Source organism: Hordeum vulgare, chromosome 4H (assembly GCF_904849725.1).
Source record: "Hordeum vulgare subsp. vulgare chromosome 4H, MorexV3_pseudomolecules_assembly, whole genome shotgun sequence".
Lineage (NCBI taxonomy): Eukaryota > Viridiplantae > Streptophyta > Magnoliopsida > Poales > Poaceae > Hordeum > Hordeum vulgare.
The window spans coordinates 221,619,820-221,763,998 of record NC_058521.1 but is presented as its reverse complement, the minus strand read 5'-3'; positions in this window follow the sequence as shown (position 1 = coordinate 221,763,998).

Below are 144,179 nucleotides of genomic sequence, written 5' to 3'. Positions count from 1 at the left end.
GAAAGATTAGTATCTGCAAGCAAAGTGTCAGCAGCAAAGTAATATGATAACAATGGTGTCAGAAACGATCTGTTGACGGCAGACTATTCCTAACGATTGTATCAATGGCGCCAGAAGTTGCCCGTTAACAGAAATTTTCTTTTCCTGTCAACGTCGAGTGAATCAGAATTGTAGCAGGTAGCACCAGTGTAACGAGTAGCAGCACTGGCAAGGAATAGCAGTAGTGACAGCAGTAGCAAGTAGCAACAATACCAAGTACCAGTAGTAGCAAGTAGCAACAGTAGCAAGTAACAACAGAGCAAGTAACACCAGCAGAGCAAAACAAGTAACAACAGAAGTAGGACAAACTCGTAGGCAATGGTCGGTGGTTTGTTTGGATGATATTCATCATGAAACAGTTATAACACAGAGAGATATGTGGCTAGCTCCCGTTCGTCAATGTGATGTAGGCATGCATTCCGTGTGTCGTCATACGTGCTTAGGAAAAAGAACTTGCATGACATCTATTGTCCATCCCTCCCGTGGTAGCGGGGTCCAAAAGGAAACTACGGGATATTAAGGTTCTCCTTTTAATAAAGAACCGGACCAATGCATTAGCACGTGGTGAACACATGAACTCCTCAAACTATGGTCATCACCGGGAGTGGTTCCGGTTATTGTCACTCCGGGGTTGCCGGGTCATAACACATAGTAGGTAACTACAACTTGCAAGATCGGATCTAAAACACACATATATTGGTGACAACATAATAATTTTAGATCTGAAATCATGGCACTCGGGCCCTAGTGACAAGCATTAAGCATGGCAAAGTAGTAGCAACATAAATCTCAGAACATAGTGGATACTACGGATCAATCCCCGTCAAAACTAACTCTATTACATCATAGATCTCATCCTACTCATCACCGCCCAGCGAGCCTATGAATAGATTACTCACGAACGACGAAGAGCTTCATGTAATTGGAGAGGGAAGAAGGTTGATGATGACGATGGCGACGATTTCCTCTCTGCGGAGCCCAAAACGGACTCCAGATCTGCCCTCCAGATGAAGAACAGGATGTGGCGGTGACTCTGTACCGCAAACGCGACGAAATCTTCTCTCTTAATTTTTTCTGGGACGAAAGTGAATTTATAGAGCTAAAATTGGGGGCGGCAGAGCCATGTGGGCCCCATAAGCTTGCTAGCCGCCACCAGGGGGGTTTCGGCTACATGGCTTGTGGCCCACTGGCCCATTCTCTCCGGTGGATCTTTGCGCAGGTATTTTTCATATTTTCCAGAAATATTCTCCGTAAATTTTCAGGACGTTCTTAGAACTTTCATTTCTGCACAAAAACAACACCAAGGCAATTCTGCTGAAAACAACGTCAGTCCAGGTTAGTTCCATTCAAATCATGCAAATTAGAGTCCAAAACAAGGGCAAAAGAGTTTGGAAAATAAGATACGATGGAGACGTATCAAGGGTCCCACACTTGAAGGGTTGCATGATAGAGGCATCGTCGGGAATGGTGAAAGTGGAATCACCCTCGATAACCAAGACCGACTAGCTATACCACAGAGATATCATAAGGAGTACTTCGCGAGGTGTCACCTTCGGTACCCGATAGTATCTCTGTAGCATCCCACAACTAAGGGGGGTGTAAGTGCGGTGCCTGGTCTAGCTCATCGATCAGGGATCGAGACTTGAAAACAAAGCGGGGCGACTTAACTACGGGGTCAGAGGGGATAACTGCTCCACCTATACTAAACAGTTTAAAGATACTGTACTAAAAGTAGCAGTTCATCAAAAATTGGCTATGCATCAGATATAGGAGCTAACTACAACAGTAGCAAAATTCTAATGCAAGCATGAGGAAGAAAGAATAGGCGATATAGGGATGAGCAAGGGACTTTACTTTCCATGTTGTTCTGCGGCAAAGGGCTGATCGACAGGGTCGTAGATGAACCCGGCAGCAGCGTCAGTCTTGGGGTCTACCGGTAAGAAGAGGGGGGAGAAACAATTAATAATAGCAACAGGTGCAACACTAAGTATGACATAGCAATAAGTAGGCTAGGCATGAGCTAACGCAGTAACATCCGTCTTAGTAGGGTCGGGAAAATATCAGACGATATTTTCCGGGTATTTGGCTAATACCGGTCAGACTCGAAACGATGGAAAAGTTCCACGTTTGCTATGCTAGGGACGCGTGACACACGAATGGACCGCGTATCCGGGTTCGTCTCGTTCTGCTGATCAACATTCATGCTGAAAATATTTTGATATGACTTACGGTTTATTTAATATAAATTTTTAAAGTTTTATTCAATATTTAAGAATTAAAAACAGATTTAATTAATTATTTAAATACTATTATGACATCAGCATAATGTCATGCTGACATCAGTAGTTGACTGGTCAACTGACCAGTGGGTCCTACGTGTCATTGACACAAATTATTAATTAAGGTTAAATATTAATTAAACAGATTAACTAAATGGGGGACCCACGTGTCATACTCTACCAAGATAATATAATTATCCTTATTAACAAATTATCTTAACTATCTATTTAATTAATTAACTAATTAATTAAATAATATATGTATTTATGTATTTATTTATTTTATTAATAAAAACATACATATAATTTTATTTTTATTTTTATCTTTATGCCTTTTTCTTTTTCTACATACATGCATACATACGGAATACATACATACATACATTAATACATTAATACATACATACATACATACACATATACATTATCTTTTTCTTCATATTTTCTTTTATCTCTTTCTAACATCTCTCTCTGTTCCTTGTTCCTGTGGCATCTCTCTCAACATAGAGAAAGGAGGTAACCTCCAGCTACACCTACAGGAGCTCAACGGTGTCGGAACGCGGTGGTGTTCGCCGGAGCGGAACCTGGGCGGGGAAAGGAAGGAAGGGGTGGTGGGAGGAGCCCAAATGGAGGGCTCACCGACCTTTCCGGGGATCGGGGGGGGGGGGGGGGGGCGAGCCGCGGGCAAGCCGGTTGGGGGAAGGGTTTGGAAGCCGGTGAAGGAGATGATGAGGAGGGCGGTGGGGACGTCGGAGGGCGCCGGCGCCGTGGCGGTTCTGGCAGGAGAGGGTCGGCGTGTGATACGTCTCCAACGTATCTATAATTTTTGATTGTTCCATGCTATTATATTATCAACTTGGGATGTCTTATATGCATTTAGATGCCATTTTATATCATTTTTGGGACTAACCTATTAACTCAGAGCCTAGTGCCGGATTCTGTTTTTTCCGTGTTTTTGACCTTTTTCAAAAAAGAACATTAAACGGAATAAAACCTGCAGTATGATCTTTTCCATAACAAAAGATACCCAGAAGACTTGAGAACCAAGGTAGGAGGTATCGTGGGAGGTCACGAGCCCCCTAGGTGCGCCCTAGGGGGGGTCGCGCCTAGCAGGCTCGTGGTCCCCCTTGCCTCCTTTTCCATACCTCTTTCGCCTATAAATTCCCAAAAATTCCGAAACCAGCCGAGGGAGCCACGAAAATACTTTCCCGCCGCTGGAAGCTTCTGTCTCCAAGAGATCCCATCTGGAGACCGTTCTGGTGCCCTGCCAGAGGGGGATTCGGACACGGAGGGCTTCTTCATCAACACCATTGCCTCTCCGATGATGCGTGAGTAGTTCACCACACACCTTCGGGTCCATAGCTAGTAGCTAGATGGCTTCTTCTCTCCCTTGGATCTTCAATACGAAGTTCTCCATGATCTTCATGGAGATCTATCCGATGTAACTTTCTTTTGCGGTGTGTTTGTCGAGATCTGATGAATTGTGAATTTATGATCAGATTATCTATGAATATTATTTGAGTCTCCTCTGTTTTCTTATATGCTTGATTTCATATCCTTCTAATTCTCTTTGAGTTATCGGTTTTGTTTGGCCAACTTCATCTATAATTCTTGCAATGGGAGAAGTGCTTGGTTTTGGGTTCACACCGTGCGGTGTCCTCACCAAGTGACAGAAGGGGTAGCGAGGCACGCATCATGTTGTTGCCATCAAGGGTAAAAAGATGGGGTTTATATCATATTGCATGCATTTATCCCTCTACATCATGTCATCTTGCTTAAAGCATTATTCTGTTTGTTATGAACTTAATACACTAGATGCATGCTAGATAGCGGTCAATGTGTGGAGTAATAGTAGTAGATGCAGACAGTATCGGTCTACTTGTGTCGGACGTGATGCCTGTATGTTTGATCATTGTCTTAGATATCATCATGACTTTGCGCGATTATATCAATTGCTCGACAGTAATTCGTTCACCCACCGTAATACTTGCTATCATGAGAGAAGCCTCTAGTGAACACTATGGCCCCCGGGTCTATTTTACACATAATATATTCAGATCTACATACAAAAATACCAAAAATACCTTTCTGCACTTTTACTTATATTTACCTTTCATCACTATCAGATTTCACCTTGCAAGTAATCACCAAGGGATTGACAACCCCTTTATCGCATTGGGTGCAAGTTTGTTTGTTTTTGCGCAGGTTCATTCATGCCTCATCTTGATACTCCTACTGGATTGATACCTTGGTTCTCAAACTGAGGGAAATACTTATCTCTACTTTGTTGCATCACGCTTTCCTCTTCAAGGGAAAAACCAATGCAAGCTCAAGAAGTAGCAAGAAGAATTTCTAGCGCCATTGCCGGGGAGTATTCAAGTGAAGCATATCTACCAAGTACCTATCGCAAACTCATCTCTTATATTTACATTACTTTCCATTTGCCTCTCGTTTTCCACTCCCCCACTTCTAAAAACAAAATTTGCAAAAATATTTGCCTTTTTCGTTCGCCCTTTCTTTCGCTTGCTTTCTGTTTGCTTCTGTCCTTCTCTGCTTGCTAAGTCATCATGGCCCAACCAAATGATTATGATGCTTACTATAAAAGGTTGGAAGAGATTGAAACTAGTGCTAAAAGCTTCTTGTCTACACAGTTTGATCATAATAGTTACTTTCGTAGAGAACTAAGGGAGCAAAATTCTTTCATGGCTTATATGAATAAATAGGTTGATGATATGGCCAAAGAATTCCTTGCGTTAAATTCTCAATTTGCTCATCTTGAAAAATTGGTAGGCCAGATTTCTGATAAACAAGTGACCTTAGTCAATAAAATGGATGCTAAACCTGAAATATGTGATGAGAATCACGAAGATCTGAAAGTGCTTAGTGTGACTCCTATTGAATCCTTGTTTTCTAATGATGATGGGGCTGGATGTGAATCCACATTGGTTGAGAAACGCCCCAATGATTCAGAGTCTATTTATCTTGATGCTAAAAATACTATAAGTGGAGTAGAGGATATCAAAACTTTGAGTAGTAATGAAATTACTTCTCTGGATTTCAAGGAATTTAATTATGATAGTTGCTCTTTGATTGAATGTATTTCCTTGATGCAATCCATGCTAAACTCTCCACATGCTTATAGCCAAAATAAGGCTTTTACCAATCATATCGTTGATGCTATGATGATGTCTCTTGAAGAGAAACTTGAGTTGGAAATATCTATTCCTAGAAAACTTCATGATGAGTGGGAACCTACTATACAAATCAAGATTAAAAATTATGAATGACATGCTTTGTGTGATTTGGGTGGTAGTGTTTCACAATTCCAAAATCTTTATGTGATGTTCTAGGCTTCAATGAGATTGATGAGTGCCCTCTTAATTTGCATCCTGCGGATTCTACTATTAAGAAACCTATGGGAAGGATCAATTATGTTCTTATTATTGCAAATAGGAACTATGTGCCCGTAGATTTCATTGTGCTTGTTATGAAGGAAGGGAATATTAAATTTCAATTTCCATTAAAGAAGGGCATGGAACACTTTCCTAGAAAGAAAATAAGATTGCCTTATGAATCCATTATGAGAGCTACTTATGGTTTGAGCACTAAAGATGACGATAGATGATTCTATTGCCTTATGCCTAGCTAAGGTCTTTAAACGATAGCGCTTGTTGGGAGGCAACCCAATGAATAAAATTGTTTTTGCTTTTCACTTTATGTTTTTTTGAGTCCACACCATCATGATTCTGTTATGATTGTATTTTTTATGTTTTAATTAGTGTTTGTGCCAAGTAGGACCTTTATGATTAGTTTTTGTGATAGATGTTTAATCATGCTGAAAAAGATAGAAACTTTGTGCTCACGAAATTATTTTTAATTCCTATCCAGAAAGAGGTTTTGAGTTGATTCTTTTTGCTGCTGATTGATATGCAAATTGCCCTAATTTTCATAAATTTTCAAAAAAATTGGGATCTCAGAGGTATACGAAATATACAGATTGCTACAGACTGTTCTGTTTTTGACAAATTCTATTTTTGTTGTGTTGATTATTTATTTTGATGAAACTATGGTTAGTATCGGCGGGTACGTGTCGGAACCCCGATCCTAAGCCATAGGAATCCAGCCTGTAACACATCGCATCTCTTTGCGGTCTCACGCATAGTTATCCCCAGGGCTGCAGCCTTACCTTAGCCGGGACCGTTTGCGCCTTTTAACTCACGTATGCAATTGTGTCGCTAGCAATCCAATGACAAAGAACCCGGATCGACGTGTCTAGTCATAAGCCAAAGTGGCAGTTCCGCACAGGGACAGGCGTACATGACCCAACAAAGCAGAGGGACACATGCCGGCCAACCAATGTGTCCGGAGCAATAGCGAACTACCATGGCTCGTTGGATCACAAAGGGGCATTTCCCTGTAAGGAATGCTACTAAACCCTACGACTAGGTAATCGAACCCCACACATATCAGTACGACACACGTACGCATGGCATACCGATATGTATAGATACATCGATGGCATCACAACATAACCATAAACATACAAGCTTTATTTAAAAGGCTCGGAAGAGCCACACACATAATATTACACAGTAGGGGTCTCACGATCCATCATAGCAGTCATTCAAGTTACAAGCAAGCGGAAGTAGATAAACTGTCTCAGTACAGACAAATGAAACTAGAAGGCACATGGCCTGACTATACTACAGACCCACCCTAGGGCCAAATCGTAGCTGGGATACCAGCTACTCGTCGTCGACGACGTCTAGGAAGAACCCTCCATTAGGGTCATTAACAACCTCTGCAATAATATTAAGCAAACATGAGTACTGAGGTACTTAGCAAGACTTTAGGATAACTATCTACTCATGCAATGTATCAATAAGGAATTGTGGGGTTTCATGCGGAAAGCTAGCATTTGACTCGTGGCTAGACAACTTGCATTTTAAATAATTTTTGACAACTTGATTTCTCGCACACCAGTCCAATAACACCACAACAATACTCCATCGTGGAATCATTTCGTCTCCATACGGGAATGCCGTCCACGACACTCACGCTTATCTTGACCATTTTATTAGTAGCCATTAAAGTTATCTATGAACAACATATGTCTCCAAGTAGTCCATATCCGCGGACGCGGCTATTCGAATAGATCATAACCCTGCAGGGGTGTACTTCTTCACACACGCTCTCGCCACTTATCGCCATGTGCACGTCATGCACCTCGGCAATCATCAAGCGGAAGCCCAGCGAGGGAGTCGGCCACGACCGTTAACCACACTAATACTTAATCCAGGTCTATCGCCTATCTGAGAGTAACCCGCACGAAAGTCCGGCCGAGGTTTCCGGCACGGCCCCAAACGATGTGCGCAGGGTTCCAAAGCCCACCACTCGGGTGCCACTTGGTACACCATGCCACTGCCTACCGCATCACAGCCCACCTCTCAGGTCAGCACTATGCACGGCCTCCAGCATGACTATAAACACCAGAAACTAATTGCAACTCCTGGACCGAGTACTAGGCGATTAATAAGTCGAGCGGGGTCATATTTCAGGGCCCAGCATGTGGTAGTTTCTCATCTTGGATTACATACACGGAACTCAGTTCCTATGGACGGTTCCAATGAAACAACCCGCCATGTACTCCTACATAGCCTTTCACCAGTACCTTTACCAAATCAGGTTCAACACACAACCTTTACTTACTGAACACATTCTCACAGTTCTGTTCATCTCCCAGATGACATACCATACACAACTCTAAGCATAGCATGCATAGCAGGATAAGGCACATCATGGCTCAAGCATGTACGAGGTATGCTAGGTTGCAAGGATCAGCTATTTACTGTGACAAAGATAGGTCATGCAAAGGAAGTGGGTTCAACTAACGTGGCAAAAGAATTTGAAGCATTTGATCCTAATGCAATAAGTAAGTGCAGGAGCGAGAACATGGGATTTATCGGGATGAACAAAATGGTTGCTTGCCTTGTTGCTCAGAAGAGGGACAATATCCGTCACTCGGATATTCAGTGAAATTCGGAGGAGTGGAGCCTACCGATATAAATGACATCAATCAATAACAATCATATGCCACAAAATGATGCATGAGCATGGCATGAGGATGCAAGGTGGTATGCTAGTGTAGCTATCATTTATTAAGTTTGAAGTTGATTTGAATTAGATTCAAATATCTCTTCAAACGAGGTACTCTCGAAGACCATTTAAATTGATTCGACCTGATGCTCAGATCAACTTGTTTTTAACATGCATGGGAATGATATATTAAGTTGCCGGTTGTGATTGAACAATGTTTGATCATAGCATTTGAAGTGGAATCCAAATGATTTTCAGATTCCAACTCCAAAGCTTTTGTAAATTTAACCTATTCATTATTCTACATGTTTTGTCCAGTAACATTTTCAAACATGTTTGAAAATGACATATTCAGATTCTCTGGATTTTTCTTACATAAATTATTTCCATTGGAGTTACATATTTATTTCTATGATTTTTAGAAGTTTTGGGCATTTTGTGGAATTCTTTTAAATCTGAAAATCTTTACTACACCAGCATGACATCAGCAGGTCCAACTGGCCATTGAAAGTCAAACCTCACAAGTGGGACCCACTGGTCAGTGACTCTGGTCAGTTTTTGGATTAGATTTGATAGCACTAGACCTATTTGTTAGTCACTTATTACTTTAATTAGTTTTATACTTATTAACTATAATCATCCAGAGGCTGGCCCCATGCGTCAGTGGCTCAGGCCTGCTGAGATCCACCGGCGGCGAGGTCGTCCTCGCCGGCGGTGAGCCTCCGACGACCACCAGCACGGCGGAGGGGCTCGGAAACGGCGCACAGGCGGCCAAACTCTGCGTGGAGTGCACCAGAGGGACGGCACGTCTCCCGCAGGTTCATTTTTGCACCTAGCCGGGGCTGATCTAGCTTGAGATGACGACGGCGACGAGCTTGGTGCTAGCTTGCTCGGGGACGGCGTGGAGAGGGAGAACTCCGGCGATGAACTTCGTTGACCCGAGGAAGAAGACGACTGTGTCTCGTCGATTCACTGCGTCTCGGCGTCCGGCTCATGGCTAGAAATCTTCAAGGAGCTGCGGCGGATCTATTGCGCGACTGAGGAGGGAAAGAGGTAGGCTAGAACGACGGCGAGCTCGAGCTCTGCTCGGGCTCCAATGGCGGCAGTGGGGAAACAAAGCAGAGGGGGAGAATGAGTAAGGATTGGCTTGGGCACGCCTCGGAAGGGTTATCCCCTCGCGTGCCAGCGCGAAGCGGCGGCCAGGCAGGCAGGGAGCTGCGTGGAGGCGCCGGGCGTCGTGGTGACCACCTCCTGCTGCCTACTGGCGAGGAGGAAAACGACAGGGGAGCTGGGACTGGGCTGAGGTGAGCGACAGGTAAGTGTTTCTTCATTTTTTTTCCTGTTTTGTCTCTGTTTTATCCACTGATTTGAATTCCTATTTGTTTTGGCTTAAATATTGGTTCAAAAATCATTTTGAATCCACTGAAATATTAGTTGAAATATTTCCAACCACTCCTGAGGTTTGCAACATTTTTGAAACTTGAAAATATTTGATTTCAAATTTAAACTTGAATTCGGTAACTTTTTGAATTTAAATAAAATGCCAAATTTGTTTTGAAAATAGTTTTCTTCCCTGATGAATTGCTTTCAGGAATTATCAGAAAAGCTGAACTTTTCTTGAGGCCATTTTGGGTTCATTGATTTTAACAAGTTTGGAATTTCGTTTAAATTAAGAAGTTGCTAGGGTTTTTGAGTTTTGCTTCACCACTTGCTTTGATTTTGTTGCAATTTTCTTGGATGCAATGCAAAGATGATCTGAGCACAATGCTATACTTTGATTAGGGTTCCAGTGATGTGACAACTCACCCCCACTCGAAACAATCTCGTCCCAAGATTTAGAAGCCGTCGGGAACAACACGGGATACTCAAGTCGGAGACGATCCTCTCTTTCCCATGTTGCCTCCTTTTCAGAATGATTTGACCATTGAACATTAAGAAACTTGAGGTTTGAACGTCGAGTGGTACGCTCAGCTTGATCAAGAATACGCACAGGGTATTCTCGGTATGAAAGGTTATCTTGGACATCAAGCATTTTGTGGTCCACTTCACGGATAGGATCCGAAAAACAACGGCTGAGTTGTGAGACGTGGAAGACATCATGAACCCTGGAAAGATGCGGAGGAAGTTCCAATTGGTAAGCAACTTCTCCTCGTCTGGCAAGAATGTGAAAAGGACCAATGTAACGAGGAGCCAACTTGCCCTTCCAACCAAATCGATGTACCCTTCAAAGGTGTAACCCGAAGGTAAACCATCTCGTCAACTTCAAAGGTCACAGCCTTATGATGACGATCATATTGGCTCTTTTAACGAGACTGGGCTGTTTTCAACTTTTCACGAATAATGCGAACCTGCTCTTCCGCATCCTGGATCATATCCGGGCCAAAGAGTTGCCTCTCTCCGGTTTATGACCAATTAAGAGGTGTTCGACACCTTCGTCCATAGAGAACTTCAAAAGGGGCTTTGCCCAAGATTGATTGATAAATATTGTTATAAGCAAATTCGGCGAATGGAAGGCACTTCTCCCAATTCATACCGAATGATATAACACAAGCTCGGAGCATATCTTCTAGGATTTGATTCACTCTTTCTACTTGACCACTTGATTGAGGATAGAAAGCAGTGCTATAAGATAAGTGAGTCCCCATAGCATTCTGAAAACTTTCCCAGAAGTGAGAAGTAAAGATACTCCCACGGTGTGAGTTAATCTCCAGGAGAACACCATGAAGAGGCACTATTTGAGAGATATATAACTCTGCTAGCTGGCTAGCTGTTATACTCTCACGAACTGGAAGAAAATGAGCTACTTTGGAGAGACGGTCAATGACCACAAAGATAGCATTATTTCCTTTCTTGGTCTTGGGAAATCCGATAATGAAATCCATACTAACTTTATCCCATTTCCATTCTGGAATAGCTAAAGGTTGAAGGGTGCCAGCAGGCCATTGATGTTCTGCCTTAACTCGACGACAAACCTCGCAGTTAGAAACAAACTCAGCAATTGCTCTCTTCATCCTATTCCACCAAAACCTCTGGTGTAGGTCCTGATACATCTTAGTACTACCGGGATGAATGGTGAGAGGAGAATCATGAGCCTCCTTAAGGATTAACTGCCTTAGATGTGGATTCTTAGGAACCACTAAACGATTCTGGAAGAACACAACACCTTGATCATTCATGGAGAATTCATTAGCGTTTCCGCTAAAAATATTCTCCTTGATCCGTGATATATCCTTATCACGCTTCTGGCCAGCTATTATTTGATCCTTAAGGGTAGGCTTCGCCACCAGGGTAGAAAGGAATCCTTGATGAACAATATGAAGATTTAACTTCCGAAATTCCTCATAGAGATGTGGTTGACCTCGTTGTAGCATCAAATTGTTACAATAAGATTTACGAGTTAGTGCATCAGCCATAACATTGGCCTTCCCCGGGGTGTAAGTTATCCCTAAGTCGTAATCCGAGATCAACTCTACCCACCGTCTTTGTCTGAGATTCAAATCCGGCTGGGTGAAGATATATTTCAGACTTTGGTGATCAGTGAATATTTCGCAACGATTACCAAGAAGGTAATGTCGCCAGGTTTTTATTGCATGGACTACAGCTGCAAGCTCAAGATCATGTGTGGTATAATTATCCTCATGTGGACGCAGCTGTCGAGATGCGTATGCAATCACATGACGATCTTGCATGAGAATACAACCTAATCCTTGTCGCGAGGCGTCGGAATAGATAACAAAGTCCTTAGAGAAATCTGGTGGTAGCAACACAGGTGCGGAATGTTGGGGAACGTCGCATGGGAAACAAAAAATTTCCTACGAGCACGAAGACCTATCATGGTGATGTCCATCTATGAGAGGGGATGAGTGATCTACGTACCCTTGTAGATCGCACAGCAGAAGCGTTAGAGAACGCGGTTGATGTAGTGGAACATCTTCACATCCCTCGATCCGCCCCGCGAACAATCCCGCGATCAGTCCCACGATCTAGTACCGAACGGACGGCACCTCCGCGTTCAGCACATGTACAGCTCGACGATGATCTCGGCCTTCTTGATCCAGCAAGAGAGACGGAGAGGTAGAAGAGTTCTCCGGCAGCGTGACGGCGCTCCGGAGGTTGGTGATGATCTTATCTCAGCAGGGCTCCGCCCGAGCTCCGCAGAAACACGATCTAGAGGAAAAACTATGGAGGTATGTGGTCGGGCAGCCGTGAGAAAGTCGTCTCAAATCTGCCCTAAAAGCCCCATATATATAGGAGGAGGGAGGGGAACCTTGCCTTGGGGTCCAAGGGACTCCCAAGGGGTCGGCAGAGCCAAGGAGGGGAGGACTCCCCCCCCAAACCGAGTTGGACTTGGTTTGGTGGGAGGAGTCCCCCTCCCTTCCCACTTCTTCCCTCTTTTTTTTTCCTTTGATTTTCTTATCTTGGCGCATAGGCTCCCTTGGGGCTGTCCCACCAGCCCACTAAGGGCTGGTGTGTCCCCCAAAAGCCTATGGGCTTCCCCGGAGTGGGTTGCCCCCCTCCGGTGAACTCCCGGAACCCATTCGTCATTCCCGGTACATTCCCGGTAACTCCGAAAACCATCCGGTAATCAAATGAGGTCATCCTATATATCAATCTTCGTTTCCGGACCATTCCGGAAAACCTCGTGACGTCCGTGATCTCATCCGGGACTCCGAACAACATTCGGTAACCAACCATATAACTCAAATACGCATAAAACAACGTCGAACCTTAAGTGTGCAGACCCTGCAGGTTCGAGAACTATGTAGACATGACCCGAGAGACTCCTCGGTCAATATCCAATAGCGGGACCTGGATGCCCATATTGGATCCTACATATTCTACGAAGATCTTATCGTTTGAAGCTCAGTGCCAAGGATTCGTATAATCCCGTATGTCATTCCCTTTGTCCTTCGGTATGTTACTAGCCCGAGATTCGATCGTTAGTATCCGCATACCTATTTCAATCTCGTTTACCGGCAAGTCTCTTTACTCGTTCCGTAATACAAGATCCCGCAACTTACACTAAGTTACATTGCTTGCAAGGCTTGTGTGTGATGTTGTATTACCGAGTGGGCCCCGAGATACCTCTCCGTCACACGGAGTGACAAATCCCAGTCTTGATCCATACTAACTCAACTAACACCTTCGGAGATACCTGTAGAGCATCTTTATAGTCACCCAGTTACGTTGCGACGTTTGATACACACAAAGCATTCCTCCGGTGTCAGTGAGTTATATGATCTCATGGTCATAGGAATAAATACTTGACACACAGAAAACAGTAGCAGCAAAATGACACGATCAACATGCTACGTCTATTAGTTTGGGTCTGGTCCATCACGTGATTCTCCCAATGACGTGATCCAGTTATCAAGCAACAACACCTTGTTCATAATCAGAAGACACTGACTATCATCAATCAACTGGCTAGCCAACTAGAGGCATGCTAGGGACGGTGTTTTGTCTATGTATCCACACATGTAAATGAGTCTTCATTCAATACAATTATAGAATGGATAATAAACTATTATCTTGATACAGGAATTATAATAATAACTATACATTTATTATTGCCTCTAGGGCATAATTCCAACAGTCTCCCACTTGCACTAGAGTCAATAATCTAGCCCTCACATCACTATGTGATTTACATTGTAATAAATCTAACACCCATATAGTTCTGGTGTCGATCATGTTTTGGCCGTGGAAGAGGTTTAGTCAGCGGGTCTGCTACATTCAGATCCGTGTGCACTTTGCATATATTCACGTCCTCCTCCTCGACGTAGTCGCGGATGAGGTTGAAGCGTCGTTTGATGTGTCTGGTCTTCTTGTGAAACCTTGGTTCCTTTGCTAAGGCAATGGCACCAGTGTTGTCACAGAACAAGGTTATTGGATCCAGTGCACTTGGCACCACTCCAAGATCCGTCATGAACTGCTTCATCCAGACACCCTCCTTAGCCGCCTCTGAGGCAGCCATGTACTCCGCTTCACATGTAGAATCTTCTACGACGCTTTGCTTGGAACTGCACCAGCTTACTGCACACCCAATAAGAATAAATACGTATCCGGTTTGCGACTTAGAGTCGTCCGGATCTGTGTCAAAGCTTGCATCAACATAACCTTTTACGGCGAGCTCTTCGTCACCTCCATACACGAGAAACATCTCCTTAGTCCTTTTCAGGTACTTCAGGATATTCTTGACCGCTCTCCAGTGATCCACTCCTGGATTACTCTGGAACCTGCCTGCCATACTTATGGCCAGGCTAACATCCGGTCTAGTGCACAGCATTGCATACATGATAGAGCCTATGGCTGAAGCATAGGGGACGGAGCGCATATGCTCTCTATCTTCATCAGTTGCTGGGCACTGAGTCTTACTCAATCTTGTACCTTGTAACACTGGCAAGAACCCTTTCTTGGACTGTTCCATTTTGAACCTCTTCAAAATTTTATCAAGGTATGTGCTTTGTGAAAGTCCTATCAGGCGTTTTGATCTATCCCTATAGATCTTAATGCCTAGAATGTAAGCAGCTTCTCCTAGGTCCTTCATAGAGAAACTTTTATTCAAGTAACCTTTTATGCTCTCCAAGAGCTCCACGTTGTTTCCAATCAGTAATATGTCATCCACATATAGTATTAGAAACGCCACAGATCTCCCACTCACTTTCTTGTAAATACAAGATTCTCCAACCACTTGTATAAACCCAAATGCTTTGATCACCTCATCAAAGCGTTTGTTCCAACTCCGAGATGCTTGCACCAGTCCATAAATGGATCACTCGAGCTTGCACACCTTGTGAGCATTTTTAGGATCGACAAAACCTTCGGGTTGCATCATACACAATTCTTCCTTAAGGAAACCGTTAAGGAACGCCGTTTTGACATCCATCTGCCAGATTTCATAATCGAAAAATGCAGCTATTGCTAACATGATTCTGATGGACTTAAGCATTGCTACGGGAGAGAAAGTCTCATCGTAGTCAATTCCTGGAACTTGTGAAAAACCCTTTGCCACAAGTCGAGCTTTATAAACGGTCACATTACCGTCAGCGTCCGTCTTCTTCTTAAAGATCCATTTGTTCTGAATAGCCTTGCGGCCCTCAGGTAGTATCTCCAAAGTCCACACTTTGTTCTCATACATGGATCCTATCTCGGATTTCATGGCTTCTAGCCATTTGTTGGAATCTGTGCCCACCATTGCTTCTTCATAATTTGCAGGTTCATTGTTGTCTAACAACATGATTGATAAGACGGGATTACCTTACCACTCTGGAGCAGCGCGTGATCTCGTCGACCTGCATGGTTCAACAGAAACTTGAACTAGAGTTTCATGATCATCATCATTAACTTCCTCCTCAATCGGCGTTGCAACGACAGAGGTTTCCCCTTGCCCTGCGCCACCATCCAGAGGGATGAGAGGTTCGACAACCTCGTCAAGTTCTATCTTCCTCCCACTCAATTCTCTCGAGAGAAACTCCTTCTCGAGAAAAGTTCCGTTCTTAGCAACAAACACTTTGCCTTCGGATTTGAGATAGAAGGTGTACCCAACTGTCTCTTTTGGGTAACCTATGAAGACGCATTTTTCTGCTTTGGGTTCCAGCTTTTCAGGCTGAAGCTTTTTGACATAAGCATCACATCCCCAAACTTTAAGAAACGACAACTTTGGTCTTTTGCCATACCACAGTTCGTACGGTGTCGTCTCAACGGATTTTGATGGTGCCCTATTTAAAGTGAACGCAGCTGTTTCTAATGCATAACCCCAAAATGATAACGGCAAATCAGTAAGAGACATCATAGATCGCACCATCTCTAACAAAGTACGATTACGACGTTCGGACACACCATTACGCTGTGGTGTTCCAGGCGGTGTTAACTGTGAAACAATTCCACATTGTCTTAAGTGAGTACCAAACTCGAAACTCAGATATTCACCCCCACGATCAGACCGTAGGAACTTGATCTTCTTGTTATGATGATTTTCTACTTCACTCTGAAATTGCTTGAACTTTTCAAATGTTTCAGACTTGTGCTTCATCAAGTAGACATAACCATATCTACTCAAATCGTCAGTGAAGGTGAGAAAATAACGATATCCGCCGCGTGCCTCCACGCTCATTGGACCACACACATCGGTATGTATGATTTCCAACAAGTCACTTGCACGCTCTATTGTTCCGGAGAACGGAGTCTTAGTCATCTTGCCCATGAGGAATGGTTCGCACGTGTCAAGTGAATCAAAGTCAAGTGACTCCAAAAGTCCATCAGCATGGAGTTTCTTCATGCGCTTTACACCAATATGACCCAAGCGGCAGTGCCACAAAAATATGGCGCTATCATTGTTTACTCTAACTCTTTTGGTCTCAATGTTATGTATATGCGTATCGCTATCGAGATTCAATATGAACAATCCTCTCACATTCGGTGCATGACCATAAGAGATGTTACTCATAGAAATAGAACAACCATTATTCTCAGACTTAAAAGAGTAACCGTCTCGCAATAAACAAGATCCAAATATAATGTTCATGCTCAACGCAGGCACTAAATAACAATGATTTAAGTTCATCACTAATCCCAATGGTAGTTGAAGTGACACGGTGCCGACGGCGATTGCATCAACCTTGGAACCGTTTCCTACGCGCATCGTCACTTCGTCTTTCGCCAGCCTTCGTCTATTCCGCAGTTCCTGCTTCGAGTTGCAAATGTGAGCAACAGAACCGGTATCGAATACCCAGGCACTACTACCAGAGCCGGTTAAGTACACATCAATAACATGTATATCAAATATACCTGATTTTTCTTTGCCCGCCTCCTTATCTGCCAGATACTTGGGGCAATTGCGCTTCCAGTGACCCATACCCTTGCTATAGAAGCACTCTGTTTCAGGCTTAGGTCCAGCCTTGGGTTTCTTCGGCAGATTGGCAACAGGCTTGCCGCTCTTCTTCGAATTACCCTTCTTGCCTTTGCCGTTTCTCTTGAAACTAGTGGTCTTGCTCACCATCATCACTTGATGCTCTTTACGGAGTTCAGACTCTGCGACTTTCAGCATCGCAAACAACTCGCCGGGAGACTTGTTCATCCCTTGCATGTTGTAGTTCAACACAAAGCCTTTACAGCTTGGCGGCAGTGATTGAAGGATTCTGTCAGTGATAGCTTCTTGCGGGAGTTCAATCCCCAGTTCAGCTAGACGGTTTGAGTACCCAGACATTTTGAGCACATGTTCACTGACAAACGAGTTTTCCTCCATCTTGCAAGCATAGAATTTATCGGATGTCTCATACCTCTCGATCCGGGCATTCTTATGAAAGATAAACTTCAACTCCTGGAACATCTCAAATGCTCCATGACGCTCAAAGCGACGTTGAAGTCCCGGTTCCAAGCCATACAAGACTGCACATTGAACTATTGAGTAGTCCTCCTTACGCGCTAACCAAGCGTTCTTAACATCCTGATCAGTCGTAGCGGGTGGTTCATCTACTAGCGCAGCATTAAGGACATAATCCTTCTTTCCAGCTTGTAAGATTAGCTTAAGATTACGAGCCCAGCCTACAAAGTTGCTTCCATCATCTTTCAACTTAGCTTTCTCTAGGAACGTATTAAAATTCAGGATGACACTTGCGTGAGCAATGATCTACAACACAAATATATTCAAAATGGGCTTAGACTATGTTCAAGATAATTAGAGTTCAACTTAATCAAATTATATGCTAAACTCCCACTCAAAAAGTACATCTCTCTAGTCATTTGAGTGGTTCATGATCCACTTACACTATCCCAAGTCCGATCATCACGTGAGTCGAGAGTAGTTTCAGTGGTAAGCATCCCTATGCTAATCATATCAACTATATGATTCATGATCGACCTTTCGGTCTCATGTGTTCTGAGGCCATGTCTGCACATGCTAGGCTCGTCAAGCTTAACCCGAGTGTTCCGCGTGCGCAACTGTTTTGCACCCGTTGTATGTGAACGTTGAGTCTATCACACCCGATCATCACGTGGTGTCTCGAAACGACGAACTGTAGCAACGGTGCACAGTCGGGGAGAACACAATTTTGTCTTGAAATTTTAGTGAGAGATCACCTCATAATGCTTCCGTCGTTCTAAGCAAAATAAGGTGCATAAAAGGATTAACATCACATGCAATTCATAAGTGACATGATATGGCCATCATCACGTGCTTCTTGATCTCCATCACCAAAGCACCGGCACGATCTTCTTGTCACCGGCGCCACACCATGATCATCCATCAACGTGTTGCCATCGGGGTTGTCGTGCTACTTATGCTATTACTACTAAAGCTACATCCTAGCAAAATAGTAAACGCATCTGCAAGCACAAATATGTTAGTATAAAGACAACCCTATGGCTCCTGCCGGTTGCCGTACCATCGACATGCAAGTCGATATTTCTATTACAACATGATCATCTCATACATCCAATATATCACATCACATCATTGGCCATATCACATCACAATCATACCCAGCAAAAACAAGTTAGACGTCCTCTAATTTTGTTGTTGCATGTTTTACGTGGTGACCAAGGGTATCTAGTAGGATCGCATCTTACTTACGCAAACACCACAACGGAGATATATGAGTTGCTATTTAACCTCATCCAAGGACCTCCTCGGTCAAATCTGATTCAACTAAAGTTGGAGAAACCGTCACTTGCCAGTCATCTTTGAGCAAAGGGGGTTACTCGTAACGATGAAACGAGTCTCTCGTAAGCGTACGAGTAATGTCGGTCCAAGCCGCTTCAATCCAACAATACCGCGGAATCAAGAAAAGACTAAGGAGGGCAGCAAAATGCACGTCACCGCCCACAAAACCTTTTGTGTTCTACTCGAGAAGACATCTACGCATGAACCTAGCTCATGATGCCACTGTTGGGGAACGTCGCATGGGAAACAAAAATTTTCCTACGCGCACGAAGACCTATCATGGTGATGTCCATCTACGAGAGGGGATGAGTGATCTACGTACCCTTGTAGATCGCACAACAGAAGCATTAGAGAACGCAGTTGATGTAGTGGAACGTCCTCACGTCCCTCGATCCGCCCCGCGAACAATCCCGCGATCAGTCCCATGATCTAGTACCGAACGGACGGCACCTCCGCGTTCAGCACACGTACAGCTCGACGATGATCTCGGCCTTCTTGATCCAGCAAGAGAGACGGAGAGGTAGAAGAGTTCTCCGGCAGCATGATGGCACTCCGGAGGTTGGTGATGATCTTGTCTCAGCAGGGCTCCGCCCGAGCTCCGCAGAAACACGATCTAGAGGAAAAAGTATGGAGGTATGTGGTCGGGCAGCCGTGAGAAAGTCGTCTCAAATCTTCCCTAAAAGCCCCATATATATAGGAGGAGGGAGGGGAACCTTGCCTTGGGGTCCAAGGGACTCCCAAGGGGTCGGCCGAGCCAAGGGGGGGAGGACTCCCCCCCCAAACCGAGTTGGACTTGGTTTGGTGGGAGGAGTCCCCCTCCCTTCCCACTTCTTCCCTCTTTTTTTTTCTTTTCCTTTGATTTTCTTCCCCCAAAAGCCTATGGGCTTCCCCGGAGTGGGTTGCCCCCCTCCAGTGAACTCCCGGAACCCATTCGTCATTCCCGGTACATTCCCGGTAACTCCGAAAACCTTCCGGTAATCAAATGAGGTCATCCTATATATCAATCTTCATTTCCGGACCATTACGGAAACCCTCGTGACGTCCGTGATCTCATCCGGGACTCCGAACAACATTCGGTAACCAACCATATAACTCAAATACGCATAAAACAACGTCGAACCTTAAGTGTGCAGACCCTGCGGGTTCGAGAACTATGTAGACATGACCCGAGAGACTCCTCGGTCAATATCCAATAGCGGGACCTGGATGCCCATATTGGATCCTACATATTCTACGAAGATCTTATCGTTTGAACCTCAGTGCCAAGGATTCGTATAATCCCGTATGTCATTCCCTTTGTCCTTCGGTATGTTACTTGCCCGAGATTCGATCGTCAGTATCCGCATACCTATTTCAATCTCGTTTACCGGCAAGTCTCTTTACTCATTCCATAATACAAGATCCCGCATCTTACACTAAGTTACATTGCTTGCAAGGCTTGTGTGTGATGTTGTATTACCGAGTGGGCCCCGAGATACCTCTCCGTCACACGGAGTGACAAATCCCAGTCTTGATCCATACTAACTCAACTAACACCTTCGGAGATACCTGTAGAGCATCTTCCCAGTTAAGTTGCGACGTTTGATACACACAAAGCATTCCTCCGATGTCAGTGAGTTATATGATCTCATGGTCATAGGAATAAATACTTGACACACAGAAAACAGTAGCAACAAAATGACACGATCAACATGCTACGTCTATTAGTTTGGGTCTAGTCCATCACGTGATTCTCCCAATGACGTGATCCAGTTATCAAGCAACAACACCTTGTTCATAATCAGAAGACACTGACTATCATCGATCAACTGGCTAGCCAACTAGAGGCATGCTAGGGACGGTGTTTTGTCTATGTATCCACACATGTAAATGAGTCTTCATTCAATACAATTATAGCATGGATAATAAACTATTATCTTGATACAGGAATTATAATAATAACTATACATTTATTATTGCCTCTAGGGCAAAATTCCAACACGGAAGTCAGGCGTCTTTTCAGTTCCTGAAAACTATGCTCACACTGTGGTGTCCACTCGAACTTTTTATCCTTCTTGAGGAGTTCAGTTAGAGGCTTTGCAACCTTGGAGAAATTCTCGACAAAGCGGCGGCAATAGCTCGCTAGACCAAGAAAACTCCTAACTTGCTTAACCGATTCAGGTTGAGTCCAATCAAGCAGAGCTTGAACTCTCTCGGGATTGACAGCAATACCCTTACCAGAGGGTACGTGACCTAGATAGGTTACTTCTGGTAACCAAAATTCACATTTTGAAAACTTGGCATAAAGGCGATGCTCTCGAAGTTTCATCAATACCAGCCTTAGATGCTCGGCATGTTCTTGTTCGTTCTTCGAGTAGATGAGAATTTCATCGAGGTATACCACGACGAATTTATCCAGATACTCGATGAAGATTGAATTCATCAAGCGAGAGAAGGTGGCTGGGGCATTGGTTAAACCAAAGGACATGACGGTGTGCTTGTATTGGCCATAACAACTGACAAAAGCCATTTTTGGAATGTCCCCGTTCTTGATCTTGATTTGATGGTATCCCAACCTCAAATCCATTTTTGAGAAGACTGAGGATCCAGCGAGCTGATCATACAGGTCGTTGATCCTGGGGAGCGGATACTTGTTCTTTATGGTGACCAGATTAACTGGTCGGTAATCTACAACCATCCGATCCGTTCCATCTTTCTTCTTAACGAAGAGGCCGGGGCAAGCCCAAGGAGAAGAGCTAGGATGAATGAAACCTTTATTCAAGGCATCATCTAGTTGCTTCTTAAGTTCGGCTAGCTCCAGGGGTGCCATCTTATATGGTCTTCTGGCTATTGGAACAGTTCCCGGAACAAGATCTATCACGAACTCTACATCTCTGTCAGGTGGAATTCCTGGCAGTTCCTCTGGAAAAACATCCGGGAAGTCACGGACTACCAGAATGTCTTCAAGTTCCGAAAGAGGGCTGGCATTTAGGGAATAGAGTTGGCATTTGGCAACTCGAGTAGAGACATTGACTATCTCACCCGAGGGATGGCTAAGCTGGACATTTCTAGAATGAGTATCAATCTTGGCATAGTGAGCTGACAACCAGTCCATGCCCAAGATGATATTGATATCCAAAGATTTCAATGCTATCAATGAGGCTAAAAAACTAGCCTGTCTACTAGAATTTCATTGTCATAGGTTATCCTAGAGGTTTGCCATTTACTACCAGGAGTTTGGACAACCAATGGGATTGGCCTATCACAAAAAGACATGTGATGCAACTGTGCATAACTTTCTGAAATGAAGGAATCAGAAGACCCAGTGTCAAAAAGAACGGACGCTGGGTGATGATTAACAAGAAGCGTACCCAGCATGACGTCGAGATCCTCTGCAGCTTCTTCTGTTGACACATTGTTCACATGGCCACGTGCAGGAGTTGGCTTCACATAGAAAGCTTTGCCCGACTTGGCCTGCCCGACGGACTTTCCGAGTTGCTTGGCACCCACATTCTGAGGACACTCACGGGAATAGTGCCCTGGTTGTCCACACTTGTAGCATAAAACTTGATTAGCACGTGGTGCAGCATTGCTAGGTGGACCACCATAAGGTTTTGCTGGAGGGTTGGCCTGATTCGTCTGAGGCACCACGTAGGATGGCCTCGGAGTGTATCTTGGCGGCAGAGAACTGTTCGGAACCCACAGCCTGCATTTTGGAAACGCGAAACCAGAAGACGAGCCAAAGTCACGGGAGTGCTTCCTTGTGGCTTCGAAGTCAGAATGACCAGTCTCGGCACTGATCGCCTTGTTGACCAGAGCTTGAAAGCTTGCACACTCGTGGAGGCGCAGATCATGACGGAGCTCGGGGCTCAGACCCTTACGGAACCTTGCTTGCTTCTTGGTGTCCGTAGACACCTCCTCTATTGCATAGCGGGCGAGGTTACCGAACTCGCGGCTATAGGCATCCACACACAACTTGCCCTGAGTGAAGGCACAAAAATCTTCTCTCTTTCTGTCCATCAGGCCCTCCGGAATATGGTGTAGACGAAAGGCTGCACTGAAGTCTGCCCATGTGGCTGCTGGTTCAGCGGGACGCATTGCTTCAAAATTCTCCAACAACAGATTGGCGGGTCCTTCCAGGAAATACGCCGCAAAGGTCACCTTGTCGGCCTCACACGCATTCGCAGAGTGAATCTTGCGTGAGATGCTACACAGCCAGTCATCAGCGTCGAGGGGATCGACGGAATGATGAAACTTTGGAGGATTCAACTTCACAAAGTCATTAAGGGACACTGCAACATTCCTAGGCTGACGAGCCGTATTCTGCTCAATACGCTATAGCAGTCGGTTGGTCTCCCTTTTGTTTCTCTCTGCCTCAAGCATCACTTCCACCAGAGAAGGCGGGTGAGGCAGGTCTTCCTGCGACGCTTGACTACCCTTGCCTTGCGCATGAGCAGGGGCACGTTTCAACCTCGTGAACACCATCCTGACAAACAAACTCACAGCTTAGACCAATATCATATCAATACTAGCTATGGATTATGAATGTACTGAACACACGGAATGCGGAAATGAATATCCGAACAGCATGTAACAAGCAACTGCTATATATACACCATGGTTCATACACACCCTTACATAGTTCAGTACAACCTTAACCGAAGAGCAAACTACTGAAATTATGAAACTACTCATCAGAGGCTTACAAGCTTCCTACACATTATTTATCTAGGCCTCCGGAATTCATTTCACATCACAGGCATACTTCACAAGTCACGCAGGACTGTGAACGTACGGCTACTACCATACTATCCTTCCACTCATTGCTCAGGCATCCGCATAAAACATCTCATAGAGATTACCTCCATGACCTGGAAGCTCAACCTGCGGATCAGGAAACACTCTAGCCTGAGATCCCTGGGATCCATCAGGACACGGGTGTCGCCTTGGTCCCCTGACTAGTGGTAAGAGGGGTCCCCGAAGAGGTGTGACTCCTCCTATAGCTGGCCAGTCAACGTGAGCCGGAAGATGGGTCCTAACAGGGTTTAGCATCTCCATCTCTCCATACCCTGTCTGGACTACCGGTGCCAGCTGCGTCAAAGCCCTCCACAGACGGGCACGGGTAGCATATAGTTCCATGCGGAGAGCACGAGCATCCGTGTCTCTGTTCTCTAGCATCTCAACAGTGGACTGCAGTAGTGGATCCTCCATAGAAGAATCAAAATAGACTCCACTGAGGTACCCCTCTTCACTAGGCTGAGATGCCGGAAGATAGCAGAACTCTGAATTCTGCAGCAGTGCATGTCTCGCTCTCATAATGGTCAGCATTGAATAAGCAGCATCCTGTAATGCCATATCAACGATGACCCCCAACCCATAGGACCAATGGATTGGCTTCTCAGCTCCAGGGTAGTCTGGAAATACCCTAACAGTGCAGATGTACTGGCTCTGGTTGAAGTCTCGGTACTGTTCCTCCACTGTGTACTCGGGGTACCAGCGGTAACCGCACACCGACATCACCCGGACCAGCATGGCCGTATGACCTGGCACATCAATGCACCTGGTCAGACGTACCACCTGACGAGAAGGACGGCCAGGCATCTGTAAATAGAGAGTAATGCAAAAGCATTAGAGCTCCGAATGCAAAATTGGGCAGCATAACGGCTGTAAGTGCTCAAAAACAAATTTGAAGACAACCCAAAATGGAATAGCGTAACCACTCAACTATCAAGTTCAACTCTCTGATCATCAAACATACTTCCTTTTTCCTAGGAATGACAGAAACCCAATATCTCTTGACCCGTAGTCCTATAATCTACCGATCAGAAACACGAGCCTAGAAGAAGATGAGTAACCTAGTCCTTAATTCCCGCAGAAAAGACGAGGATGACCAGAATAGAATAACTTGAGAAGAGAACAAGAGTCTTACGTTCCCTTCCACAAACAATTCCCTTATATATAACTAAAGCAATTCTAGACTCAACTTCGACCAGTTTGGCTAAGTAATCCTACAGTCAGTCAGGCTCTGATACCAACGCTGTCGGGACCCCGATCCTAAGACATAGGAATCTAGCCTGTAACACATCGCATCCCTTTGTGGTCTCACGCACGGTTAACTCCTCGGCTGCAGCATTACCTTAGCCGGGACCGTTTGCGTCTTTTGACTCACGTATGCAATAGTGTCGCTAGCATTCCAATGTCAAAGAACCCGGATCGACATGTCTAGTCATAAACCAAAGTGGCAGTACCGCACAAGGACAAGCATATATGACCCAACAAAGCAGGTGTCGGTCACCAGTGAGTGTAGACGAGTCGTAGCAAGCTACAAGGACTCCATTACATCGCGTGACATTTCCCCAGAGAGGACAAACACAGCAGCTAAGAAGGACACATGCCGGTCAACCAATGTGTCCGGAGCAGTAGCGAGCTACCAAGGCTCGTTGGATCACAAAGGGGCATTTCCTTATAAGGAAGGCTACTAAAGTTCACGACTAGGTAATCGAACCCAATACATATCAAGTACGACACACGTATGCATGGCATACCAATATGTATAGATACATCGATGGCATCACAACATAACCATAAACATACAAGCTTTATTTAAGAGGCTTGGAAGAGCCACACACATAATATTACACATTAAGGGTCTCATGACCCATAATAGCAGTCATTCAGTTACAAGCCAGCGGAAGATTTAAAACTGTCTAAGCACAGACAGGGCAACTAGAAGGCACATGGCCTGACTATACTACAGATCCAACGTAGGGCTAGATCGTAGCTGGGACACCAGCTACTCGTCGTCGTCGATGTCTACGAAGAACCCTCCATTAGGGTCATTAGCAACCTCTGCAACATTTATTAAGCAAACATGAGTACGAAGGTACTCAGCAAGACTTTACGATAACTATCTACTCATGCAAGGTAAGAAGGTATTGTGGGGTTTCATGCGGAAAGCCAGCATTTGACTCGTGGCTAGACAACTTGCATTTTTAAATAATTTTGACAACTTGATTTCTCGCACACGAGTCCACTAACACCACAACAATACACTATCGTGGAATCATTCCGTCTCCATACAGAAATGGCGTCCACGACACTCACGCTTATCCTGGCAATTTTTATGAGTAGCCATTGAAGTTATCTATGAACGACATATGTCTCCAAGTAGTCCATATCCGCGGACGCGGCTATTCGAATAGATCACAACCCTGCAGGGGTGTACTTTGTCACACACGCTCTCGCCACTTATCGCCATGTGCACGTCATGCACCTCGGCAACCTTCAAGCGGAAGCCCAGCGAGGGAGTCGGCCACGACCGTTAACCACACTAGTACCTAGTCCAGGTTTATCGCCTAACTGAGAGTAACCCGTACGGAAGTCCGGCCGGGGTTTCCGCCACGGCCTCAAACGATGTGCGCTGGGTTCCCAAGCCCACCATCCGGGTGCCACTTGGTACACCATGCCACTGCCTACCGCATCATAGCGCACCTCTCAGGTCAGCACTATGCACGGCCTCCAGCATGACTATAAACACCAGAAACTACTTGCAACTCCTGGACCGAGTACTAAGCGATTAATAAGTCGAGAGAGTCAATTAAGTATCCCAACGTGTGGTAGTTTCTAGTCTTGGATTACATACACGGAACTCAGTTCCTAAGGACGGTTCCAATGAAACAACCCGCCATGTACTCCTACACAGCCTTTCACCGGTACCTTTACCAAATCAAGTTCAACACACAACCTTTGCTCACCGAACACATTCTCACAATTCTGTTCATCTCCCAGATGACAGACCATACACAACTCCGAGCATAGCATGCATAGCAGGATAAGACACATCAAGGCTCAAGCAACTACCAAGTATGCTAGGTTGCAAGGTTCGCCTATTTACTCTGACAAGGTTAGGTCATGCAAAAGAAGTGGGTTCAACTAATTGTGGCAAAAGCAGTTGAAGCATTTGATCCTAATGCAATAAATAAGTGCAGGAGCAAGAACATGGGATTTATTGGGATGATCAAAAATGGTTGCTTGCCTTGTTGCCTAGAGGAGGGACAATATCCGACAGACGGATACTCGGTGGAATCCGGGGGTGCGGAGCCTACCGAAATGGATGGCAACAATCAATTACAATCATATGCAAGCCAGATGATGCATGAGCATGGCATGAGAATGCAAGTTGATAAACTAATATAATCAACATGTATTAGGTTTAGAGTTGATTTGAATCACACTCAAATATCAATTCAAACGAGGTATTCTCGGATACCGATTTAATTGATTCAACCTGATGCTCAGATCAACTTGATGTTAACATGCACGAGATGTCATGTTAAGGTACTGATTTGTAATTAGGACAGTGTGTGATCATGTCATTCATAATGAAATTTGAATATTTTCCAAATTTCATTTATAAAGTAATTATAAGAATTGACTTATTCATTAATCTACATGTTTGGGTTCTGTAAGTTTTTCAAACATGATTGACAATAGCATATTCACATTCCTTGAATTTTTCTGATCCTTTTTCATATATAAATTATATTCATTTGAGTTACAGATTAACTTCTATGAATTTTTGAAGTTTTAAACATTTCTGGAATTATTTTTATACTGGAAAATACTTTTACTGCATCAGCATGACATCAGCAGGTCCAACTGGCCGTTGAAAGTCAAACCTGACCAGTGGGACCCACTGGTCAGTCTCTCTGGTCAATTTTAGATTAGGATTAATCTTATTTAGTTAATTAAACCCACTGGACCCACATGTCAGTGTCTTATTATTTTTACTGATTTATTTTTATTATCTTTAATCTTGCCAGAGGCTGGCGCCACCAGTCAGTGGCTCAAGCCAGCCGAGATCCACCGGCGGCGAGGTCGCCTCGCCGGCGGGGAGCCTCTGGCGACCACCAGCAGGGCGGAGGGGCTCGGGAACGGCGCACAGGGGGCCAAACCCTGCGCGGAGAGCACCAGAAGAACGACACGTCTCCCGCAGCTCCATTTCTGCACTTAGCCGGGGCTGATCTGGCCGTAGATGACGTCGGCGACGAGCTTGGCGGGGGCCAAGGTTCGGGCGTCATCGAGGCCATCGATACAGAGAGAACTACGGACGGTTCTTAGCTCCTACAGCATCTACGCGACGGCCTGAAGCTGCTGGTGCCCTCGGAAGGACAAGCTGATCATCGGAGGGCTACCAGCGACGAGCTGCACCGGCGGTCCTCGTCGGGCTCCGATGGAACTAAGCCTAGAGGAGGGGATCGACGGGGAGAGCTTAGGGGAAATGACCGCATGCTCACGGGGAGTGCAGTGGTGGCGCTAGTCTGCTCGGGGACGGCCTGGAGAGGGAGAACGTCGGCGGCGATCTTCGGTGACCCGAGGAAGAAGACGATAGCTGCTCGTCGATTCACTCCATCTGGGCGTCGGGCTCGTGGCTACGAAGCTCCAGGGGGTTGCGGTAGAGCTAATGCGTGGCTCAGAGGGAAGGGAGGTCGGCTAGAACGACGACGAGCTCTAGCTCTGCTCGGGCTCCAATGGCGGCAGAAGGAGGTAGGAGAGATCCGAGAGGAGGGGGAGAACTGGCGCTAGGAATGGATAGGGGCGGCCTCGAGGAGCTTATCGCCGACCTTGCCAGCGCGAGGCAGCGGCCAGGCAGGCGCACAGGTGCGTGGCCGCGCCGGAGAACGCGGCGGCCACCTCCTGCTCCTACTGGCGCGGGGGAGGAGACGACTGAGGGAGATGGGCTGGGCCAGGCTAGGCGACAGGTAAGAGTTTTCCATTTTTTTTTGTTTTTGTTTCTGTTTTAGCTACTTCAATAATTTGCTATTTATTTCAGCTCCCAAATAATTTGTAAAATTTATTTGAAGCACCCTAGAATATTTGTTGGAATATCTCCAACCATTCCTAGAGTTTTCAACATTTTTGAAAGTTTAAAGTTTGTGATTTCAAATTTTAAAATTTGAAACCAGTAGCTTTTTGCATTAATTTAAAATGCTTAACGTGTCAAGAAAATGGTGTTCTTCATTGCTCATTTACTTTCATGATGTATCAGAAAGTTTGAACATTTCTTGAGGCCATTTTGGGTTCATTGATTTTAACTAGTTTTGAGATTTCCTTTATTTGAAGAAGTGGCTAGGGTTTGAGTTTTTCCTTCACCTCTTTCTTTGTTCTTGTTGAAGATTTCTTAGATGCAATGCAAAGAATACATGAGCAGAAGACTAACTTTCTTAAGGGGTTAGGGATGTGACATAAGATCTACCGATCAGAAACACGAGCCTAGAAGAAGATGAGTAACCTAGTCCTTAATTCTCGCAAAAAAGACGAGGATGACCAGAATAGAATAACTTGAGAAGAGAACAAGAGTCCTACAGTCAGTCAGGCTCTGATACCAACGCTGTCGGGACCCCGATCCTAAGCCATAGGAATCCAGCCTGTAACACATCGCATCTCTTTGCGGTCTCACGCACGGTTATCCCCAGGGCTGCAGCCTTACCTTAGCCGGGACCGTTTGCGCCTTTTGACTCGCGTATGCAATTGTGTCGCTAGCAATCCAATGACAAAGAACCCGAATCGACATGTCTAGTCATAAACCAAAGTGGCAGTTCTGCACAGTGACATGCATACATGATCCAACAAAGCAGGTGTCGGTCACCAGCGAATGTAGACGAGTCATAGCAAGCTACAAGGACTCCATTACGTCGCGTGACATTTCCCCCAACGGGGACAGACACAGCAGCTAAGAAGGACACATGCCGGTCAACCAATGTGTCTGGAGCAGTAGCGAACTACCATGGCTCGTTGGATCACAAAGGGGCATTTCCCTATAAGGAATGCTACTAAAGCCTACGACTAGGTAATCGAGCCCCATACATATTAGTACGACACACGTACGCATGGCATACCGATATGTATAGATACATCGATGGCATCACAACATAACCATATACATACAAGCTTTATTTAAAAGGGTCGGAAGAGCCACACACATAATATTACACAGTAGGGGTCTCACGACCCATCATAGCAGTCATTCAAGTTACAAGCCAGCGGAAGTAGATAAATTGTCTGAGTATAGACAAATGAAACTAGAAGGCACATGGCCTGACTATACCACAGACCCACCCTAGGGCCAGCTCGTAGCTGGGATACCAGCTACTCGTCGTCGTCGATGTCTAGGAAGAACCCACCATTAGGGTCATTAACAACCTCTGCAACAATATTAAGCAATCATGAGTACAGAGGTACTCAGCAAGACTTTAGGATAACTATCTACTCATGCAATGTATCAATAAGGAATTGTGGGGTTTCATGCGAAAAGCTAGCATTTGACTCGTGGCTAGACAACTTGCATTTTAAATAATTTTTGACAACTTGATTTCTCGCACACGAGTCCACTAACACCACAACAAACTCCATCGTGGAATCATTCCGTCTCCATACGGGTATGCCGTCCATGACACTCACGCTTATCTTGACAATTTTATGAGTAGCCATTAAAGTTATCTATGAATAACATATGTCTCCAAGTAGTCCATATCCGCGGACGCGGCTATTCGAATAGATCATAACCCTGCAGGGGTGTACTTCTTCACACACGCTCTCGCCACTTATCGCCATGTGCACGTCATGCACCTCGGCAACCTTCAAGCGGAAGCCCAGCGAGGGAGTTGGCCACGACCGTTATCCACACTAATACTTAGTCCAGGTCTATCGCCTATCTATGGTAACCCACACGGAAGTCCGGCCGAGGTTTCCGCCACGGCCCCAAACGATGTGCGTAGGGTTCCCAAGCCCACCTCTCTGGTCAGCACTATGCAGGGCCTCCAGCAAGACTATACACACCAGAATCAAATTGCAACTCCTGGACCGAGTACTAGGCGATTAATAAGTCGAGCGGGGTCATATTTCAGGGCCCAGCATGTGGTAGTATCTCATCTTGGATTACATACATGGAACTCAGTACCTATGTACGGTTCCAATGAAACAACCCGCCATGTACTCCTACATAGCCTTTCACCGGTACCTTTACCAAATCAGGTTCAACACACAACCTTTACTTACTGAACACATTCTCACAATTCTGTTTGTCTCCCAGATGACAGACCATACACAACTCTAACCATAGCAAGCATATCAGGATAAGGCACTTCATGGCTCAAGCATCTACCAGGTATGCTAGGTTGCAAGGTTCAGCTATTTTCTGTGACAAAGACATGTCGTGCAAAGGAAGTGGTTTCAACTGACGTGGAAAAAGCATTTGATCCTAATGCAATAAGTAAGTGTAGGAGCGAGAACATGGGATTTATCGGGATGATCAAAATGGTTGCTTGCCTTGTTGCTCAAAAGAGGGACAATATCTATTAGTCGGATATTCAGTGGAATCCGGAGGAGCGGAGCCTACCGATAGAAATGAAATCAATCAATAACAATCATATGCCACAAAATGATGCATGAGCATGGCATGAGGATGCAAGGTGGTATGATAATGTAGCTATCATTTATTAAGTTTGAAGTTGATTTGAATTAGATTCAAATATCACTTCAAACGAGGTAGTCTCGAATACCATTTTAATTGATTGGACCTGATGCTCAGATCAACTTGTTTTTAACATGCATGGGAATAATATATTAAGTTGCTGGTTGTGACTGAACAATGTTTGATCATAGCATTTGAAGTGGAATCCAAATGATTTTCAAATTCCAACTCCAAAGTATTTATTAAATTTAACCTATTCATTATTCTACATGTTTGGTCTAGTAACGTTTTCAAACATGTTTGACAATGACATATTCAGATTCCTTCAATTTTTCTGATACTTTTTCATATATAAATTATTTCCATTGGAGTTACGGATTAATTTCTATGATTTTTAGAAGTTTTGGGCATTTTCTGGAATTCTTTTAAATCAGAAAATCTTTACTGCACCAGCATGACATCAGCAGGCCCAACTTGCCGTTGAAAGTCAAACCCGGCGAGTGGGACCCACTGGTCAGTGACTCTGCTCAGTTTTTGGATTAGATTTAAACTTAATTAGCTAATTAACAACACTGGACCCACATGTCAGTGACTTATTAGTTTAATTAATTTTATTATTATTAACTATAATCATCCAGAGGCTGGCCCCATGCTTCTGCGGCTCAGGCCAGCTGAGATCCACCAGCGGCGATGTCGTACTCGCCGGCGGTGAGCCTCCGGCGACCACCAGAACGGCGGAGGGGCTCACAAACGGCGCCTCGGCGGCCAAACTCTGCGAGGAGTGCACCAGAGGAACGTCACGTCTCCCGCAGGTTCATTTTTGCACCTAGCCGGGGCTGATCTGGCTGGAGATGACACCAGTGACGAGCTTGGCGGCGGCCGAAGCTCGGGCGTCATCGGGGTCATCGAAACAGAGGGAGCTACGCACGGGACTGAGCTCCTACGACACCTACGCGACGCCTTGAAGCCACTGGTGGCCTCAGATGGACGAGCCGTTCACCGGAGAGCTACCAGCGACAAGCTCCCGTGGCGGATCTCGTCAGGCTCCGGTGAAATCAAGGCTAGAGGAAGAGATCGAAGGGGGAAACTTGGGGGAAAGCTTGCTAGGCTTACGGGGAGTGCAGTGGTGGTGCTAGCTTGCTCGGGGACGGCCTAGAGAGGCAGAACGCCGGCGATGAACTTCGATGACCTGAGGAAGAAGAGGACTGCGTCTCATCGACTCACTACATTTCAGCGTCGGGCTCGTGGCTAGAAAGCTTCAGGGAGCTGTGCCGGATCTGTTGCGCGGCTCAGGAGGGAAAGAGGTAGGCTAGGATGACGGCGAGCTCAAGCTCTGCTCGGGCTCCAATGGCGGCAGTGGGGAAACGAACCAGAGCGGGAGAATGAGGACGGATTGGCTTGGGCACACCTCATGAGGGTTATCCCCTCGCGTGCCAACGCGAAGCGGCAGCCAGACAGGCAGGGAGCTACGTGGAGGTGCCGGGCATCGCGGCGGCCACCTCCTGCTTCCTACTGGCGAGGAGGAAGACGACACGGGAGCTGGGCCTGGGCTGAGGTGAGCGACAGGTAAGTCTTTCTTCATTTTTTTCCTGTTTGTCTCTGTTTTATCCACTGATTTGAATTCCTATTTGTTTTGGCTTAAATTGGTTCAAAAATCATTTTGAACCCACTGAAATATTAGTTGGAATATTTCCATCCACTCCTGTGGTTTGCAACATTTTTGAAACTTGAAAATATTTGATTTCAAACTTAAACTTGAATTCAGTAACTTTTTGAATTTAAATAAAATGCCAAATGTGTTTTGAAAATAGTTTTCTTCCCTGATGAATTGCTTTCAGGAATTATCAGAAAAGTTGAACTTTTCTAGAGGCCATTTTGGGTTCATTGATTTTAACAAGTTTGGAATTTCCTTTAAATTGAGAAGTGGCTACGTTTTTTGAGTTTTGCTTCACCACTCGCTTTGATCTTGTTGCAATTTTCTTGGATGCAATGGAAAGAAGATATGAGCACAATGCTATACTTTGGTTAGGGTTCCTGGGATGTGACAGTACGAGCCATGGAAAAGTGAGAATATAGTAATATAATATCAATGTAAATGGAAATCAAGTTTACTACAGTACCTAAAAAGTTGGTGGTTTGTTTTCCTATGCTAATCATATGACGAGTTTCTGTTTAAGTTTTGTGTTGTGAATCTTTCAACTTTTGGGTGATGTTCTTATGGACAATGGAATAAAGAGTGGAAAGAGCCTAAGCTTGGGGATTCCCAAGTCATCCCAAGCCAGATTCAAGGACACCAAAAATCCTAAGCTTGGGGATGCCCCGGGAAGGCATTCCCTCTTTCGTTTTCAATCCATCGGTAACGTTACTTGGAGCTATATTTTTATTTACCACATGATATGTGTTTTGCTTGGAGCGTCGTGTATCATAGGAGTCTTTGCTTTTTTTATCACAACCATCCTTTCTTCACACCTTTTTGAGAGGGACATGCACTCATCGTGTATTTGTTAGAATACTCAATGAGCTTCACTTATATCTTTTGAGCTAGGCAATTTAGCTCCAATGAGCTTCACTTATATCTTTTGAGCTAGGCAATTTAGCTCCCATGAGCTTCACTTGTATCTTTTGAGATAGATAATTTTTCTCCCATGAGCTTCACTTATATCTTTTGAGCTAGATAATTTTGCTCTAGTGCTTCACTTAAATCTTTTTAGAGCATGGCGGTGTCATATTTTGTAGAAATAAAAACTCTCGATCTTCACTTATATTATTTTGAGAGTGCTCTCTCTAAGTAACTTGGTAATTGGCGTGTGTTATGAAATTAGTACTAAATATGACAGGCATCCAAAGATGATATAATAAAAACTTTCATATTCAAGTGCATTGATTAGTAAGAGAAGTTTTATTCCTCATAGTAAGTTTTGAGATATGGATATGGTAATATTAGAGTTATGTTAGTAGGGTGTTGTGAATCTAGAAATACTTGTGTTGACGTTAGTGATTCCCGTAGCATGCACATATGGTGAACCGTTATGTTAGGAAGTCGGAGCATAATTAATTTATTGATTGTCATCCTTTGTGTGGCAGTCGGGATTGCGCGATGGTTAACACCTACCAACCCTTCCCCTAGGAGTATGTGTTTAGCACTTTGTTTCGACTACTAATAAAACTTTCGCAATAAGTATATGAGTTCTTCATGACTAATGTGAGTCCATGGAATAGATGCACTCTCACCTTCCACCATTGCTAGCCTCTCTAGTGTCGCGCAACTTCCGTCGGTGCACAAACCTACCATATATCTTCCACAAAACAGCCACCATACCTACCTATGATGGCATTTTTATGGCCATTCTGAGATATACTGCCATGCAACTTCCACTGTTTCGTCTCATGACATGTGCCGTCATTTTCATTTTTCCATCGCATGATCATAAGATAGCTAGCGAGATGTTTCAACGTCATACGGTAAGCTAGATCATTGCACATCCCGGTACACTGCCGGAGGCATTTCATATAGAGTCATTATTGTTCTAAGTATTGAGTTGTAATTAAATAAAATTGTGATGATCATCATTATTAGAGCATTATCCCATGTGAGGAAAAAAGAGGCCAAAGATGCCCACCAAAAAAATGAAAAAAAAGAGGCCAAAGAGCCCAAACAAAAAAATGATGATAGAAAAAGGGAGAATGGACAATGCTACTATCTTTTTCCACACTTGTGCTTCAAAATAGCACCACGTTCTTCATGATAGAGAGTCTCCTGTTTTGTCACTTTCATATACTAGTGGTAATTTTCATTATATAACTTGAGTTGTATATTCCAATGATGGGCTTCCTCAAAATTGCCCTAGGTCTTCATTAGCAAGCAAGTTGGGTGCACACCCACTAGTTTTGTTTTTGAGCTTTGATACAGTTATAGCTCTAGTGCATCCGTTGCATGGCAATCCCTACTCATTCACATTGATATCTATTTATGGGCATCTTCATAGCCCGTTGATACGCCGAGTCGATGTGACCATGTCCTCCTTTTTTCCTCACAACCTCCACCACACTCTATTCCACCTATAGTGCTATATCCATGGCTCACGCTCATGTATTGCGTGAGAGTTGAAAAAGTTTGAGAAAGCAAGAATGTGAAAACAATTACTGGGACAATACCGGGGTTGGGAATGATTTAAATTCGTTGTGTGGGATGATGGAGCATAGCCAGACTTTATGATTTTTTAGGGATAACATTCTTTGGCCTTGTTATTTCATAAAGTTCATGATTACTTTGCTAGTATGCTTGAAGTACTATTGTTTTCATGTCAATACTAAACTATTGTTTTGAACCTTACGGATCTGAACAATCATGCCACAAGAAAGAAGTTACAAAAGAAAAAATATGTTAGGTAGCATTCCACATCAAAAATTCGGCCTTTATCACTTCCCTACTCGAGGACGAGCATGAGTTAAGCTTGGGGATGCTTGATACGTCTTCAACGTATCTATAATTTTTATTGTTTCATGCTATTATATTATCAACTTGGGATGTCTTATATGCATTTATATGCCATTTTATATCATTTTTGGGACCAACCTATTAACTCAGTGCCTAGTGCCAGATTCTAATTTTTTCGTGTTTTTGACCTTTTTCAGAACAGAATATTAAACGGAGTCCAAACGGAAAAAAACTTGTGGGATGATTTTTTCAATAACAGAAGATACCCAGAAAACTTGAGAACCAAGGCAGGATGTCTCGTGGGAGGTCACGAGCACCCTAGGCACGTCCTAGGGGGGCCGCGCCTAGCAGGCTCGTGGGACCCCCTTGCCTCCTTTGCCCTACCTCTTTCTCCTATAAATTCCCAAAAATCCCGAAACTAGCGGAGGGAGCCATAAAAATACTTTTCTGCCACCGCAAGCTTCTGTCTCCGCGACATCCATCTATAGACCATTCTGGTGCCCTACCGGAGGGGGATTCGGACACGGAGGGCTTCTTCATCAACACCATTACCTCTCTGATGATGCGTGAGTAGTTCACCATAGACCTTCGGGTCCATAGATAGTAGCTAGATGGCTTCTTCTCTCTCTTGGATCTTCAATACAAAGTTCTCCATGATCTTCATGGAGATCTATCCGATGTAACTTTCTTTTGCCGTGTGTTTGTCGAGATCCAATGAATTGTGGACTTACGATCAGATTATCTATGAGTATTATTTGAGTCTCCTCTGATTTCTCATATGCATGATTTCGTATCCTTGTAATTCTCTTCGAGTTATGGGTTTCGTTTGGCCAACTTGATCTATAATTCTTGCAATGGGAGAAGTGCTTGGTTTTGGGTTCATACCGTGCGGTGTTCTCACCTAGTGACAGAAGGGGTAGCGAGGAACACATCGTGTTGTTGCCATCAAGGGTAAAAAGATTCGGTTTATATCATATTGCATGAATTTTTCCCTCTACATCATGTCATCTTGCTTAAGGCGTTACTCTATTTGTTATGAACTTAATACACTAGAGGCATGCTGGATAGCGCTCGATGTGTGGAGTAATAGTAGTAGATGCAGACAGTATCGCTCTACTTGTCTCGGACGTGATGCCTATATGTATGATCATTGCCTGAGATATCATCATGACTTTGTGTGATTCGATCAATTGCTCGACAGTAATTCGTTCACCCACCATAATACTTGCTATCATGAGAGAAGCCTCTAGTGAACACTATGGCCCCCAGGTCTATTTTACACATCATATATTCAGATCTACATACAAAAATACCAAAAATACCTTGCTGCACTTTTACTTATATTTACCTTTCATCACTATCAGATCTCACCTTGCAAGTAATCGTGAAGGGATTGACAACCCCTTTATCACGTTGGTGCAAGTTTGTTTGTTTTTGCGCAGGTTCATTGGTGCCTCATCTTGATACTCTTACTAGATTGATACCTTGGTTCTCAAACTGAGGGAAATACTTATCTCTACTATGCTGCATCACCCTTTCCTCTTCATGGGAAAAACCAACGCAAGCTCAAGAAGTAGCGTTGGGTGGCGGCGGCTTGGTTGAGGCCGGGAGGGTCGGCCGGAGGAGGAGGTCTCCCGGCCGAGGGCACCGGTTGCTGGAGGAGGCCCGGCGGCAGGGCGCAGCGACAGGATGTGGCGGCGCCGGGGTGGCAGGGGGAGAGGAGCCGAGTGGTGGTGGCGCTGGGATCTGAGGGGAGAGGGTGACCGCGAGAGGCGGGGTGCGGCGAGGTGGGGGCTCGCGCCAGGGGTCGGCGCGGTGGCGCCGAGCGGGATGTGTCGGCCGGCGGGGTACAAGCGGCGGTGAGACGAGGGAAGGGAGGGAGCGACGAGAGGGTAGGGAACCAGGGGGTTCCCTCGTGAGGGTTTGTGGGAGCGACGGGTGGGAGGAACGGGCATGGTTGGTGGGGGTCGTGGGGCGGTAGGTGGGCTGACGAGGGGGGAATCCCTCATGTCCTAGCAGCGCGGCAGGGACAGTTGGGAGGAGGTGTGAGGTGGCTTAGGTTTAGATGGGGGGGTTTTATAGCCCCCCCCCCAATTTAGGTGGGCCAATTTAGATGGGCTGGTAGGTCCAATTTGGGATGAGGGGTTTTGTTCTTTCATTTTATTCTTATTTATGTTGTGTTTTATTTTCTTTATTACAGTTTTAGATTTACTTTATTTCAGTGCACTGAATCCCTTCAAATTTAATAATTCTTAAAGGACAACTTACTAAGTATTATTTGACAAACACCAAACATTTTTATTTCTATATTTGAAAACTCTTATCGCTTGATTTTATTTTAAATTTAAATTCGGACTGTTTTAAACTATCGCGAGATCAATGATAGGAAAACCCGGTGATGTGGCACCATTATCATAGGTTTACTTAGTTTAATTGCCGAGGTTACTGTAGCAACCGCTGAGGGTGTCACACGCACCAGATCTCAAATGCTCATTTGAAGATTTTGCCAGACCTCGCGTCTTGTTTATATACCAGTGTTTCAGTAGAGACTGTTAAGTAGAACTTCCACCTCGAACCTTGAGCTACCTCTATCGACAACTTGAACAATGAACGAACCTTGAATTGCAAGTTTCGTGCTTTTAGATTTCACTCAAAATCATAACTAGTACCTTGCTGCCAATAGCCTACCCCGCGGGTGTAGCATATACGTCATACTACTTCGTCTCTTCATGAGTTTACCAGAGATTACCCAAATCTCATAGACTGTGACGTTTTAACAGTCAGACTCATATTGGTGTGTTCTTTCAAGGTCGCTCTGTAGGATAGCACCTTGCCAATCTTCTATACAACTCTTTGAGAGTTATCCATCTTCACTTAGAGAGGGTTTACAAAATACTCTTCTTAGTTAAACCACTAGCTTGTTTTTCCCAGGCCCTAATTCATGGGATCACCGATCACATAGGTTGGGTTACCACTAGGGTATAATACTCATGGGTCTCATACCCATCTCCCTCGATGCACTATCTATCACATTATGTGATAGTCCCTTCGTAAAGAGATCTGCCAGATTTTTGTCTCTTTGAATATACGTAACAATAATTACTCCGGACTTTCTCAATTTCCTAACAGACTTCAAACGTCTTTTAACGTGTCTTGACAACTTCCCATTATCCTTAGAACTAGTCACCTTGGCAATCACCGTTTGATTGTCACAGTTCATGAGGATGGCCGGTAATGGTTTTCAGCCACCGACAAGTCCATCAAGAGCTCACGTAGCCATTCTGCCTCAACAGTGGATGCATCTAAAGCAACAAGTTCTGCTTCCATGGTTGAGGTCGTTAATATAGTCTGTTTGCAAGACCTCCATGACTCTGCGCCACCTCCAAGAAGGAATGCATATCCACTTGTGGCATAGAGCTCATCTACATCTGATATCCAGTTTGAGTCACCGTATCCCTCAAGCAGAGCAGGGTGCCCTGAATAGTGAATCCCATAACTCATAGTACCGTTCAGATAGCCCATGATCCTTTGAAGTTCATGCCAATGATCATTACCCGGGTTTGACATGAACCTAATCAACTTGCTCATAAAAAAAGATGTGAGGCCTCGTCGCGCTCGCAAGGTACATGAGTGAACCGATTATTTGAGAGTATCTCAATTGATCTCTCACTATCCTCTTGTTTTTTCGAAGTGTCACGCTGGGATCATAAGGTGTTGGAGAATCCTTGCTATCAGTAAAGCCGAAATGGCTCAAGATCTTCTCAACATAGTGTGATTGCGTTAACGTAATCCCACTCTCATGCTTAATAAGCTTAATGTTCATAATTACATCATCTTCTCCCACATCCTTCATATCAAAGCACTTTGATAGAAAAGACGTGACCTTGTTTATCACACACATGCTTGTACCGAAAATCAGTATGTCATCAACACACAAGCACAATATAACACTATTGCCCCCACCATGGCGGTAATAAATGCACCTATCAGCTTCATTAATGACAAAGCCCGCAGAAGTTAAAGTCTTGCTTCAGCCCATACAAAGATTTTAACAATTGGCACACCTTTTTATCTTCACCTTTTACCACAAACCCGTTAGGTTGATCCATATATATTTCCTCTTCCAACTCTCCGTTAAGGAAAGTTGTCTTTACGTCCATTTGATGAACGTTTAGACCATAAGAGGCAGCCAGGGAAAGTAGTATACGTATGGTGGTCAGTCTAGCAACAGGTGAATAGGTGTCAAAGTAAACTTTGCCTTCTCGCTGGGTGTAGCCCTTGGCTACAAGCCGTGCCTTGTACTTCTCAATAGTACCATCAGGCCTTAGTTTCTTCTTGAACACTCACTTACAGCCCACTGGCTTACAACCATATGGTCGCTCAGATAATTCCCATATTCCATTAGAAATAATAGAGGCCATCTCATTATGGACAGTTTCTTTCCAGTCATCTGCATCTTGAGATGCAAATGCCTCTGCAATGGACGTAGGAGTCTTGTCCACAAGGTACACAATCCAAAGGATTTTTCAACCCTCTATCTCTTCCTCCGTTTAGGAGTTCCATTGTCATCCTTCTCAAGGACTTTATCAACATGTGGTTGTTCAGAGTAATCATTAAATGTACTAGATTCAGGAATTAACTCAGAAGAAAATTCAGCAAAGCTATGCATATCTTTCGTAGGAAACATATTCTCAAAAATATTTGCATCACAAGATTCCATAATAGTATCAACATGCATATCGTGTACCTCGGATTTAACCGCTAAAAATCTATAACCAATGCTACGCTAAACATAGCCTAGAAAGATACAATCCACTATCTTTGGTCCGAGTTTGCGTTTCTTCGGAATTTGAACGTTGACTTTCGCCAAGCATCCCCAAGTGCGCAAATATGAAAGTGATGGTTTTCTCGAACCCACTCCTCATAAGGGGGTTTTTCTTTGTTCTTGTTTGGAACTTTATTCAGGACATGACACGACGTCAATAAAGCCTCCACCACCATGCCTTAGATAAACCGGCAGTCTCGAACATGGAATTCACCAAGTCAGTCAGCATCCGGTTTTTCCTCTTAGCAATCCCGTTTGATTGGGGCAAATAGGGAGGCGTCCTCTCATGAATAATATTGTGTTCCTCACAGAATTCATCCAAGATGTTAGAGAAATACTCGCCACCATGATCTGACCTAAGACGCATGATCTTTCTCTCTAATTGATTTTCTACTTCAGCCTTATAGATTTTAAAGTAGTCTAAAGCCTCATCTTTAGTTTGCAAGAAATAAACATAGCAGAATCTAGTAGCATCATCAACTAACATCATGAAATATCTCTTTCCACATTTTGTCAACACACCATTCATCTCGCACAGATCAGAATGTATGAGTTCTAGAGGTGCCAAATTTCTCTCCTCGGTTGCCTTGTGTGGCTTTCGAGGTTGCTTAGATTGCACACAGCTATGGCACTTAGAACCTTTGGCAACTGTGAAAGTAGGAATTAAACTCAAGCTGGAAAGTCTACTCATTAAACCAAAATTACTATGACATAAATGAGAGTGCCACACATTAGCATCCGAATCCACACTACCACAAATATGGTTTACTGACATATTACAAAAATATGATTATGAAAAACGGAACATGCCTCCGCACTTATACCCTTTACCAATAAATTGTCCAAACTTTAACACAACTACTTTATTGGACTCCAAGACTAACTTAAACCCATCTCTACAAATAAGAGATCCGCTAACGAGATTCTTGTTCATAGTAGGGACATGTTGCAAGTTCCTCAGTTGCACGATCTTCCACGAAGTAAACTTCACATCTACCATGCCAACACCACGAACAGTAGTATGTGATCCATTCCCCATAAAGACGGAAGAATCCCGTTCGACCTGATAAGAAGTGAACGTAGAAATGTCAGCACACATATGAACATTAGCACCCGTATCAATCCACCAACAAGGAGATTGAAAAACTGAAAGCACATACGATAAATTACCATACCCATCAGTATTACTAGCGGTCACCATAGTGACATTCTTGGCCTTCCCTTTCTTGTCTGCACAATCTGGGCAATCCACAGATAAGTGGCCAGGCTCTCCACAAGTGTTGCACTTTAGCTCAGATTTGTTCATCATCTTCTTATTCTTCTTGAAAGAAGTAGTCTTGGTGGGCATGTTGAAGGCAGGGTTGCTCTTAGCCGTGCTCTTGCCATGGTGATGGTTTTTCTGCACCATGTTTGCGCTAGACTGACCTTCTCCTCAACTTCAAGAGACGCTGTTAGGTTTTCAACCGATATCTACTGTCTCTTGTGTTTGAGACTTGTGGCAAAATTCCTCCACGAGGAAGGTAGCTTCGCAATAATGCAGCCAGCCACAAACTTGTCAGGTAAGTCAAACTTAGAGTGCTGAAGCTCCTTAGCAATGCACTGTATCTCATGATTCTATTCGACTACAGAATGGCTGTTATCCATCCTGACGTCATGGGAGCTCTCCATGATGTACAGTTCACTCCCATCATCTGCTATACCGAACATAGAGTTCAGTGCCTCCCAGAGCTCTTTGCCATCTTGAATGAGCATGTACACATCAAACAGCTTGTTGCTGAGAGCACTCAGAACGAGTCCCACAAAGGCATTATTGGTTTCCTTGAACTTGTTTTGATCCTCGTCAGATATAATTCCTTCAGGTAGACCCTCACTAGCCTCAAACACTTTCAGAGATCGCAACCACAACGTGGTCTTGTACTGCCATCTCTTAAAGTCCACACCGGTAAACTTGTCCAACCTCAGCGCATTAGATATATGTCCCATGTTTAACTCAGAAAATTGCCTATAAAAATAATTTTGTTTTTGGATTGTTGAGTAAATAGGCACAATTTACATGATTAATTCCAGAATATAAAGCATGACGATACTAGCTACTAACATGTGAAACTCTAACATATAAGATGCAGTAGACAACATGAATAGCGGCAACACAGTATAGCAAAACATGTACCCTAAACCCTGGTCCCGGAGACCTGCTCTCCCGTTCGCCGGTGGACGCCGGCGCTCGGGATGGAATAGACTGACCCAAACCGGCCCAACTATGACGCGGTTTCCAAAACAGGAATAAAGACAAATGTTGTCTCGGCTGGAGGCTCAAATTCAAGAGTCGAGTTGAGCGAGCGGCGGAGGAGGAGGAGTGCGCGAGAGGCTCTCCTCTTCTCACTCACTTACAAGTGCTACAACACTCCACCTTATAAGGTGGTGTACATCTCCTCCAACTTTCTATGTGGGACTAAACTTCCTACTCCCACCACTTGCTTGTACACATGGGCCACTTTAAGATTTCAGGATTTGTTACATGGGCTTCCCCAAATATGGGCCCAAATTCTAACAGTTCCTTCCCCGTTGTCTCAGGTGGCCGCTCCCGTCCAGATCAGATCCGGGCGAACGAATCCCTTATAGCATGCCATGCCAACAAGCTCCCTGCTCGATGACGCCATCACCTCATCTCGCGCTCGTTAACCGCACCCCGCATCTGCTTCGGGAGAAGCAGGGAACCGGTCGTGCTATTCGTCCCACCTGCCTCCTAGGTAGCGGCCACCAGGGTAGGCCCAACCCCGCACCAGCCAAGCTTGAGACGGCGTCCCCATGGCCCACGCTGCTTCAGCGCCATGGGTTCAAGCCCATGGGTGAGCAGCTCAACGCCCACCGACTCTATATGTCTCCCAGCACGCTCCTTTCCTATCTTGCGCTTAGTTCTAGATGTGGGCGAGACTCCAGATTTGGCACAACTTTTATTTCTTTTTCCTCGTGCATTTTCTAATTAATCAGGAACTACAGTTTTACACATTCAACCCTGAACTTCATGCATTTACTAACACCACAATTGTTCATCGGATGAAAATGTTTTGTATACGAAAAATGTTAAGAATTTTGTGTACATTAATAATATCCATCTTTCATCCTTGTTTAAAATGTTTAACCTGATATTTACATTTACTTTGCATTAACGACCTATTAAAATTGTTTATTTCATATCTAAATCACCATAGCTCCGAATTTAGATAATTATATGTGCAATTGGACTAGAAAAATGTGTAGAATAACACGGTACACTTTATTTTCCTGTTTAATAAATATAAAATATGTTTATGAAAAGTAGGATCAAATTATTATTTTGCATATGATGTCATTTCAGAAATGTTACATGTTGCTTTCGACCTCATTTAAAATGCCTAGATAGTGTAGCATATTCTGCTTCACCTTATGCCATGAACACCCATGTTAAACCACATTCACTATTGATGTGCAACTAAACGGGATCAATTCTTTCTATTGAATGTGGAGTTTCGTCAATGTGCAACTTGATGCATGTTGAGCTTCACTTAATGTGTAGTAACCGATTGTTGTGCATTGCCATGCCATGCATAATGAAATGGTCATGCATCATAGCTCAATTGTGCATCATGTAGTTAATATGTTGTGATGTTTACCATGTCATTTGTTTGTTTCCTGATTTGCTTCTCTTTTCTAGAGTTCCAAAAGAGTTTTAAAGTGTGAGGATTAGCTTGACTGCGCTTGTTCGATTACTTCACAGATTCGTTCTTCTTCCAAGCGGTATTTCACGCAAGATAACCATTACCTTTCATGCCACTACTATCATTGCTATGTCTCACTTCCTATCACTTGTTTGTCAAGCCTCCTAAAATCCTATGATAAGTCTCTAATCCTCCACATCACAACAAACCATGGTTTGGGTATGTTACCACTTGCTCAACCCTTCTTATAGCGGTACTAGTTGCAAGTGCGGTTTGTTCCATGTGGTAACATGTAATGTTTGTGATATCACAATATTCTTCCTATTTAATTTACTGCATCTACATACTTGGTAAAGGTGGAAGGATTGGACTTTTTCTCGATGTTTTGTTCCACCTTTGCCGCCCTAGTTCCGCTTACCAGTGTTATGTTCCATATTGAGTGGTCCTAACATGCTCGTGGTTGTTATGGGGACCCCCTTGATTATTCGTTTTGGGATAAAACTCTTCTGTCAAGGCCCAACATTGGTAGTACATTTGCTAATAACTAATTAAAATTGCATAGGGAATGTCCAAATTGAGTAACTTGCGGGGCCAGCACAGGGCAACTCGGGGGATTTCTATCAGGCCACCGTACGTAGTGTTCATATTGTAGTGCCCCAAGAAAGAGATACGTGCGGCTCCTAACATGATCTGGCCAACTGGGAGGTCTTGCTATATTTGTTTTACATTTAAGAAATGTCGTGTGCCTTAGGATTCTGAGGATACTTCGGTATATGTCAAGGTTGAGGTTTCCCACCGCAACTTGTGGCTAGTTTGTGATGGATGTGTTGGAGTACCCATGTAGGATTAAATATTTCACAAAGCCATGCCCGCAGTTATGTGGAAACTTTAAAATTGTTTAACACCCGATTTTGGCAAACTTGAAGTAAACTTAATTAAAATAGGCCAACTGTGTGCGTAACCCCGTCCGTCTCTTCTTGTGAGGTTTCTACCAAGAAGGGAACATGCAGGGCTTATGATTGAATTGTAAATAGGTGTTCAGATCACTTTTCAAGTTCATTTATGTGTAGATCACTCTTCTTATTCTTGTACTCGTTAGTTGGCCAAATATCAAATGATGAGTTCTTGCTACAACCTCACTAATTAACCATACTTAACTAATTAAGGTTTGCTAGTCTTGATACCCTTGGTAATGATATTTCTTAGTCCTCATGGCTCACAGATTACTACAACAACAGTTGCACGTACATGTAATACAATGCTTTGATGTGGGAGTGATGCATGTTTGTTTTGAAGTTCTTCTTCTCTTCTTCTTCAATGATCATAGGATGGGTTCCAGGTCAGCAACTCGGAATTAGCAAGATGGATGTTGCTTTTATCATTTGCTTTCGTCCATAGATGGACCATAATTTTACGTATGATGATTGATATGGATGGTTGTATTTGAGACGATCATCATTTAGCTTGTGGCGTGTGTAAGCCAATCCCATATACTCATCTGCTCTTTACAGGTACTTGTAATGATATACTTTCTTGCGAAATGATGAGATGCACTTCTATCCCTATCAAGGCCCTCGAGTTAGGAGGAGGATAGTATTGCATCTCGGGCTTTACAAGTTGGTATTAGAGCAGTACTTACCTAGAAGCCCCCTTGATTGATCGAACTTGGCCATTGCCGAGTCTAGAAAAAACTATTTTAAGTCTAGTTATATATCGGCGAGTAGTATTCTTTTTTACTTCTTTTCCCCGCTCTGGAGAAGAATCGTGATGTAGGAATTTTAATTCTATAATTCTTCCCACTCGAATTTGTTTAGGATCACGCGGGTATTTTGGAACCTATACAATGTTTATGTGACCAAACCTGTTTTCTTGGTGCCTCTTGAATGTATGGATTTGACCGAGGGAATTGAGCTTCAGTTTTTTTGACATACTCGATATCATTTAGTTTCCTTAGTAGCTCAGGATGAAGATGTCCTAAATTGCATCAATGCTATGTGTGGCGAGAGGACGATGGCGGCACCTAGTATTGGGGAGCGGGATCACATGTACTGCCATACTTAGTATCCTTGTGATTACGAGGGTCTAAGGTAGATGAGTTTCCGACCTCTAGTTATGTGGTGACGGATGTGATACATGGAAGCATAATATCATGCTAGGAGTTGAGTGATGGATTTTACTCCATGTACCCGTGGACCCGATTGCATAACCAAAGGAATTAGCGAGTTCTCAAGAAGGAATTCAAGTATTTACCTAGGATTATCCTTCCAACAAATGCATATTTGGTTATGTATTTGTGTCTCGCTCTAATCTGCAAACCTCATCCTTTATTTTGTTGGATTATTCTAATTTGAGTTGCTTCAATGTCAAGTGTTGATTTCATATCTTTCCTAAGCGATGTTCTCATATTTTTATGTGAGTGCTAATCCTTTTTCTCAATCCAATTGTCATCTCAAATTATTCTCAACCAGTGTGCTTATCTTGAAGATAATTCAATTCTATCCAATATGTGCAAGATACATCATCATAATATTCTTTCAGGATTTTGTTTCGTCCATCCTAAGTTTTCTTTTTTTCCCTACCTTCTCGCCCTTTTTCTTCAATGATCAAATTATCGTTCAGATGTCATTCTTTTTATTGATGCTTCCTCTATCTTATCTTCCATAATATATCCGGTAATCCATTGTGAATATGCTCAAGTGCTATGAATTGATCATTCTTAGTTTTTGTTTGCTTCTCTTGTGGATTCAATTCAAGCTTTCATTTTTCATCATATCCTTTTGATCCACTAAATATTTTTCCGTGATAGAAATTCTTATCCAAGCCTTTCTTGTTTATTCACCTCTCTCTATTCTTTCTGTAGAGGCAATGCTATCTCAAAAGATTCGTGTTTCCATTCAAATCCTTTCAATTTATTTTGAGGCTCTCACCCTATCAAGTTCTTAATTTGTTTCAGTGAAATCTCTCTTCCTAAGTAATCATTTCAATGGTGGTTTCTTTTGAGTGAGCCCATAACTCACAATTTCTTCTCCACGATCTTATCTAGATCCTCTAATACTTTCCGGAGATGACCTCATGTTTTTTGCAAATATGACGTAAGAATGAATTCCATCAGTCACATTCCTCATCCCAGATTGCTTTCAAATCATTTTCATCATTATGTTAACATTTCTTTATTCATTGTTTTGGAGTGTCACAATAAAATTGGTGCTATTTCTTGCCATCTTCCCCAGCTTGAAGACCGAAGGCGAGTTTCTGTTAATTTTTTGTCTCTTCTCATGGAGATTCATGGTTAAAACTTCATGGTATCCCCCTGAATTGTTTTCAATCATAAGCGTTGTTTAGGAAATCGATAACTGGTAGTGACTCGGTTATCATGTGAGCATCGATTAATCAACAAATCGGCCTATTAGCTGGATTAATCAGTTGACCATTAATGGGTAGATCGAATACGAACGTGCGAACATATATCTAGTTTCTTATGTAGTATACCATACTATCCAGCTCTCGGCTATGTAATATACCAAAATGTGCTAATGTTTTGTCAAGCCCTAGATATGAGGAGCGAGAGGGCGACGGGAGAGGTTAGAGGCCAAAATTTGGGCTTTGTTTTCCCATAAGTTAATGGACGAACAACGATTATTTGGTCAAACAACACATTAATCGGTTTGACCAACCAATTAATCGTCCTGACAAGTTAACATGACGAATAGGTGTTATTTGATTCAGCCACCCTATGAATAGGCAATAACCGACCTGTTAATTGATTAATCGCACGAATTGTTCAACATTGATCATAAGTAATTCCTTCCATATCTATCCGGAGAATTTCAGTGTTGTGTTTGTTTTCCGATCCTCTCAAGGCTATCATTTAAGAAGAATTCTTTGTTCTCGGCTTTTCACTTCCGTTCTCCAAGTCTTCTCAATTGATTTTTTTTATTGATATTTTCTACATTCATATCTAAATTCTTATTGGTGCCTTGATTAACTCTTCTACTAGACGGATCATGATATCTTTGTTCTCATGTATTCCATTCATTCATAGTACCTTCATTGGTTTGTGAATTCTTACCGACGTTTCATTCAGGACGTCTTCAAGTTTATGTCATCTCTCTTCAAACTTTTAAAGAAGAATAAGTAGTATGCCAAATCCATTACTTGTCATCAATTTAACTTGATGAAGAATAAGCATACAAAAATTATTATTCTTGTTTCATCAAGGTGATTATAGTCCTTCTTCTCGAGTTTGCTCATAATATCAAATTCTCGGATCTAAGTTGTTCGTCTTTTCATTTCCAGAGTTCCAAGATTTCTCAAGTATCTCTTCAAAAATTTCCATATAAGTCTTTGCAAGGTCGTAATCTTATTATTTTCAACCTTAATTTATGTTGATCATTCTTTTGTATACACAGGTTCTTCATGGTGGTTGTTCAAGGATTTAATTCATTCTTGAAGTGCTCTTCATGATTATTCTTCGGGATCTCAAGTATCCTTTGTCATGCATTTTGAAGTGCAACTCTTTCTCCATTATCTTTGAGATGGTGTTATAGAATTCCTGATTCATCAGGAGTCTCGAACAGAATTTGTCAAGAATGAGATATTTAAACCCATTTTTATTCCATGGATCTATCCTGGATTATATTTCACTTAAAGTATTTCCTAAGGATTATTGCTATCATGATGCTTAACAATGATCCAAGTTCTCAATGTATCCTCATGATGAAAGAAGTTTTGCATATCTTGTTTCTTCCAAGCAATCCTTGTTTCTATTAGTGGCCGATTTTCACCTCATAATTTTGAGATGTTTTCCATAGGCCCACAACAAGCTTGTTCCTTCTCTCGTTGATCTTACAACAAATCCGTTAAATCCTTCATCATAAAGGATGCTTTTCAAATTCAATGGTTGTGGAAGTTGTCATTTTCTTATTCGTTCTTTTATTTCCAACAATCTATCTTTTATTCTTTTGTACCGGAGGCATTGTGATGTTCTCTCCTCCACCCATCATCTTGTTTTGTCAGGACCATATTCGTTTCCTAGCTTATCCATTTAGCAGGAGTTTTGTGGCTCTCATTCCAATTTATTTCCGTCATATCAACTTTTTCTTCTCTTGTCGACCGGAGTGCTGCCCAAATTGTTTTGTTCGCGTTCCTTGTCTATCTCGTTTCAATCAGAGTGGTTTTGAATTTTTGATTGTTCCGCGTCCCATTCAACCTCCAAGTTTCATTCTTTTCTATTGGGGATATTACCCGATGTGTGACTCGCCCTATTAGGCCGGGTGAGGTTCATGCCTATTCAGCTTTCGTGCTTCAAGATGGAATTAGACCAGAACACAGGAGGCGTGAGGTGATCTTCATAGAGAGAGCCGGTTCAGCCCATGAGCCCTGATGCCGACTCAAGGCCCAAGAAGAGGAAGACTTGTTGGGAAGTTTCCTTACTTGAGAGACACGGCGGGTTTGAGATATATCAGGTCACGATTCATGATGTGACCTGGACTCCTATAAACCTAGGGCCTCGACCTATATATAAAGGCGAGTCTCTAGGGTAGAAAGATTAAGTTACAATCTATAGAGAGCTAGGTCAGGCGAGTTACACACCCTTGTAATCGATTCCACCATCAAATATACACAAAGTAGGACATAGGCTTTTACCTCCATCGGAAGGGCCGAACCTGGGTAAACCCGAGTCTCGCTTCCTCTCAACCCCTTTGAATCGCCACCAAGGTGAGATGGCTCCATGTCTAAGTCCTTTCATGAGGACATCTGTCGTGACAAAACCACGACAACTGGCACCCACCGTGGGGCTAGCGCACGGTGGAGTTGAGTTCTCAAAGGGAGCCCTTCCAGGGTTTGGGAGCTACGCGGTCGGCCTCATTACTAAGAGCCAACTCTCACTAGGGGCCTGACGCCAATTCGATCAAATCTGGGTATAGGGTCCCTTTAGGCAAGATTCATGTCTTCATTGGCAAGTTTGGGGCTCCCGTACCTGAGACAGACACCTTCACTGTCGGGACCCCGATCCTAAGCCATAGGAATCCCGCCTGTAACACATCGCATCCCTTTGCGGTCTCACGCACGGTTAACCCCACGGCTGTAGCCTTACCTTAGCCGGGACCGTTTGCGCCTTTTGACTCACGTATGCAATTGTGTCGCAAACAATCCAATGACAAAGAACCCGGATCGACATGTCTAGTCATAAACTAAAGTGGCAGTTCCGCACAGGGACAGACATACATGACCCAGCAAAGCAGGTGTCGGTCACCAGCGATTGTAGACGAGTCGTAGCAAGCTACAAGGGCTCCATTACATCGCGTGACATTTCCCCAGAGGGGACAGACACAGCAGCTAAGAAGGACACACGCTGGTCAACCAATGTGTCCGGAGCAGTAGCGAACTACCATGGCTCGATGGATCACAAAGGGGCATTTCCCTATAAGGAGTGCTACTAAAGTTTATGGCTAGGTAATCGAACCCCATACATATCAAGTACGACACACGTACACATGGCATACCGATATGTATAGATACATCGATGGCATCACAACATAACCATCAACATACAAGCTTTATTTAAAAGGCTCGGAAGAGCCACACACATAATATTACACAGTAAGGGTCTCACGACCCATCATAGCAGTCATTCAGTTACAATCCAGTGGAATTGTTTAAAACTGTCTGAGTACAGACAGGTGAAACTAGAGGGCACATGGCCTGACTATACTACAGACCAAACCTAGGGCCAGATCGTAGCTGGGACACCAGCTACTCGTCTTCGTCGATGTCTAGGAAGAACCCTCCGTTAGGGTCATTAACAACCTCTGCAACAATTATTAAACAAACATGAGTACGGAGGTACTCAGCAAGACTTTAGGATAACTATCTACTCATGCAATGTATCAATAAGGAATTGTGGGTTTCATGTAGAAAGCCAGCATTAGACTTGTGGCTAGACAACTTACATTTTAAAACAACTTTTGAAAACTTGATCTCTCGCACACGAGTCCACTAACACCACAACAATACTCCATCATGGAATCACTCCGTCTCCATACGAAAACGTCGTCCACGACACTCACACTTATCTTGACAATTTTATTAGTAGCCATTTAAGTTATCTATGAACAACATATGTCTCCAAGTAGTCCATATCCGCGGACGCGGCTATTCGAATAGATCATAACCTTGCAGGGGTGTACTTCGTCACACACGCTCTCACCACTTACCGTCGTGTGCACGTCATGCACCTCGGCAAGCTTCAAGCGGAAGCCCAGCGAGGGAGTCGGCCACGACCGTTAACCACACTAGTACCTAGTCCAGGTCTATCGCCTATCTGAGGGTAACCCGCACGGAAATCCGGCCGAGTTTTCCGCCACTGCCTCATGCGATCTGCGCAGGGTTCCCATGCCCACCATCCGGGTGCCACTTGGTACACCGTGCCACTGCCTACCGCATCATATCCCACCTCTCAGGTCAGCGCTATGCACGGCCTCCAGCATGACTATAAACACCAGAAACTACATGCAACTCCTGGACCGAGTCCTAAGCGATTAATAAATCGAGAGGGTCAATTAAGTATCCCAACGTGTGGTAGTATCTAGTCTTGGATTTCATACACGGAACTCAATTCCTAAGGACGGTTCCAATGAAACAACCCGCCATGTACTCCTACACAGCCTTTCACCCATACCTTTACCTAATCAGGTTCGACACACAACCTTTACTTACTGAACACATTCTCACAATTCTATTCATCTCCCAGATGACAGACCATACACAACTCTAAGCATAGCATGCATAGCAGGATAAGGCACATCATGGCTCAAGCAACTACCAGGTATGCTAGGTTGCAAGGTTCAGCTATTTACTGTGACAAGGATGGGTCATGCAAAGGAAGTGGGTTCAACTAACGTGGCAAAAGCATTTGAAGCATTTGATCCTAATGCAATAAGTAAGTGCAGGAGCGAGAACATGGGATTCATCGGGATGATCAAAATGGTTGCTTGCCTTGTTGCTCAGAGGAGGGACAATATCCGTCAATCGGATATTCGGTGGAATGCGGAGGAGCGGAGCCTACCGAAAAGAGTGACAACAATCAATCACAAGCATATGCAACAAGATGATGCATGAGCATGGCATGAGGATGCAAAGTGGTATACTATTATAGCTAACATTTATTAGGTTTGAAGTTGATTTGAATCAAATTCAAATATTACTTCAAACGAGGTGTTCTCGAATACCATTTTAATTGATTCGACCTGATGCTCAGATCAACTTGCTTTTAACATGCATGGAGTGACATGTTAGGTTGCTGGATTGTGATTTTGACAGTGTTTGATCATATCATTTGTAGTAAAATTTAAATAATTTCCAAATTCCATCTCCAAAGTATTTATAAGAATTAACTTATTCATTAATCTACGTGTGTGGGTTCAGTTACATTTTCAAACATGTTTGAAAATGATATATTCAGATTCCTTGAATTTTTCTGATACTTTTTCATATATAAATTATTTTCATTGGACTTACAGATTATTTTCTATGATTTTTATAAGTTTTGGACATTTCTGGAATTATTTTTATATTAGAAAATCCCTTTATTGCGTCACAGTGACGTCTCTGGTCAACAGAGGCTGGGCCAGGTTAAACCTGACCAATGGGGTCCACTAGTCAGTGACCAGGGACTAATCCCCGAGTTGACCAGCCCCTAAGTGGGGTTTGACCCAACCTGGGGCCCACTGTAAGTGGCTAGGGGGGGTGTTTAATGGGTAGTTAGTTTGACCACGTCGGCCCCCATCGGAATATGGCCTGCGGCGACCAGGGGCGCGGGAGAAGACTCACCGGAGTTGAGCTAAACGGCGCTTCAGGCATCGGTTTTGGTCGCGGTTTAGTGCTACAGCTCGCTAGTGAAGCGCCGCATCTAAAGGGGGAGGAGCTGGACCCAGTGGTCACCGGAATCCACGCCGGCGACGAGGTCAGCGGCGGCTGCGGCTCGGGCATCGTCGGGTGTGGCGTTGCGGGGCACCAGCGAGCTGGGGAAAAGGCTCTACGGCATCTACAGAGCTCCTGGAGCTCATTTCTGAGCTCGGTCTCGCGAGCGGGGTACCACAACGACGGCAATGACATGGCTGGCGATGAGGACCTCCGGGCTCCGGCGGCTAACGGGGTTAGAGGAGGGGAATGGCCTCGGGAAGAGGGGGTACGGGAAGAGGAGCTCACGGCGGTTCGTGTCAAGCTGCCGGCAGGGTCGGGGAGGACCGGGAGGCGACGGATCGATGGCGACCGGAGCTTCGGGGAGAGAGAGATCCGAGAGGGGAAAGGGGAACCTGAGGCCGAGGGGAGGAGAGAGGGACGTGGGGAGAGGACAAGTAGGCTGGGGGCGTCGAGCGGCCGCTCCTGGCGGCCTCCAGCGGCAAGCAGGCAGGCAGGAGGTGGCCGGGGCTTGGCCGCCGTGCTCATCTTCTCCTCTGCCTACTGGCAGGAGGAGGAAGATGACCGGGGAGCCCCTGGTGGGCTGAGTTGGCGATAGATAACAGGTAAGCCTCTCTTTTCTCTTTTCCTTCTATTTTGTTTCTGTTTTATTTCCTGACATTGTTTCCCATTTATTTTGGCCTCACAACAAACCATAAATAGTTTGAAAAATCCTGGGGTGTTTAGTTGGAATATTTCCAATCATCCATAAAGTTTTCAGCATTTTTGAAAGTTATATTTCTTTGAGTTCAAATTTAAAACTTGAAACCAGTAGTCTTTTGCATTTATTTAAAATGCCAAAAGTATTAAGGAAATGTTTTCCTTCATTGCTTATTTGTTTTCAATAATTATCAGAAAATTTGAACTTTTCTTGAGGCCATTTTGGGTTCATTGATTTGAATAAGTTTATAATTCCTTTGAATTAAGAAGTGGCTAGGGTTTTTGAGTTTCCCTTCACCACTTACTTTGATCTTGTTGCCATTTCCTTGGATGCAATGCAAAGAAAATATGAGCACAATGCTAAACCTTGGTTAGGGTTCCAGGGATGTGACATTCACCGACATCGTAGAGCCGGCCCGGTTCACCCAACCCGCCAAACGTCAGGTCAGGACATGCCACGCCTTTGTTTAATTTACACAGGGGATCGACCTGCCGGATGAGCCGGTGATCTAGGAGAACACCCCTGTCAACTCGGAAGTTGAGTCACCCATCGGCAACACAGATTTGATCTACCCTCTCCACGAAGGATGGTGTGATGCCCTCTATTTACTCGTACGCTAATCATACACAGAAATGCGTACGATGAAACTCAAGGACTCATAGAAATATATCACAAAAAAACTCTAGACTCAAATAAAACATAGAAACTTCATATTACAAGCCAGGGGCCTCGAGGGCTAGAATATGGAAGCTCGATAGACACACGAGTCAGCGGAAGCAACAATATGTGAGTACAGACATTAAACATGGACTGCCTTAGAGAACGCTAGGACATAAGAAACACGATTGAACGAGGAGAGGCCTCTTGCCTGGGAGCCTCCTAACTACTCCTGGTCTTCAGCGGCCTCCACGAAGAAGTCACCATCGGGTTGACAGGCGTCGACAGGAAAACTCCATCTCCTAGGCTCCATCATCTGGTCACAGCAACGGATGAAGGGGATAAAGGGGGAGCAAAGCAACGGTGAGTACTCATCCAAAGTACTTGAAAGACTTATATCAGAACTATGCTAAGTATGCTATAGTATCAAAGGAAGGGGTTTATATGTGGACAGACTTCAACAATGCAAGAATAGAGAGAGAAGGCCTAGTCCTATCGAAGACTAGCATCTTCGCGGGTCATGCAGCAATAGACGAGATAAGAACAGGTAACACAAATAATAGTCATATTGTTGCAGCAATATTAATATGAGGTTACGGCGAGAGATCATTCCTCGACTCCCTGCGAGGAAGCAATCCCACGGCAACAATTCCAGTTAAGTAACAATTGTAGTTGTATAAGATTAGGGCACAACTTGAAGTCGTCTTGTAACAGTGGACACGGCTATCCGAATAGATAAGTTCTTCCCTGAAGGGGTGCACAACATATTCCCCGAAGCGCTCGATAACACTCTGGTCGAACACACTTTTCTGGATCAAGCCCGGCCTCGGAATATCGACACGTCGCATCTCGACCTAAACTCAACAGAGAGGCCAGCCCGTCGGTCTAACTCCTAAGCACAAAGGGGTCGTGGGCCAACTTGCCCTCTGCACTCCTGCATGATGCAAGGGCGGCCAATGTCAGTCCTAGCACCCCTTAATACAAGAGCAATGCATCTTGGCACCACTCGGGCGCGTGCCGCTCCATTGCTGACGTCTGAAGAGCTTCGGCTGATATCGCGACGTCGAGTACCCATCATTCTTCCCACACAGACGGTTAGCGCGTAATGTGGCCTTTCGACCAACCCAACTCAAATACCCAAATCCATTATCATTTTAATTAAGCCATCGACACAACCACGCGGGAATCCACCCGCCTAACATCTATTCATCAACGTTCCCAGTAACAAGGTCAAGTGACTATGTGGTTGTAACATCAGGGGGAATCCGAGGTATCACCTGTTGGAAATATGCCCTAGAGGCAATAATAAAATGGTTATTATCATATTTCCTTGTTCATGATAATCGTCTATTGTTCATGCTATAATTGTATTAACAGGAAACAGTAATACATGTGTGAATAAATAGATCACAATGTGTCCCTAGCCATCCTCTAGTTGGCTAGATCGTTGATCAATAGATGATCATGGTTTCCTAATCATGGACATTAGATCTCATTGATAACGGGATCACATCATTGAAAGAATGATGTGATGGACAAGACCTAATCCTAAGCATAGCACTAGATCATGTTGTTCGTATGCTAAAGCTTTTCTAATGTCAAGTTACTTTTTCTTCGACCATGAGATTGTGCAACTTATGGATACCGTAGGAGTCCTTTGGGTGTATCTAACTTCACAATGTAACTGGGTGACTATAAAGGTGCACAACGGGTATTTCCGAAAGTGTCTGTTGGGTTGGTATGAATCGAGATCAGGATTTGTCACTCCATGTGACAGACAGGTATCTCTGGCCCACTCGGTAGAACATCATCAAGAGCTCAATGTGACTAAGGAGTTAGTCACAGGATGATGTGCTACGGAACGAGTAAAGAGATTTACCGGTAACGAGATTGAACAAGGTATGGGTATACCGACGACCGAATCTCGGGCAAGTTCTTTACCGACAGACAAAGGGAATTGTATACGGGATTAATTGAATCCTTGACATTGTGGTTCGTCCGATGAGATCATCGTGGAGCATGTGGGAGCCATCATGGGTATCCAGATCCTGCTGATGGTTATCGGCCGGAGAGTGTATCGGTTATGTCTGCATGCCTCCCGAACACGGAGGGTCTACACACTTAAGGTTCGTTGACGCTAGGGTTCTTGGGAATTGCTATACGAGGTAACCACAGGTTGTTCGGAGTCTCGGATGAGATCCCGAACGTAATGAGGAGCTCCGGAATGGTCCGGAGGTAAATATTGATATATAGGATGGATAGGTTTGGACGCCGGAAATGTTTGGGGCACCACCGGCAAAGTGCCGGGATCACCGGAAGGGTTCCGGAGGCCCACCGGGGGGGTCCACCAGACCTAGGAGGCTACATCGGCCAAGTTTGAGAGGGAACCAGCTCCTAGGTGGGCTGGTGCGCACCCCACACCCAGCCCAAGGCTCCTAGAGAGGGAAAACGGGGAACCCTAAGTCTTGTGGGCCTAAGGACGACCAGTGGTGCGCCACCCCCTCTCCCCCTCCTGGCCGCCACCCCCCACACCCATCTAGGGCTGCCGCCCCCCTTTAGGGTGGGAAACCATAAAGGGGGCGCCACCCTCCCTTACCCCTATATATAGCGAGGTTTTTTGGCCTTTGAGAAGACGGTTTTCCATCTCTCTCGACGCAGCCTTGTCTCTCTTCTTCCTCCTCTCCCACGATGCTTGGCGAAGCCCTGCCGGGAGACCTTGTCTCTCCATCGACACCACGCCGACGTGGTGTCGGAGATCATCCCCAACCCCTCCCTCCTCCTTGCTGGATCAAGATGCACGAGACGTCACCGGGCTGCACGTGTGTTGAATGCGGTGGTGCCGTGATTCGGCACTAGATCGGAATCACACCGCGATCTGAATCGCCGTGAGTACGACTCCATCAACCACGTTCTAGAAACGCTTCCGCTTAGTGATCTTCAAAGGTATGAATATCCACTCACCCCTCTCTTGTTGCTGGTCTCTCCATAGTAAGATCTGAATATGGCGTAGGAAAATTTTGAATTTATGCTACGTTACCCAACAGTGGCATCCGAGCCAGGTTTTCTATGCGTACATTCTATCCACGAGTAGAACACAAAAGGTTGTGGGTTCTGATTTGTCAATTGCTTGCCTCTACTAGTCTTATTCTTTTCCGACGGTATTGTGGGGTGAAGCGGCCCAGACCACATTGCACGCACGCTTACGTGAGACAGGTTCATCCGACCGACATGCACACCGTGCATAAGAGGTGGCTAGCGGGTGTCTGTCTCTCCCACTCTAGTCGGAAAAGGGTCCTTATGAAGGGTAAATAGCTTTGGCATATCATCATTGTGACTGTCACGTAGGTAAGAAGGCATTCTTGCTAGAAACTCAAATCAGCAACGTAAAACTTGCAACAACAATTAGAGGACGTCTAACTTGTTTTTGCAGGGTTTGAAATTTGATGTGATATGGCCAAAGTTGTGATGTTACATGGGTGATGTATGAGATGATCATGTTATTGTAATAGGATTCACGACTTGCAAGTCGATGAGTATGACAACCGGCAGGAGCTATAGGAGTTGTCTTAATTTATTGTATGAGATGCAACGCCATGTGTTTACCACTTTTACTTCATTGCTAACGGTTAGCTATAGTAGTAGTGATAGTAGTAGTTGGCATGACGACTTCACGGTGACAGGATTATGGAGATCATGATGATGGAGATCATGGTGTCACGCCGGTGATAGTGGTGATCATACGATGCCTGAAGATGGAGACCGAAAGAGCAAAGATGATAACGGCCATATCATGTCACTATATGATTGCATGTGATGTTTATCATGTTTTTCATCTTATTTCTTAGAACGACGGTAGCATAATAAGATGATCCCTCATAAAATTTCGAGAACGAATTCCCCTAAGTGTGCACCGTTGCGAAGGATCGTTGTCTCGAAGCACCACGTGATTATCGGGTGTGATAGATTCTAACGTTCCCATACAACGGGTGTAAGCCAAATTTACACACGCGAAACACTTAGCTTGACTCGACGAGCTTAGCATGTACAGACATGACCTCGAATACAAGAGACCGAAAGGTCAAACATGAGTCGTGTGGTTGAACACGATCAGCATGAAGTTGCTCACCATGACGATTAGTCCGTCTCACGTGATGATCGGACACGGGTTAGTCAACATGGATCATGTATCACTTAGATGACTAGAGGGATGTCGATTTAAGTGGGAGTTCATGCTTAATTTTATTAAATGAACTTAATTGTCATTAACTTAGTCTAAAAAGTTTTCTTTATAAATATTGTAGATGGCCAATGTCAACCTCAATTTCAACTCATTCATAGAGAAAACAAGCTGAAAGATGATGGTAGAAACTATGCGGACTGGGTCCGCAACTTGAAGCTCACCCTCGAAGCAGCTAAAAAGGCTTATGTCCTTGATGCACTGCTAGGTGACCCTCCTGCACGTCTGCCAAACACGGAGTGATGACTACTCTTTGGTTAGGTGTTGCATGTTATACAGTTTGGAAACGGGGCTCCAAAAGCGTTTTGAGCAACAAGATGCATATGAGATGTTCCAAGAGCTAAAACTAGTTTTTCAAGCTCATGCCCGTGTCGAGAGATATGAAGTCCCCGACAAGTTCTTTAGCTATAAGATGGAGAAGAATAGTTCTGTCAGTGAGCATATACTCGAAATGTCTGGGTTACACGATCGTCTGACTTCACTTGGAGTCGAACTTCCGGATGACTCTATAATTGACAGAATCCTCCAGTCTCTCCCACCAAGCTACAAGGGTTTTGTGATGAACTACAACATGCAAGGGATGGAAAAGACCATTCCCGAGTTGTACTCGATGCTGATATGTGCAGAAGTAGAAATCAAGAAAGAGCATCAAGTGTTGATGGTCAATAAGACCACCAGTTTCAAGAAGGGCAAGGTTAAGAAGAACTTCAAGAAAGACGGCAAAGCTGTTGCCGCACCCGGTAAGCCTAATATCGGGAAAAAGAAACATAATGGACCCAAGCCTGAGAATGAGTGCTTCTATTGTAAGGAAAAGATCACTGGAAGCGGAACTGTCCCGAGTACTTAGCGGACAAGAAGGCCGGCAACGTTAAAGGTATATAGGATATATATGTTATTGATGTGTACCTTACCAGCGCTCATAGTAGCTCATGGGTATTCGATACCGATGCCGTTGCTCACATTTGCAACTCAAAGCAGGAACTGCGGAATAAGCGGAGACTGGCCAAGGACGAGTTGACGATGCGCGTCGGGAATGGCTCCAAGTTTGATGTGATCGCCATCGGCATACTGCCTCTACATCTACCTTTCGGATTAGTTTTAAACTTTAATAATTGTTATTTAGTACCAGCTTGGAGCATGAATATTGTATGAGGGTCTTGCTTGATGCGAGACGGCTACTCATTTAAGTCAGAGAATAATGGTTGTTCTATTTATACGAGTGATATATTTTATGGTCATGCCCCGCTCGTGAATTGTTTATTCTTGATGAATCTCGATCATGACGTTACACATATTCATAGTGTGAGTACCAAAAGATGTAAAGTTGATGATGATTGTCCCACATACTTGTGGCACTGCCGCCTTGGTCATATCGGTGTTAAGCGCATGAAGAAGCTCCATACTGATGGACTATTAGAGTATCTTGACTTTGAATCATTTGACACATGCGAGCCGTGCCTCATGGGCAAGATGACTAAGACTCCATTCTCAGGAATAATGGACAGAGTGACAGACTTATTGGAAATAATACATACTGATGTATGTGGTCCAATGAATGTTGAAGCTCGCGGTGGCTACCGTTATGTTCTCACTCTCTCCGATGATTTGAGTAGGTATGGGTATATCTACTTGATTAAGCACAAATCTGAGATGTTTGAAAAGTTCAAGGAATTTCAGGGTGAGGTTGTGAATCAATGTGACCGAAAAATTAAGTGTCTACGATCTGATTGTGGAGGAGAATATTTGAGTCACGAGTTTGGCACACACCTAAGGAAGTGTGGAATTGTTTTACAACTGACGCCACCTAGCACACCGCAACGCAAAGGAGTGTCTGAACGTCGTAATCGCACTTTATTAGATATGGTACGATCTATGATGTCTCTTACCGACTTACCGCTATCATTTTGGGGATACACATTAGAAACTGCAGCATTCACTTTAGATAGAGCACCGTCTAAATCTGTTGAGACGACACCATATGAACTATGGTTTGGCAAGAAAGCTAAGCTGTCGTTTCTTAAAGTTTGGGGCTGCCATGCTTATGTGAAGAAAATTCAACCAGAGAAGCTCGAACCCAAAGCGGAGAAATGCGTATTCATAGGATACCCTAAGGAAACTATTGGGTATACCTTCTATCTTAGATCCGAAGGTAAAACATTTGTTGCCAAGAACGGATCCTTTCTAGAGAAAGAATTTATCTCGAAAGAAGTGGGAGGAAAGTAGAACTTGATGAGGTAATTACACCCCCTCTCGAACCAGAGAGTAGTGCAGCACGGGAAATTGTTCCTGTGGCGCCTACACCAACTGGAGAGGAAGTTAATGATAATGATCATGAAGCTTTGGATCAAGTTGCTACTGAACCACAAAGGTCCACAAGGGTACGATCCGCACGAGAGTGGTTCGGCAACCCTGTGATGGAAATCTTGTTGTTAGACAATGATGAACCTTCAAACTATGAGGAAGCAATGGCGGGCCTGGATTCCAAAAAATGGCTTGAGGCTATGAAATCCAAGATAGGATCCATGTATGAGAACAAAGTATGGGCTTTGGTGGACTTGCCCGATGATCGGTAAGCCATAGAAAATAAATGGATATTTAAGAAGAAGACTATTGCAAACGGTAATGTGACCGTTTACAAAGCTCGTCTTGTCGCAAAGGGTTTTCGACAAATTCAAGGAGTTGACTATGATGAGACTTTTTCTCCCGTAGCGAAGCTGAAGTCAGTCTGAATCATGTTAACAATTGCAGCTTTTTACGATTATGAAATTTGGCAAATGGGCGTCAAAAGAGCGTTCCTTAACGGGTATCTTAAGGAAGAGTTGTATATGATGCAACCAGAAGGTTTTGTCGACCCTAAGAGTGCTAACAGGGTATGCAAGCTCCAGTGCTCCATCTATGGGCTGGTGCAAGCATCTCGGAGTTGGAACATTCGCTTAAATGAGGTGATTAAAATGTTTGGGTTCATACAGGTTTATGGAGAAGCTTGTCTATACAAGAAAGTGAGTAGGATCTGTGTAGCTTTCCTCATATTATATGTGGATGACATATTATTGATGGGGAATAATATAGAGTTATTGGAGAGCATAAAGGCCTATTTGAACAAGATTTTTTCAATGAAGGACCTTAGAGAAGCTGCATACATATTAGGCATCAAGATCTATAGAGATAGATCGAGACGCCTCATAAGTCTTTTGCAAAGTACATACCTTGACAAGATATTGAAGAAGTTCAATATGGAAAACTCAAAGAAGTGGTTCTTGCCAGTTTTGCTAGGTATGAGATCGAGTAAGACTCACGCACCGACCACAGCAGCAGATAGAGAGAAGATGAGTATTGTCACTTACGCTTCAGTCATAGGGTCTCTAGTGCATGCCATGCTGTGTACCAGACCTAATATAAACCTTGCCATAAGTTTGGTAGGAAGGTACCAAAGTGATCCCGGTATGGAACAATGGATAGCGGTCAAGAATATCCTTAAGTACGTGAAGAGGACTAAGGAGATGTTTCTCATTTATGGAGGTGACGAAGAGCTCGTCGTAAAGGGTTACGTTGATGCTAGCTTCGACACAGATCTGGATGACTCTAAGTCAGAGACCGGATATGTGTATGTTTTGAATGGCCGGGCAGTGAGCTGGTGCAACAGCAAGCAAGAAGTCGTGGCAGCATCAACATGTGATGCGGAGTACATAGCTGCTTCAGAAGCGGCTCATGAAGAGATTTCGATGAAGGAGCTCATCACCGACCTTGGAGTGGTTCCAACTGCGTCGGGTCCGATGACTCTCTTCTGTAACAACACTCGGGCTATAGCCATAGCCAAGGAGCTCAGGTTTCACCGGAAGAACAAGCATATCAAACGCTGCTACAACTCCATCCAGGACCATGTCCATTGTGGAATAATAGATATTTCTAAAGTGCACACAGATCTGAATATTCCGGATCCGTTGACTAAACCTCTTCCTCGAGCAAAACATTATCAACACCACAATGCTATGGGTGTTCGATACATCACAATGTAACTAGATTATTGACTCTAGTGCAAGTGGGAGACTGTTGGAAATATGCCCTAGATGTAATAATAAAATGGTTCTTATCATATTTCCTTGTTCATGATAATCGTCTATTGTTCATGTTGGAATTGTATTAGCAGGAAAAAGTAATACATGTGTGAATAAATAGATCACAATGTGTCCCTAGCAAGCCTCTAGTTGGCTAGCTCGTTGATCAATAGATGATCATGGTTTCCTGATCATGGACATTAGATGTCATTGATAACGGGGTCACATGATTGGAACAATGATGTGATGGACAAGACCCAATCCTAAGCGTAGCACTAGATCGTGTTGTTCGTACGCTAAGGCCTTTCTAATGTCAAGTGTATTATCCTTCGACCATGAGATTGTGCAACTACCGAATAGCATAGGAGTGCTTTGGGTGTATCCAATGTCACAACATAACTGGGTGACTATAAAGGTGCACCACGGGTATCTCCGAAAGTGTGTGTTGGGTTGGTACAAATCGAGATCGGTATTTGTCACTCTGTGTGACGGAGAGGTATCTATGGGCCCACTCGGTAGAACATCATCATGAGCTCAATGTGACTAAAGAGTTAGTCACAGGATGACATGCTACGGAACTAGTAAAGACACTTACCGGTAACGAGATTGAACAAGGTATGGGTATACCGACAATCGAATCTCGGGCAAGTTCTATACCGACACACAAAGGGAATTGTATACAGGATTGATTGAATCCTTGACATCGTGGTTCATCCGATGAGATCATCGTGGAACATGTGGGAGCCACCATGGCTATCTAGATCCCGCTGATGGTTATTGGCCGGAGATTGTCTCGGTCATGTCTGCATGCCTCCCGGACCCGTAGGGTGTACACACCTAAGGTTCGATGACGCTAGGGTTATACGGAATTGCTATAGGAGGTTACCGAATGTTGCTTGGAGTCTCGGATGAGATCCCGGACGTCACGAGGAGATCCGGAATGGTCCGGAGGTAAAGATGGATATATAGGATGGATAGGTTTGGACGCCTAAAATGTTTCGGGCACCACCGGCAAAGTGCCGGGACCACCGGAAGGGTTCCGGACGCCCATCGGGAGGGGCCACCAGCCCCAGGAGGCTGCATGGGCCAAGTGTGAGAGGGAACCAGCCCCTAGGTGGGCTGGTGCGCCCTCCACACCTAGCCCAAGGTGCATAGAGACAGAAAAGAGGGGATACCATAAGTCTGGTGGTCCTAAGGCCCACCAGGGGTGCGCCACCCCCGTCTCCCCCTCCTGGCCGCCACCCCCTCTCCCATCTAGGGCTGCCGCCCCCTTTAGGGTGGGAAACCTATATATAGCGGGGGGTTTTGGCCTTTGAGAACACGGTTTTCCATCTCTCTCGGCGTAACCCTGTCTCTCTTCTTCCTCCTCTCCCACGGTGCTTGGCGAAGCCCTGCCGGGAGACCTTGTCTCTTCATCGACACTACGCTGTCATGCTACCAGAGATCATCCCCAACCTCTCCCTCCTCCTTGCTGGATCAAGGTGCGGGAGACGTCACCGGGCAGCATGTGTGTTGAACGCGGAGGTGCCGTGATTCGGCACTAGATCGGAATCACAGCACGATCTGAATCACCGCGAGTACGACTCCATCAACCACGTTCTAGCAATGCTTCTGCTTAGCGATCTTCAAATGTATGAAGATCCACTCACCCCTATCTCGTTGCTGGACTCTCCATAGTAAGATCTGAATATGGCATAGGAAAATTTTGAATATATGCAACGTTACCCAACATCACCCTCGCTGGATTCCGATTGATGTAACCGTCATGGTGGACCTAGAGGAATCACCCTCGAGGGTCCCACACTTGAGGGTTGCACGAGAGAGACATCGTCGGGAGTGGTGAAGGAGGAATCACCCTCGATAACCGTGACCGACTAGCTGCACTACAGAGGTATCATCAGGAGTACTTCGCGAGGTGTCACCCTCGGTAGCCGATAGTAGCTCTGTAGCGCCATACAACTAAGGGGGTGTGATTGCTGTGTCGGATCTGGCTCGTCGATCACGGATCGAGACTCGATGACAATGCGGGGCAACTGGACTAAGGGGTCAGAGGGGATGACTACTCGACCTATACTAAATAGTTTTAGAGTGCAGTACTGATACTAGCATTTCATCAAAAACAGGCTATGCATTAGATATAAGAGCTAACTACAAGCAGGAGGAAGAAAGACATAGGCGATATAAGGATGATCAAGGGGGTTTGCTTTCCTTGTTGCTCTGCGGCAAATGGCTAATCGTCGGGTAAATGTACCAGGCAGCAGCGTCAGTCCCGGGGTCTACAGGTAAGAAGAGGGGGGGGGGGGGGAAACAATAAATAACAGCAACAGGTGCAACACTAAGCATGACATGACAATATGCAGGTTTAGGCATGGGCTAACGCAGTGCTATCCGTCATAGACGGGTCGGGAAAATATGAGACGATATTTTCCGGGTCTGTGGCTATTACCGGACAGATGAAAAACGATGGAAAAGTCCCATGTTTGCTATGCTAGAAATGAGTGATAAACGAATGAACCGCGTAACCGGGTTCGTCTCGTTCTGCTGATCAACTTTCATGTTGAAAATATTTTCATCCGAGCTACGGTTCATTTTATATTATTATTTTTAACTTTTATTAATATTTAGGAATTAAAAACATATTTAATTAGTTTAATTAAATGCAATTATGACATCAGCAAGATGCCATGTTGACATCAGTAGTTGACTGGTCAAACTCACTAGTGGGTCCTAGGTGTCATAGACACAAATTTTAATTAGGGTTAATTATTAATTAATCTGATTAATTTAGTGGGGGACCCACGTGTCATGTTCTAATAGGATAATTATTTATCTATATTAACAGATTACTAATTTATCTATTTAATTAATTAACTAATTAAATAAATAATATAAATAATTATTTATTTATTTTATTAATATATATATATATATATATATATATTTATATTTATATTTTAGGGGGGACCCCACCTGTCATTTGGTGGGGGCCTACTATCATTGGGACAACGAGCCCACACATACGCTACACGCACACACATCCATACCGCTAATTCATACATACCACATATACACATATTTCATACATATCCATACATATATTTGCATACATACACATATACATACATTCATTTCTTTTATTTTTATTTTCTTTACATCTCTTTTCTCTCCCTCTGCCATCTCTATGCTCAACTCACTGACATATCTCTCAAAACACAGAGAGGAGGCAACCTCCCCCTCCTCATACAGGAGATCAACGTCGCCGGGACGAGGCGATGAACGCCGGAACGAAACCGGGGGGTGAAGGAGAGGGAGAGGGTGCCATTCTCACCCACGTTGTAGGGGGGGCGAAGTCGGCGAGGCTGGATGGAGCCGGCGTGGAGGATGACGAGGAGGCCGGTGACGAGGTGAAGGTCGAGGTGGATCCAGCGACGACTGGTGGCGCCGCCGTGGGGCTCCAGAACAACGGAGGAGGTCGGTGGCTGCCGGTGCGGTGGCGGCGCAGTGAAAGGCGACCCGGGTCAGGGGTTGCCGCGGCGTTAGCGACGAAGCCCCAAGGCGGATCCAATAGGGGAGGTGTGGGCATGCGCGGTTCCGGTGCGGGGCGACGGGCCCGGGGTCGGTGCTCAACCGACCGGTGAGCTGCTGGAGCGGGCGACGTGAGGAGGGAGGGAGGAGGAGAGGCGGCGGTGTGAGGCAGAGGCTCTGGCAAGACAGGGTGTGGTGGGATCTGGGGCGATGGAGGAAGGTGCAATGGGGCGAGGGAGGCGCGTGGGGCGCTGGGGTTGACGAGGGGCTCGATCCCCTCGTGGATCTGGCGATGGGTGGGGTGAGGGCAAGCGAGGGAGCCAGCCTCGTGGCTGGCGACGGGGTTGGTGGAAGTGGGGAGGGTTGGCGCTCGGTTAGGGTTCCCTAGGGGTCTTATACCCCCAGGTGGATGAGCTGTGGGTGTTGGGCCGACCATTTGGGTTTTTTTGTTTTTTTATTAGTTATTTTTTATAGTTTCTGTTTTAATTATATAGGGGTTCTAAAAAATTAAAAAATGTCCATTTCAATTATATAAATAATTAGGGAATTATTGTAACTCATCCGACATTTTTATTTTAACTTTCGAAAAATTATTTTTAAATTTTGAATTTGACTCGGTTTCGACTAACACGAGATCACGATAGAAGTCACGGTGACGTGGCATCATTAGTGTGGGATCACTATAGCTTAATTGCATACATTATTGTAGCAAAAGCTGAGGATGTCATAACTCTCCCCTACTAACAAGAATTCTCATCCCGAGAATTTAGAGGTAGAAGAAAACAGCTCGGGGTATACATCACGAAGATGATCCCCACATTACCAAGTGGCTTCATCTTCAGAATGATTTGACCACTGCACTTTAAGGAACTTGGTGACTTTGTGACAAGTCTAACGTTCAGCCTGGTCGAGAATGCGGACCGCATGCTCTTTATAAGAGAGGTCTTGTAGCAGCTGAGGAATATCATGATACACTGCTCGAATAGGATCTTTGAAGCAGCGACGGAGTTGAGACACATGGAAGACATCGTGAACCTGAGAAACGTTTGCCGATACTACCAATTGATAAGCTACTCTTCCACGCCTTTCGAGATCAGTGTAAGGACCAATATAGCGAGGAGCTAACTTTCCCTTGATCCCGAAATGGTGTGCACCTCTCAATGGTGTGACACGAAGATAAGCCTTTTCGCCAGGTTGATAGACCATATCTTGATGATGACGGTCATACCGACTCTTCTAACGAGACTGAGCAGCCTTCAGATTCTCAAGAATAATGCAGATTTGATCTTTAGCGTGTTAGATATCACCCGGACCAAAGAGTGGTCGGTCCATTGAACGGTGGATCTAGAATTTCATACGAAGCCAAGTGTAAAGGATATTTTGGAGTCAAAGATGTACGGGAGAGTCAGGTTCAATCCTGTGGAACATTGGGTTATGGGCCCATCATGTGGGCCGAGAGTAGGCAGAGCGGTGGCGTCTTATACGGTCTTGGTAGCAATACATGTCACGGGATAGTTTGTCAGTTATGTTGGCAACAACATCGGTTCCAAGGGCGGGGAACGAATAGAACCATTTTCCTGCTCGCTGAAATGAGGCGGACCAATAGGCAAGGCTCTCGTCCACCAGCGACTACTGGAATGTTATTCACAATAGTAATAGGGTCTTACTGACAGAGTTGTATACCGAGATTTTTACCTAAGCAGGGAATTAACACTGCTTAGATAAGTTATGCCACAAGAAAGGTCAAACAGACCAATGGGAAGCAAAATGTGTTCAAACACACAAGTATTAAAGTATGCCATTCTCGAGGAAAAATAGGGTATGGTATACGTGTTAGGTCATCAAGTACATAACTATTTTGATATAAGGGCAAGAAGAACCATCATGTTTACGCATACCATACGGGTTGGATAGTCGATCAGGAACAATTTAGTATCGCGCTTCCAATGTTCCTGTTGAAATTTGAAGTACCAGATCCGTGCTTCGGGGTAGCATCGATATGGTCATCAGATAAACGTTGGACTTATGGGTATACAAAAAGGATTCATGAAGATCAACTTATGAAATAAGTCATATAGTTTACGCATGGTAGATGGCGAATCCTGCATATGAAGAATTGATAACAATAGTTCCTTCGGCCCGTTGTGTTGGAAAGACAGCATAGTACCGGTTTACCTGAAGAACAAAGTTATAATTATTCAGAAATGTTCCAACCATCACATCTGCCCGAGATTGAGATCCGATTGGTGTTAGGATACCTGAGTCTTAGGAGGCCTGAGAAGAAAAGGAGGAACATTTTTTTACGAGATGATGATGTAAGATTCTCGGGACATGAACTACGGAAGAAAGTCTTGAATCATGAGCTAGATTGTAAGACACATGAACACAATGTCAAGACATTCGTGCCCACATTGAATTCTAACAACAAAATGCAACCGAGTTCTCATTTGAGAACCATCATTGAGGACAACAAGGTTCCGTGTGTAAGTCTGGATTAGCTCCTATGAAGGAACTTCTTTTCCTTGATCAAATCAATCAGTGGCTTGGCATGCTAAGAGAAGTTATATGAAGTGAAAATAACAAATCTTCAAAACATATAACACTTCGCACATGCATGAATGATTTGGGATGGCCAGAGAGGAAGTGGAACAAAACTTCCTCATATTCACGACGGTAAGAATGTACATGAACTTTAGGAAAACATTTCTTCGTAGGCTAGGCACGAAGATAATGTTTTCAACAGTTTCATTATCAAACAAGAAGAAAGTTGAATGTGAGGCTGATGGGCTCAACAACAATCCCTCAAGATTTTGATAGGGGTGAATTTCCAAAATTATAATATCGAGGAGATGGTATTTGTCATGTCAAACGGTATAATGTCGTATGTTCAAGGGAAGAACAACAATTAAACATTGGTCAAAGGGTGCACTCGGCAACACAGATTGAGTAGCACGACCAATGCTAGAAAGGTGAGTCAGCAACCAACACACAAAGAATGAAACAATTAGTTGTTGACCTCAAGGCAATAGGGTTGCGAGAAGTATTGGGATCACACATCAAAGTTCACTTGTTGGTATTCCGTTTTGAAACAACACGGGACCAAGAAATGAATGGTGATGGCGAGAAGTATCACCATATCAAGAATTATTAAGAGGTGCATTAATCCTCATGACATTCTTGACATAAAAGATGGTAACAGTCCAAAGTAGAAGGTGACATAAGCTGAATATCAAGGAACTTAGGGGACAACACAAAACACTAACACGTTTGTGTTAGAGGGAAGGCAACAAGGATGTCCATGATAATACAATTCATCGCAGGGAAGGGATGGTATTTCCCATCATGCATTCGATTGATACCCTAGAGGAGCTCGGAATGTTGATGATGATCACGACACATTTGTCGAGAAGCTTCACGAAGATGTAATCGATCAGCGATGACATCAGGCAAAGGAATGGTGAAGCTAAAGGTTGTCGGAAACACAGTTAAGACTGCTAGCTCAGAATCAAAATTGCCTTTCAAAACAACCAAGATGATGTGGAAATCCCGATGTGAGCTTAACGCACAGTTGGAAATGTGTTCCGGGGATGAAGGACAGAGATAGCATGGTCAAGCTTTCGCATGATGATGATGATGTAGCTTAACAGCTTGGAAAGACTTGATCGAGTACAAACTTATAAGCAAGGAAAATTACTAAGAGTTGTTGGATCGCGATGTGTACTCAATTCAGCTATCGGTATCCTTGAATTTCCAATAATCTGAAAACACGAGGAAAATTGGAATAAATGGAAATATCATAGTTGAGGTGGAGCTCACAAGAAGTTATGTAGCTCCATGATATTTTCGAGATACTAGGGACAATACTCGGAGGTAGATCAACATTAAGGCTTGGACCTATGTATTGATGTGAAGCAGACAAGTACTTTCACTCATATGAGAATGAAATCAAGGTAGGCCAACATGGTCGGAACCACGATTGCAATAGACAAGATCGCAGATATGGGATTAAACCACATAATGAATGATTATTGATGCGAGAAGCTTCTATGGTAAGATCATAGTCGTTTCCATGGGCATGAACACAAAGTTCAAGATCGACTCCCACTTCATCAATGCATCACCTGCCTTCTACTCCTCGCCTCTGATGAGGTTGTAGCTTACAAAGGTTATCTAGCAAAGCACCAGAAGAGTAATAGTCATGACAACTCCTTGGATCATATTGATTTAGGAGGGCATAGGTTCAACCCATCGGGGAATCCTAGGACCATATACCACAAACTTCAAGAGTAATCAACACATGCTTGAAGAGCATGGCTGACAAAAGCATAGGGTATAACTTATCAGAGGAAGAAGACATAACTACCAATGGCATTATATAATAGGGAACAATATCGCAAGATTGGTTTTTGAATGTAAAGGATGTCGTCGGATAATTACTTAGCAATAACTCTGGCAGTCCACAAAGGACCTGATGTGAGCATCGGTACTCAATCAGAGGGTGACATGATGCAATGCATCGGGTTATAGAATATCTAGCAAATATTGATACTTAATTACCAAAGAAATTAGGATTTCGAGGTTGGTGTATCATAATCAGATATTATGGTCAAATACAAGTAAGTTGAATGGACTTAGATGGACAACCAACCAAAGTTGATTTGTCGAGAACCATATCCATCTGGAAGGACGTCTGAGCCGGAAATATAATTTATGAGTATCAACAGATGATTGTGTGCATTCACACAAAGGTAGAATCAATAAGATCACAGGAAATTCACAAAGGTTTTTAAGTGAATGCGGCTAGACATATGGATTAACCATAATGCAAGCAGGTGAGAAAGGTCAAGAGCAATAGCAATTCGAAGAACTTTCGAAACCCATGACAACTGATAATGGACGAATTTCCGATAAGATAATTCGTTGCATCTCGTAAAACAAGAGCAATTGGAAAAGAAAACGTATGAACGACATTTGTATGCAGTCAACCATAAGGGTTGACAGAGGGAGGGAAATCGCAGAAGCGATGAGCAACAGCTCTCGACAGAACATCGGAGAGTATCTGCAGTTCTTCTCACGGATAAAGCCATCATCCGGAATACGTGGCTCTCGGGGAGAAAGTGTTTACAAGAACCTAATGTTAGAGTTAGTGAAATCTTTAACCCGAAAGAGAAGAGAGTAGAACCCAGAGTATAGAAAAGGAGTAAAAGATACTAATAACACCCAATTGAGATGTGGGTCCGTAAGCCACAACAACAGTGTTAGTAAAGTTTTTCAAACACCAGACTCAACTTCGGCCAAGGAGTTGGAAAGGGGGCTACCTACAGGAAGCCAGCTCTGATACCAACTTGTGACACCCTTGATTTAATCGTACGCTAATCATACAGTCAAATGCGTACGATCAAACTCAAGGACTCACGGAAAGATATCACAACACAACTCTAGACACAAATAAAACATACAAGCTTCATATTACAAGCCAGGGGCTTGGAGGGCTGGAATACAGAAGCTCAATAAACACACAAGTCAGCGGAAGCAACAATATCTGAGTACAAGCATTAAACATGGCGTGCCATAGAGAAGGCTAGCACAAAATAAACACGATCGAACGAGGCGAGGCCTCCTGCCTGGGAGCCTCCTAACTACTCCTGGTATTCAACGGCCTCCACGAAGAAGTGACCATCGGGTTGACAGGCGTCGACAGGAAAACTCCATCTCCTAGGCTCCATCATATGGTCGCAGCAACGGATCAAGGGGGCAAAGGGGGAGCAAAGCAACGGTGAGTACTCATCTGTAACATCCCAAATTTTCAATTTGGAATGTTTTACAATTGTAGCTAAGCATCTACGCATTTTATTTGTATGAATGTGGCATTTGAATTTCTTCCGGTTTTATATTTGAATTTTATATTTGGCACAAGATTTCACCCACAAATTTTTCCTAACAAATACTTGCCAAGCAAGAAAGAGAGGAGGTAACATGACACCCAAAAAAAAGTTAGAAGAAAAACAGTGACAAAATTTTAAAAGACAAAATTTGGATTTTTATTGGATTTTAAAAAAATATATGAAGTTCTTATTTTCTGAAAAATAAAATGCCCACGTTGTGGGAAATAATTTTTTGATCATTTTGATATATAACACTTATATTTTTGGAAAAAGATTTAATTTGTTTTCATAGCTTTCTTTCATGTTTTAACTAAAAGGAAACTTAATCTTTTTTTTTGGAAACCAACCTGGGCCCGTTGGGAACTCGGATCCGGCCCGATACCCTTCTTCTTCTTCCTCTCGATTCTTTCCTTCCCTGCGCGAGGTCCTTCCTTGAACCCGGGCGCCGAATCCCGAGCTCCGATCTCCTCGTGATTTCCCTCCCATCGCCCACCGTTGCTCTATATATACTCCCACCCCTCCGTACTCCGTTCCCCTCAAAAACTGCCTCTACATGCCTCAGGCCGGCCTGCCACCTTGCCAGAAGAGCTCGCCTCCCCGGATCTCTTGGAGCCGTGCCGCTCTCCCTCCATCACCCCAAGCGCCAGCCGACGCCACTAGAGGCACACCGGGGTGCTCCTCCGCTGTACGGACCCCTCCACCGCCCCCTTCGACCACCGAAACCACCCCTCGCCACCTGCCACCTTCGGCAGGAACACACCTCGCCGGAGATCTTCCCTTCACCGTAGGATCTACGATATGCGGCTTAGATTATATTAGTAAATACCCCTTTGGTTCATTTAGAAAGACCACGGTTTTCTGTTAGTAAAAACTTTAACCGAATGGTTTTCTTTATTTTGTGGCTGTCCACTAGTTAGACTAAATTGCGCACATCTTAGCCACTCACAGCCTGCCACATAGCCTAGTCTTTTCATTCTTTTTCTGTTTTTATTTCTCAAAACACAGTTGATCCTAATTTGAGAATCCCTATAACTTTTATTCTATGACAACAATTTGGTGATAATTTTTGTATTGGATCACAATGTTTACGTAGTTTCTGTTGATATAAAATTTGACCATGTTTGAAAATTTAAATTTTGAATTGAAACAGAGTTGGTTTAACCCTTGTTTTGTTAATATCTGGAGTTTAAAAATATATTTTTGGTCGATTCATTCTGCTACTGATCACTAGTGATCTTATTTATCAGCAGGTTTAATTTCAAAAAAATTAGGATATTTTATCTTGAGATTTTCAACAAAACAGATTCTCTTTTAGTTCTTGTAGGACAATTTTTCTCTCTTTTGTTCTAGCTATTTTTGTTTGTTGCTTTATTTTGATTACTTGTTGTTGTGATACTTATTGTGTGAAATTATTGTTTTGTTAGATCATCCAGAGTGTGAAGCTTGTTATCTAGAAGCGCTCGAGTTCGACAGTCATCAAGAAGGCAAGTCACGTTGATCACGTTTTACCTATGGTTTTCTATACATTGTGGTTCTACCTTCTCCACCCATTGCATGCAAAGTAGTTACTTGGAAATTTGGATCTTGATGTAGTATCATGTGGTAGGCACCCATCACCCTTGTTACTTGGCCCGGGCCAATAAATTTTATTTTGCTATGCTTTTAGTAGACGGGGTTTTGTTGAGTGTTTATCACGAGTGTTGTGAGTACTTAATAATCAAGACCGGATATTTCAAGACATTTCGTGACCTCGTGATTCAATTCACCTATAGGTGAAGGATGGTTTAGATGGGCTCCCTGGGGAAACCAGTGGACGACCCTGGATGCATGGGGAAGTGCCATGACATCTTGCGGAAAGCTTCACCCAGGCACGAAGAGATGGATGGATGCTTCAAGACCCAAGATTTACTTGCAGAGCCACAAGTCATTATGGGCTTTGGCTTGGTTGGACAACGTGGTGACTCTAGATGGGCGGTGCTACGAGATGTAGAAGAACGGTAGGATTGGATGGGCACCTACAGTGGCTCAGAGGAACCTGTTGAAAGACCATGTTTTGATCAGCCGGTTCTCAAACACCCTGAAGTGCGAGGACTCCACCGGAGGCGATCAAATCTTGTGGGGAGCGTGTGCAAAAGTCTGCAGAGGACCCGAACCTAATCGATTAGCCATGTCCACGGTCATGGACAACTTGAGCCGAAGGAATTGAAATTATCTGAAATTCTCAACACAAATAATATCAAACATGTGGGTATTATTGACGACTTGGTTATGAGATATGGTTGGTGGAACCATCTCATTAAAAACCAACAATGTATTAAATTTTTTCTTTTAGCCCCTCAAATATACACATTGATGTACTGTGTGTTTACCAGCATGATCTTGGGATGGTACAGAAACACCAGAGACTTGGACATTTCAGGTTGGGTCGCTACAGATATGGTATCAGAGCACATGCTAACCGTAGGACTTAACCTCTAGGCCTAGAAAAGCCTTAGGAAGAAAACTATTTTCTTATATCTATAAATCTTCTATATTTCTCTTCTGCTCATTTTTGACTTCTCCGTGCTCTTCCAGTATTTTCTAGAAGGCCACCTTCATCCCAGTTAAGGTCACGGAGTTTTGCCAGCCCGACGCAACAATGCCTTTCGGAAAAGAGCTGATGCAGATCACCAATGACTTAAGGATTGCTATGCCAACCATCACCAAAAAACCGACCATGTCTTACCCGGCAGATGCATGCTACAGGGTTGAGGTGCACATCCCTGGAAGAACTTTCGAGCGCGCACCGAACCTGTGGAATTCAAGTTCATCGCACCCAGCTGGATTCTTGGAAGGGACATAGTGGTTTACTGTGCAGTTGGATGTATCAAGGAGGTGTACAGAGGCTCTCCCATTTCATCAGAATTATTCACGGTCCCCCGGAGAGGAGCAAATGGAGAAATCATCAAGACCAAGACTAAAGACGCTCTCCTGTCCTATGCCTAGACCTTGGAGACACACATCGGGACTCTGGATCTTCATGCAAGAAAGGAAACAAACAACATCAAGCAAACTGACGCTTCGCGAACTCGACCTCAAAGAAGAAGCCCGAGAAGCCCACTACGAGCACGAACTGGAGGTGAAGGACATCCTGGAGAGGATCGAGAAGTTGAAGGCTCGCGTCGCATATTTGGAGGAAGAATTGGACATGGGCGAAAATCTTCACCCTGAAGGAGACGTAGCCCCCTTAATCAGCAACGAGGAGGACTACGAAGCAAGCTCTACCGACGGACCCACCACCATGCATTTCTGAGGAGGACACATAGATAAGTCCACCAATTTATCTTATTCTTAAACTTTTAGGCTGATGTTTAGGTTATCGCAAACTTGTATCCCCGTGTTTGAACCTTTTGATTTGATTAATGACTAAATTTGTGGTGTGTTAATTGTTTGTTGCATTTCATATGGGTACTGTATTTTTTGTTTAGACCCTTGTTCTATGTTAATCCCATCCCTCTAAAAACACCAGATGCCTCCGAGACGTGACCCTGCCTCCAACTTCTCGACGGAACTCACTTAGTTGATCCAACATCAGAATTCCTTGATGCAGTTGATCATTCAGAACCAGAACAATAACAACAACCATCATCCACCCCAGGCCAACAATCTCACCCATTTTCTAAGGTTGAATCCTCCGACTTTCTCCAGCAGCGTTGAGCCAATTGTGGCAGATGATTGGCTCCCCAAGATGGTGAGGGAACTAATCGCTGCTGGATGTACTGAAGCTGAGAAGGTTCGCTTTGCCGCACATCAAATTGAAGGCCCCGCAGCTGCATGGTGGGAGAACTACACCACCACATACCCCATTGTTGGTCTGACTTGGGAGTAGTTCAAGCAAGCCTTCCGCACCGCTCATGTCTCAGCTGGAGCCATGAGGCTGACGAAGCGTGAGTTTTACAACTTACGCCACGCAAATCTCTCTGTGGCTCAGTATGATGATGAATTCAGCATCCTCGCCCGATATGCACCTGGAGATGTGGCAATGATGCGGCCAAGCAGGAGAAGTTCATGGAAGGACTCAGTGATGAGTTGAGAATTCAGCTGACCATGGCCAACTTCAACAACTACCAAGAGCTTGTAGATAAGGCCCTCATTTTGGAGGGGAAACAACAACAGATTGAGAACCGCAAATGGAAGTATGGACATGGGAAGTTCAATTCTGGAGTTCAGCAGAAGCCCCGTTACACCCCCTATTCAGGGAATACTGGAACAGGATCCAATAAGTTTGGAGGACAGACCCACCATAACCATCCAGTGCATAACCATGGAGGCCACAACCATGGAGGAAATTGGAACAACCGCAACAACAACAACTTCAAGAATGGCAATGGAGGTAATGGTACTCAGCATCATCCCGCTCTAGCTCAGAAGGATCTAAACCATGTCACGTGCTTCAAGTGCCAGAAGACAGGACACTATGCCACTGAATGTCCCCAGAACAAGCTGGGAAATGGAAACGGCAATGGCAACTCAGCAGCAAAGAAGCCCATTCCTTTTCCCTGAGCTAACGTAAGTTTTTGCTAAATTCACGTCCAGTACTGGTACTTTTCGATTCTGGTGCAATACATTCATTCATATCAAGGGTAGTTGTGGAAAAGTATAGTTTACCAACTAGAACCCTTAGTCAGCCCATTAAATTTAGTTCCCTAGGGGGCATGATGACAGCCGGGATAGGATGCCATGCGTTGAGCCTCAACATCGGAAACCATAAATTTGCCACCGACCTCATCGTATTAGAGTCACAGGGATTGGATGTAATCCTAGGCATCGTTTGGTTGACCAATTATGAATCAAACCTTGATTGTGCCCTTAAGTCTATTTTGCTCACCACCCAGAGCGAAAGTGGATTAATTACGTTTCCCAACGCCCACCATAGAGTAAATGGGTGAATTCTCTCACGGGAGTTGTTCAGGAGGAAGTGCCGATCGTACAAGACTTTCCAGATATATTCCCGGAGGAATTGCCAGGCATGCCACCGGATAGGGAGATTGAGTGTTTGATTCAGTTATTACCAGGGACAGCCCCAATATCTAACAGACCCTATCGGATGCCTGCAATCGATTTAGAAGAAATCAAGAAGCAGATCAAGGAGCTACTAGACAAAGGGTATATTCTCCCAAGTTTGTCACCTTGGGGAGCCCCAGTTCTCTTGGTAGAGAAGAAGGATAAATCCTTGTGAATTGTAGTCGATTATCGTGCATTGAACGAGGCGACCATCAAGAACTAGTATCCCATGCCAATGATCAACGATTTGTTTGACCAGCTAGTTGGAGCCCGAGTGTTCTCCAAGATCGATCTTCGATCAGGGTATCATCAGTTGAAAATTCGTGAACAGGATATACCCAAGACAGCCTTCACCACAAGGTATGGTTTATATGAGTACACAGTCATGTCATTTGGTTTGACTAATGCTCCTGCATATTTTATGAGTATGATGAACAAGGTATTTATGGAGTATCTAGACAAGTTTGTCGTGGTGTTCATCGATGACATACTGATATTCTCCAAGAACGAGGAAGAACACAAGGAACACTTGCGTTTAGTTTTGGAGAAGCTGCGAGAGCTTCAGTTATACGCGAAGTTCAGCAAATGTGAATTTTGGTTGAAGGAAGTAGGGTTCCTCGGACACGTTATTTCGGGAGACGGAATAGCAGTGGATCCCGCCAAGGTTGCAAAAATCACCGAATGGTTAGCACCCACCTCAGTTAAGTTGAGCCACAATTTTCCCAAACTTTCCGGATATTACCGGAGGTTTATCGAGAACTTCTCGAAGATTGCCAAGCCCATGACAGAGTTGTTGAAGAAGTAGTCCAAGGATATTTGGACCGAGGAATGTGAAGCCAGTTTCCAAGAGTTGAAGAAATATTTGGTTACAATCCTAGTGCTGATATTGCCGAACATTCGGAAGGACTTTCAGGTATATTGTGACGCATCACGTCATGGACTTGGAGGAGTACTCATGCAACCAGGAAAAGTTGTAGCCTATGCATCCAGACAGCTCCGAACTCATGAGTTGAACTATGCCACACATGATTTGGAGTTAGCAGTTGTTGTGCATGCACTCAAGACCTGGAGACATTTCCTTATCGGAAATAGTTGTGATATTTACACTGATCACAAGAGCCTGAAATATATTTTCACGCAGAAGGAGTTGAACCTTCGACAAAGGAGATGGATAGAGTTGATCAAGGACGATGACATGAGGTTGCATTATCACCCAGGGAAGGCAAATGTTGTAGTAGATGTCTTAAGCCGTAAGAGTTATGTGAACATGCTCATAGCGGGAGGATTACCACAGGAGTTAGCCGACGATCTAAGAGAGCTCAAGTTGGAGATAGTTCCAAAAGGATATGTAGCCATGTTGGACATTCATTCCACCTTGACCGGAAAAATCCGTGAAGCACAGAAGTCAGACAAGGAGATAGGTAAGATAAAGCAAAGAATGAATGACAGGAAGGCTAAAGGTTTTCATGAGGATGAACACGTAACTATATGGTTTGAGGACCGTATCTATGTGCCCAATGATCCTGAACTCAGGAAGTTGATACTTCAGGAAGCCCACGATTCCCCGTACTCGATACATCCAGGCAACACCAAGATGTATCTGGACTTAAAGGAAAGTTTCTATTGGACATGAATGAAGATGGATATTGCCGAGTATGTAGCAATATGTGATGTTTGTCAACGAGTAAAGGATGAACATCAGAAGCTAGCAGGATTACTTCAACCCTTGCCAATACCCGAGTAGAAATTGGAGAAGCTTGGTATGGACTTCATCACAGGATTACCCAGGACCTGTTCAGGTTATGATTCTATTTGGGTAGAGGTCGATTATTTGACCAAGGTAGCTCACTTCATTCCGTGAAGACTACCTACACGAGTGCTAAGCTGGCCAAGACATATATCACCAGAATCGTATGCCTGCATGGAGTTCCAAAGAGTATCGTGTCAGATAGAGGAAACCAATTCACGTCAAAGTTTTCGCATCAACTACACGAAACCTTGAGAACGAGATTGGAGTTCAGTACCGGTTTTCACCCACAAACCGATGGACAGACCGAGAGAGTCAATCAGATTCTGGAGGACATGTTGAGAGCCTGTGCACTTGACTATGGGTCTAGCTGGGACGACAATTTGCCTTACGCCGAGTTCTCATACAACAACAACTATCAGACCAGTACGAAGATGGCCCCTTTCGAAGCTTTATATGGAAGGAGGTGCAGAACGCCTTTGATGTGGGATGGTGTTGAGATCGGAAACGTTTTGGTCCCGACCTTATCCGAGATTCTGAAGAGAAGGTCAAACTGAGAACCAAGAAGTGTAGGGTATCGCAACAGTTTTCGAGGGTAGAGTATTCAACCCAAAATTATTGATTCGACACAAAGGGAAGCGAAAGAATATTCTCATGTATTAGCAGCTGAGTTTGTCAATTTCAACCACACCTGAAAGATTAGTGTTTGCAAGCAAAGTATTAGTAGAAAAGTGGTATGATAGCAACGGTGCCAGGAAAAGATTTGTTGACGGCAGACTATTCCTAACTTGTTCTATCAATGGCGCCAGTAGGATGCCCGTGGACGGAGAAATATTCTTCCCCGACAACGTCGATGAAAAAGGATCTTGCGACAAATAACAACGAAGTAGCAAGGAACAACAGCAGCAGCAGCAGCAGAGTAACAGCAGAGTGGCCCAATCCCTTTTGTAGCAAGGTACAAGCCTAGACAAAGTAACATAGCGAGGACCAGTAGTAAAAGACTCGTAGGCAGTGGTCGGTGATGGATGAGTATGGTAGATGTGATTCTTCATGTAACAGCTATAACACGGAGAGATATGTAACTAGCTCCCGTTCGTCGATCTAATGTAGGAAAGTATTCCGTATGTAGTCATACGTGCATAGGGAAAAGAATTTGCATGACATCTATTGTCCATCCCTCCCGTGGCAGCGGGGTCCTAATGGAAACTACGGGATATTAAGGTTCTCCTTTTAATAAAGAACCGGACCAACGCATTAACACGCAGTGAATACATGAACTCCTCATACTATGGTCATCTCCGAGAGTGGTTCCGGCTATTGTCACTCCGGGGTTGCCGGGTCATAACACATAGTAGGCGACTACAACTTGCAAGATAGGATCTAAAACACACATATATTGGCGACAACATAATAGGTTCAGATATGAAATCATGGCACTCGGTCCCTAGTGACAAGCATTAAGCATGGAAAATTAGTAGCAACATCAATCTAGAACATAGTGGATACGGGGGATCAATCCCCGTCAAAACTAACTCAATTACATGATAGATCTCATCCAACTCATCACCGTCCAGCAAGCCCACGATGAGGATACTCACGAACAATGAAGAGAATCATGGAATTGTCGATGGAGGAAGGTTGATGATGATGATGGCGACGATTTCCCCTCTTCGGAGCCCGGAACGGACTCCAGATCTGCCCTCCAGGTGAAGAACAAGATGAAACCGTCTCTCTGATTTTTTTCCGAGCGAAACGGAAGATATAGAGCTGAGTTTGGGGGCGGTGGTGCCACGTGGGCCCTACGAGACCTCATGGCGCGGCCTAGCGGGGTGGCCCCGGCCTAGGGGCTTGTGGCCCACTGGCACGCCCCCTCCGGTCGATCTTTGCGCAGGTATTTTCTTTTATTCCAGAAAAATTCTCCGTAAATTTTCAGGAAATTGCGAGAACTTTTATTTCTGCACAAAAAGAACACCATGGCAATTCTGCTGAAAACAACGTAAGTCCGGGTTAGTTCCATTCAAATCATGCAAATTATAGTCCAAAACAAGGGCAAAAGAGTTCGGAAAAGTAGGTACGACGTAGACGTATCAACTCCCCCAAGCTTAAAGCCTTGCTTGTCCTCAAGAAATTCAGTTGACAAACTGAAAGAGACAAAAGAAAAACTTTGACGAACTCTATTTGATCTTGTTGTTGCAACTACGTCTAACTCATAACCAGAATTTCAGCAAGATCACAAGTAAACCACATAAGCAAATGACATCTAGGTCTCACGGTAAACTCATATCAATGGCATAATCGACTAGCGAGCAAATAATAACAAGTCTCAAACGTCAGCACTTCAATCAAAACAACATGAAGCAATACGAATAGGTGGTATCTCGCTAGCTCTTTCTGAGACTGCAAAACATAAATGCAGAGCACCTTCAAAGACCAAGGGCTGACTAAACATTGTAATTCAAGGCAAAGAAGATCCAGTCATAGTCATACTCAACACAGTTAAAAGAAAAGCATAAAAATGACAAAGGTGCTCTCTAATTGGTGCTTTTGTAAGAGGACGATGACTCAACAGGAACATAAATAGACAGGCCCTTCGCAGAGGGAAGCACTGATTTGCAGAGGTGCCAGAGCTCAAGCTTTTAAAACATAGATAATAATTTTGGGTGGCATGCTTTTCATTGTCAATGCAATGACTAAGAGTTCTCAACATCTTCCATGCTACACATGCTATAGGCGGTTCCCAAACAGAAAAGTAAAGTTTTGACTCCCCCACCACCAATCAATCACACTCCACGGCTAGCCGAATCCTAGGGGAGTTTTGTTTGCAATTATCTTTTCCATTTGAGCATGGAACTAGGAATTCCAATTACCGGTCCCTTTCTCGTGAATGATAGTGAATAAACACATATCGAGGATAACACGCCTAGCATGGAAAATACCAATAGCCCCCTGTCACCACATGAGCGGTTCGGGCATGCAAAACAGATTATTTCTTGAAGGTTTGGAGAGTGGCACATGCAAATTTACTTGGAACGGCAGGTAGATACCGCACATAGGTAGGTATGGTGGACTCATATGGAACAACTTTGGGTTTATGGGAGTGGATGCACAAGCAGTATTCCCGCTTACTACAAGTGAAGGCTAGCAAAAGATAGGGAAGCGACCAACTAGAGAGCGACAACAGTCATCAAAATGCATTGAGATTAACTATCATTGAGTGCAAGCATGAGTAGGACATAAATCACCATGAACATGAATATCATAGAGGCTATGTTGATTTTGTTTCAACTACATGCGTCAACATGAACCAAGTCAAGCCACTTGAATCATTCAAAGGAGGATACCATCCTATCATACTACATCATAGTCATCTCAACATTCATGTTGGCAACCAAGACCAACCATTATAAGCTCCTAACTAAGTAAGCATGGCATAAGAAACTATGATCTCTAAGTTGTAATTGCAAACATGTTTCCCTCACAACAAAGCTGAATCAGGCATGGTGAGCTAGTCATATTTACAAAAACAAAATAGATCGATTTCATACCAACTTTTCCATGATCAGTTACTTCATCATATATCGTCATTATTGCCTTTCACTTGCACGACCGAACGATGTGAACAATAATAAGACTGCTCGTGCATTTGACTAAAGCTGGAATCTGCGGGCAAACACAATGGAGAAGACAAAGTAATATGAATCTTTGAAAGCTAAACAGGTATGCATGCAAGAGCCACTACACATTGTAACCAATATCTTCTACCTTGACCCAAAGAAAAAGAAAACTATCTACACGGGAAAGCTCCCAACAAGCAAAAGAAGAAAAGAAAATATTTTTGGATTTTCTCAAACTAGACAGACACACGAAAAGAAAACGAGAAAAAGAAGATAAACTAGCATGGATGATACAGTGGCAAAGTGTGAACACCGGCTAACAAAGTGAAAGCATAAGCAAGAATGTAAAGTCGGTGAGAACATGTACTCCCCCAAGCTTAGGCTTTTGGCCCAAGTTGGTATACTCCCACAAGTGCCTGGAGGCCATATTACGCATCAAAACTACTTGGGACCAGCTAGAATCAGCATGCAAAGCTCAAGAACATGGTCACCCAGGCAGCAAAAATACGCGGAGTATAAGGCACTAGAGCGAAAACTAATTGGACCAATGAAGGAGTCACTTACCAAGGAGTAATTTTCCAAAACAGTCCGGAGAACGATGATTTGAGAAAAGAGATTGAAAATCCAAGCAAGAGGAGCAAGAACATGGGTTATAGCTGCGAAACGATTTTTTCTGGAGGTAGGAGAACTAGATGAGAGCAAGAATGAGTGGAGGGGGTGCCTATGGGCCCCACAAGCCTGGGTGGCGCTGCTAGGGGGGGTACCCGCGCCCCTAGGGCTTGTGGCCCACTGGTGCGGCCCCCAGACAAGCTCTTTGTCTCAGAATTTTTCAAAAATTCCAGAAAAAATCGTACTTGATTTTCAGGACGTTCGGAGAAATTTTATTTTCGGGGTACTTTTCTACCGAACGCTAAAACAGAAAACAGGGTAAACTAAACTAAATATATCATTTTTCTTCTAAGCAACCTAAAGTGAAAGCTTGGAACAGAGGTTTGTGACTCCTCGATTCATCCATCTCATGGTCATCGAAAGAAATCCGTCAATGGGGTTGATCAAATCCCTTTGACAAAACTTTCTGGAATCGCGAAAGAGAACGGAGAATTTTTGAATTGTCACTAGGTCACCTCAATGGGGATGTGTATCTCCCCAACAAGCAAATCATACTTCATCTTGACACGAGGAATAGGGCATTCAAAGCTCCCAACAAGAATCCATGAAGTTTTTTCGATGGCATTGATGCAATGTACTCGATATTGTCTCTTCGGAAAGTGCACCGTATGCTCATTACCGTTGACATGGAAAGTGACGTTGCCTTTATTGCAATCTATAACAGCCCCTGTAGTGTTTAAAAAGGGTCTTTTGAGGATGACCGCCATGGCATCATCCTCGGGAATTTCCAAGATAACAAAGTCTGTTAAGATAGTGACATTAGCAACCACAACAGGCACATCCTCGCAAATGCCGATAGGGAAAGCAGTTGATTTGTGGGCCATCTGCAGAGAGATTTCAGTGGGTGTCAACTTATCCAATTAAAATCTACGATAAAGAGAGAGAGAGGCATAACACTAACACTGGCTCCAAGGTCGCATAACGCAGTTCTCACGTAGTTACCTTTAATGAAGCAAAGTATAGTGGGCACACCAGGATCACCTACTTTCTTAGGAGTTCCACCCTTGAAGGTATAATTAGAAAGCATGGTGGAAATCTCTACCTCAGGTATCCAACTCTTATTAGTCACAATATCCTTCATGTACTTAGAATACAGAGACATTTTGAGCATATTTGTCAAACGCATTTGCAGAAAGACAGGTCTGGTCATTTCAAAAATCGCTCAAAATCCTCATCATCCTTTTTCTTGGATGGTTTGGGATGAAAGGGCATGGGTTTCTGAACCCACGGTTCCCTTTCTTTACCATGTTTCCTAGCAGCGAAGTCATTCTTATCGTATCTCCTATTCTTAGGTTGTGAGTTATCAAGATCAACACTAGGTTCAATCTCCACATCCTTATCGTTGCTAGGTTGAGCATCATCATGCACATCCCTATTGATATTATCATTAGGCTCATGTTCATCACCAGATTGTGTTTCAGCATCAGAAACAGAGGCATCGTTTGGACTCTTAGGTGTGGCAGCAACAGGGTTGCTAGCGTGCAGGTTCCTATCATCTTTCTTCTTCTTTCTAGGATGACTAGGTGCATCAGTGCTAACTCCTTGAGAATCTTGTTCAGTTTTCTTCGGATGACCCTCAGGATACAAAGCTTCCTTGGTCATTCTACCGCATCTAGAGATGACTCTAACAGAATTATCATTCAACTGATTGAGCAAGTCATTCTGAGTTTTAGGTATTTGTTCTACCTGAGTAGTAACCATAGAGGCATGTTTACTCAGAAGTTTAAGATCATTGACATTTCTGTCTACACAAGCACTTAAATGACATAGCATACGAGCATTATTTTCCAATTGTCTTCTAACATAATCATTGAAACTCTGTTGTTTGGCAACAAAGTTATCAAATTCATCCATGCATAAGCTAGCAGGTTTATCAAAAGGAATATCACTCTCATCAAACCTACACAGAGAATTTACTTCTACTACCTGTATCGGGTTATCGAGACCATGGATCTCTTCGATCGGTGGTAGATTTTTGACATATTCAGATTTAATGCGTTTCTCTCGCATAGATTTCTTGGCTTCTTGCATATCTTCTGGACTGAGGAATAGAATACCTCTTTTTCTTCGGAGTTGGCTTAGGAGCTGGTTCGGGAATTGTCCAGGCATTCTCATTGCACAAGATGTTATTCAGTAGAACCTCAGCTTGCTCTACAGTTCGTTCCCTAAAAACACAACCAGCACAACTATCTAGGTGGTCTTTGGAAGCATCAATAAGTCCATTATAGAGGATATCAAGTATTTTGTTCTTCCCAAGAGGGTGATCAGCAAAGCATTCAGTAGCTGGATAAGCATCCCCAAGCTTGTGGGAGACTCTTTTCTTCAGCTTGAGCGAAGTTGTATATTTCCTGCAAGGCAGCTTGCTTCTTATGGGAAGGGGATATTTTTCAGAGAAGTAGTAGACCATATCATGGGGGCTACGCACACAACCAGGAGCAAGAGAGTGAACCAGGTCTTAGCATCATCCTTTAGCGAGAAAGGAAATAGCTTGAGGATATAGTAGTGGCGGATCTTTTCCACACTAGTGAATATGGTGGCTATATCGTGCAGTTTGGTAAGATGGGCTACAACCGTTTCAGACTCATAACCGTGAAAAGGATCAGATTCGACCAGAGTGATTAACTCAGGGTCGACAAAGAATTCATTATCCTTATCGGTCAGAAAGATAGGCGAAGTAGCAAACTTCGGGTCGTATTTCATACTAGCATTCAGAGATTTTTCTTTCCACTTGCGCGGTAATTTCTCAACATCATAGCTATCCTTACACGCAAGAAAATCTTCAGCTATCTGTCCCTCCACAACATAGCGCGTATCAGGCATAACAGGCAATTCAGGCATAGTAGCAGGTTCTACTTCAATAGTATCAGCAGTTTCAGAAGTATCATCATGTCTAGCAGCAATTCTAGCAATTTGTGCATCAAGGGCACGTAGTGGCAAAGCAGTATCAGGCATAGCAGGCATAGTATCAAGCATAGCATCATCAGGCATAGTATCAAGCATAGCATCATCAGGCATAGTATCAAGCATAGCATCATCAGGCATAGTATCTATCATAGCATCATCATAAGCATCATGGGCAGCAGAAGTAGCATCATCAAGCACAGGCGACATATCAAGATTTCTAGCAGGAGGCGATGTCGCAAACTTACTCATAACTGAAGGTGAATCAAGTGCACAGCTAGATGGCAGTTCCTTACCTCTCCTCGTAGTGGAAGGCAAGATTTTAGTTCTTGGATCTTTTGGATTCCTCATAGTGACCAGCAGACGTAAATCCCAAGTGACTCAGAAAATATAGTTGTGCCTCCTCGGCAACGGTGCGAGAAAAAGGTCTTGATAACCCAGAAGTGTAGGGGATCGCAATAGTTTCCGAGGGTAGAGTATTCAACCCAAATTTATTGATTCGACATAAAGGGAAGCGGAATAATATTCTCAAGTATTAGCAGCTGAGTTTGTCAATTTCAACCACACCTGAAAGATTAGTGTCTGCAAGCAAAGTATTAGTAGCAAAGTGGTACGATAGCAACGGCGCGAGAAAAAGATCTGTTGACGACAGACTATTCCTAACTTGCTGTATCAATGGCGCCAGTAGGTTCCCCGTGGACGGAGAACTATTCTACCCCGACAACATTGATGAAAAAGGATCTTGCAACAAGTAACAGCGAAGTAGCAAGGAACAGCAGTAGCAACAGCAGTAGAGTAACAGCAGAGTGGCCCAATCCCTTTTGTAGCAAGGGACAAGCCTAGACAAAGTAATGTAGCGAGGACCAGTAGTAAAAGACTCGTAGTCAGTTGATCGGTGATGGATGAGTATGCCGGATGTGATTCATCATGTAACAGCTATAACACGGAGAGATATGTAACTAGCTCCCGTTCGTTGATCTAATGTAGGCATGTATTCTGTATGTAGTCATACGTGCTTAGGGAAAAGAACTTGCATGACATCTATTGTCCATCCCTCCCGTGGCAGCGGGGTCCTAATGGAAACTACGGGATATTAAGGTTCTCCTTTTCATAAAGAACCGGACCAACGCATTGACAAGCGGTGAATACATGAACTCCTCATACTATGGTCATCTCCGGGAGTGGTTCCGGCTATTGTCACTCCGGGGTTGCCGGGTCATAACACATAGTAGGTGACTACAACTTGCAAGATAGGATCCAAAACACACATATATTGGCGACAACATAATAGGTTCAGATCTGAAATGATGGCACTCGGTCCCTAGTGACAAGCATTAAGCATGGCAAAGTAGTAGCAACATCAATCTAGAACATAGTGGATACTAGGGATTAATCCCCGTCAACACTAACTCGATTACATGATAGATCTCATCCAACTCATCACCGTCCACCAAGCCTACGATGAGATTACTCACGAAAGATGAAGAGCATCATGAATTATCGATGGAGGAAGGTTGATAGTGATGATGGCGACGATTTTCCCTCTCCGGAGCCGGGAACGGACTCCAAATCTTCCCTCCAGATGAAGAACAGGAGGTGGCGGCGCCTCCGTATCGTAAAACGCGATGAAACCTTCTATCTGATTTTTTTTCCGGGTGAAACCGAAGATATAGAGCTAAGTTTGGGGGCGGTGGTGCCACGGGGGCCCCACAAGCCCTCACGTCGCGGCGTAGGGGGGTGGTCGCGGCCCAGGGGCTTGTGGCCCACTGGCACGCCCACTCCGATGGATCTTTGCGTAGGTATTTTTCTTTTATTCCAGAAAAATTCTTCGTAAATTTTCAGTACATTCCGAGAACTTTTATTTCAGCACAAAAACAACACCATCGCAATTCTGCTGAAAACAGCGTCAGTCCGTGTTAGTTCCATTGAAATCATGCAAATTAGAGTCCAAAACAAGGGAAAAAGAGTTCGGAAAAGTAGATATGACGGAGACGTATCATTGACCGACTCAAGATATCTCAATCCAGACAGAAAAATTATGATAATAGCAAAAGCAAGGAAGTAACATACGAAGTGGGAGACCGAGCGTACTTTCGTGTGTCCCCACTTCGAGGAATCAAGAGATTTGGTGTAAAAGGAAAGTTAGCACCCTGATTCATTGGCCCCTACAAAACTCTAGAACGTAGAGGGGAAGTTGCATACAAGCTGGAATTGCCGGAAGGATTGTCCGGAGTTCACGATGTTTTCCCTGTTTCCCAGTTGAAGAAATGCCATGCTCAGATGGCTGATATTCCGTTGAGAGACACAGTGCCCCTAGAAAAAGATTTAATTCCTTTTGTTAGCTTTCTTTCCTGTTTTAATTAAAAGGAAACAAAATCGTTTTTTTTGGAAACCAACCTCGGCCCGTTGGGAAATCGGATCCGGCCCGATACCCTTCTTCTTCTTCCTCCCGATTCTTTCCTTCCCTACGCGAGCTCCTTCAAGGAACCAGGGCACCAGATCCCGAGCCCCGATCTCCTCGTGATTTCCCTGCCGTCGCCCCCCGTCGCCCTATATATACTCCCCAACCCCTCTGTACTCCGTTCCATTCGAAAACCGCCTCTATACATGCCTCACGCCGCCCCACCACCTCGTCGGAAGATCCCGAGCCCCGATCTCCCTCCCTCGCCCCAAGCACCAGCCTACGCCACCAGAGGCATGTCGGAGTCCTCCTCCACCGTCCCGACCCCTCCGTCGTGCCCTTTGTCTACCGGAACCACCCCCTCGCCACCTCCCACCTTCGGCCGAAACACACCTCGCCGGAGATCTCCCGTGCAGCCGCGGTGACCAGCCTCCTTCTCCCTTCACCGTAGGATCTACGATCTGCGGCTTAGATTACATTAGTAAATACCCCTTCAGTTTATTTAGAAAGACCACGGTTTCCTGTTAGTAAAAACTTTAACCGAATGATTTTCTTTATTTTGCGGCCGTCCGCTAGTTAGACTAAATCGCGCACACATCTCAGCCACTCACAGCCTGCCACATAGCCTAGTCTTTTTATTCTTTTTTTGTTTTTATTTCTGAACACAGAGTTGATCCTAATTTTAGAATGCCTATAAATTTTATTCTATAACTCCAAATTAGGTGATTCTTTTTGCATTGGCTCTCAACATTTATGCAATTTCTCTATATATAAAATTTGACCATGTTTGAAAATATAAATTTTGAATTTAAACACATTTGGTTTAAATCGTGTTTTGTTAATATCTGGAGTTTAAAAATAGATTTTTAGTCGATTTGTTTTGCTACTGATCACTAGTGATCTTATTTATCAGTAGGTTTTATTTCAAAAAATTTAGGAAATATTATCTTGAGTTTTTCAACAAAACAGATTCTGTTTTAGTTCTAGTAGGGCATTTTTTCTCTCTTTTGTTCTAGCTATTTTTGTTTGTTGCTTTATTTTGATTACTTGCTGTTGTGATACTTATTGTGTGAAATTATTGTTTCTTTAGATCATCTAGAGTGCGAAGCTTGTCATCTAGAAGCGCTCGAGTTCGACAGTCGTCAACAAGGCAAGTCATGTTGATCATGTTTTACCTATGGTTTTATAAGCATTGTAGTTCTACCTTCTCCACCCATGGCATGCAAAGTAGGAACTTGGAAATTTGGTTCTTTATGTAGTATCATGTGGTAGGCATCCATCACCCTTGTTACTTGGCTCGGGACGATAAATTTTATTTTGCTATGCTTTTAGTAGACGGGGTTTTGGTTGAGCGTTTATCACAAGTGTTGTGAGTACTTAATAATCAAGACCGGGTATTTCAAGACTTTTCGAGACCTCGTGATGCAAGACACCTCTAGGTGAAGGATGGTTTAGATGGGCTCCCTGGGGAAACCAATGGACGACCCGGGATGCACGGGGAAGTGCCATGACATCTTGCGGAAAGCTTCACCCATGCACAAAGAGATGGATGGATGCTTCAAGACCCAAGGCTTACCTGCACAGTCACAAGTCATTATGGGCTCTAGCTTGGTTGGACAACGTGGTGACTCTGGACGGGCGGTGCTACGAGATGTAGAATAACGGTAGGATTGGATGGGCACCGACAGTGGCTCAGAGGAACCCGTTGAAAGAGTACTCAAACACCCTGAAGCGCGAGGACTCCACCGGAGGTGATCAAATCTTGTGGGGAACGTGTGCAAAAATATGGAGAGTACCCTAACCTAATCGATTAGCCGTGTCCACGGTCATGGACAACTTGAGCCGAAGGAATTGAAATTATCTGGAATTCTGAACACAAATAATATTAAAGATGTGGGTATTATTGACGACTTGGGTACAAGATATTGTTGGTGGAACCATCTCATTAACAACCAACAATGTAGTAAAATTTTGCTTTTAGCCCCTCTCTTGTTTTAGGAGGAATTTTTTCTTTCCGCTAAAAACTTACAGCCCCACCTACCATATATGCATATAGTATAGATGATACTTTTTCACCTCTCTCTTTAGTGACTTGTCGGTACATTCAATGCTATTATGTTGTCAGACGATATTTTCTCGGTCTTTGGCTACTAACGCACAGATGAAAAACAATGGAAAAGTTCCATATTTGCTATGCTAGAGACGTGTGATACGTCTCCAACATATCTATAATTTTTGATGGTTTCATGCTATTATGTTGTCAAACTTTGGATGTTTTGTATGCCTTTTATATATTTTTTGAGACTAACTTATTAACTCAGTACCAAGTGCCAGTTCCTGTTTTTCCATGTTTTTGACCCCTTTTAGAGGAGGATTTTATACGGAGTCCAAACGGAACGAAACTATTAAAACGATTTTTCCGAAACAGAAAAAGATCGGGAAGCCTGAGAATCAGGGCAGGGGGCCACCAGGGACCCCACAAGCCCCTAGCCGCGGCCAGGGGGCCCGCGCCTACCAGGCTTGTGGGCTCCCTGGGCCTCCTCGAGAAGTCTTTCGCCTATAAATTCCCTAAAATCCCAAAAAAAATCAGGAGATCATCGAAAGTACTTTTCCTGCCGCCGCAAGCTTGTGTCTCCGCAAGATCCCATCTAGGGCACGTTCTGGTGCCTTGCCGGAGGGGGATTTGGATACAGAGGGCGTCTTCATCACCACCATGACCTCTCCGATGATGCGTGAGTAGTTCACCATAGACCTACGGGTCCATAGCTAGTAGCTAAATGGCTTCTTCTCTCCCTTGGATCTTCAATACAAAGTTCTCCATCATCTTCATGGAGATCTATTCGATGTAATCTTCTTTTGCAGTGTGTTTTGTCGAGATCCGATGAATTGTGGATTTATGATCAGATTATATATGAATCTTATTTGAGTTCATTCTAATCTCTCTTATGCATGATTTCATATCCTTGTAATTCTCTTCGAGTTGTTGGTTTTGTCTGGCCAACTAGATCTATGATTCTTGCAATGGGATAAGTGCTTGGTTTTGGTTTCATAACGTGCGGTGACCTCACCCAGTGCCAGAAGGGGTAGCGAGGCATGCATCGTGTTGTTGCCATCAAGGGTAAAAAGATGGGGTTTTCATTATTGGTTTGAGATTATTCCTCTACATCATGTCATCTTGCTTAAGGCGTTACTTAGTTCATCATGAACTCAATACACTAGATGCATGCTATATAGCGGTCGATGTGTGGAGTAATAGTAGTAGATGCAAAAAGTATCGGTCTACTTGTCTCGGACGTGATGCCTATATGTATAATCATTGCCTTAGATATCGTCATGACTTTGCGCGGTTCTATCAATTGCTCGACAGTAATTTGTTCACCCACAGTAATATTTGCTATTTGAAGAGAAGCCTCTAGTGAACTCTATGGCCCCCGGGTCTACTCCACACCATATTTTCAGCCTTACACTTTTACTCCGTTACACTTTCCGCCTTCAGATCTCACTTTGCAATCAATCTTGAAGGGATTGACAACCCCTTTATAGCGTTGGGTGCAAGCTCTTTATGTTTGTGCAGGTACTCTGGACGTGACAAGATTCTCCTACTAGATTGGTACCTTGGTTCTCAAACTGAGGGAAATACTTACTGCTACTGTGCTGCATCACCCTTTCCTCTTCAAGGGAAAACCAACGCAAGCTCAAGAGATGACAGAAGGTTTCTTTTGACGTAGCGGAAGGATTTCTGGCGCCGTTGCCAGGGAGGATCAAGTCAAGAACTCATCCAAGTAGGTGTCGCAAACTCATCTCTTGCATTTACTTTTTTGCCTCTCGTTTTCCTCTCCCCCACTTTTGAAAAACAAAAAATTGCAAAAAAATCTTTTTTCTCGCTTGCGCTTTGTTCACTTGTGTGCTTGCTTGCTTGCCGAAGTCACCATGACTGAAAACACCAAACTTTGTGACTTCTCGAATACTAATAATAATTATTTTTTTAGTACTCCGATTGCTCCCGCCACTAGTGCGGAATCATACGAAATCAATGCCGCTTTGCTGAATCTTGTTATGAAAGACCACTTTTCCGGCCTTCCTAGTGAAGATGCCGCATCCCATCTTAATACCTTCATAGAGCTTTGTGATATGCAAAAAAATAAAGATGTGGATAATGATGTGATTAAGTTGAAGCTTTTTCCTTTCTCGTTGCGAGATCGAGCAAAAACTTGGTTTTCATCTATTCCCAAAACTAGTATCAATTCTTGGGATAAGTGCAAAGATGCTTATATATCCAAGTATTTTCCGGCGGCTAAGATTATATCTCTCCGTAATGATATCATGAATTTTAAGCAACTTTATCATGAACATGTTGCACAATCTTGGGAGAGAATGAAAGTGATGATTAGAAATTGTCTCGCTCATGGCTTGAGTTTTTGGATGATTATACAAATCTTCTACGCTCGCTCGAATTTCGCTTCTAGAAATATCTTGGACTCCGCCTCAGGTGGAACATTCATGGAAATCACGTTGGGGAAGCCACGAAACTCCTAGACAATATCATGACGAACTACTCTCAGTGGCACACTAAAAGGTCACCTACTAGTAAGAAGGTACACGCTATAGAAGAAATTAACTCGTTGAGTGGTAAGATAGATGAGTTAATGAATTTGGTTGCTAGTAGAAGTGCTCCTTTAGATCCTAATGATATGCCCTTGTCTTCTTTGATTCATAGTAGCAACGCTAGCTTGGACGTTAATTTTGTTGGTAGGAATAATTTTGGCAACAACAATGCTTTTAGAGGAAACTATGTTCCTAGGCCTTTTCCTAGTAACTCCACTAATAACTTTGGCAACTTCTACAACAATAATCATGGAAATTACAATAGATTACCCTCTGATCTAGAGAGTAATATCAAAGAGTTTATCAACTCGCAAAAACAATTCAATGCGTCCATAACGGAAAAACTACTCAAAATTGACGATGTGGCTAAGAGCATTGATAGAATGTCTAGTGATATTGATGTTTTTAAAGTTAGATGTGCTCCTCCCAAGATCAATATGGATGAAACTTTGAAAGCTATGCGTGTTTCCATGATTGAGAGCAAAGAAAGAACCGCCCAAATTCTTGCTAGACATGAATGGCTTAAAAGGGCGTGTTCTCGTGATAAGAATCACGAAGATCTTAAAGTGCTTGGTGTGACTCCCATTGAATCTTTGTTTTCTTGTGTAAACCCAATGATTATGGGGTTCGATATTAATCCACTTTGGTTGAAAAACGCCCCAATGATTCGGGGTACATCTATCTTGATTCTAAAAGCATTGAAAGTGGAGTAGAAGATATTAAAACTTTGAGTAGTAATGAAATTACTACCTTGGATTTTAAGGAATTCAATTATGATAGTTGCTCCTTGATTGAATGCATTTCCTTGATTCAATCCATGCTAAACTCTCCACACGCTTATAGCCAAAACAAGGCCTTTACTGATCATATCGTTGAATCTATGATAAAATCTCTTGAAGAGAAATTTGAATAGGAAGTCTCTATCCCTAGAAAGCTTCATGATGAGTGGGAACCTACTATAAAAATCAAAATGAAAAACTATGAATGCAATGCTTTGCGTGATTTGGGTGCTAGTGTTTCCGCGATTCCAAAGTCTTTATGTGATGTTTTGGGTTTTAATGAGATTGAAGAGTGTTCTCTTAATTTGCATCTTGCGGATTCAACTCTCAAGAAACCCATGGGAAGGATCAATGATGTTCTTATTATTGCAAATAGGAACTATGTACCCGTGGATTTCATTGTGCTTGACATTGATTGCAATCCTACATGCCCTATTATTCTTGGTAGACCTTTCCTAAGGACTATCGGTGCTATCGTCGATATGAAAGAAGGGCATGGGGCACTTTCCTAGAAATAAAATAAGATTGCCTTATGAATCCATGATGAGGGACACTTATGGTTTGAGCACCAAAGACAACGATACGTGATTTTATAGCCTTATGCCAAGCTAAGGGCGTTAAACAATAGTGCTTGTTGGGAGGCAACCCAATGAATTTATCTTTTTATTTATGTTTTTTTTCATGCACACCATCATAATTCTGTTATGATTGTGATTTTTGTGTTTCTTTTTGTGTTCGAGCCAAGCAAAATCTTTATAACTAGTCTTGGTAATGGTTGTTTGATCCTGCTGGAAAAAGAGAGAAACTTTTTGCTCAAGAGATGATTTTTCATTTTTATTCAGAAAGAGCTTTTGAGTTGATTCTTTTTGCTGCTAAATTACATGGCTTTTTCCCAGGCGGTCGTAATTTTTCGGAATTTTTGAGGTACCTGAAGTATACGAAGTATACAGATTGCTATAGAGTGGTCTGTTTTTGACAGATTATGTTTTTGTTGAGTTGGTTGCTTCTTTTGATGAAACTATGGTTAGTATCTAGGGGTTCTAGCCATGGAAAAATGAGAATATAGTAGCCCAACACCAATATAAATAGAAATCAAGATTGCTATAGTACCTAAAGTGGTGGTAGTTTGTTTTCTTGTGCTAATGTTATCACGAGTTTCTGTTTAAGTTTTGTGTTGTGTACTTTTCAAGTTTTGGGTGATGTTCTCATGGACAAAGAGATAAGGAGTGGAAAGAGCTCAAGCTTGGGGATGCCCAAGGCATCCTAAGCCAAATGCAAGGACACCAAAACGCCTAAGCTTGGGGATGCCCCGGGAAGGCATCCCCTCTTTCGTCTTCAATCCATCGGTAACATTACTTTCAGCTATATTTTTATTCACCACATGGTATGTGTTTTGCTTGGAGCGTATTGTATCTTAGGAGTCTTTTATTTTTTTGTGTCACAATCATCCTTGCTGCCCACCTTTACAGAGAGACATGCACTCATCGTGATTTTGCTAGAATACTCATAGTGCTTCACTTATATGTTTTGAGCTAGATAATTTTGCTCTATGTGCTTCACTTAGATCTTTTAGAGCACGGCGGTGCGTGACTTGGTAGTTGGCTTATGCTATGAAAGTAGTCCTAAAGGTGATAGGTACCCAAAGAGGATACAAAAACCTCCATCTTCATGTGCATTGAGTAGAAAGAGAAGTCTTGATTCCTCTCAACTAGTTTTGAGACGTGGATTTGGTAATATTAAGAGCTATGTTAGTAGGGTGTTGTGAATCTAGAAATACTTGTGTTGAAGTTAGTGATTCCCGTAGCATGCACGTATGGTCAACCGCTATGTTAGGAAGTCACAACATAATTTATCTATTGATTGTCATCCTGTGTGTTGCGGTCGGGATCGCATGATCGGTAACACCTACCAACCCTTCCCCTAGGAGTATGCGTTTAGCACTTTGTTTGACTACTAATAAAACCTTTCCAAGAAGTATGTGAGTTCTTCATGACTAATGTGATTCCATGGTATAGATGCACTTTCACCTTCCACCATTGCTAACCTCTCTAGTGCCGCGCAATTTTCACCGGTACATAAAGCCACCATATGCCTTCCTCAAAACAGCCACCATGCCTACCTACTATGGCATTTTCATAGCCATTCCGAGATATATTGCCATGCAACTCCCATCGTTCTGTCTCATGACTTGTGCCGTCACTCTCATATTGCCATTTCATGATCGTAAGATAGCTAGCGAGATGTTTCAACATCATACGCCAAGCTAGATCGTTGCACGCCGGAGGCATTTCCTATAGAGTCATTTCTAAGACTTGAGCTGTGAGTAAATAAAAGTGTGATGATCATCATTATTAGAGCATTGTCCCATGTGAGGAAATAAAAAAAGGCCAAAGATCCCAAATACAAAAAAGGGGGGAAAAGAGGCCTAAGATCCCAAATAAAAAAAGAAAAAAAATAATAATAAAAAGAGAGAAAAAGAGAGAAGGGACAATGCTACTATCTTTTTCCACACTTGTGCTTCGTAATAGCACCATGTTATTCATGTTTGAGAGCCTCTCGTTTTGTCACTACCATATGCTAGTGGGGATCTTCATTATATAACTTGGCTTGTATATTCCAATGACGGGCTTCCTCAAATTGCAATAGGTCTTCGTGAGCAAGCAAGTTGGATGCACACCCACTAGTTTTCCTTTTGATATTTCACATACTTATAGCTCTAGTGCATCCTTTTTATGGCAATCCCTACTCATTCACATTGATATCTATTAATGGGCATCTCCATAGCCCTTTTATACGCCGACTCAATGTGACCATCTCCTCCTTTTTGCCTCACAACCACCACCACACTCTATTCCAACTATAGTGCTATATCCATGGCTCACGCTCATGTATTGCGTGTTAGTTATAAAAAGTTTGGGAAAGTAAGAGTGCGAAAACAATTACTTGGCCAATATCGGGGCTGTGCATGATTTACATTAGTTGTGTGAGGCTCATGGAGCATAGGCAGACTTTATGATTTTGTAGGGATAACTTTCTTTGGCCTTGTTATTTTGAAAGTTCATGATTACCTTGCTAGTTTGCTTGTAGTATTATTATTTTCATGTCAATAGCAAACTATTGCTTTGAATCTTACGGATCTGCACATTCATGTCACACGAAATAAGTTGCAAAGGACAACTATGACAGGTAGCATTCCACATCAAAAATTCAGTCTTTATCACTTCCCTACTCGAGGACGAGCATGAGTTAAGCTTGGGGATGGTTGATACGTCTCCAATGTATCTATAATTTTTGATGGTTTGATGCTATTATCTTGTCAAACTTTGGATGTTTTGTATGCCTTTTATATCTTATTTGAGACTAACTTATTAACTCAGTGCCAAGTGCCAGTTCCTGTTTTTTCCATGTTTTTGACCCCTTTGAGAGGAGGATTTTAAACGGAGTCCAAATGGAACGAAACTGCCAAAAAGATTTTTTCCAAAACAGAACAAGATCAATAAGCGTGAGAATCAGGGCAGGGGGCTACCAGGACCCCACAAGCCCCCTAGCCGCTCCCAGGCTTGTGGGCTCCCTGGGCCTCCTCTGCCCTAGGTCTTTCGCCTATAAATTACATAAACACCCAACAAAATCAGGAGATCATCGAAAGTACTTTTCCGCCGCCGCAAGCTTGTGTCTCCACAAGATCCCATCAGGGGCACGTTCTGGTGCCCTGCCAGAGGGGGGATTCGGATACGGAGGGCTTCTTCATCAACACCATGACCTCTCCGATGATGCGTGAGTAGTTCACCATAGACCTACGGGTCCATAGCTAGTAGCTAGATGGCTTCTTCTCTCTCTTGGATCTTCAATACAAAGTTCTCCATGATCTTGTGGAGATCTATCCGATGTAATCTTCTTTTGCGCTGTGTTTGTCGAGATGCGATGAATTGTGGATTTATGATCAGATTATCTATGAATCTTATTTGAGTTTCTTCTGATCTCTCTTATGCATGATTTCATATCCTTGTAATTCTCTTCGACTTGTGGGTTTTGTTTGGCCAACTAGATCTATGATTCTTGCAATGGGAGAAGTGCTTGGTTTTCGGTTCATACCGTGCGATGACCTCACCTACTGACAGAAGGGGTAGCGAGGCACGCATCGTGTTGTTGCCATCAAGGGTAAAAATATGGGGTTTTCATCATTGGTGTGAGAGTATCCCTCTACATCATGTCATCTTGCTTAAGGCGTTACTCTGTTCGTCATGAACTCAATACACTAGATGCATGCTGGATAGCGTTCGATGTGTGGAGTAATAGTAGTAGATGCAGAAAGTATCGGTCTACTTGTCTCAGACGCGATGCCTATATGTATGATCATTGCCTCAGATATCATCATGACTTTGCACGGTTCTATCAATTGCTCGACAGTAATTTGTTCATCCAGCGTAATATTTGCTATTTTGATAGAAGCCTCTAGTGAACACTATTGTCACATCCCTAACCCCTAAGCAAGTTAGTCTTGTGCTCATGTCTTCTTTGCATTTGCATCTAAGAAGTTTCAACAAAAAACAACAAAGTGGCAAAGGAAAAACTCAAAACCCTAGCCACCATTTCGATTAAAGAAAATCTCAAACTAGTTCAAATCAATGAACCCAAAATGGCCTCAAGAAATGTTCAAACTTTCTGATAAATCATGAAAGTAAATGAGCATTGGAGAAAACTATTTTCTTGACACTTTAAGCATTTCAAATAAATGCAAAAGGCTACTGGTTTCAAGTTTTAAATTTGAAATCAGAATCTATAAATTTCCAAAAATGTTGAAAACTTTGGATATGGTTGGGAATGTTATAACAATATTTCAGGAGGTCTAAAATAGTTTTTACTTTTTGTTTTGGAGCTGAAATAATTAGCAAAACAATAGTTAGCAAAACAGAAAAAAAAACAGAAAAAAATGGGAAAACCCTTACCTGTCGCCTAGCCTGCCTCGGCCCATCTCCCTCGCTCGTCCCCTCCCTCGCGCCAGTAGGCAGCAGGAGGTGGCCGCCGCCTCCTCCGGCGCGGCCACGCACTTGTGCGCCTGCCTGGCTGCCGCCTCACGCTGGCAAGGCTGGGGATAAGCCCCCTGAGGTCTCCTCTATCCATTCCCCAGCACCGTTCTTCCTCTCCTCTCGGATCTTGCCCTCCCTCCTGCTGCCGCCATTGGAGCCGAGCTCGAGCTCGAGCCGCAGCACCTCTAGCCATGGGAAACCTCCTCCGAGTAGTCCGTTAGCTCCGCCTCGTCGCCCTGGTCATCTCTGCAGAAGCCGAAGCTTCCCCAAGCTCTGCATCGCCTCCAACGCCGTCGTCTTCCACCTCCGGCCGCCGGACCTCTCCCGTCGATTCGCTCCCTCCGGCGCATCCCCGAGCCCCTCTTGAGCACCATCGGTACCGCCGTGAGCTCATCGTCGTTTCCCCTCTCGCCCCACGCTCTCCCGTGCATCGTAGCCTAGTTCCCCACCAAGGCCGAGAGCTCCTTGCCGCCGGCCATGTCGTCGCCGTCGCTGTGGTGTCCGATCAACACGCTCGAGCTAGGATTCGAGCTCCTGGAGCCTCCAGGAGCGTGTCGAGCCCTCCAGTTGCCCTCCCCGTGCCCTAGAGCCGTCTCTCATAGAAGGCCGAGCTTCGGCCGCCGCTCCGGCTCCTTGCCGGCACCTCTTCCGGCGACCCTAGCCTCCCCTGATGCTCCTGCCAGATCGGCCAATTCGCCAGCGTGCCGTAGCTGCAAACCGCGTCCGTTTTGGTGCTGTCCAGCGCCGTTTAGGTCGCCTCCGGCGAGCCCTCCGCCGCGGGCCTGGTCGCCGGCGGCCACCCTCCTGTGGGGGTCGACGTGGCAAAGCTAACCCAGCAGCTCAAGACTTAATCACTCGCTGACAAGTGGGCCCAAGGCCAAGTCAAACCTCAATTAGGGCTGGTCAGCACGGGATTAGTCCCAGAGAGGCTGACTAGTGGGGCCCCCCTGTCAGGTTTGACCTGAACTGGTCGGCTGACCTGCTGACGTCAGTCTGATGCAATAATTAGAATTTCCAGTATAAAACTAATTCAGGAAATTGCTAAAACTTGTAAAAATCATAGAAATTAATCTGTAACTCCAATGAAAACAATTTATATATGAAAAAGTATTAAAAAAATTCAAGGATTCTGATTATGCTATTTTCAACTATGTTTGAAAAAGTTACAGAACCCTAAATTGTGGAATAAGGAATAATTCAATTCTTATAATCACTTTTTAAATGGAAATTGCAAAAATATTCAAATTCCATTATATATACAGTGTTCACCACTGTCCTAATTACAAATCAGTATCATAACATGACATTTCATGAATGTTAACATCAAGTTGATCTGAGCATCAGGTCGAATCAATTAAACCGGTATCCGAGAATACCCCCGTTTGGAATTGATATTCGAATGCGATTCAAATCAACTCTAAATATAATACATGTTGAAAATAATAACTTATCACCTTGCATTCTCATGCCATGCTCATGCATCATTTTGAGTGCATATGATTGTTATTGAATGTTGCCATTCATTTCGGTAGGCTCCGCACCCCCGGATTCCACCGAATATCCGTCTGACGGATATCGTTCCTCCTCTGAGCAACAAGGCAAGCAACCCCTTTGATCATCCCGATAACTCCCATGTTCTTGCTCCTGCACCTAATTATTGCATTTAAGATCAAATGCTTCAACTGCTTTTGCCACGATAGTTGAACCCACTTCCTTTGCATGACTTAACCTTGTCACAGTAAATAGCCGAACCTTGCAACCTAGCATACCTGGTAGTTGCTTGAGCTATGATGTGCCTTATCCTGCTATGCATGCTATGCTTAGAGTTGTGTATGGTCTGTCATCTGAAAGATGAACACAATTGTGGAATGTGTTTGGTGAGCAAAGGTTGTGTGTTGAACCTGTTTTGGTAAAGGTACCGGTGAAAGGCCGTGTCGGAGTACATGGTGGGTTGTTTCATTGGAACCGTCCTTAGGAACTGAGTTCCGTGTATGTATTCCAAGACTAGATACTACCACATGCTGGGCCCTGAAATATGACCCCGCTGGGCCTATTAATCGCGTAGTACCCGGTCCAGGAGTTGCAAGTAGTTTCTGGTGTTTATAGTAATGCTAGAGGCCGTGCATGGTGCTGACCTGAGAGGTGGGCCGTGATGCGGTAGGCAGTGGCACGGTGTACCAACTGGCACCCGGATGGTGGGCTTGGGAACCCTGCGCACATCGTTTGAGGCCGTGGCGGAAACCCCGCCCGGACTTCCGTACGGGTTACTCTCAGATAGGCGATAAACCTGGACTAGGTACTAGTGTGGTTAACCGTCGTGGCCGACTCCCTCGCTGGGCTTCCGCTTGAAGGTTGCCGAGGTGCATGACGTGCACATGGCGATAAGTGGCGAGAGCGTGTGTGAAGAAGTACACCCCTGCAGGGTTATGATCTATTTGAATAGCCGCGTCCGCGGATATGGACTACTTGGAGACATATGTTGTTCATAGATAACATCATTGGCTACTCATAAAATTGCCAAGATAAGCGTGAGTGTCGTGGACGGCATTTCCGTACGGCGACAGAATGATTCCACGATAGTGTATTGTTGTGGTGTTAGTGGACTCGTGTGCGAGAAATCAAGTTGTCAAAATTATTTAAAAAATGCAAGTTGTCTAGCCACGAGTCAAATGCTGGCTTTCCGCATGAAACCCCACAATACCTTTTGATACCTTGCATGAGTAGTTAGTCATCCTAAAGTCTTGTGAGTACCTTCGTACTCTTGTTTGCTTAATAAATGTTGCAGAGTTTGCTAATGACCCTAATGGAGGGTTCTTCGTAGACATCGACAACGACGAGTAGCTGGTGTCCCAGCTACGATCTGGCCCTACGTCGGCTCTGTAGTATAGTCAGGCCATGTGCCTTCTAGTTGCCCTGTCTATACCCAGACAGTTTATAACTCTTCCGCTGGCTTGTAATTGTATTACTCTTATTACGGGTCGTGAGACCCTTAATGTGTAATATTATGTGTGTGGCTCTTCCGAGCCTCTTATAAAGGTTGTATGTTTATGGTTATGTTGTGATGCCATCGATGTATCTATACATATCGGTATGCCATGCGTACCTGTGTCGTACTTGATATGTATGGGGTTCCATTACCTAGTCGTGAACCTTAGTAGCACTCCTTACAAGGAAATGCCCCTTTGTGATCCAACGAGCCTTGGTAGTTCTCTACTGCTCCGGACACATTGGTTGACCGGCATGTGTCCTTCATAGCTGCTGTGTCTGTCCCCTTTGGGGAAATGTCACGCGATGTAATGGAGTCCTTGTAGCTTGCCACGACTCGTCTACATTCCCTGATGACCGACACCTGCTTTGTTGGGTCATGTATGCCTGTCCTTGTGCGGTACTGCCACTTTGGTTTAAGACTAGACATGTCGATCTGGGTTCTTTGACATTGGATTGCTAGCGACACTATCGCATACATGAGTCAAAAGACGCAAACGGTCCCGGCTAAGGTAAGGCTGCAGCCGTGGAGTTAACCGTGCGTGAGACCACAAAGGGATGCGATGTGTTACAGGCTGGATTCCTATGGCCTAGGATCGGGGTTCCGACAACTATGGCCCCCGGGTCTACTCCACACCATATTTTCAGCCTTACACTTTTACTTCGTTGCACTTTCCGCTTTCAGATCTCAGTTTGCAATCAATCTTGAAGGGATTGACAACCCCTTTATAGCGTTGGCTGCAAGCTATTTGTTTTGTGCAGGTACTCTGGACTTGACAAGATTCTCCTACTAGATTGATACCTTGGTTCTCAAACTGAGGGAAATACTTACTGCTCATGTGCTACATCACCCTTTCCTCTTCAAGGAAAAACCAACGCAAGCTCAAGAGACGACAGAAGGTTTATGTCGAGATAGAAACGCATGACAAACGAATGGACCACGTAACCTGGTTCCTCTCGTTCTGGTGATCAACTTTCATGTTGAAAATATTTTCATCTGAGCTATGGTTTATTTTATATTAATTTTTAAAGTTTTCTTAATATTTAGGAGTTAAAAGCAAATTTAATTAATTTAATTAAATGCAATTATGACATCAGCATGATGCCATGCTGTCATCAGCAGTTGACTGGTCAAACTAACCAGTGGGTCCCACGTGTTATAGACACAAATTTTAATTAGGTTTAAATATTAATTAATCAGATTAATTTCGTGGGGGACCCACATGTCATATTCTAATAGGATAATTATTTATCTGTATTAACAAATTACTAATTTATCAATTTAATTAATTAACTAATTAATTAAATAATATATCTAATTATTTATTTATTTTATTAATAAAAATAAATTTTTATTTTTATATTTTTTTTATGGGGGACCCCACTTGTCATTTGGTGGGAGTGATGGGGTCGTACTGTCATTGGGACAGCGAGCCCACACATATCCTGCACGCACACACATCCATACCAGTAATTCATACATACCACATATACACATATTTCATATACATCTCTACATATATTTGCATACATACACAGATACATACATTCATTTCTTTCATTTTTATTTCTTTACATCCCTTTTCTCTTCCTCGGCCATCTCTTTGCTCAACTCACTGACATCTCCCTCAACAGAGAGAGAGGAGGGAACCTCCACCTCCTCATATAGGAGATCAACGGCGCCGGGACAAGGCGATGTACGCCGGAACAGAACCAGAGGGTGAAGGAGAGGTAGAGGGGGCATTCTCACCCAGGGCCGGGCCGACGAAATTCGAGGCCAGGTGCGAAAGTGTAAAATGGTTCCTACCTCATTAAAAAAAGTATATAAATATAACTATAATATAATGTAGAGATCATAATATCTTACGAAATAATGAAAAAATATACATAATCATACCTATTCTTGGTTGTAAAGTCTTCACTTAAATAACTTGTCCATATTTCCATACTAAGACTGAGTTAATTTCTCGGCTTTTTGTTTCTTCAAACGCTTTTGATAGCCAGATTCATGTTTTCTAACTGAAGACATGACTTGAAATTGAATCTTGTAATGCTAGACACCTAATTGATAAAAATAATAATAATAGTTGCAAACTTGATATAAGAGATCATAAATAAAACTCACTCAAGCGACAAGAGCTCACGGCAAGCCGAACACTGGTTCCTGTTCTTGGTCCTGATTACTGAATCCTGATTGCTGCTCCGGTTTTTAAATGCTAATTACCTGATTCTTCTCGCTTCCTATTCCTGATGAGAAAAAAGGAATAAAAAATGCTATTTGCATCATTGCATGAACGTGAAGGAGGCTGGACCTGGACTAATCGCTTGTCGCTGACACTGATTACCTCATGTGAAGAAAACCGTCCGGGTCGCTGGACCTGGACTAATCCTGTCCGGGGCGCTGGACGGCTGGAGGCTGGACTAATTGCCAGATGATCGCTCCGCTGCCGCCGTACCGCGCTAGAAGCCCTAGCCGCCTGCCTCGAAGAACACACGAACACGAAGGGACAGATCGAGAGATCGATAGGGCATTGATGCATGGCGTCTGTCATCTAGATCGGTCGCCAGCGCGCCAGAAGGCCCAACAGCGCCTCAACGGGGAGCAGTCCCAGTCAGCGTTGGAGCCTGTAGGCCCATCTAACATCATTAAGCTTAATAGAACTGTAAATAAATTTTAAGGCCCTTAAAAACTAGGGGCCATGTGCGCCCGCATAGGTGGCACACCCCTAGGACCGGGCCTGTTCTCACCCACGTTGTTGGGGGCGAGGTCGGCGAGGCTCGATGGAGCCGGCGTGGAGGATGACGAGGAGGCCGGTGACGAGGTGAAGGTCGAGGTGGATCCGGCGACGGCTGGTGGCGCCGCCGTGGGGCTTCGGAATGGCGGAGGAGGTTGGTGGTTGCCGGTGCAGTGGCGGTGGAGTGAAGGGCGACCCTTGCGGGGGGTGTCGCGGCGCTGCCGGCGCAGCCCCGCCGCGGATCCGAGAGGAGAGGCGCTGGCGCGGGCTGTTCCGGTGCTGGGCGACGTGGGGAGGGATGAGGAGGCACTAGAGTCAGGGAGTGTTGGGGGGCGAGGGCGCCGTGGGAGGAAGGGAGGAGGAGACGCGGCGGTGCGAGGCAGAGGCTTTGGTGCGACGGGGTCTGGCAGGAGAGGGCGATGGCAGTGGTGCGGTGTGAGGTGGCGCGGGGTGGTGGGATCTGGGTCGACGAAGCCAGTGAGGCGCGTGGGGCGCTGGGGTTGACGAGGGGCTTGATCCCCTCGGGGATCTGGCGATGGGTGGGGTGACGGTGAGCGAGGGACCCAGCGTTGTGGCTGGCGGCGGGGTAGGTGGAAGTGGGGAGGGCTGGCGCTCGGTTAGTGTTCCCATGGGGGTCTTATACCCCGAGGTGGATGGGCTGTGGGTGTTGGGCCATTTTGCCTAGTTTGGCCAGCCATTTGGGTTTTTTTATTAGTTATTTTTTTATAGTTTCTGTTTTAATTATATAGGGGTTCTAAATAATTTAAAAAATGTTTGTTTCAATTCTATAAATAATTAGGGAATTTTTCTAACTCATCCGACATTTTTATTTAAATTTCGAAAAAATTCTCGTTCGACTTATTTTTAAATTTTGAATTTGACTCGGTTTCGACTAACACGAGATCAAGGATAGAAATCGCGTTGACGTGGCATCATTAGTGTGCGATCATTGTAGCTTAATTACATACATTATTGTAGCAAAAGCTGAGGATCTTCCATACGGCTTGGGGGATTGCGTGAGGCGGCAATTTCCGAGGATTTTGAAGGACCCCATCATGAGGTCGCCATCTACATGGCAGGAGCAGCGGCAACTAAGCCCACCGTGGCCGGCAACAACGAAGCCAACGGATTAGTGAAGACTCCGGCTCAAGCTATGGCGGATCTAGTGGCAGAGATGGCTAAGCTCACGGTAGTTGTCGTGATGGCGGATAACCAAGGAGAGGTCAACGCCGAGTTAGCGAAGCTGAGGGAGGAGATGGCCAAGATCCAACGCGAGATCGAACGCGAGGCCACAAGGATGGCGACCCAACGAGCCCAAATCACCGCAGAGACAGAGCAGCTAAGGGTTCAGGGATGGTAGATTGAACGACAACAATGCACTTCTGATGCGGTTCACCAGAGGAGGCATCACAGTCGCCTACCAGCAGATCTAAATCCCACTCGACTCTTCGACAACCCACATACCCTCGGGATGGAAGCTAACAGGCCATGGTGAGTTACTTAGCATGTCGACCCAGTTCAGCCGCCGCCCAACCCACAGTCGCCTCAGGCGACGCCGGCCCAGCCGCCACGCTTCTAGATGCCGCAGGGTCACTTCTCTAACCTCGTTGACAATGTGTTTGCTGCGACCCGCAACCTAGAGTCTCTTCCCATCCACGAAAACTTTCTAGGAGAGGTGGAGGCAAGGAACGCCATCGAGATGTTGAAAAGTATAGTGGTCCAACTGGCGCAGTACACATATAGTCGTGATCGGTTGCACTCCATGCCTCACGCAAGTCATACCATGAGTCGCCATGACAACCCGCCCGCAGTGTCCAACAGTGAACATCGTCGACCCCCGCAAATCAACCCGCCCGAGCTTCCAGACACCCGTTCCCAGGACCTCGTGGATGCAGCACGAGTCGCCCGTCTGACGAAGATGGCGGCCGCGGTGGGCCAAGGCTATCCGGCTTATGTGCCGCCTTCCCCTGCGCACGGTGAGTCAGGAGTCAGGAACAAAGGGATCCCCTTTCTGTCATCCGCCCTCCGCAATGAGCGTATGCCCAAGGATTTTAAGGGTCCGCGCAAGGTTCCCAATTACGCACGGGACCTTGAGACAGGAGCGTGGATTGAAATTTATGAGCTTGCAATGGATATGCTCGATGTTAACGATGCGGTGTGTGCCAAGTACTTTACAATGATGCTCGAAGGGACAACACACACTTGGCTGAAGAACCTGCCGCCCAACTCCATCAACACTTGTGTCGGCGTTGCTAGGTCTACACCTATGGGAATCCACATGATTCCCTTGTGATCGTAGGGCGGGGAAAGACGAAGTTGATAGCGGAGCTAACGATCAAAACCAGGCAAGCCTTTTTACCCAGGTTTGGGCCGCTTACGCGTAAAACCCTACGTCCTCCTTGTCTGATTGGGCTAAGCGTTTCGTTGTTTGTTATAGTGATTGATAATAACCATCTTCTGGCCAATGTCCAAAGAGTCTAAAAACCCCTTGTGAATGAGCTAAGGGCCTCCTTTTATGGGCAATGGGGTCACCTATAGTGCTCGGTGGTAGGTTCACAAGAAGTTACAGTGAACCTAGAGTGGTGCTTATCCATCTACCGCTGTCAGGTGCATTACATGCACGTCTTGTCTTTGTCTGAATCGTGCTGGTGAAGACAAGTGTCCAGGTGTTTCGACCCCTGGACGCACGCTGGCACATGCGGAACGCACTGGAACTTGGGCGTCGGCGGCACTATGGCAAGGGTGGTTGCCCTCCAGTGTCTAGCCCGTCATCTCGGCAAGGGAGCTTGCCGGGGCCTTGGGTCTTCGCCCCGGCAAGGAAGCTTGCCGGGGGCTTTGGTTCTCGTCCCGACAAAGGAGGTTGGCCGAGGCCTCGTGCCTGCTGGGTTCATCACGCTTTCCAAACGGGCGTGGCCTTGGTTATCCTCCCGGCAAGGCAGGCTTGCCGGGGCCTTGGTAATCTTGGGGGCGCATCTTGTCTTGACTCTACCACACCCTGCCGTCAGGGGCCCTTTGCGCCCGTGCACAAGTCTGGGGCAGTAAGGACCCCAGTATTTAGTGCACCGACAACTTGGGCCGAGTTGACGGAGCGTTTTGTCAAGAACTCCAGAGGAACCTGGAAGCGCCCGATGACTATTGTCGACTTACATCATTGTATCCAACATGCAGATGAGTCGACCCATCACTGGACGCGGCGGGTTGCAGAGGTAATCCATTCATCGGATGGCATCTCGGCGTCTCAGGCCATTCTGATCTTGGAGAAAAACAATCACTACCAGCCCTTGGTGTTGAAGCTTGGGCGACTCAAGCAGAAAGTGCACGATATGGGCGAGTATGGACCCTCACTAGGTATGCCGAGTGAGACAATACCAAAGATCCCAGGGAGGACGATGATAAAATAAGCAGTGCCGGGAGAGGAGAATCATCCAAAGGCCACTCTCAGACCCACGGGCGAAGTAACTACAACCCCCGAGGCCAAGGGAAGAAAAGGCAGCAGGAAGGTGCCACTAAATTCGTCACCAATACAGGGACCTGGAACCGGTGTCCGAAGAAAAGAGGTTTCAGTGGGAAAAAGCCACGCAACTATCACGAGATGCTCAAGGGCCCCTGACCACAACATACCACGGCGGAAGGTCCAACCACTCATTCTTGGGAAGACTGCCATGTGATGGAGGAGTTCCGTGCTGAGGCGCTCAAGACCAACCAAAGGAGGTGGTAGTGGTGAACACCTAGACCAATTTGGATCGGGTGGCTCACAGAGGAGTCTGTTTGGCGGTTTCCCCAACCCTGGTCCTTAGGGCGGGTCACATTCCAACGCTGGGCAGTATCCAATCGAGAATAGCCAGCAATATAATGCGCAAGCCGGTTTTCAGCAACAACTTCACCAGGGCGGCTCTCAGCAGTAGAATGGCAACAACGGTTTCCAGAACAACCCCAAGCAGTTGAACAACATGAAGTATCACATGTTTACCCCAATACTTGAAAAAGGGACAAGAAGGTTAAACTTAGAACCCTCAGCGTCACTGAGCCGGTGCTCCCCAGGTATCTCAGCTGGTCTCAGCAGCCTATTATCTGGAGTAGAGAGGATAACCCGCCTCGGGTTGATAACCCTATTGACTTAGCATTGGTTGTGGCACCATAGGTGGGGGGCTATATCCTCTCCAAAGTCCTCATGGATGGTGGCAGCAATATCAACATCTTATACTATGACAGTTTTCGAAGAATGAATTTCTCTAAAAGCAACTTGATGCCTTCCTCTACGGTCTTCGACAACATCGTCTCGGGTAAGTTGGCATATCCTATTGGGAGGATTAAACTCAATGTGGCTTTGGGCACTGAGTCTAACTACATGAGCGGGTGTCTCATGTTTGAGGTGGTCAAGATCAAGAGTCGTTATGATTCGCTTTTTCGTCGGCCAGCTTACGCCCATTTCATGGCCCACCCATGTTATGTCTAGCTCAAGCTCAAAATGCCAGACTCCAAAGGAACTATCACGATAAGTGGAGATTGTAAGATAGGTCAAGAGTGCGAAGAAGGACATGTCGCTTATGCTGAGTCGGCTTGCGCAACTGAGGAACTCAAGTTTCATGAAGCCAATGTTGACCCGGTGGACAAGAGAACACTCAAGAAGCCCACAATCGATTCAGAGGCGTCCCTTAAGTTCAAGCCTACAGATGACACTAAGCTGGTTGATTTCATGCCTGACGACTCTTCCAAGCAATTCACCATTGGGACGGGTCTGGATCCCAAATCGAATTCATCCATGAGAATTCGGACATCTTTGCATGGAAACCTTCGGACATGCAGGGTGTACCGAGAGAGTTCGCTGAGCACCACCTTAATATAGATCCCACGATGAAACTGGTTCGGCAGTACCTTTGTTGTTTCAACGAGGAAAGGCGTAAATCCATCGGAGAAGAGGTTGCCCGGCTCTTGGATGATGGGTTCATTGTGGAGGTTTTTCACCCAGAGAGTATTGGTCCTCAAGATGAATGGCACATTTCGTATGTGCATTGACTACACTGACCTTAACAAGGTCTGCCGGAAAGACCCTTTTCCTCTCCCTTGTATAGATCTTATCATTGACTCTGCGGCGGGTTGCGAGCAGCTGTGTTTTTTGGATGCATACTCAGGTTATCACCATATCAAGATGGCTTTGGAGGATAAGGAGAAGACGTCCTTCATAACTCCCTTTGGCGCTTTTTTCTATGTCTCCATGCCATTTGGGCTCAAGAGTGCGGGGGCGACTTATCAGCACTTTATCTAGAATTGCTTGCACAACCAGATTGGGCGCAACGTTCATGCCTATGTTCATGACATAGTGGTGAAATATCGGAAGAAAGAGTCACTTCTGGAGGATCTCAAGAAAACGTTAGACAATTTGCGCGTGTATCAGATGAAGCTTAACCAGACCAAGTGTGTGTTTGGTGTCCCTACGGGGAAGTTATTGGGCTTCTTGGTGTCAGAGCGAGGCATTGATGCCACCCCGGACAAAATTAAGGCGATTACCTCACCCGGCAAGCCGGCCAATATCAACCAGGAACAACGTATGGCGGGTCGTATTGCAGCTTTGAGTCATTTCATAAGTCGCCTTAGGGGGAAGGCCATCCCCTTCATGAGCTGCTCCAGAAAACATATCGTTTTGTGTGGACGGACGCGGCTAACGAAGCCTTCGAGGCCTTGACGAAGCAAGCGGCTGAGCCACCTGTTTTAGTCGCTCCCACTAACAAAGAGCCTATGCTCCTGTACATTGCTGCTAACTCAAAAGCAGTAAGTGTGGCAGTGGTTGTCGAACGCAAAAAAAGGAAAGGAGTATCCTGTCCAAAGGCCAGTATACTTTGTTAGAGAAGTATTAACCCTCTGGAAACAACGTTATCCACAGTGGCAGAAGTTAGTTTTCGGGATCTTCATGGCGAGTCGGAAGCTGAAGCATTACTTCCAGGAGCATCCGATCACGGTAGTCAGTTTCGCGCCACTTGGCCACATCATACAAAACCATGAAGCAACCAGGCGAATTGCTAAGTGGGCTATCGAGCTTGGTCCTCACCACGTGAAGTATATGCCCCGCACGGCCATCTAGTATAGGGCCTTAGTGGATTTCATCAACGGTTGGACCGAGGTGCAGATTCCAGAAAACAAACCTGATCACACGTATTGGACTATCCACTTTGACGGGTCTAGGCAGCTGGAAGGCTTGGGGGCTGGTGTAGTACTAACTTCCCCGCGGGGTGACATGTTTTGTTATGTCCTCCGGCTCATGTTCCCATGTACTAACAATGCAGCAGCGTACGAAGCTTTGCTCCATGTGCTTAGGATCGCCAAAGAGATGAATCTCAGCCGAGTCTGATGCCTGGGCGACTCGGATCTCGTGGCGCATCAAGTTTCTAGAATGTGGGATTCTAGGGATCCTTTGATGGCGGCTTACAGACGTGTTGTATCACACGTGGTGGGTCACTTTCATGCTTATCAAGTTGATCATATTGATCGCTGGCTCAACGAAGCAGCTGATTCTCTTTCATGACTTGGGTCGCAGCGTAAGCCGGTTCCTCCCAATGTATTTTTGGATATTTTGCATAACCCATCGGTGAAATTGCCTTCTAAAGAGGATATAGCGGTCCCTGACCCGGAGTGTCAACTTGTGGCGGCTCTTCACGCCACTCCAGATTGGGCGGCCCGTACCTAGCTTATTTGGCACGAGGCGAGTTACCTACTGATGAGCTGATGGCCTGCCAAATTATCCGGCGATGCAAGTCCATGGTCATACATACGGGCGAGTTGCACAAACGAAGCACTTTTGGAATCTTTCAACGATGCGTCTCGGCCGAAGAAGGACGTGCTATCCTTAATGAGATCCACGCTGGCGATTATGGTCATCATGCTGGGTCATGCTCCTTGGTGTCCAAGGCTTTTAGGAATGGATTTTATTGGTTGACATCTCACGCAGATGCTGAGCACATAATGTGCAGATGTGACGGGTGTCAGATATTTGGGCGACAGATGCATGTGCCGGCTCAAGAGATCCGGATGATCCCAATTACATGGCCTTTTGCGGTCTAGGGGCTCACATGGTTGGTCCCTTCAAGATGTCTTCCAACAAAAAGACTCACCTACTAGTGGCGGTTGACAAATTTACCAAGTGGGTTGAAGCAGAGCCGGTTAGCATTTGCGATGCAGATACGACCGTCAAGTTCCTCAAGAAGCTGATTTTTTGCTTCGGGTATCCTCGTAGTATCATCACTGATAGTGGTACTAATTTATCCAAAGGTGCCATGCAAGAATTTTGTGAAAAGAGCACATTCGGCTTGATGTCCCTACGGTTGCGCATCCCCAATCAAATGGAGAGGCGGAACGGGCGAATCAAGAAATATTGCGTGGGATCAAGCCCCGACTAATGGTTCCTCTGGATCGCACCCTGGGTTGTTCGGTTGAAAATCTCCCTTCCGTTCTGTGGAGCATCAGGACTACCCCTAACAGATCCACTGGTTACACACCCTTTTTCTTGGTCTACGGAGCTTAGGCGGTTTTACCAAGTGACATTAGGCAAGACTCACCGCGAGTCACCGCTTATGTTGAGGAGGACAATGAGCTGGCGCGTTAAGATTCGTTGGATGCTTTGCAGGAGGAGCATGACTTAGCGGCAGGATGGTCGGCGATTTACCAGCAAGACTTGAGACGCTATCGTAGCCACCGAGTCAGATGAAGGGTATTTTAGGAGGGCGACTTAGTGCTCCGTTTGATTCAATATAATACTGGTATGCATAAGTTATCCCCCCATGGGAAGGGCTGTTTGTCGTCAGCTAAGTCTTCATAATGGTTCTTACTACCTGGTGGATCTTCATCCGTATAGGCCAACAACAGAGGTTGAAATAACCCGGCCTTGGAACATTGCCCACTTGTGGCCTTATTACACTTATAGCCATTGACTCCTAATCCTTGTACATAGTTTAATCCTTGTACTCTCTTTATATATATAGCAATAAAGCCGGCGCCTACAAAATTTGGGGTCTTCGCCGTTTCAGCTTCTTGGGAGCATGAGTCTTTATTGTTTCACAAGTAGTCGCACTTATTTCAAAACTAGATACCGGTAAGCCAAAGAGGACAAAAGTTGCCACGTTGCACGATTCAAACATGGGCGCCTTATATGGTCTTGAGAATTAAGCCGGCTTGCTTGGGGGCTACTAGTTCCCAAGTCGTTTTGTAGTAAGAGCGTAAACACTTCAGCAATCCTATGTCCGACTTTCCCCTAATCATAGGTCACTCGGGGGCTTCTACTCACTGAGTTCAGCCTGAATACCCTCTTGGCTAGCGAAAAATTAATGCATTACAATGGTTATACTGGACTGTATGCTTAGCGACTCTCCCAATGGTCCCATGTACTCTGGGCGAGTCAATCCAGTTCTGGACCCTAAACTTGCCTTGGTTAAAACATGAAGGGTGCCTGCGGTAGCCGGCATGTGGAAAATAGACAAACCATGGGTTCACTGAAGCTTGACTCGCGCCCGGTCTAACCAACTAAGGCTGTTGCTAAAGCCTCTCTGGGGTAGCACTAGCTCCTTGCAAGATCGTCCAACCCTGCCGTGACTCATTGAGCCGGCAACATTTATGACTATAAAGTATCTTTGTGGCATAAGTTCGAGTTTTTGAAAACTCATCTTAAGTTGTCGCATCTCATTGAGCGAACTCATTATTTCTTCTCTGAACACATGAAGAATAATTATTTTGCAAAAGACATGGCAAAACGCCTAGTAAGGAGGCTCATATTAACAAAAGTGTGAGACTTCAGAGTCAACAAAGGTATGGTGCATCATAATACTGTTTTCATCTCTAACCTATTACATGGCTCAGAAGGCCATAAAATGTTACATGACCCGGCATTGGATTTTCTGAATTCATCTCCATGGACAGTCTTCAAGTGACAGCTTGTTCAAGTCGCCTCCGAATTATCCTGCGTCGAGCTTTAGCTGTCTTGAATCTGTAAGTCGCCCATTTTCCAATTGCAATTGCTTAAGGCATGGTAATCAGCCTCGTTGGTCAGGATGGTGGACGGGTCAACATCAGAGTCAAAAGAATGCTTACGGCTCTGCGGATTCAGGACTGTGATTTCATAAGAGGGAGAAGTAACACGCTTGTTGTGCTCATCATAAGCCGCCTGATACTTGGTTAAGTCCAGATTGGCTGCTAGTTGAGTTACCGCGAAGCAAGATTCCTTCACACAACGAAGGTAAACCTCTTCAGTAAATTCTGACTCGTCATCTTTTTATCCTGGAAATCCCCTAGTTATCTCCTCCGGCTTAAGCTCTAGAGCATAAGCCAAGCAACGACTCAGGGTGGTCAGTACTCCTTTTTGTGCGGCTGATCTTTTTAGTTCTTCAATCTGTGGTGGGAGCGTGGACAAGCATTCCAGCATGTACTTGATTGACTTTACTGGCTCCTTGTCGCCAATAACGGCCTTGATAGCCATCACGCTGCCAGTATACAGTTGCTCTGTTAATGTATATATTGCCTTTAATTTCAATACGCAATCATCATGGAGGTTGGTGGATCGAGGACCTGCAGCAAGGATACACAATCATAAGCCGCCAGAATGTTTTACAACATGACTTTGGAAGTAAGGATAGTGGAGAATACTTACCAAACACGGCATTAGCCATTTTTGAGATATGAAGTTTTAGACCGGTCAGTTCTTGCACGGCGACCTTCATTTGTTCCTCAACTTGTTCAGCCCTTTTCAGCAAGGTGGCTCGCTCAGCTTCGTCCTTTTCTTCAAGCTTCTTGTCATCTGCCTTCATCTTCTCAATGTCAACCAATGCAAGGCGGAGCTTCTCTTGAAACTTAGCTCGAGCATCTTGCTGCTCCGCTAAGCTTTACCTCAGGCCGGACACGGTTGAGTCGCCGTGGTTCAGTGGTTCCTGCAAACACCAGAAGGTTATAACAAGTTTCATGCAGATTGCGAGCGACATCCTTGACACTTGCGGGCTAATGTATGATTCAATTTTTCCATGGAATTACATTAAAGAAAGACCCTGGTCAGCTTCAAGAAGATGACCCGGCCCTTGCGGGCTACATGTTGAAGCTTTCTTCAAATCTAAACTAAAGACCCGGATCATCTTGAAGAAGATGACCCGACCCTTGGGGGATATAGGTTGAAGATTTCTTCAAATATGAACTAAAGACTCGGATCACCTTCAAGAAGAGGACCCGTTCCTTGGGGGCTATAGGTTGAAGCTTTCTTCAAATATAAACCAAGGACCCGAATCATCTTCAAGAAGATGACCGAGCCCTTTGGGGCTACAGGTTGAAGCTTTCTTCAAATATAATCTAACGACCTGGATCATCCTGAAGAAGATGACCCGGCTCTTGGGGGCTACAGGTTGAAGCTTTCTTCAAATAACAACTAAAGACCCGACACATCTTCAAGAAGATGACCCGGCCCTCGGGGGCTACAGGTTGAAACTTTCTACAAAGCTCGACTCATTACAATTGACTCGCCGTTTGGAGTGCTAATGGGAGTACATATGACGGAGGATAACAGGTATCATACCTCATGTTTTCTTTTCATCATATTAACCAGGATTTTCTCCATTTTATGACTCATCTCCAGGCGACTCAAAAAGCCAGATTTAGAATAGCCAAACTCATGAAACTCTAGCTTCTCAAAGTTGGGAAGCTTCAATTTGGTCATGCCTTCTCTACAAGGATTGGGGCATCCTTGGGCGCATTCTTGGTCAACACTGCGGATGCAGGTTTAGAATAGCCTGTTCCAACAACGAAGAATAGATCTGGATCAGGCGTCACGCCTTTAGCTGCCTTTTGAGGGCTTGGCGGATTGGGATTTTCAGTTGTTTCCGTTTACGGGCTTGGTAGCTCATCCTGGATATCAAGGAAGTCGTCAGGAGTTTCCACGTGAGTCTTAGCAAGATCATCTTGAGCTTCTGGGATGGAAGCACTTATTCCTATTATCTCACCCGCCTTGGGAATGGATGATGACTCGCCTGTTTTCCTCTTCTTTGCTTGAGCCCTACAAAGGATGTTAATTATGTTAAAATAGAAACATTGGCGTCCAAATAACATGTTGACAAATAGACTTACCCCTGGAGGCGAATTAAAGGGTGAAGAGTCAAAGCAGCTGAGTCACCAGATGAAGGAGGTGAAACCTGTTGGACATAAGATTCCAAAGATTGTGTAAATCATGAGAATCGGTTGCACAAGAAAGGACATTTAGTATAACACATACCTCGCTCTATTGTTTGCGACCGGCCATTTTCTCGGGCAACCCCGACAAGAGATCACTAGAATGGCTTCGAGTGTGACATTTTGGTGTGAAACTCGCCTTCTTCAAAAGGAAATTGGGATTGAGATGAGCATCCGGGTGAGACAGGGGAACTTTCCTACAGACTCGCCTTGTCGGCCTGGGAGGCGAAGAATTTGAGCCGGAAGAAATGGAAATTACCTCGATGTCTTCATCTTGGCTCTCCATGTCATCATCCTATAAATAGAAACGACAACGGTTAAGTACGAGCTGGGATAGAATAAAAGGAAAAAAAGCATTTACCTCTGAGTGCTCCTCTGCGGCGCGAGACTCGCCCACAACACATGACTCTTTTGTGGCGGCTTTTCCCTTGGTCTTCTTCTTCTTTGGGACAGCTTCCGTTGTCGTCTTCTTAACGACGGTTTCAGATCTTATTTTATAGAAAGGTGAGTTCTTCTGGTTAACATAATTGGAGGTCGGGTTAGAAAAGAAGCTCAAAATAATAATAAAAAACAAGACAGATCAGTCAAGTTATTTTACCTCTAGAGTAGGGTTGGAGACACAGAACGATTTTAAGCCTATCTTGGAGCAATTCGCAATTGGCTCGCCACATTGTTTCTTCACGATCTTGACAATATCTTCTTCCGCAAGCATGACGTTGTAGAAGCATTGCGGATGGTATAAGCTGCCATCATATTCGCACATTAAGCCACCCTAGCGGCGCACAGGCATTATCCACCATTCCACCCAACAGCGAATGAGATGAATTCCAGTGAGGTCGTTGGCAGACAAGGACCTAAGTTTTACGAAGACAGGGGCGAGTGAAGCTTCTTCCTCATTACTCAGCTTCTCGGGCAGCTCAAAACCCATGGGGAGACGTTCCTGCCTGAAACCTGGTAGAGGGTTCTAAGTGGCTGGAGTAGTGTCGCGAAAGTAAAACCAAGTCTTCCCCTAGCTCTTGGGGTGACTATGTAGAGCGGTAGCCGGGAACCCGCATTCTCTTCGTCTCTGAATGTTTACCCCGCCATGTTCTAGGCAGGGGCCATTGGCGAATTCAGTTTGGCGGTTCAGATAGAAGAATTTCTTGAACAGAAGGACGGTAGGCTTTATCTGCAAGTAAGCTTCACCGAACACTTGGAATTGACACAGGTTGGTTATCGAGTTAGGGCCTAAGTCCTGGGGATGGAGGTTAAAGAAGTGCAGTGCGTCTCTGAAGAATTTTGAGCTGGGCGGTGTGAAGCCCCGCTCAATATGGTCATTAAAAACCACCACCTCCCCATCCGCGGGTTGTGGACGCTGTTCTCCTAAGGCGGCTCACCAACCGATTGTTTCCTCCGGAGCTAGAGTTCCCACTTTGACAAAATCTTCAAGGACTGCATCGCTGACCTCTGATGGCAACCCATTACACTTGGAGATGTCATACAAGGCGGCAAAAGCAAAGAGACAGAGATATGGATAAAGGCGATTGGCAGGTCGTAAGGACCTATAGAAATATTAACTCGCCAACAAGCGGTTGGGGAGGCATCTAAACAGAAATTATGACTCACCGCAGCCTAAGGACGGATTTCTTTTCAAGTTTTCCTTAGTAAATTTCCTGGATCTGAGGCAAACACGTTTCCCGCAAGGTGCTAGGAAATATGGATCTACGGGTGCCCTAAAATGAAAAATACTATGCAAATCCTAAGAACATTAAGGATGCAGAGGCGCCATAGAACCCATGAGGGGATCTTGCAAAGCCATGGAAAAGAGCAACATATTTTCTGCCATTATTAAACAAATGGTGCCTATAAGGTTAATGGCGCGATCAAAAAAGGCTTGAATAACTACAGTATCGCCCTAAGAACAAAGATGATGGGTAAACTAGATCTAAGAAGAAGAGGAAGTTTACGTGCTGAATGCAGACGCTCACGGAGGCGGCCCCACTAAGATCTAGGCCGAGCGTCGAGCCCGAATGATCCAGGTACAGTATATTCGAAGCACAAGCACTGTGGTGGAGGATTACTCGCAGCACAAAGTCGAGGAAGAAGAAGAGGAGCGACAATGAGGATGAAGGAAAAGGCCCCCTCCCCTGCGGCTACTTAAAGACCGTAGGACGGAGCTGGAACTATAGTCACGGGAATCGAGGGGACATATTCAAAATCGGCAATGATGGTGCCTGGATGATCGGGATGACATGATAAAGTCAAAAAATATCCGTTGAGATAACGTCACTAGATCCCTATAATGAGGGGGGAGATGATGTCATCTATGACTCCTCTGGTGATTTTGGCGAAGGATGGAGATTGACGGCTTATCACTTTTTGAGCGAAAAGGCCAAGTCGGAAATTCTGTGTGAGTCTCCATGGTGAGGAGTAAAGATTTATTGGCGTGAATAAATTCAAGACAATATGGGGCCTAATGTTTGGGATATTACCCGTTGTGTGACCCGCCCTATTGGGACGAGTCAGGTTCATGGCGACTCAACGTTCCTGCTTCAAGATGGACTTAGACCAGAACACAGGAGGCGTGAGGTGATCTTCATCGAGAGAGCCGGTTCAGCCCATGAGCCCTGATGCCATGATTCATGATGTGACCTGGACTCCTATCAACATAGGGCCTCAACGTATATATAAAGGTGAGTCTCTAGGGTAGAAATATTAAGTTACAATCTATCGAGAGCTAGGTCAGGCGAGTTACGCATCCTTGTAATTGATGTAGGATGTAGGCTTTTACCTCCATCGGAGGGGCCGAACCTGGGTAAACCCGAGTCTCGCTTCTGCTCAACCCCTTTGAGTCGCCACCAAGGTGTGATGGATCCATCTCTAAGTCCTTTCACGAGGACATCTGCCGTGACAAAACCACGACAGCTTCACTATTTTTTCATAGAAGAAACTAAGTTTTACCTCTTCCTTTCCTTTTCCTCTTCCTCTTATCATTCTAAGATGTCGGATCGAGGCCTCTTGTAGGTGAACGAGAGTTGTAACAGCCCTAGACTGATGCTCGAGATTCATACCAGTTATTTCAAGTTTTGTAGTGTGATTTATTTATTTGTCACACTCATCATCACTTCATTCACGTCGTTGACCATTTCGAGACTAACCATTCACACGCGCCCGCAACATCGCTAAAAATATCATTTTATACGTGGTAATAAAATATTCTTGGAATTGGGTGAAAATAGGCGAGGGACCTTAACATAGTGTAGGTAGACATACTGCAAAATTTCATCGCATTCGGAGTCCATTTGATAGCATAATCTTTAAACCTATAGCGACACTATAGTCGGTCAATTTGTCAAAAAAATTTCGAAAGTAACACTTCTTGTCATGCCGCCCATCTCCCCTCTTGTCTCATGCCTAGCCTCTCTGCATAGTGCACCAACCTACTCGCAACCTTGTCCAAAACCCCCCCAGACCCGAACCCGTCGGTCGTGACCGTTGGGTCCGGATAAACACCAACATATTCCAAACCAACATCTGTTTTTCAATTGGACTGCCTAACTTATTTTCTTGATCGTCCGACCAAATAGAAGGGTCCCAAACTAGCCAAATGCAGCTATTTATATAATAAATTAGTCCAACCCTAGACCTAGGTAATCCGTGCCATTGTCCCACTCACCATCGACGCCACTCCACTTCTCCACCTTGGGACCCTTTCCAATCCTCCAACCACCCACCTCATTTTTTTGTTAGCCAACCACGTCACCACAACATGTGCCAACCTTGGGATCCATTTCAGATCATTTCCCTCTCCTGTTGTCATGATCAGAGGCTAGACCTAGGTCCTTTCGCTTCCACTTTGGGAACTTCTGGTGCACATTGCCTGGTTTCATGGACGTGGTCAGCAACGCATGGGATAGGGAAGTTCTATGTTCCGAACCGGTTTTCATCTTCAACACCAAGCTGGGCCGTACTGCTAAGGCGCTGAGTAGATGGGGCCAAAGGAGGCAGAGAGAACTCCTTCTGCAGTTTCATATTGCTAATGAGGTTATTTTGCGCCTGGATGAGGCAGGAGAGCATCGCCCTGTGTCGGAGCAGGAACGAGGGCTTCGGGCACTTCTCAAAGGGAAGTTCCTTGACTTCTCTTCCTTGGAGAGGGTCAGGCTTAGGCAGCGCTCGAGACTCAGGGACCTGAAGGAGGGGGATGCTGACAGGAAATACTTCCATACGAAGGCAAACGCTCGACACCGCAAGGGTTTGATACCAATGCTACGGGATGGCGATCATTGAGTGGAAGATCCGGATGCCAAGGTGGAGTTGGCCCGTGGTTTCTACCACAGACTGATGAGTGAGGCGCTTGCCTGCTCGCGGGACATTAACTTGTGTGCTCTTGATCTGTCGGCTCTTTCCCTGGAAGTGGACGCTTTCTTGGAGGCGCCTTTTATAGAGGATTAAGTACGTTGGATGATAATGGATATGCCATCTGACCGTGCACCTCGGTTGGACGGTTTCACCGGGTTATTCTTCAAAATCTTCTAGGACATGGTTAAAGTTGACCCGCTTCGGGTGTTTCAGACACTGCATGCCGGGAGGTTTGGTTCCTTTGATTGCTTCAATTCATCTGTGATCACTATTCTCCTGAAGAAGGCGGATGTTGTTGATTTGTCGGACGTTAGGCCCATTAATCTCATCCATTCGGCTGCCAAGATCTTCGCCAAAACTCTCTCAGGCAGGCTAGCACCCCTTCTGTCCAGTCTGATCTCTAAGGCTCAGTGCACTTTTGTGTCTGCTGGAAGTATCCACGAAAATTACAAGCCCATGAAGAATGCGGCCAAATGGTTGCATGGAAGAAAAACCTCTGCGGTCTTGATGAAAATTGATATTTCAGAAGCCTTCGACACCCTATCCTAAGAATTTTTGCTTGAGATTCTCATGAGGAGGGGCTTTGCATGTCGGTGGTGCTTGTGTATATGTGGGCTCCTGGATTCGGCCTCCTCTAAGATGATGATCAATGGTCAGCAGTCTGAGTCCTTCACCCTCGCTTGTGCTGTGCGCTAGGGGGACCCGCTGTCGCCGACTCTCTTCATCCTGGCAATGGATGTCTAGCAGGCGATCGCATCTTGGGTTACACGGAACTGCCTTCTCTCGGATATTGGGTTCAGCTCTGGAGTTTCGAGGACGCCTATGTTCGCGGATGATGCAGTGGTGTTTTTCAAGCCGTTGCCCATAGATCTTCATGTTATTTCCTCCGTGCTGATCCTATTTGCGGATGGCTCTAGTCTATGTGTGATCCTCAACAAGTGCTCTGTAACTTGCATTCGTTGTGACGACAGCTTAGCGGGGAGCATGGCGGCATTTTTCTTGTGGAAGCTCCAACCTTTTCCGCTGCAGTATCTGGGGATTCCTTTGTCCACTTATCGTCTCCAACGTCACCACATTGAGTCCCTCATTGACATGTTCTTCGTGAAGATGAAAGGATGGAATACCAAGCTGTTGGCGGTCGATGGGAGCTTAACCTTGACCAAATCGGTCCTTATGGCTTTGCTGGTGCATTTCATGGTGGTGCCGCAGATCCCCAAGTGGGATATCAAGATGATTGATCGTGGGTGTCGGAGGTTCTTTTGGAAGGGCAAGGACATCATCAACGGAGGCCATTTCCTGCTTCCTTGGTCTCGGGTGTGCATGGTGGTACAATATGGCGGGCTTGGGGTGCTGAATTTGAGCTGGTTTGGCGATGCGCTGAGATGCAAATGGTTTTGCGTTGGTTGGGTTCTGCTCATCGCGTGTGGAAATGCTTTCCGGACACACCAAATGCTTCGGCTTCCAAGTTATTCATGTACAGTTCAGCTGTTCAGCTCGGTGATGGTACAAAAGCTATGTTCTGGATTGATCATTGGTTCCTGGGAGGACATTCGATCACTGTGTTGTCTCCTGCCCTCTTCTCCTTTGTGCCTCGATGGAACAAGAAGGTTGCTCAGGCCTTGCATGGATGTGCCTGGATCAGGGACATTAGTGGTGTTCTCTCTGTTCAGCACATTGCCTAATACCTGAGGATTTGGGACATGGTGGAATTGGTCACGCTAAGGGAAGAAGAACAAGACACCATCTGTGTGAAGATATCCAAGGACATGATGTTTTCTGTGAGCTCCTCTTACCAAATGTTCTACATGGCCAAGGTACAATTTCCTTGGAACCATGGCATCTGGAAGTGCAAGGCGCCGCCGCAATGTAAGTTCTTCATGTGGGTGGCGGTTCATCGCAAGTGCCTCATGGCGGACAACCTTCAGCGTCGAGGCTGGCCATGTGATCCCTTATGCTCCCTTTGCCACATAGAGCCGGAGGACTGAGATGGTCTCTTCATTCTTTGCCAGTTCTCAAGTGAGGTCTGGGTTAGGCTCAGAGCATGGTCAGGTGTGGACTTCCTATTCCACGCTCAGCCTTTGGTTCTACTGAGGAGTGGTGGTTGTGGGCCAAGGAGCAGGTGCACAAGAATGCTTGGATGAACTTCGACATGGTGGTTATTCTGGTGCACTAGAAGCTTTGGAAGGAGCACAACACCCGGATTGTTGACAACAAAATTTCCTCGGCTGCCGAGGTCTTCGAGTCTATCCAGGAGGATATTATATCCTCTAAATCGGCTGGTTTGATTTTGCTCCTGGTTGTTCTACTTCTGAGATCTTGTTTAGTGGCAAGTACATCTATTTTTTGGTGTTTTGTGGTTCTTACCCATAACTAAAGATAGTAAACAACTAATAGCAGAAAATAAAAATTACTTAGTGATAAAGAAAACAAGCACACATGAGAATATCAACCACTACGCTAGTGCTCTCCTGCAACGGCGCTAGAAAAGGTCTTGATAACCCAAAAGTTTAGGAGAACATATGTTGCCTTTTTTATAAGTAAGATTGTCAAACCCAACGAGGAGCTAAAGGTAGAATTAATATTCTCTCAAGTTCTATCTACCACCGATACACCTCTACGCAGGCTAATGCTTACTTTACCTAGAACATCTATGAAACTACTTTGTGCGAAAGAAATTAGAAGCGTGTGATAGATAGTTTTGCATGGAAATAAAGAGCAATTAAATAAAAGTTAGGTGTTGCCTTGCAAGAAAATATAGAATGTCGAAATAAAAGTGAGGGGCTGTTTAGTAGAATTATTTTTGTGTAACACAAGATAAAGATTGTCCATATGTAATTGAATATAACATGATATATACTTATCATATGCAATGAGGGAGAGGCATACGCTAACACACTTACCGTACTTGGATCATATGAACTGATGATTGGACCTCTAGCAAGCATCCGCAACTACTAGAAATCATTAAAGTATACTCAACCATAGCATTAAACGTCAAATCCTTGTTACTGCCATACGCACACAACTCCCTTACTCAGGTGTAAGTTTCTATCACTCTAGACACCTATTATAAGTGAATGATGAACATATCGCAAACCCTCCAGCATGAATATTTCACATGTGCGTCTCACGGAAAGCACCTTAGGACAACACCATATCAACACACAATTCATATCAATAAGATCATATCACAATTAACCCGTAGGACAAAACAAATCTACTCGAATACCGTAGGATAGCCAGACATTGTTGTATAATAATATATAGCATTAAGCACCATGTTCAAGTAGAGATTACATAAGGGAAGAGAGGTTTTACACCTCTGACTAGAGGAGGAGAGAGTTGGTGGTGACGGTGCCGAAGTTGTTGGTGTACATCACCATCACGATGGTTACCCGGCATTGCTCTCGCACCACCAGGAGAGAGGGGGAGAGAGCCCCCTCCTTCTTCTAATTGATTGGCCTCCTCCATAGGTGGGAGGGGGGTTTCTCCTCTTGTCCATGGCCGCCATGGCACCCGGAGAGCAGCAGCCCCTCCGGGATTGGATCTATCTCTCTATTTCTCTCCTATTTTTTCCACCTGTTTTCTGTGCCTTCGCTGTTTCTTAAATATGAGGATATCCATAACTCCGATCAGGCTGAAATTTTGAGGGAGTTTTTATCATGGAAATATATTTCCCGTGACATAAGAAGAGCATCAACTGACTTAAGGGCTGGCCACAAGAAATAAGGGCGCCCCTGGGACACGCATTGTTGGCTTCTGCCTCCCTCGGGCACCAAGTTGCATTGATTCCTACTGCCAAAATTTACAAATATTCCAAAGAAAATCACCGTAAATTTTATCGCATTTGGAGTCCGTTTGATATGGATTTTTGCACAACAAAAAAAACACACAAAACAAGAATTGGCACTGGGTCAATAGGTTAGTGCTCAAAAATTATATAAATTGGTAAATAATTACACAAAAAGTATCCTAGAATGATAATATAATAGCATGGAACAATAAAAAATTATGGATACATTGGAGACGTATCACTTTGCAACTTCCCCTTTACTTGTAGCTAACTACTTGCCTTGAGAGGGTGCCCACTCACGCCACGGGATCCCCCTCAACCTCCCATGCCCCTCCATCATGCAACCTTGCCTCCGAAGTGTCTCTGCCACGCATGCTCGCCGTGCTGAGAGCATCTGAGGTAGGGTGGAGCTCCCAGAGGTTCCCCCTCCCTAAATGCTCCTCCTCGAGCACCTGATGTACCCCCTCCGCTCTCTCTCCCTCTCACCAACCCGTAGGACCTCCCGAGTCTTCCTTCCATGCTCTGTAACTCACCTCCGTTGCTGAAGACACCCGCCGGCGCCTGCTCAAATTCGAGCATGGCAGCGTCTCCCTCCACTTATGTGGTTCACCAGAGGACCTCTTGCATTGCTGCAAGGCTCTCCCCGCGCCTCGTTCCCTCCCTCCAATGCGTACGACGCCTCGCCCTTCACCGCCGATGAACTCGTCTGCGGTCACCCCAGGCTTCGTCGCCTCAACCAACCTCAGCATGCGCACATTACCTGGATGTGTGTGCCGTGTCCTGCCGAGCTCTTCGGTGGCCACCTAGGCGAGCGCTGACGTGCGTCGACCATGCATCCCTCGTCTCTCTAGCCTGCACCCGTGCAGGAGGAAGAAGAACCTGCCAGTGGGGCGGGTGTGTGGGGACCCCGACTTACTAGTCGAGAATCGCCGTGCTCAGTGATCCCAGAGATCAATGCTCATCGAACACAGATACTGAATAAAGAGTCTTACATCCAAGTACCGATTATTACAACACGTGACCGAAGGGTCATGTTCACAAGACAGGGCCTATGGCCAAATCACACGAATACACTAATAGCGGAAAACAAAGTGGCTAAGTGGGTGCCCATGCCATCAAGCCTACACCGACAGACATTCTGACTCGGAAGCGTCCTAGTTCGTAGGGGTGTCTCCGAATACGTACTCATCTCCAAACTCCGGTCCTTCCATGTCTGGTCAATAATATAACCAGTGGCAAGCCAATGAGTACTTTTAATGTACTCGCAAACATCCCGTGATATAGTCAATGAAAGTGAAGCTTAACAATATCATGCATTTCTAGTATCACTCATCTGGGTGGAATGATCATGAATATGCATCAAGTTAATGAATTACTCTTGAATAACATGTTACATATATAAATATATCAGCTGAGGGCTGAACCATCCGGGTTCACCCTATAGGCCAAGTCACCAAACTTGGTCATATCATTGCTATCATAGCAACACCTTTCTCATCACCACACACACACACACACACAATCACGCACACTTGGTTTATGCGGAAATATCAGGACGTAGTTTAAGCAAGATTACCCAACTGTCCTTGACCGTGGACACGACTATTCGAATAGTTTACACTCTGCAGAGGTAGTACGCTGGACCCACGAGATCCGGGAAACTTCCTTGTCATCCACGACTTGCGGTATATCACATACCCGAGGTAAGTACCCGATCAATGCCTTTCCTCTCAGGATACTAGAGAAAGAGGTCCACTCGATTGGTACCCAGCCCACATGTTCTACGTTACGAGCACCAACTGTGGACAATACCAACCATGCGGGGACCAACGGTGTGACTGAAATCATAAAAATGGCATAGTCGTCCTACCCGGCACGACCCCATCATGAGAGTGACCACATATCACTCCTGCCACTAGTAATGTGGCTCTTTTCTAGCACCGACCATAGTAATTAACGTAGCCCCATCCCATAAGGGGTAACGTGGTCGTACTTGTAAGGTTGGGACGGTCGACACATCATAAATCTAATCCCATTTCCGAAACCTTACTCACACAAATTGCGGGTCCATCACTTCACCAAAAGTGACCACCTAACTCATCATCACCCTCGGGCATTAGTGGCACCCGACGGGGTTTTCATAAACTCTTGATTTATGACAACATCATGCTCATGATAGTACTACTACTATCTTTACATGTCAACATGGTTTTAGCATGACCCTTAAGGGGTAGACTCAAGCTCAATGCAAAAATACTCCGGAGGAGCCTTCGGTAAAATCATATCACATGATTACCCGCACTTATGATCATATGCAACGGGAATACTTGCTATTTAACATGCAAAGTAACTTATTCTCAGTCATGGTCAAAGGGCTGCTTGCCTTGGTCAGCTAAGTATCCGGGGTCTTCGAGGTCTTCCGCTCAGATTCCCTCGTCACACGGATTTTCTATCGTCGACAAAACAATAAATAAGAAATAGCTCACACAAAAAAGTCCACATGGTCATTTTAAAAATGTTCCCTATTTATGGTAATCTAAGATATCATTTAAAAAATATTTGCCTTAGTTTTCTTTGAAGGAATATTTTGAAAACAACCAAGCAGAAGCAAAACTATTCCATTTTAGCCCTCTTTATTATTATAAAATAGAATAGTTGCCGGAAAAATTCACCTAAGCATATCATTAAATACTACACATTTTTAGAAGAATAACAGTGGAAGAATTATACATTTACACTGCTTAAATGTTTTTATAAAAAACTTAGAAACAAGGGTTTAAAATAAAAAGGAAAACAGGCTAGCTCCTGGCCTGGCTCGGGACAGAGCTGAGCTGGCCCATGGCCAGCCGACACCCTACCTAGGCGCGCGCGCTGTCAGGTTTGAACCTGACGCGCGGGGCCCTATGGTCATTGGTCGAGGCCAGCTCGGGGGAGGAGGCTGGGCCACCGACAGGTGGGGCACACCTGTCCGGGTCGTCTCCTACCTCCGGCCGACGAGGTTGCCGACGCGTTCATGCTCCAACGAACACGGGGAATGGTTTTGCCTAACCGTCGCCTACCTGCTCGTGGTTGAAACAACGACGGGGAGGCAGGGGTTCACCGGCGACGAGGAGGTCGTGGCTGAGGAGTTTCGGGAGGTGGGTTGGCTAAAGACACGGAAAAGCTCGGGCGAGTTGGGGGAAAGCTTCCTGGGATCAAGGTGGTCAGTTTGGTGGGTCGAGTGGCGCAGGAGCCGTCGTGTAGCCGGAGATCGACCGGAGCTCCGAGGTGGAGGGGCCTCGGTCGATCTCGAGCACCGGGGCTCTACTGGTTTGCTGGGGTGGCTAGGGAGGTACTAGTGATCGTGGCGAAGCTATCTGAGGGGTGCTGGAGCGAGGGGGAGGGCTATTTATAGGCCCGCGACAGTGAGCAGATTCGGGAGCGCCGGTGACTCACCGTGGCGCGCATGCGGGTGCACAGAGAGGTTGGGGTTGAAACTACGGTCTCAAGACGTGGTATTGGACCACCCGAACCATCTGCTGCACAGAGAGAGAGAGGAGAGTCGTGCATTCGTGGCCGCGCAACCTTGGCCGGTTCTGGAGCGCGCGGGGACGCGTCATGTGAGCTCTAGCGTGAGAGAGGAGGGGCCCTGAGCCTTGGCCGACGCAGAGGGGTTGTCGGGGAAGACGTTGGACATCTCGGGGGAGGCTCGAACTGGCCGAGGGCGTCGCCCCCACCTTGGTGACTCCCTGTAGCGCGCCCAGAGTGCAGTTTTGGCATGCCATGGCATCTTGTTGCGCTCTGAGGCACTATTGACGTGTCTAGCATTTCCTGCCACTTGCTGGGGGTGTGGCTAGCCGTTTGGTTTTAGTGGGAGCTTCGGCTGGTCAAAGGAGGCAAGAAATATTGGCGCTGTCAGTCATGATCTGAGGCCTAAATTGGGGTTTTTGGCCTTTCCACTTTGAACCAGTGAGGGGCCAGTTGACTGGGGTTAGATACAGGTGCTGGCCACTTAATCTAAGAGTGTGAAGCAAAGGAGTTTGGTTTAGCTGTGGCTAAGGTGGCTTTTTCCTATCTGTCAGAAGGTGTTCGATTGTGGGTTTAGGGGTTTGCACCCCACCACTATGCTGAGACTTAATAGGTTCCACCAAATTTGAGCTCCAAAGGACAAGTTTAGCTTTGTAAGCTTGAAAACACTCCAATATGACCAGATATGTTCCTTCGAAAGGGAGTGTGGCCAAACTAAGTCCCACAAATACCATTTTTTGTGTGGAACCCTTATTTGTGGTATTAGGCACTCCCACAAAGTTTTAGCCTCATTGGACATACTTTGCTATGTAGAGTTTCTCTAACTTGATTCTGGACATATAGGGTTTTTGGGTTATTTGGGGTCCTTATCCACCTTTGATCAAGGTGAAACTTTATGTGGACACCAAACAAGGCTTAGGGATACCAATGCAATTTTCTAGGAATTTATTGAGAATATTTCCTTTGGAAATATTTCAAAATGCCAAAACAAACAGAAATAGCTTTTATAGTTTTAATCAATAAATGTAATATAAAATGGGGTTTAAAATCATGTATATATCATTCTGATCATCTCTAAATTTAATCAGATTTTTCCAAAGCAGAAAAGTATTTTTCGATGTTGGAATACCAATTCTGACATTAGAAATGGACAGGTTATTTAATTAGGAAAATAATCAAAAAAATATTTTTTTGTGGTTTTGAAATATAAAGATATGCAAAAATCAGATTACCAAACATGAGTAGAAGCACTGCTTGCTATCAAGGACATGTAGTGCAACTCAAGGTGGTTTTACTTTGGTCAGCAAAAGGTTTTTGGAAATCAGCATAATACCGAAGGATTTTAGGGTTTTAATCCTTACATGATCAAGCATACAAGCATACAATGTCAATCATGGCACTCACATCATTAGTTTGAAAAAGTTTTAAGAAGCTCAGAATTTTACAACACACGCAACTGATAGCAAAAACAGGGTGTAAGAGGGCGGCCCAACTGGTCATCTTGTGATGAGGTGTCCGGCTGGTCCCGCACCAGTTAAGTGGACACGGGTTCATCCGATCCCGCCTCGCTGCCGAGAAAACGTCTTTGGCATAATCTGCCTTTGGCGTTAACCCAGCCACCGGCTAAGCGACTGGGCCGACCAATAACTATCCGAAAATACCTTTCCTATTCTTTTACCAGGAGAATTCAAATATTCAAAATAAATTCAAATCAAATCCAAATTTGATGATTTAATTTCCTAATGGATCCTAAAATCATGGCGTATCCAAATATGTGCTTTGCTCATTTTTCAACCAAGCTTTCCTATTGTTTTCAAAATCAAATTCAAATTTACACTACTAAATCGCTCCTTTGCAAATTCCTATAGAGTCCAACTAAACTTCAAATGGAGTGGTTCAAATTCCTAGACGTTCCAAAAATGTTGCTTTATTTATCTAGCTTTAGTTAAGAATTTTCCTATGCTATAATTTGGTTGGACCAAATAAATAGCCCCTTTTTCCACTTTTTCCATCTTAGTAAATTCATAGGAAATTCATCCCAACTCCAAATCCAGTGAAACCACTTCCTAAAATCTTTTCAAATCATGCCCTATTTGATGAGTGCATTCACTCATTCTTGTTAAAATCCCTCCGTTTCCACCTTTTCAAAATTATTGTTGATCCAACTCAAGTAGTACCACTTTAGGTATTTTTTTGTGACTAGAGGTGTCGAAGATAAATAAAACTCCTATTTATAGAGAACTTTTATTTCTTTGCTTGTTCTGTTGCTTATTGTGGTTGTTTCCAATGGTAGTTGACGAAGTAGACGAAGTGCTCGAAGTTGGACCAGAAGTTTGTGAAGACCTTGAAGACTTTGCTGAACGAGGCAAGCAACCCTTTGACTGTGTCTAAGAAAGCATTTTATGCATGGCATATAACACTTATTCCATTGCATTGAATCATGATGAATCGGTGACCACCGTGGTGGGTTACCTTTGTTACTTTTCTCATTGATATTTGCACTAAGCATTACCCTACCTTCCTACGAGGGTCGTGCGGGTGTGAAGTAGATAGAATGCTAATAGTTTCTATGCAAATGGGATGGGAATATGCATGGTGTTGGAAAATATAATGATTTCAATGTCTTTTCTAAAAACCCATTGAGTTCCACTAATGCCCGAGGGAGATGATGTTGAGCTAGGTGACCACTTCAGAAAGAACTGGTGTACCGAGCAAGTTGTGTGTGTATTTCGCAAACGGATTAGATTTATGATTTGTCGATGTCCCAGCCTTACATGTGCAACCACGACCCTCCTTTATGGGAAGAGGCCTCGTTGATTACCTTGGTTGATGCTAGAAGAGCGCCCGTATTACTAGTGGTGAGAGGTGTCTGTGTCAAAACCGGCAGATCTTGGTAGGGGGCCCAGAATTGTCGACCTTGGATCGATGAGTTGCAGGAAGAGGGGGAGACAGCGGTTTACCCAAGTTCGAGGAAGAGCGGGAGACAGCGGTTTACCCAGGTTCGAGCCCTCCTATGGAGGTAATACCCGATGTCCTGCTCGATTGTATTGATGAAGATGATTACAGAGTAGACCTACCTCTAGATCGTATACGCTAAATCCGTCTGCCATGGGGCCCTTTGCCGTCGGGGGGCGGACGGCAAAGGGGCCGCCCTATAACGGCCGTTAACCCCCTCCTCGCTCACTGTCTCTCCCTCCCCCCGGCCACTCACTCTGCCCTCACCTCACGGCGAGCCCTCCCCATGAGAGCCCCTCCCAGCGACGAGCCCCCCCCGCAGCGAGCCCCCTGCCGCGTGCCACCTGCCACCCGGCCATCATCCACCGCCGCCACCGCTGCCCCCTGTTGTCGTCCACCGACGCCCATACCACCCCGCCTGTGAGTTCTTCTTCTTTTCCTTTTAAAAAAAGTTAATTACTTTAGTTAGTTTTTTAGGTTAGTTTTTTATAATATATAGGGTAATTTAGTTTTTTTATTTGGTTATATTATTAGGCTAATTAGGTTAGTTAGTTAGGTTAGAAGAAAAAAAGAGGAAAAGCAGAAGGAAAAAAATGAAAAAGAAGAAAATAATTAGAAGAAGAACGAAAAGAAGGAGGAGGAGAAGAAGAAGAAGAAGAAGAAGAGGAGGAGGAGGAGGAGGAGAAAAAAGAAGAAGAAGAAGAAGAAGAAGAAGAAGAAGAAGAAGAAGAAGCAGAAGAAGAAGAAGAAGAAGAAGAAGAAGAGGAGGAAGAGGAGGAGGAGGAGGAGGAGGAGAAAGAAGAAGAAGAAGAAGAAGAAGAAGAAGAAAAATAATAGGAGGAGAAAAAGAGGAGGGGGAGGAGGAGGAGAAAAAAGAAGCAGAAGAAGAAGAAGAAGAAGAAAAGAAGAAGGAAGAAGAAAAGAAGAAGAAGAAGAAGAAAAAGAGGAGAGAGGAGAAGAAGAAAGAAGAGGAAAACGGTACCCCGTCACCCCGAAACTGACCCTCGACCACCGACCCCTGATGTCCGACGCCACTAACCCCCGACCATCGACCCCCGACGCCACTGACCCCCCGACCCCCGACCCCCGACGCTACTAACCCCTCACGCCACTAACCCTCGACCCCCGACGCCACTGACCCCCGACCCAGACCCTCGGCCCATGACTCCTGACCCCCGACGCTCGATGCCACCAACCCCCAACCCCCGACGCCACTGACACCCGACATCACTAACCCTCGACCCCCGACGTCGCTGACCCTCGACCCCCGACGCCACTGACCCCCCACAACCGACGCCACTAACCCCCGGACCCTCGATGCCACCGACACCCGACACCACCGACCCTCGACGGCACTGACTCCCGACGCCACTAAGCCCCGACCCCTGACACCTCTTCTGCCTTCTGTTGAATGAGAAGGTGCTTTTCGGCCTTCCAGAGGCCCACGAGGTCATAGTTATGTAAATTATGAGTTAGGTCACATATTTGGCGATTATGTTAATTATAAAAACATCGTATTTGTGTTGATCGTGTGAACTTCAGTGTGCAGTTGTTCAACGACCTCCACGTGCGTTGGACGAGCTCCGCGCTTGCGTTTGTTGGTGAGAACAAATGACTTCTCCTCCTACCCCCTTAATTTGCTCTGTCCCGGTCTTCGTGCCATTGAAACTTGCTAGCTATAGGTTTCTTTAATCATGAGTATGCGTGACCAGTATGCATCTCCCATTAGAAAGGGAGACATCTATAAATATGCATTTCTTTGCATATTTATAACCGCCATCCTTTCGAATTGTCCAACATTATTCATGGACAGCTCAAGTATGTGTAGATTGGGTTTGTTTTCCCGTATGCTGTGCTCCGGATCTGATGCGGAATTTCGTCAGTGCCTCCCCTGTTGTTCTCCGGGTACACATCCTCTCTGCTTATTGCTGAGACGTGTATCAGGAGAACAGCGGGGAGGTGTTGCCCAAATTCTATGTCGCATCTGGAGCAGAGCATGGGAAAACGAACCAAATCTACACATACTCGCGTGGGATTAGGACCTATCTTTACCTATTAGCGTGTAGGTTGCATGGACGTAAGAAAACTGACAAACTTGATTAGCGTATGAATATAAATGATGAATTATATATTTATTTCTTGTGCCCCCATAGGTAGCTAGGCAACATGAGTGATCGTGCTTGGATGTACACTGGTCACCCTAGTCAGAAAGACATGACCCATGAATGGTTAACAAAAACCAGGGGGTTTGTGAGAGCCGCATTTGCAAATGGCCAGCAAAAAACATGGTGCCCCTGTCCCAACTACGACAACTGGAAAAAGCAGACAGAGTTTGAAATGGGTAAACACCTACAGAAGTGGGTTTTTATGCCTAATTATACGGTGTGGACTTTTCATGGTGAGTCTGACCAACGTGCCAGAGCTGAGGTGATTCGTCGTCGCACCGACGAGCATGGTACCGGGATTGAAGACATGGTGCAAGACTTTGATGATGCTGGGAATTCGGACGATGAGATGGAGGAATCTGCAAAGGCCTTCTATAAAATGTTGGAGTCTTCAAAACGTCCTCTCCACGAGCAGACTGAGCTTTGTCAGCTGGATGCCATCGCGCAAGTAATGGCTCTGAAGGCTCAATTCAACCTAGGCAGAGAATGCTACGACGCGATGATGACGATATTGGGACGCTTTCTACCCAAGGGCCATGTACTGCCTGCAAACCTGTACCAGCCAGAGAAAATCCTCCGTGTACTTAAGATGCCCTATGAGAAGATACATACCTGTGAGAATGGATGTGCCTTATTTAGGCTTGAGTCTGCGGCTTTGAACTATTGCCCCATTTGCAATTCTTCCGGGTATATTGTGGTAGACAACGGCATGGGTGAGAAGAATCAGACTAAAATCCCCATTAGTGTTCTTCGGTATCTACCAATCGTACCAAGACTTGAACTTATTTTCATGGTCGAAGATACGGCCAGACAGATGACATGGAACAAACTGGGCAAAAGAACCGAACTAGATGCGGATGGGAACAAGATGCTGGTACACACTTCAGATGGTTTTCCGTGGAGGCACTTCGATGCATTACATAAGGATATATCGGAAGATCCAAGGCAACCTAGAGTTGCCATCAGCACGGATGGGTTCAATGTGTATGGTATGACGGCAGCACAATACAATTGTTGGCCTGTATTTGTCATTCCACAAAATTTGACACCCGGAGAGATTATGAAAAGAAAGAACATTTTCCTGACGTTGATAATTCCAGGGCCCAACTATCCGGGGAATAATATGAATGTGTACATGTAGCCGCTTAAGGATGAGTTGCAAGAAACCTGGGATAATGGGATCAAGACCTACGACGCGGCTACCAAAACAAATTTAAAATGCATGTGTGGTACATGTACTTGACGCATGATTATCCGGCGTTCGCGCTATTCGATGGCTGGTGTGTGCATGGAAGGTTCCCGTGCACCACATGCAAGGTAGCTCTTCAGTTTCGTTGGCTGCAGGCTGGTCGCAAGTATTCTTGCTTCGACCTGCATAGACAATTCCTGGATCCTGACCATAAGTTCAGAAAAGACAAGAAGAATTTCATCAAAGTTAGAGTTGTCAAAAACACTGCACCAACTGCGTTGACAGGCCAGCAAACCCTTGATCAGTTAAGCGCTCTCGAGCCTGATCCTTTGTGTCCAGGATACTTCAAAGGGTATAATACGGAACACACCTGGACTCACAAGTCATGCTTATGGGATCTGCCTTACTTCAAAGACCTCCTTTTCCCACACAACATTGACGTGATGCACACTAAAAACACATTGCGGAGGCCATTTTTGGTACATAGTTCGGCATAGAGGGGAAGTCAAAAGATAATCCTAAGGCTAGAATCGACCTGGAGGCCCTATGTGATAGACCGTTGCAAAACTTGCAACAATGGAAAGGAAAGCAAAGCATCGCGAAGCCAAAGGCATGGTTCAATCTTGAAAGGCCAGCTGTGAGGGAAATGCTATTGTGGGTGAAAATGCGGTTGATGTTCCCCGATGGATATGCTGCGAATCTAAAGAGGGGAGCGAGTCTTGAGAAATTGAAAATATGTGGGCTCAAGAGTCATTATTGGCTCATATGGATTGAGCGGGTAATGCCGGTGATGTTGCGTGGCTTTATCCCTGAGGATGAATGGCTAGTACTGGCAGAGGTGATCCATTTCTTCCGTTCTCTTTGTGCGAAAGAACTATCCCCTGGCGTGCTAGATGAAATGGAAGAGTTGGCACCGGAGTTGATCTGCAAATTAGAAAAGATCTTTCCACCGGGCTTCTTTAATCCAATGCAACATTTGATTTTGCATCTCCCGACCGAGGCAATAATGGGGGTGGCCGTTCATAATCGATGGTGCTACTCAACTAAGAGGATGCAGAAGACGCTTCGAGCTAAGTGTAAAACTAAACGTAGAATTGAAGCATCGACGGCCGAGGCATTCATTACTGAGGAGGCAGCAAACTTCGTGACAACACACTACGAAGCTAAAAATCATCATTTGCATAACTCGAAGCCTCGGTACAATGATGGCGATCGAAAAAACATTCGATCCAACCTCAGCCTATTCAAAGGTAAGCTCGCACCATCCGGTGCTTCGAAAGTGAAATCGTTGGATGTCGAAGAATGGCGGACCATTTCTTTGTATATGTTCACCAACCTAACAAAAGTGCGGCCGTACATCGAGTAAGTTCTCGGTAATTTATTGTTCCACAACTTCTAATTGCTATGAACTACTCTTATTCCCTGATATTTGATATAGTCGATACGTTGCTGAATTCTCGGATGGAGTGGTCATCGAAAAGGATTCCGTTGAAGAGTATGAGCTTCTCGCAAAGCATGGAGGCGACTATCCCGGTTTCATTTCTTGGTTCAAACAAAGGGTAATTAATTACCATTAAGGGCCCATTTGTTTTCTTGGTCTAATTTGTTGCTAATTCATCCATTCTTTCATATTAAACTTGTAGGCTGATGCAGAGTCTATGGGCGCCGAGTTGAGACAAGTCGCTAATGGTTTTGACTATAAGGTCCGTTCATTTGACAAATACAACATCAACGGGTATCACTTTCGTACCTTTGACAAAGAGCTATCTATGCCCGACCTGAAGACTACAAATTGTTCGATCTCTACTATCGGCGAAGGAGACACCAAGTATTATGGAAGAGTTGAAGCAATTTATGAACTTCTATTCTATGGTGAAAAGCCACCGACCGTCGTAGTCTTCAAATGTTATTGGCTTGAGCCGAGGGAGACTAGAAGGACTCATGAACATATAGGACTAGTCGAAATCAACCAGAACACCCACTTAGATGTTCCCGATGTCTATATTACGGCTCAACAGGCGACACAAGTTTTCTATCTACCGTGGGCCTGCCAAACTAATCCAAATCTCAAAGGTTGGGATGTCATTTATGAAGTGCCACCACAATTTAGACCACCAACCCTCAATGAAGAGGATTACGAACCTCACATTAACCTAGACACATATGAAGGAGAATTCTTCCAAGAAACACGTATGTCCAAGAAACGTTTCAAGAACCGCTCTACTTCACCCAAGAACATTCAAGTAGACAACGACAGTGAATCCGTCTTAACCCCTGAGCCCGAACAGGAAGAGCTGGAAGAAGAAGATGTTACTGCTGCGGATGACCAGTCACTTCTTGACCGATTACATAATGGTGGCCTTCCACATGTTCTTCGTGATAGTGATGATGATGCATTTATTGATGATAGTAATGATCATGATGCATTTATTGACCCCGAAGCATATATAGACGAGCATGATTGTTATTAGTTCATGTCACGTATTCAACTATTAACTATATATAAATTTTGAGTTCATGTTAGGTATTCAATTTTTATTAGTCATGTTGGTATTTATGACGATGATACACTTAAATTATATACATTTTATTACTCAAGTTGGTATTTATGTTCTACTAATTTCATTTACTCTTTGTCATGACAGGTGTTGAAAGATGGTGGGAAAGGGTCGAAAGCACTCCGCAGCACCTTCTTTGTCGGCTGGTGATGGGATGGGTACTTCCATTCCTGCCTCGCCTCTTCGGATAGCGTTGCTCTCTACTCTGCAATGAGCGCCCCCGTGAGAGGAGGTCGACCCCCCGCGAAGCCGAGAGGTACTAAAGGTACATGTTGTATTCATGTTGGTATTTATGTTGAACTCATGTTGTATGCATATTGGTATTTATATACATTTTATTACTCATATTGGTATTTATGTTGTACTAAAGGTAGACGTGGCCGTGAGAGAGGTAGGGCGGTGGCTGCCACGCCTTCTGAGGTGGCGGCTACATGGTCTCCGCCACCACCCCAAGCTGATTCACCCGAGCACAAGACTTCTAGGGTGGATTTGTCTGAGGTGGATGCTACACGGTCTCCGGTTCACGAGCCTAGGGTCGACGAGCCTCAAGTCAACGAGCCTTCGACCCACGAGACTCGTGTCCCAGAGGCTTCATTCCAGGAAACTCCGGAGGAATGCAGGGATGAGGGTACGCCCCAAGAGACCCTGTGGGATACCTGGGCTAAGCCAAGTGGCCATGCTGGTAGCGACGAGGAGCTGGGTGAGGGGGCTACTGTCTACCAGCGTGGTAGTTCGGTGCTCCCGCTCGTGCAGGCGACCCCCGAGCAGAGGTGGTCGATTAGGCCAAATGGGGACAAGTAAGTTAATTTACTCTTATTTAACCTTTTGCCTTCGCGTTTTGTCAAATATCTAATGTTTTGGCTTTAATTTGTCATACTGTAGGGGTTGGATTGTTGCCAAGGGTGTCCGCAAGCCCAACAACATCCTTGGTGTGCTTTGCCGTAAAAACTTCTCAGGGTTGGTTACGTTGCCCGGTCGGGAGCGGGAGGTAGGAATGACCTGGGAGCACTACTTGGGTGCCCCGGCCCCGTCGGAGGTGGAGATCTACGGTGTTTTGTGCGACACGAGGGAGGACATGGTGATCCGAAAGTTCTGGGTAATTTATCCTTCACACAATTATGAATCAACCATAGCTATTTAGTGTACTAATCGGTGTTGTCTCGTTTGCATACCTACTACAGGTGTGAGGAGGGATACGAGGAGGACGTGGCAAAGGTTATCGAAACAGAATGTCGCCGCCTACTTCAAAACTTTCGGCACGAGGCTTGGGTGCAGGCTGTTCGAGACTACTATGCCATGCGGCGTATTAGGATTAACAAGGCAAAGTGCCGTGATGCTAAGATGGAGAAGGAGCATTACATGAAGGTAATTACATATTATTAAGGCTTTGTAGTTAGTTTCCTTGATTTGGTTCTTACGCGCTCAAATTTCTCTTTATTAACTTAGGTGCCCCCGAGATTGTGTGTGGATAAGATGGATTGTTGGGAGGCCTTGGTGGATCAGTGGTGCTCGGAAACGTGGGAGGCCAGCCACAACAACGCCAAGGAGAGACGTGACAAAATGGTTGTTGTGCCACACCATCAAGGGAGCGTTAACTTAATCCCATTTGGCGAGAACTGGGTATGTGGTTTGCGTCATGCCTCATGCAATTCATTCTTAATGCTATCTTGAGCCCTTTATTAATACAATTTTCCTTTCTCTCTCTTTTGGCGCGTCACAATAATACGGAGGTGCCACAGATGTACGACCTGTATGAGATGGCCCATATTGCCTCGTACAAGAAGGTCAAGGCATTCTCTGAGTCTGACCTCGAGCATCCAGAAAACTTCACAAACATCTCCTCCCACCACAAGCTCGTGAAGTACGGAGATAACGGGAAGGCGAGGAAAGGGGAGCACTTTAACCCGAGCGAGGGGCCTATTGATCTAGAGCTGGTGATGATAGCTGGCAACGGGAGGCCCCATGGCTCGATCGCCATTGGAGACGGCCTTATACATTGTCCTAGCACTCTCCGGCAGATAAAGGCACGCCAAACGAGGTCTTGTCCGGAGATAACACGTCGTCCACGGCCAGTCGAGCTCGCCATCGAGGTTAGTTTAATGGACTCAACTATCTTTCGGCATTATGGTGTGCGTTGGAACCAATATGATTACATTGCTAACAATGAGTTGTGTTGCAGGCTGCTATTCAGAAAGAGAGAGAGGCAATGCAGGCGGCTATGGCGGAGAAGGATAAGGAAATTAGGGAGCTGGAGGAGAGGACGGCTGCTTTGGTGGAGGCGGAGAGGGCACGAAATGATGCGTCTAACAAGACCATATACGAGATCTTCGTGGTAAGTTTCTTCTCCATGTTATTTGAAATCTTGCATTTGAATGTCCGTTTCATTAATAAATGAAAAGTTTGACTTGTCGAAACCAAATGTACAGTCTATGTGTGAGAAGAGCGGCCAAGTCCCTCCGCCGATGCGAGTCATTAACGTGGCGGCGACGGTGAGTTTCATTTCAGTGTAGTGATCTTAAGAGTGTCCTCATGCTAACGACACATTGCAAACGATGTTTGGTGCAGAATATCTCCCGAAACGCATTGCACGACCGTACCACGATGGAGCCTTCTCCAGGGTAGCCTTCTCCAGGCGAAACAAGCCAGAGCCACCGTGCTTCACCGCCGTGATGACGATAATGGTATGTTATTTCTAGTGTTTCAATAAAAATAGCTAGACTTCCATCTAAATGACATAATTAGCTTAGTTAGCTCCAAAATGGCTAAATTGGCTAATTATCCTACAAAATGACATAATTAGCTTAGTTAGCTCCAAAATGACCTATTTAATAAAAAATGACCTATAGTTAGCTAAGTTCTCTCCTAAATGACATAATAATGCTTACGTAGCTTCAAGATGACCTATTTCCCCTAACTTAGGTATTAAATGGCATATAATTAGCCTAGCTAGATCCAAAATGGCTTAATAAGCATAGTATGCTCCGAAATGACCTATTTTACCCAAGTAAGCCCCGAAACGACCTATAGTTAGCTAGGGTTCCACCTAAATGACATAATTAGCTTAGTTAGCTCCTAAATGGCCTATACTTAGCTAATTTCTCTCCGAAATAACCTATATACACTTCTTCATCTAGTATTATTCTTCTAACTTTCTTATTTGTTATTTTGCAGATTACATTCACTTCACGGGAAGCTTGGATTATATTGATGGAATGTTGAAGATGATTTCTTGTACCATGGCTTGTATTGAAACTATTGTAGTATAAGGATATATATGAAACTTTGTATGCACGTGTATGAAACTGGTGTAATATATAATTTGGTACGGATGCAACTTGCATAATATGTATACACTATGGATGAGAGTTATTTTAATATGGTTATGAGTATGAAATGCTGGATATAATAAAATTTTTATTGATGTCAAATATATATAAATATATATCCTGATTATTGTTAAAAATGTTGGATATAATAAAAAATAAATTAAAAATGGGTTGGTTCCCCCCTTTGTCGTCTGCCCCCACATGGCAAAGTGGGGATGGCACACGGCAAAGAGAGGACAAAGAGGGGGTTGGTTCCCACCTTTGTCGTCTGCTCCCACATGGCAAAGGCGGGAATCAGCCCCCTCTCTCTCCCCTCTTTGCCGTCTGCCCCCACATGGCAAAGGGGACATGGCAGAGGGCAAAGAGGGGAGAGAGAGGGGGCTGGTTCCCCCCTTTGCCGTCTGTCCCCACATGGCAAAGGGGAATCAGCCTCATCTCTCTCCCCTCTTTGCCGTCTGCCCCCAGATGGCAAAGGGGGGATGGCACACGGTAAAGAGGGGAGAGAGAGGGGGCTCGTTCCCCCCTTTGCCGTCTGCCCCCACATGGCAAAGGGGGGGTGGCGGACGGCAAAGAGAGGAGGCCTGCCGTTAACACTTAACGGGGCCGTTGCAGTATGTGCCGTCCCATTTAATTTGCCATCTGCCCCCTCATGGCAAAGATTCTCTTCTCACCAGATTTTTTTTGCCGTCTACTTTGCCGTTTGCTGACCGACTACAAAGCCTTTGCCGTCCGTGGTTCCTCCCTTTGCCGTCTGTCATGGCAGACGGCAAATTTCTGAATTTCAGTAGTGACTCCCTGAGTAGCCCCTGAACTAGCCTTCCACGCCCTTCTGTATAGTCTTCGACAGCTTTCGCACATCTGGTAGTCATCGTGGAAGGCGAGTTCCTCCTCCGATTTGCAACATGAAGAACTAGTATTCGGCAAATGCACGAATATTGAAGTGTTGGGGGACCCATAACTTTCAATCGTGCCCTTAAATGTTAATAACCTATGGAGCACCACGTATCTTAAAGTTGGCACGCGTCCCAACAATTCAGTGGAACGGTCTCTTACATACATGGGGGAGGTGACTTTTCTTGTTAAATAAGTTGGGGCCTAGGTCCAAGGCCATATCACCATTCCTTCCCCAACAAGCGCGACCAAGGAAACCCCTGAATCCTAGCACTTAGCTCCATGGCGAGGTCCTCCTCTCGTCCCTTTGGCCCTAAACCGGGTGACTGGGCCAGTTGCTCTATCTCTCAACTTCGATTATGGGACCATGAAGTCCAAGGGTACCTTCCCTCTTATGATCTTGCACCCACGCGTGCCAGCCTAACAACGGCGAGGCCCTCGCAAGAAAAATCCCCACTCCGCATAAAGGCTAAAGGGTCTACTTTACTTCCTTCGTACTACGCGGTCTGAGATTTCCCATCCATCCATTTCTGAGAGGTCTATTGGAATTTAGCCCACAATCTATCCCCAAGTTCCATCCTACACATCTCGGACTTCGTAACCCTATGTTATATGTTCGTAGGCTACGAATCTCATTTCAATTTATGGAGAAAGTACTTCTGCATTGTTCCCCGGACTGATGGAACCTCCATCTGAGAAGTAGGAGGGCCCGAGGTGTGGTGTATAGATGCCACCAGATACCCATTCGGTACACCAAATGAAGAAACCGATGAATGGTCCTTAGAGTGGTTCTACATGAACGACGTCCCTTTATTCGAGCCAATTCGGCGAGGCCTTCGCGAGTACTCAGCTGCTTATTTTAAGAAGCGATTTTGTAGGTGTCCGAAGAGTAAGTCTGAAGAAGAGAGCTCGGAAGTGAGGCGCCTAGCTGCCAAGGTAAAAATGTTGGGTCAGGGTGGTCTAACCATCGTACAAGTGATGGCCGCCGTAATAACCAGGTGCGTTCAACCGCTTCAGAAGCGCATACATCCTTTATGGGATTACAGCGGGACAAATGACTCGACGCGTTGCAAGCGACAAGGCCGGACACCCATGACGATTTAGCAGCCATTCTAGTAGATGTTTTCAAGGGGGGAAAGGAATATTTCACCTGTCTTGCCTTCTGAGAAAGCTTTGCATCCTACGACCCCATCCCATGGGTAAGTACAGACATATTTGTAGCTATCTTGCTCGATCAAGTTACCAATAGACTTAACCCTATTGATCCTTTGCTCATAGGATTGGAGGCGCTGGATCAAAACAGTGAGATGCCCCGTCCCCATCCCGAGAACTATGCTTGAGACGATGGGATATTTTATCAGGAGAGTCTCGACAGACAGATAGTGGCCCTTCTGGCCGATAACCCAAGGTCTCTCCTCGCTTCGCGAAAGGTGGCCACTCGTTGCACAACTGCTCCAAAACATCGTCGGAGCACGCGCCGAACAGCATCCCGCGTTCCGCTGGCCGGGGTGACTTTGACAAAGGAACAAGTTCCCTCACAGGAGGTGGCGTGCAACACCATGTGTGTCCCTTCAACCAGGTACTTATATCCACTAAGTGTTTTTACAATAAAGGTAAGTTGCTTGGTGTACTTACAATCCCTTTTGCCGATAATTGTAGAAAACGAGCGCAGATATCCTTGCCCGGAAATGGTGCTGAGGAATTGGAAAGCCAGCCAAACCTACAATATTCAGCCAATGCGGGGGCTCCAAATAGTTGCCCGACACCTGGTCCTGCCGATGATGTTTCGGTGATGAACTCTGAAATCGATAGTGCTATGAATCATCGATATCGCATGGAGTCATTACGTCAACCTATCTTCTTAATTCAACACATGCCTCTATTGGCGTTGCACGGAACAACCTCAAAGAAGTATCTTTGTATATGTTGGCGGAACAATAGGTATTTATCGCTCCTTTAGTAATTTGAACCGAAGTTGAGGTCTAGTAGCCCCCGAGCATTAATTTGGTTGGAACGGCTGAGTTAAGGCTCAACCTGACCGTTGTTTTTGTTTTTCTAGGCTTTAAAGCAGGAAAATAACAATTTGTCCGAAGGTATGCAACGAATGCAAACCGAACTTCAAGCCAGTAGGGCCGAGCTCGAGGACGTAAAGAAGTTTACCAGGGAAGCTCATGGTAAGGGTAATTTGGTTGATGGTGTTGTGAATTGCATAACACCAATTACTCATCAGAGGAATTTTTTTGATATAGCAGGCGAATCCATAAAGCATATGCAGAGGGATCTAGAATCAGCTTGTGATTCTCAGAGGTACGCTGAATCCCAGCTCGAAGCCGGTCATCGTGTATTAACTAGATGTCACGAACAAAACAACCATCTCAAGGAGGAGAAGAAAATAAGATCGAGGAGATTGAAGCATTAAAAGCTCAAATGACACAGAGCAATGAAGAGAAGCAACACTTAAAGAGCGGTTTATTTTGTAAGTAAAAAAATCCCTGAACTGTTTGTTTGATAAATCGCTAAATGATGACGGTATAATAAAACACTACCGTTGTTTATTTTGCTTTAAAAGGTCTCTTGGCCGGGTGGACCATGACATAAGCTGATTTCTTTGGGGAGAATATGCTACAAGAGCTTTCCACTGTTCACGAGCGAGCTCGAAAAGCCACGCGGAATATGATCCAAGCTCTATCGCCAGACCAGACTCAGCTGCAAGGGATGGCTGAACTATTCGAACTCTTCAAAATAGCTCTGAGCCGTTTCGAGCTGTGGTAGATTTTAACCTGTCAAGAAGGAGCTCGGGAAGCATGGGCCATGGTGAAGACGCGCTTCACCTGTCTTGATCCCGAGCACATGGCCCAATTTGGCCCAGCAGACCCTCATGGCGCGGAGATTCCTCTACATCTATTGTACGACCAAGTGATGCCAACTGCCTGCCTATTGTAGGAAGACTGCGCTCTGGACACTATAATAGAAGACTTGACCAACAAAGGGTGTAACCATGTGTAATTTTTATATTTTGTGTGCCAAGACACTTCCCATCAATTTTGTAACATTTGTCACAACTGGCCATCGACTTCTACCTCATGTGTTGTAAAGAACCCGGGAGTGTTTCGTACTTTCTACCCGATGATATTGGGAATAAGTTTTCGAGAACAAGGCAATCCGGCCAGATGGTACAAATAGACAAAGACGGTATGAGTGGATTATGTTATATCACGATGAAGCACAAGAAACATCTTATAGAAAAAGTAGTTCCTTTCTGGGTTCCTTTTTCTGGCTTGCTATAGAATC